The sequence below is a fragment of the Podarcis filfolensis genome (assembly GCF_964270895.1).
Source record: "Podarcis filfolensis genome assembly, chromosome: 4".
Lineage (NCBI taxonomy): Eukaryota > Metazoa > Chordata > Lepidosauria > Squamata > Lacertidae > Podarcis > Podarcis filfolensis.
Window position 1 is genome coordinate 57,346,874 of NC_139607.1, and position 144,179 is coordinate 57,491,052.

The window sequence follows — 144,179 nt, forward strand, 5'->3', positions numbered from 1 at the left end:
CCATGAGTTAAGTGCTAATAAGTCTTTTGCATGCATATCACCATACCTGTAGCTTTGGAGTACATAGTAAAAGCACATTAACTGCTCAGCACATATCAGGTGGTAGCCGGTGACTTTTATTTGACCAACTTACCATTTGGCAGCAAGGGTTAAAATCCAGCATAAACCAGACAAAATACTGTTGCTGCCAACTGCTCATATTGCCATGTGAATGAGCCTTAGGTTTTGCCTTTTGTTTGTGAGACTTTAGCTATACGTGCTGCATCTTCAGGATGAGAGATGACTGAGTTAGCCTGGTGAAGCCACAGCTCATCATGCACCGGGGTGAGTCTAGAAAATATGGGTCACCAGCAGTGTGTATGAGTGGGTGTTGGGTACAGGTAGGTTGCGTTTCAGGTTGGGTTCAGGTAGGTTGTTTACTCTGCAGAAAATCTCACAATCAGGGCCATATTAGACAAACTCTCTGATTGTGAAAGAAAGGCACATTCTTTAAAAGGTAGCATAATTAAAGAAGATATATGACATGGAAATTTGACCTTCCAACAAACCAGCTTTGCTGTTTACAGAGGCAGATCAAGATCCCAACAACTCCAGAAACATTAAAGGAAAACGGAGAAAAAATTGAGTTTTGTGTCATTCAAAACATCTACACATTTCTTTTTCCTCTAAATAAATTGAAATGATTGCTCCCTGCTTCCCCCAGAGGACACTGAAGTGGAATAAAGTATATTCATTTGTATGCAATAGAGCTTCGCCACCCAGGAATTTCAGTAAAAAAGAGCAGGCCACAAGAGCAAAGACTTTCAAACAGCACAGCAGCAGCAATTGCTTTTATCTTTTGCTTTTTTTTATTAAATGAGCTTAGGGACATGATTCTTCCCTAGGTGCATGCACATAATTCTCATTAGCACTAATGGGAATTATGCATTCAAAGGAGAATATAACCCTAAATTGAGAGTTTATAATGCAACTGCTCTCCCCCCCCCCATTATATTTGAAAATGAGCCATAAAAGTAGGGCAGCCACAATGAAACAATGCTGGAAATCAAAACTGAAAATGAAAACTTTCTCTCTAAAGGGAAACTTCATTGTTCTAGTATGATTGCTGCTGCCATGCTTATTTGTAGCCCACAGTGTGCTAAGAGCCATTCCATTTGCAGCCGTGTTTCAGTTTTATCTAGTCAAATTACCTATGGCAGTCGTTTTCACACTCTATTCTGTGGGACCTTAGGGTTTCTCGGAAGCTTATTACTGAATCCTATAGATTAATAATGGCAGACAAACATCCCTTTTTAAAAAAAGATTGTTCAATGTTATTGGTCTTCTGGAATACACAGACATGCGTTGGGAATGTTCTCGGTCCCAAACTCAAGCATGGCTAGGATATGACATCTATCATGCCTGTCTTGTGTCTATGTTAAATATGAGTGTGCTTTCGAATGCAGAATAATCTGCAGCCCACGGGAGCTGTGTGTGGCAAATATGTAGTGTGCTGCTACAAACAAGTCAAAAGTGGAAGTAAGTAAAGTTTGAAAACCTGCTACATAAATAGATAGGGTAGATCCACTTTCCAGCTACATAACTGATGATAATCTAGCCACACATCAACAGCAACTCCACTTATGGATGGATTGAAGGGGTGTATGTGTATATGTGTGTGTACAATGCTGTTTAAGGTAATATTGTTTGTTATATTTGAAAGAGTTTTTAGACTGTTCACAATTCTGGAAATATTATTAGTTATGTCAAATATATGTTGCATTGGTTCCAGCACGAATCTTCAGGCTTTACCAGGATTTTAAATGCAAAGCAAAAAGTCAAACTTTCCCAACTATCCAAACGGCAAGTACTTACCGACTGAAAAGGATTGTTTGATCTGAGACTTTGAAGGTGCCCAGGGGCATAGAAGTGAAATGGCCAGTAAAATATTTATAGAACTCTGTGGGTTGTAGGTTTTTCTTTTCTAGGATATTTCCCAGTGCAACAGCAGCAATTTTCTGTGTGCTAAAATGAAACAAGAGCACTTGACTTACATTTTCTGCTGAACAAATATTCAAGCATATAGTATAGTCAGAATTATTGACCATAATTTATTATAATGAAAACAAACAATATCTTTTTTGGGGAAAATATGTTACATACATAAATATTACCTGACCTCTGTGTACCTGCTTTAAAAGATCCACATTTTATCAAAGGAACCTGTAAGCGAGTAGTTAAGCTAATACCATATACTGTTTTATATTGACATCTTGTAGGCTTGTGATTAAGATGTGCAAATAATATTGTTGTAACTGTTCCAACAGTTCTGATGCAGAAACGTGGCAAACTAAATCTAAGCTTGCAAAAATGAGAGAAACTGTAATTGACAGCACTATTCTAAATACATAAATAATAGCACCAGTCCTGTCTCTGCTGCCATTGCATCCACCAGCCCCATGCTCTACAGCTGGGAGAAGGGGCTCTTATGAATGTACTAACTCCTAGTGGGGATCATGAGGGTCTCTGTGTACCTATTCTGGTACAGCGGGTGGTGCTGTGGTCTAAACCACTGAACCTCTTGGGCTTGCCAATCAGAGGGTTGGCAGTTCAAATCCCCGCAACAGCTCCCGTTGCTCTGTCCCAGCTCCTGCCAACCTAGCAGTTCAAAAGCATGCCAGAGCAAGTAGATAAATAGGTACCGCTGCAGTGGGAAAGTAAATGGCATTTCTGTGCACTCTGGTTTCCATCACAGGGTTCCATTGCACAAGAAGCATTTTAGTCATGCTGGGCACATGACCCGGAAAGCTGTCTGTGGACAAATGCCGGCTCCTTTGGCCTGAAAGCGAGATGAGCGCTGCAACCCCATAGTCGCCTTTGACTGGGCTTAGCCATCCAAGGGTCTTTTACATTTTTTTTACATGCATATAATCCTTTTTCATCATCGCAGAACACACAGCTAGTGGTGAGGGTATGGCTAGCAAGTATGGCAGACGGGTGACCCAGCATGCTTTTAACACTTGAGGGATATCATCTGAAGCCCCCTATGTAGAGAGCATATACCAATATGCTTTGGACTCTGAATACAGGTTTTAATGAATATGTGTTGGTCTGGGACAGAACCTGCCATGGCGATGCCACTTCCCTGATCCCCACATATGTTTGTTCAGCCTTTTTGAATGCATTAAAGGGGCTTTTATCGCACATGGAAATAGCTTTAGATTTTTTTTATAGTGTTGGACTTCCGGAGGCGGCGCCATCGGTAATGGCGGATTCCCTCCAGCTGTGAGGGAATAACTCCACGGAAATCGGGTCTAACCGCGACGGCGACGCGGGGACCCTTTAGAAAACTACAGGCGGGAGAAGCCTGTGTTCGTGGGACTCAGCGTGCACCTTTAGCGCCCCCCCTAACTGCGAGGGAACCCTGCAAGGGATCCCGGAGCGAAACGGGGAGATTAGCGCGGTGCTGAGAGCCAACTGCTTCTTCCGTGGAGCGAAGCCGCACAGCCGTTGCCGGAGAGTGCTGACCTTTTTCCTGGGACAATTCAGCTTACAGACAACTACCCGTGAGTAGGTAAAGTTCAAAGACCGGGAGATTCAAGAAAAAGAGGATTAATTTGGCACTGAAACGGGAAGGCGCAAACAGGAAGTCCGCCTTCCTTTCTGTATATAGATCAAAGCAAAGACTGATCAAGCTAACGCTGGAGAGCTGGGTTTAAAAGGACTTAAATTCTAACGTCAAATTAAAAGATTTCCCTCCTTGAATTGCAGGAGAGGGGAGGGAAGAGGAGAAAACATATTTTGCCTGCAAGAAAAGTGGAGGAAAAAGGAGTAAAAGACCACCACTTAATCCTTGGGAACGGACTGCCAGATTAATAAAATTGCTGTACTGAGAATCGCACTATTTATGGACATTGTAACTTTGTGACAGTTAACTCTGCAAGTGAGATACTTTTACTCTAAGGGTTACTTTGAATTTGGAATTGTTGCTTTTCTCTTTTGTAGAAGGGGGACTTTGGAAAATCGGAAAAGAGACTTTATTGCAACACCATTGATCGTTACTGTGTCCCCCTAGAGGAGCTTTGAAATTGTTGCAACTAGCCAGGGGATTTTCCACTCTCGACTGGCCTGGGAAACTTCCGTAGCAAAACAAGTTTTGACCGTGGGATTGACCTTGACTTTCAGATCCCTAGATAAAGTGGCATGGCAGACTTGCTTCAGGAAAAGACAACAAGATCGGGAAAGGTTAGACAGCAGCAGACTAGTGTAACACAGCAGCGCAGAGCATCCGTATCTGCCTCTGCATCTGTATCTGCCCCTTCTGCATCACAAGGAAAAGACTCTGCACAAGGAAAAGATCCTGCACAAGCTGGGTCTAAAGGAATGGCTACTGAAGAGGGATTCACTTCAGTATTAAATAAAATTTTTGAAAGCTTGGAAAAATTAAGTAACCAAGTTACTGAAGCGACTACTAAAATTGACCAAAATACTACTAGCATTAACAATTTGGGGCAGAAGGTGAACTCAAATACAGAAGCTATTGAAAGACTGTTGCAAGAATCCGCTTCGAACCAAAAGGCAGCTGAGGAAGCAAAGGAAAAAGTGCTGGCTGTAGAGGAAAAGATTCCAACTATATGCAAAGAGCTAAAGGATCACCGGTCGCTTCTGTCTATGATCGAACTTAAGGAAAAACAGATTAATCTGAGGATCAGGGCGGTCCCTGAATTGGAAAAAGACAGTTTGACTGACTTTCTTACGAAGGAATTTGCAGAATTTTGGAATTTGGATGCTAAGCAAGATTTCAAGATAGTAAGTGCTTTCAGACTTGGAAGAGGAGAGAGAAAGAACAGGGTGAGAGACTGTTTGGTTACCTTCTGAACGAAAGAAGAGAGAGATAAAATACTGAGTCTGCACTTCCAGAAGACCTTGGAAATAAACGATTCAAGAGTGGAGATATTCAAGGATATTCCGAAATACTTATTGGATCTTAGAACTAACTACGGAGATTTGGTGGCCTTGTTGAGAAGTAACAGAATTGCTTTTAGGTGGGAATTCCCTCAAGGCCTATCCTTTACCTTTAAAGGGAAAAAGTTCAAAATAAGATCAGTGGAAGACAAGGAAAAATTCCTGAGAGACCACGAAGAAGACCTGCAAAAAGAAGCTCTAGAAGAGCTAAGAGCTTTAAAACCAGGAGTACTAGACATAGTACCACCACCTTCGGGATTGGACAAATTAGAAAAAGTGATACCACCGTCAGAACAAGAGGAATTACTGGGAGCAGTTGGAGGAAAGTAGAATAAATACATCATGTCTCTGCAATTATTAAGTTGGAACATTCATGGACTTAACTCCCCGGAGAAGAGGAGGAAAGTTTTTCATTTATTGAAAAAGGAACAATTGGACTTAATTTGTTTACAGGAAACACATGTGATAAGGCTACACAGGAAAGTATTGATTAATAAAAGATTGGGACAAGAGTTTATTTCATCGGATAAGGTTAAAAAGAGAGGGGTTGTAATTTACACCAAAGAGAGCCTGTCACCGAAATTTGTTTTTAAAGATGATCAAGGAAGATTCGTGGCAATCGAAATTCAATCACAAGGAGAAAAAATTTTAATAGTAGGAGTTTATGCACCAAATGAGGGGAAATCTGATTTTTTTAAGAAATTGCACAAGACATTGTTAGACTATATGGATCACAACATCATCATGATGGGAGATATGAATGGAGTGGTATCTACAAATATGGATAAGTCGCAGAGACAGACTGTAACTAAAGATGGCAGACTACCAAAAACCTTTTTTGAACTGACTGACAATATGGACTTGATTGACATTTGGAGAATTAAGAACCCCCTAGGAAGAGAGGGAACATTCTTCTCTGAAGCCAAAATGACATGGACAAGAATTGACCAAATATGGATAACTAGAGGACTGGCACCTAAGACTCGAAAAGTGGAAATTTGCCCAAAAACTTGCTCCGACCATAATGCTGTGAAAATGGAGATGAAACTAACACCAAGCGGTTCCTTCAGATGGAGGATGAATGACACCTTATTTAGAGATCAAGAGGTTATCAAGAAGGCCCAAAAAACCCTGAGAGACTATTTTGAGATAAATTTGAATACTACTACTGAAAAAAGAATAATCTGGGACGCAAGCAAAGCAGTTATGAGGGGGTTTCTGATTCAACAGAATACAATAAAGAAGAGAGCCCAAAGTGGAAAAAAGATAAAATTTTAGAAAAAATAAAGGAGGGTGAGAAGAAACTAAGAGCAAAACCAAAGTCACAAGAGATTCAGAGATATATAAAGTTATATCAAGTGCAATATATGAAGATGATGAACCAGGAAATTGAATGGAAAATTAAACAAATGAGACAAAAGACATTTGAATCGGCTAATAAATGTGGAAAATTGTTAGCTTGGCAAATGAAAAAAAGACAAAAGCTCAATACTATCACTAATTTGGAAGTGGAAGGAAAGAATATTCAGAATCCAGTGGAAATTAGAAAATGCTTCCAGAGGTATTTTAAAGAGTTACATACACAAGGGCCACAGAAAGAGTTTGATATAGACCAATTTTTAAAAACAAATGGATTACAAAAAACCTCTCAAGAAAATAAGATAATGCTGAATTACAAAATTACAGAGCAGGAGATAGAAGGTGTCATTCAGAATATGCAGTTGGGTAAATCTCCAGGGCCGGATGGCTTAACCTCAAAATACTATAGATCTTTGAAAGATTGGTTAATTCAGTCACTGAAGGAGGTTTGTAATGAAATTTTGGAGGGGGGAAAAGCGCCAGAGTCGTGGAAGGAAGCCTACATTACACTTATACCGAAAACGGAGTCTGAAAAGACACAACTTAAGAACTACCGCCCCATATCCCTGCTTAATGTGGATTACAAAATTTTTGCTGATATTTTGGCTAATAGATTAAAAAAAGTATTAGTAGAAGAGATACATAAGGACCAAGCTGGCTTTCTCCCAGGTAGACACTTGTCTGACAACACGAGGAACATAATTAACATATTGGAGAAGTTGCAAGTGAACATTAATACTAAAGCAGTTTTAATTTTTATAGATGCGGAGAAAGCCTTTGACAATATTTCTTGGAATTTTATGAAGAAAAACCTTCGGGGGATGGGGGTGGGTCAAGGGTTCGAAAATGGTATAAGTGCAATTTATTCAGAACAAAAGGCTAAGTTAATAGTCAATAATGTGATGACAGAGGAATTTAAGATAGAGAAAGGGACACAACAAGGCTGCCCAATTTCCCCATTGCTTTTTATTTCGGTCCTGGAGGTTTTGTTAAATATGATTAGAAGGGACCGTCTGATTCAGGGTATTCAGGTCGGAGCCAAACAATATAAACTGAAAGCTTTTGCAGATGACCTAGTTTTGACGCTACAGGAGCCATAATCTAGTACGAAAAGAGTATTAGAACTGATTCAAGAATTTGGTCATGTGGCAGGATTTAAACTGAACAAGTCAAAAACTAAAGTTCTTGAGAAAAACTTAATACCGATTGAGAAAGAGAGGTTTCAGAAGGAGACTGGTTTAACATTAGCTAAGAAAGTAAAATATCTGGGGGTTAATATGACTGCTAAGAACTTAAACTTATTTAAAGATAACTATGAGAAATGTTGGACAGAAGTGAAAAAAGACTTAGAAATATGGTCAAATTTGAAGCTTTCTTTGTTGGGTCGAATTGCAGCTATAAAGATGAATGTATTGCCAAAAATGTTGTTTTTATTTCAATCATTGCAAATTTTGGACAAGATGGACTGTTTCAAGAAGTGGCAGAGAGATATTTCTAGATTTGTCTGGCAGGGCAAGAAGCCCAGAATAAAATTTAAAATATTAACTGATGCAAAGAAAAGAGGCGGATTTGCCCTGCCAGACCTTAAACTTTACTATGAATCAGCAGCATTCTGCTGGTTGAAAGACTGGCTGCTTCTTGAGAACACAGACATTTTGGACCTAGAAGGTTTTAACAACGTTTTTGGGTGGCATGCATATTTGTGGTACGACAAGGTTAAAGCACATAAAGCATTTAAAAACCATATTGTCAGGAAAGCATTGTTCAATGTCTGGATAAGATACAAAGACTTACTGGAAAATAAAACCCCAAGGTGGTTGTCACCAATGGAAGCGAAGGCTCAGAAAAAGCTCAATATGGAGGCTAAATGGCCGAAATATTGGGAAATATTGGAACAAGAAGGAGATAAATTGAAATTGCAGAGTTTTGAGAAATTAAAAGATAAAGTGCGAGACTGGCTTCATTATTATCAAATAAGAGAGGCCTATAATTTGGACAAAAAAATTGGCTTCCAGGTGGAAAAATCAAAATTGGAAACAGAATTGTTAGATCCCAAAACTAAGATACTTTCAAGAATGTATAACTTGCTGTTGAAATGGAATACGCAGCATGAAACGGTTAAATCTGCAATGATTAAATGGGCACAAGATATTGGTCATAACATTATGTTTGCTGACTGGGAACAGTTGTGGACCACCGGTATGAAATTTACGGCATGTAATGCCTTAAGAGAGAATATTATGAAAATGATATACAGGTGGTACATGACACCAGTCAAGCTTGCAAAAATATATCATTTGCCCGATAACAAATGTTGGAAATGTAAAGAAAATGAAGGTACACTCTTTCACCTTTGGTGGACATGCCCAAAGATGAAGGCTTTCTGGGAGATGATCTATAATGAAATGAAAAAGGTATTTAAATATACCTTCCTGAAGAAACCAGAGGCCTTTCTCCTGGGCATAGTCGGCCAATTGGTGCCAAAGAAGGATAGAACTTTCTTCATGTATGCAACAACAGCAACAAGAATACTCATTGCAAAGTATTGGAAGACACAAGATTTACCCACCCTGGAAGAGTGGCAGATGAAGGTGATGGACTATATGGAACTAGCGGAAATGACTGGCAGAATCCGAGACCTGGGAGAAGAGTTGGTGGAAGAAGATTGGAAGAAATTTAAAGACTATTTGCAGAAACACTGTAAAATTAATGAATGTTAAAAATGATGCTAGATTGAAAATAAGTGGCATTAGCAACAAAGTTAATGAGAATATGCAAAAATGAATTGATAATGGATGAAAATACAGAGTTATAATATGTTAAGATATAGAGTTAAGATAAACGAAAGAGGGTAAGGATTCGCTGATTTGATTATTTAAATGGGAATACAAAAAGGGGAGGTGTGAGGAGGTCAAGGAAACAAGCTAATGAGTTTAAAGTTATAAAAAATTGATTTGTTTTTAACTCTTTTTTATCTATCCGTTTTTTGTATTTTGTATTTTTATTTTTTATGTATTTTTGTATGTTTTCTTTTTTTACCTTTTTCTTTTTCTATTTTTTTGTATTCTGTAAACTTATGTTTTTCTAAAATTTCAATAAATATTTTATTAAAAAAAATAAATAGATTTTTTTATAGTGTTGACTTCCTTTTTCCCCTTAGAGTTTTGTTTACAACGTATACAACAGATGGTCTGCAAAGTGAGATTGAAGACTTGAAATGCTACTATAACATCAGCACAACTTCTGGACACCATTCTTCCTGAATCTTGAATAGTCTGCTGTTGTCTTCCCATTTGGCCAGTCCCTTAGAGGCACTTGCTAAACTTGTTGGGGCTTCCAGATGCTTTCTAATAAAGCTATAAAACTTCCATTTTAATATATATATTTTACAACCACCTCTTTTTTCAGGTGGAATCATGATGCAGCCCCCCTTCCTCGCCAAATAAAAAACAAAGAAATGCAAGCACTATTTATTACATAGTAGAAGCTGCATATCAAACAGAGATTTTAGTATGTAAATATGAAAGCCGGTTTTTCATTCCGCTTCTCTTTGCGCTGTAGTCTTTTCTTTTAAAACCCTTAACCAACACTACTTTGAGAAACTAGTAAATATTAGATTCCAGAGAGACCCCATGGATATTAGGGAATATTGCATATCACAGCCAATGTTGTTTACTGAAGCACTGCAGCACAGTCAGTCGGTAGAAACACTTGTCAGAATTTTTACTAATGTGCCCACATACAATCTGGAAAATCTAAAATCATCCATCATGCTGGCAGTTCAGTCCCTTCAGTTTAGGATCTGTCCATCATGCGATACAGACATGATTTGAGGGGAGGGGATCCTTCCAAAATAAAGAGCTACTCAGTCCCTACTTCTTTTAATATCAGTCAGACAGACATTGTAGGAGCAGTCTGCCAAATTTAGTAATCCTGAGAGGTTATTAAAATGAATAAATAATGTACCTTTAAAAAAAAATTTGCAGTAGACTCAGGAGGCCGCATTTTCAGTTATCATAGTATAACCTCATTTAAATAAAAAATGTAAACTAATTAGTACCTACCTTTCTCTACTAAGGTTTTAAGCAGTTCAATGCCCTTACAGAGGAATCAAGAACAGGAATTCCTCCCTTCCCTTGAACAACTGCTGAATTCAATTAGGTAAAAAGGTAAAGGACCCCTGGATGGTTAAGTCCAGTCAAAGGCAACTATGGGGTTGCGGCGCTCATCTCGCTTTCAGGCCAAGGGAGCCAACGTCTGTCTGCAGACATCTTTCAAGGTCATGTGGCCAGCATGACTGAAACACTTCTGGCACAACAGAACCCCTTGACAGAAGCCAGAGCACACGGAAACGCTGTTTACCTTCCTGTCGCAGCGGTACCTGTTTATCTACTTGCACTGGCATGCTTTTGAACTGCTGGGTTGGCAGGAGCTGAGACAAAGCAACGGGAGCTCACTCTGTCGCAGAGATTTAAAACACCAACCTTATGATCGGCAAGCCCAAGAGGCTCAGTGGTTTAGACCACAGTGCTACCTGCGCTGAGAAGTGCTTGAAGAGTGCCTTTTTGTGGGTTATTCTAACTGGAACTTGGTTTTATACTATGCATCCTTGGTATTCCTTTTAGATTTCCTTAGCCAGTACAGCTAAGATTAATAATAAGAGCACCAAACAGATGCACCTACTCAGCGGATTCTGTGTATGTTGCTGTATAAGCACAGAACTGAGATGTACTAGGGAGCGACAGATTGTACATTCCTATTCTATATTGCTTGGAGCTTAATTTTGTGCTTAGTCTTAAATGTTGTTTGTATTTTGTTATTTCTTCTAGAAATTGTTTCTCATGTTTGCATTCTTATTATTTAATCAAATAGTGGTGTGGTATGTTTCACTAGGTATTCCTAAGCAAGAACAGGGAGCCTGCTATAATCAGTGCCAGCTTTGTGTTTCCTGCAGGATTTTCATTTCATCCCAAGGCATTCCATCTTTTAAAAAATGGATAAAAAAACATTTTGCAAAACCGTAGGCAAATATATAATAAGCGACCCCTGTTTTAAGAATTCCTGTGCATTTTTCACATAATCTGACCAAAAGAAAACCAGAAAGCCCACCACATTAGTTCTGTCATCGTTTTATTTCTCAATCATCTTGTCAAGTGTCCACTGTGAAGTGCTAATTAGGAGCAAGGAGTTAATTGGATTACCACAGAGGTCTAACCTGAATGTCTTTCCTTAAGAGGTGCTTAAAAGTGCATAAATTATCTCTCGTTCAGCATTCAGCTCCCCTGTTGATTGTGGATCCTGCAAGGAAGAGAAAGTAAGTGTAATTGAGCAAGCCTGATGATCCAGAAATGTACCTCTGTAATCTTATTACCACAATTAACAGGGGGTGGCAGATAGATCCCTCAGGCATTCCTATCCTCATCAATCTTCCAGTGATAAAATGAAGATAGAGGAAGGTTACACACAAAAGGCACAAAATATTCAAGAACATTGTAAGATGGTTTGATTTGTGGGTTTTTCTTTCATGTTGGTTATGTCAAAACATAAAATTATTATGCTTCTTTGTTTACTCAAGTGATAGCAGTGCTGTCTTATGACTTAGGAATTTATGAGACTCATTCTAACACAGTTAGTTAGCATACTGCCAATATTAAATTATGTGAGGATTATGTATCTCAGGAAGCACACAAACAAGGTTTGGTTTCAGTAATAACTGCTGATTTGCACCATAAAGTTTCATAATCAAAGGTTCATATGGTTATGCAAAACATGCACTAAAACTAAAAGTGAGGCAGATCCTTCTTCTGGACATATTGGGTTGGATCCAGATTAAGTAAATTGAACTTCAGTCTCACTGAAATCAATGGGACAAGTTAGTCATAGCTTGCTTTAGATCCCATTGATTTTGAATGCAAAGTAAGTGCAACCAACCCAGTCTAGATCCAATCCATTATCATTTATTACCAAGCACAAAGATCAACACCTTCCACCCACCCAGGTGGCTTAAACTTTTATGCCAAGCTCCGATGGAAAAATCCTCTGCTAAGGACCTGGATCTCCTGATGATCAAAAGCCCAGCTGAGCAAAGAGAGCCCCTTGACTGAAGACCCTGGTACATCAGAAGGATCTCCCCAGGTCTATTACCAAAGGGGACTCTAGAAGGACCCTTGGGGTGGGGGTTCCAATCCACCTCTGACACATGAGGCTTGGGCCAAGTCAGAGGGGAAGTTTGAGTTACACACAAACATGTATCCTTGAGAACATTGGCTCCAGAAGATCCAAACCACCCAACAATGGTGTGTGCCTGAGAGCCCAATGTTCACTGCACAGGTAAAGAGCTCCTTGAGAGTAATGATAATGCTCAAGAGATGAGGCTTTTAGAACAGACTCAGGCACTTGCAGCTGGTGTTGGCTGTGGCCTGGGCTATATCAGCCTTCAGTTGGAGTCTGCTAGATGTGGGAACAATGAAAGTACCAAGAAAAGAGCTGATTGTAAATCTCAGGGGAGATAGCTCTACAGCTGAGAAGGCCCTGCTTCTCCAGCCTGCAAGCCTCATCTCCCTTCCTGACATGCATGCAAGCAGGGGGGCCACTAGGGGCGCATTGGAAGATGGCCGACAATACCATCTCTCCAACCCACACAGGGTAATTAAGAGGCTGTTATGGGAGTAGGCAGCCTCCCTTGTTGCCCCAAGGGAATGGGGAACACTGCCCTTGCCTGCTGTGCCCATAAATCACCCCCAAATTCGAAAGAAGGGGGTGAGGGCACTAGGCAGAATGCGCCCATGTGGACCTCGGCTCTCCTGGACGCTGTCTCTGATAGCGCACTAGCTGCAACAATTTGGAATAATTAATTACAAAAGAAGCAAATGCACATATTTCAAGTGAAGAAGGGGAGTGAAGAGTGCTAATTGAAGGGACCTCTGTGAAAGAAGACGACGAGTTGGAGCAACAGGAATATTTTACGATGACGATACATCAAAGGCTGGGTATGTTGGCAACAGGACTGAATGGGGGGGAACCTTTTTTATTTTTCTTTTATGTGATTTACTAAGAACCCCTCCTCATTAGAACCGTCGGTTTAACTGACCCAAGCAGGATGATTAAGGTCTGTGTGGAAATAAACTTTAACCAAAAGTATGCTTTATGGAGATCGAGAAGGAATAAGAGCTTTTGGAATGGCGCAGCAATTAATTCAGAGTCGCCATCTTGCCAAAGGATTTATAGCCGGGAGGAGGAACGGACTTGTTTTCAGACTGCATTCCTGGTGAATCTCCTCAGAGGTTTGAGAAAGGAGGCAGATTGGTGAAGATTAATGACACTAAGACTGTTTTGATGTATGGAAGTGATGTTATATGGAAAACGTCTGGATATGACCACTGAATAATAAAAAAAAATCCATGCAGGATTACAGACTGTTTTAACCAGCTTGTAGAGACTATCAGAGGTCACAAAGAGAAAGGAAAAATATATGAAAATAACAACAAGAGATGTGGAAAAACAATAAGAAAGGACTGGATAGTACTGTGAACATCATATGGTTAGATTTGTGGACATTAAAACAGCAGCAAGAAGCAAGAAGTTGATTGGATCCCCTTCGGAACTTGAAATATGGGTACCCCCAACAAAAATTTAAAATTCGGCTGTGTAATTTGGAATTTATGTAATTTGGTTTGATTTGATATGATTGGTCGGTTAATAAAAAATTATTCTTAAAAAAAAAGACATGCATGCAAGCAGGGCCTCTGTAGCTGATCTCAAATTTCCAGCAGGTTCATAGGTCTTTTAAGTACCTTGGCCCCAAACCATTAACCCTTAAGTATATTGCAAGTGGAGGAGAATTCCCTTCCAAAGCTCCAAACTTTTATTTGTTCAGATTCCTAGGTTTGGGGAGTGGGCTCGCATCGTCTGTGATGAGAACTTAACCTTGGTTGCTGCCTCAGCTATGGATACAAAATGTAATATACTGTATGTTAAAATCACCCGTTGAAAGCTGAGCTAGAACTTTGTCCATTATCAAGTTATTATTAACTCATTCCGCTTTTCACCAACAAAAAAACATTTTGGCGCCAATGCTGCTGTGGCTTCTTTTTGTTCTTTCTGCTGTGCCTGTCTCTTATGCTATTAGCATTATCAGTGGAGATAAGAAACTGTTTCTTTCTTAGTTATAGCACAGTGACTGGTGCCCTTACCTTTGGCAGAGAGGACTTTGACTCATCTGAATGTTTATTTATATAGTCCATGATGCCTCTTATCTTATAAATGCAGTTCTTGTATACCTCTCCCCCTCATCATTTCAGTGCTTTCCCTTTTTGGAGTGGTGCTAAGTACTCTGCGACCTGGAATTCTGTGCCTAGTGCATGGACTGAGTCATATATTTTCCTAGCAATGAACTGCTTCACATCCTAGGTGAACCTGACACAGAAAAGAGACTGAGCCCTAATGAACCCATAGCTTCCTTCTGCTTTGTGTAATGCTTTTAAACAAATGATTGCCCATAACCCACACAAAAACGAAATAAGCCTTATACTGGCACATGGTACAGTAAGCCAAAATATGACTGCACAAGCCTTTGAACTTCCAGAGAGAAGGTTGCAGCGAGGGAAGAGGAGAAATGCAATTAAGTTTGATTTTAAAGGCAAACCTACAAAAAAAAATCACGCTTTCTGAAAGAATATGTAAACTGAAAGGCAGATATACTTCAAAATGCATGCTTCTCTGACTTTTGAAATGCAAGTCTCTAGCCAAGTAATGGGGGGGGGGGGAATGCACATATTATGATAAACTACATGTTAAAATGCTCTTATTGGTAAAAATAACAGACAAAAATGCTATAAACTGGGGAAAACTGCTTTGCAGGGAAGCTAGTTGTGAAGTAGCACCTGCACTCAATGGGACTGATGCCTCCACATGATGGCTATTGAGTGAAAGCATTGATCCCACAGGCCTCAGACAGGAAGGAGAGTCACAGCAGTGGGTCTACCATCTCCAGGGAAACTTCCAGGGTAGCCTCCAGTCAGGCAGGTCTCAGCTTTCCCCTGCAATTTCCTGTCCTGTGTATCTCTTCTTTCTGCATGGTGCCCCATGCTCCAGATGGTTTACTCTGGGCCATCCACCCCAATTTGCACTGATCCATGACTGACCTCCAAATTTTACTGATTTGGGTCAGGACTCAGCTGAATTCAGTGCAGAGCCCTATATGTTACTATGTGAATGGACCACCTTAGTCCATCGTTACATCTTCTGTGGCATCCTTCATTCTTATCACTCATAACTTGCTTCTGATGGCCCAACCACAAGATTCTTACAGTCCTGGTCTCAGTATACTGCAGTGTGTGAAGAGCTTTTATGCACACAATTTCTCATGCAATGTCCGAAGTAATCTTTTGGCCTTCTCTCAGATATGTGTGCTTCCTGTTAATTTACATGTATGGTTAAGGCCACAGCTCTCATGTGTCTGACACTCTGAATTAGGATAAAGATTGGAAACACTTACAGGAGTAGTACAGCTTACTGAAGCAGAACAAGTCATGGTTTATTGAAAATATGATCTCAATTGAATCAGTAGATAACCCCATATAAAAGAAAAGTGGAGAAATGGGTGCGTTTATCGGTAGCGCAACACATATTGTTGCACAAATCATAAAATACAAGCCAAACATCCACAACAAACAATTCCAGCAAATTTAACAACACAAAGGGAGAATAAAGACTAAAAATGAGCTATGCATGGCGTTGCACTTCAATCTATACTTTATAAGCAGTTTTGTGACTTACCCCACAAAATGTAAACAACTCCTGGATGCACCTAAGTTCTTAAAAGAAATAAAGGAAATACCTCTATGCTTATTATTATTATTTCCCGAGAGAAACTTTTTTTTTAAGTGTATCATGTCACTTCCCATTTTCTAATTCCTCTGTTGCAGTATTTTATGTTGCTTTTCTGTTGTGTGAGAGCTCAAATAAAATGCAGAAATTAACCATTACGGAAATGTCAAAGAAATGGAATAAAGAGCCATGTGAATGCAGCCTAAAGCATCCATTGCAATCTTCAATTAAGCAAGGGCACTACTGGCTTTATATAGAATTTGTAATGTCTCAATATGAGGTCACCAAACTTTTCCATTCTCCTTACTGGTGGCTTCCAAGACTGGCCAGTGGCCAAGGATCATGGCTAATAAGCAAAGCCCACCACCCTTGCGATTGTACTTTCTCATGCTGTAGTTTTAACAAAAGACCACAGTCCTTTCTCATGACATTATACATTCCTGCACACCATTAACTCCTTTAAGTCAGCCCCAAAAGAGTCTATAATTAGCCAAATAGTTTCAGGTTAATATAGAGGTCCTGTATAAGCTCTGAGAGATAATCTGCTGAAATGCCACTCTTTTCTTGTGGTTGCAAGATATCTTCCATGTGTTGTTGTTATGTTATTTATTAGATTTATATACCACCCCCTCATCATAGGATCTTGTCTTTCTCATACAGTGACAAGTTAACGAAGTAAGAAAGGCAACTTAAGAACCAGCTAATTTTAGTGGTTGTTGTCATAATCGTATTAACTTTCATAAGCAGGAGGCTAATTCAGAGGCACAAAATGCATTGTTTTTTTGTAACATAGTCACAATGAGAGTTATGCAGGGAAATCAGATGTGCTTAAATGTTTAACAGAAGTGTGTGACATAAAAATAACATATTGCAGAATTGGCGTTTTGCTAATACTCTTTTAAAATATGACTTTTAACAAGACATTGTGCTAATTTGGATGTGTGTCAAACGACCAACCTGCTTATATTTCAAAATTCTTACATTCCCCCAGCAGGCAAGGATATCCATCTAAGAGTTCTTTTCATAAGCATAGGCTCTAAGTGTCAGCAAAAATAAGCAACTGGACTTTTCCCCAGGTTTTCATCGCAGATCCGTCGATGCAGTTTATTCACCTTTTTTCACAACAGCTAGCACTGCAGAATGGATCGAATCATTTAACACACCTGCCACAGGAAAGCTGAGTCTGACTTCATCTTGCTAATGGAGGGCAATCCTGTGCATGTAACCAAATCATTTCCCCACAGATGGATTAACAATATGTCAGGCACTAGCTTCTTTTCACATATATCTGGAATTAAAGGGATTCTTCTTCTTAAAAAAACAAAAAAACCACTGTGCTTTCCCATTCTGTGTCAGCAACTTCTTTTGCTTGTGTAGTCATGATTAAAAGGAGAAAATAAAAACAGCACAATGAGACTGTAAATCTCAAAGAAACTGCAGGTACTGCTGATCCAACATAAACTTCATCGAAACATGAATCTGTGGGGATTCAGATATGTAAAACATTTCTCAGAAAAGAAACCAGCAAGACTTCTGGCCAGTTTGACACTGACAAGGTTTATGAAAAGCACTTAACAAAACAGTGCTTGAAAGGATGGCAGCCCTTCTGCATGTAACAGACATTTAGCGGTAGTTGACACAGAGGCTGGTTGTCTCCTATGAAACGCTAAAAAGAAATTACAAAATAAAAACAATGTTTATTGAGGTTTTCAATTAAGTCCTGATGAAACAGATAGTGTGAGAAAACAGGAACATAAACATGCACATAACCTGGAACATAAATTAATATAACCATTTATTTTGTAGGTGGCAACATGGAAGAAAACAGATATCATTGGAGAGGAGTCCATTCACATGAAAGGTAAGTTCAGGTATTTATTCTGTCCCTTCACCAGGTATAGTTGCTTAGATAGCTTTTCTATCAAGGATATGTCCCATACTTTATTGTACCAACGATCCAGAGTAAGAACTTTTGAGCTTTTCAGTGTTGGGCTGTTAAAATCCTAGCTACCATGAGAAGAAAACCAATTGGTTTCTTGTTAGCAAGCAACACTCGGTTTGTTCCCATATACACATTTAATAATGCCAATTCTGGTACTGCAGTTATTGCTGTTCTTGTTGTTGTTGTTATTATTATTTATTTCTGCAAAAATAGAATCCCAAAAATGTTTAACTTTTTTGCAGTCCCACCACATGCGAGAAAATGAACCCACCTCGCCACAGACTGCCCTTGTATCTGGTCCAGAAGCTGCAGCAAGTGCCATAGAACTTCACACATGACCATGGAGGGATCTCCCTATTTGATGTCTGTCATGGGGGGATTCTAAACCCTGATGAAGTAAAAGTCAACCCTGGTGAAGTAATCAGCCAGCAGTTGGGCTCATTGATTTGGGGTACATGCCCAACACTTCTGCCAAAGCCTACTTACATCTGTAATCAATAAAGATGTGGCCATTTCAATCCCAATACAGTCATACCTTGGGTTGCAAATGTGATCCGTGTTGGAGGCACGTTCCCAACCTGCAGTGTTCACAGCCTGAAGGACCGTGTCTGAGCATGCCTGTGATGTGATTCGGCACTTCTGCACATGCACGTGAAGTCATTTTGTGTTTCTGCGCATGCATGAGCACCGAAACCCAGAAGTAACCCATTCCAGTACTTTCAGGTCTGCAACCCGAAAACATGCAACCCACAGTATTCGCAACTTGAGGTATGACTGTATGTTGTCATTTTTTATGCTTCCCACGCTCCAGCCCCAGTGGCCTCAGCCTCACTCTGATGAACTAAATGGAAAGGAAATTGTTGTAAAGCTCCCAGAATGAAGGAGAAGGGTTGAAAGCTGCCTGCATTCCCTCCCCATTCAGATTTCTCTGCCCATGTGAACTTCACATGCAGAAATGGGAGGTGATAGACTAATGGGTGAACTCATACAAAAATGGCATAATCAAGAAAAAATTGAAGGTTTTACTTATCCCTATCTTTATCCAGGAATGGAGGATCATTTAAAAACCTCGTGTTAGGTGACGGTATCTCTTCAGCAAACCCTGGGCAACTGTGTGTGTGGTTTGAAGATAAGTGGTTTGAATGTGAATGGACCTTTCCAAGCTGACTGCCACTGTTTCTAGCAGTTTAGAACTTTGATTTCATATCTTGTTGGTGCAAAGGTAAATTGACACAAGGCTTCCAATACCTCTAGCCTAGTAGCAATATAGAATGTCACATTAATTTCACTGGTGACAGATAAATGGTGGAATAATAATAATGTAAAGTTGACAATTAACATTTATAACCTTGGGTGTTTTGTTTACATACGTTATGTTGAAAAATATTATCTTTCTAAACAGGAGTTACATTTTCATACTATGTATATGTTCTTGAGGACATATCATTACACTGGATGACAGAGAAACCTGGGCTGAAATGACTGAGTGTAAATGAAGATTAAAGTTGCAATTAGTTTCTAATCACCATCGGTATATAAATATCTGCTCAAGCAGATCATTGTTCTTGTTATTCTTACATGCATCGGGTGGCAATCCTTAATTTGTCACCATTTTCCATCCTGAAATGAACCTGATAAAAAGATCAAAGAAAAACTGCATTCCTCTTACCAGCTATGAAATTTTGTTTGCTGCTCTGTTTACAGTATCATTATGCATTTGCATTGGATTATTAACACTTTTGTGGTTCGAAAGTAAACCAGCTGAACAAGGTAAGGAGGTAGGATTCAACCTTGAGTTCTGAAGTCAACTGCTCATGTTACTTTAATTATTTGTCATGTTTGATGCTCGGCAGATGTACTGCTGCTTTGAAAAAGAATCATTATACATAAAAGTGGTGAACCCTTAGACCATAATTTAAATACTAAAGCATATGTTCACTGAGTTAATGACAGAATAGAACAGGGTGACTTTAAAGTTGACATGAAAGTTGCTTTTGTACTTAGCCTTTTGTGTGAATTCCTTTAATTTACAAGTTTGAGAATTGATTGTATGAGCTATAGGGCACTTGCTTAAATCAATGGAATGTTACAGTGCATTGAACGAAAAGATGGATGAAGGAAAAATAAGTTCTTTTGTTGAAGCATGTTTGGCACCACATTCTGCAAAGTGCTAAGTGTTTCTAATATGACAGTACCCCTGTGGTACATTTTACTAATAAGTAATTCAACACTTGGTTGGGACGCATTGGTTCGAATCCCCGCGACGGGGTGAGCTCCCGTTGCTCTGCCCCAGCTCATGCCTACCTAGCAGTTCGAAAGCACATCAAAGTGCAAGTAGATAACTAGGTAGGGAAGGTAAACGGCATTTCCATGCACTGCTCTGGTGTCGGGTGTTCCATTGCACCAGAAGTGGCTTAGTCATTCTGGCCACATAACCTGGAAAAATTGTCTGTGGACAAACGCTGGCTCCCTTGGCATGTAAAATGAGATGAGCACCGCAACCCCAGAGTCATCTGTGACTGGACTTAATTGTCAGGGGTCCTTTACCTTTACCTTTTAATTCAACACTTTGAGTCCCAGTCTCATGTTACATTTGGAGATCATGTTAAATTTGCCACAGAACTGTCACCAGAAGTTATATTTTCATGGGAGATTGATCACTGTCATCATCATCACCATCATTTACTTGTATGCCACCTTTGAAAATAAACCATGCTTAGGGCAACTCACAACATCAAAAAGATAACATAGTTCACTAACGGTGTCGTGCCCAACCACATGATGTCAGTCTCTTTGCATCTGCTAGTGACAACCAGGAACATGAAGCAGAGGCATTGCTCCATGAACAAATTAAGCTGCATTTAAAGGGACAACACGAGGAACATTGGATTTATTTAAGAGATTGCTTTTCAAACCTTGCTGTTTTTCAGAACTGGAAAAAAATAAAAAATCTTAGGCTGAATTAAATAATTTAAATATTTAAGGTGCTATTTTTAGATCTCAAATGACTGAAATGAACTTTATTTTATAAGATTACCAATCTGAAAGATCAAAATGACTGTAGGAAGGTATTCTCTACATTCACCAAAGCAATACATGAGTTCTGACAGAAAAGGTCAGACATATCTGTGTCAAATCAAAGCAGCCTCTTTCAAAGTGGTACATCAGAGAATTGTATCTATTTCATGCCCAGAGGAAATAGCATTAATCCTTAGTTCTTATAATACCCTGAAAGTATTCAATTTCCTCAGCATGATTTCCTGTATGGGATGAAATTGGCTGCCTAGCCATTGTCCCTTCCTTAGACAGAAGTGACACAACTTCCATAGCTGATGCCAACCACAGTGTGTGTGTGTGTGTGTGTGTGTGTGTGTGTTGCTACAGTGTGTGTCATTCCTCTGCAGTAGAAGTGTAACTATATAAAAGAAAGCATTATGTCCAGGTTGTGGTTGCAGAGGTGGATTTAAGGGAGTTTGACTGCAGTGGTAGCTGAACCTCAGCAGAGCCACAGGGGACACTGCAACTATTATTTCGAACAGAATGTGACATGTGAAGGGTGTAGAATATTGGCATTGCCCAAAAGCTGCTGAAATTTGAGATCCCAAGGTCTGCCACTGCAAGGTTGGGTATTTACACCAAACCCATTGTCAGAGATATACTTCAAAATTGTGAGGAAACTTATAAGCATAACATAAGGTTTGTCACTCATTCCTCCTTGATGTTGTGGTTCCATTTTGGAATTCACAGAAAGTGCAAAGGACAGCTCTAAATAAAATGAGAGAAATGTATCCTTGCTGGTATATATCTCCTTTAATTATATCAGATGTGAGCAGAACTACAGCCCAGGGCAAATTCACCATACTGTCAGGAGCATCTTTCAGTCCGGCTTTGCAAGATAAATTATCAACAGCCTTTAAAGCTCTTGCCTTTGATGTTCAGCAAATGGTAAGTATCAACCAATACATTCTTTACCAAATTACAATCGATTAGCTTTCACAGGTTCCTCTATATTGTCTTTCAGTTTTAAATCTATCTAAGTTCTCTGCCATTTACATGCAGATATCAGTAGTGGGAGACATCCAGTTGTGGTAGCCATTTGTGGAAATGAAATTTACCCTTCATCCTCTCCCCCCTGCAGCCCACCTCTAATCTGCTTCAGAGAGTTTGGGACCCTCCAGAGTAGATTCATGGTTGAGGCCTGCAGGAAGGGGAGAAAAAGAAACTTAATTGGAATCGACTGATGTGATGTTTATTATCTAATGATGTACATGAACATGGCACTATGTGGCTGTTTTCTATCATTAAAGTAGCCACCATGGGCTTGTAGGGAGGGAGCTGATGCTATGGTCTGGACAAAAGCACCCCTATATCCTGAAAGATGCTATTTAGCACAGAATGAAAATTGCCATTGGCATCAATATCTGAATGCCTTCCAATGCCAAATAGTGGTGATGTTTAGCAGTGTGTCCTAGTTTAAGGCAGGGATAGGAAATCTCATGTCCAGGAATCAAATGCAGCCCTCCAGGTCTCCCTATCTATCCCACAGGATTCTCCCCATGCCACACCTCTCCCTGGCGCTGCATCTTCCTTGAGTGTTTTTACACTTTTTCTTCATTTAATCCAGATTTACCCTTTCTGTGGAAAATTTGATTTAAATAAAAACCCTGTTCCCAATGACCCATTTATGATAACTGATTGATCCAATTACAATATTAAGTCTGTGTCTAGAAGCCTCCATGCTTACACATGTGCAATTGTGAAGCACCAGGAGTTCGGAAAAATTTGAAGCTTGATGCCTAGTCAAGAACAATATTCTTACCTGGTCCTATATAGCTTTGTTGTACTTGTGGATCCTATTCTCAGTCTTTCTCTCTCTCTCTCTCTCCACCCACAGAACCTTCCAGAGCTTTTTTCTTTTTCTTTTAAACAGAGCTATACCTCACTCGAAAGTTCATAAATTTGCATATAGGCACTGACTGAAATATTTTGTCATAATTGCCTGTCATCCTTCCCCCTCTAGATAGCTGAAACATTTTATGTCATCCTTTTCTATCTAGGTGGATGATATATTTCAGTCAAGTGAACTTCAAAATGACTACAAGGACTGTAAAATATTGCAATTCAGGTGAGGTGTATTTTTCCCCCAAAAAAAAGAGGGGGGTTGCAGTTTTATGTACATTAAATACTGCTAAAATCATACAGATTGAAATATATGCAAATGTGTACAGGAATGGAGGCTAAATTATTTTGATAATAATACAGCATATTATATTCCTCTTCATGCTTCTCTTTAGCCCACTAAAGACGATGTGGTATTAAATGTTTGAGATGGGGTAGCAGAAACAAGCATCCTAGCTCCACCCTGCCTCATTTTTGTAACTCTCAACTTGTGGAAGTTATTGTGCGAAGCAAGCAGTCTCCTGTATCCATGGAGCCCTACCCACACATCACAATGTGGTTTACAATCCTGACTTTTCACATAATTCCATAAGGCACATGGAACCTCACAGATACAGGATTCTGCCCATATCATACAAATACCTTCCACCAGGTGAGGGTGACAGGAATGGTGATGTGGGGAGGAGCGTGCTAGCTCTCCCAACACCTTCCAAATTTAGCAATGGGTCCTAAGACCTGGATTTGTTTATTTAGTTTCTTTCATAACTTGTATAATAACACTTCCAGCAAGGCCTAGGGAACTGTGCTGCCATAGAACGTCTGTTGCTTATTTCTTCTGAAAGTTTCTTTGATTTTTCCGAGATTTTTGTTACTCTGTGCATTTCCTCATAGCATATCTGACTGCCATTCTAATCAGTTCTCCAGCAGATCTGTCAAGAAATAAGACACATTTCCCCTTTGCTAAATACAGCAGCTGGCTGGTGCCTTTGACAATGTTAATGAAGCACAGAATCACCATTCCCAAGTTTAATAACATTTGCTGTCAAGTTATACTCAAATTAAGTAAAACCAGAACCTTTTGGCTTACAATCTGAGAAATAAAATGAAACCAAATACAACATAAATGTTTTTAGTAACCAAAGCAGTATCAATTAAGATCTTTTGAACATCTAACCCCACTGTAATTCAGATTGTCGATGAAGCTTTAGGCTGCATGAACACCTCCACATATCGATTACCTTTGATAAAGTGCCAACATGTATACTCAAGCATACACAGGCAATGGTTGCTCAACTCAACACTGAAAAATGATCCCTAATCAGCACTTCCTGAATGTTGATGAATCACTCTCCACTTGACCTATAAGCCTTGGCTTTCTCTGGGATGTGGGGTTCAGTTTACCCACCCACTGTTTTCTTTTTCTCTGCCCCTCTGCCAAGGGTACCAGGACATGCTGGATAAAATGTAAAAATATTGGCTTGAATCCTATGAAGCACCAAGTAACCTTCCCAATAGCGCAAGGGTTTCTGCTTGTGCAATGGGACTTCCGCCCCCCCTCCCCCTGACCACACATCTCTAAATCTGTTCTGGGATTTCCTCCAACCCTCTAGAGTAGCTTTGGAGAAGGTGCAGGGTACCTGATGGAGGAGGAGAGTTGGGAAAGTCCTGTTGTTCAGGCAAAAATCCTTGCACTCACAGGATAGCTACTATGTGCTGCATTAGATACAAGCCATAAAATATTGTGCCTTAGAATCACAGTAAATATACAGTACAAGCAGCAAGCACATCAACACCACAGAAAAGGTGGAATTGGTTAAAACAGTGGTTCTCAAACTATGTGGTGGAGAGGATGGCAATTGTGGTTGGAAGATTCAAGAACAATCAGTATTATATTTTGAGAATGATTCCTGTTCTTATGTAACTGCAGTGTTTTACACTTTCTAGATGTGCCACAATCATATTACCAAGCAGCTGTGTTCTGTGTTATAAATCAAGCACCGTTAGCAGTTGTTACTTATCAATGCTGTGTGGCACAAGAAAAAAAATTATTCTGAAAGTGTGGCCCAGAGAAAAAAGTCAGAGAACTACTGAACTAAATGCATCACTTCACCACCCTGCTCCAAAAGCCTGAGCAAAAATTGTGTATCTTCACCTGCTTATGAAAGCTGGTGCAAGGTGCAACTGGAGAAATCCATTTCACAACTTAGAGGCTACTGCCAAGAAGCCCTACCTATATGCTTCATTTAGTGATGGTTCTGTGAATAGGTCGTCCCCAACCCCACAACCTTACAACTGGGCAGGGCAATAAAGGAGGAAGCACAACTTCAGAATTTCAGGGCCTAAACTTACCAGCATTGCCCTAAATTTTCCTAGACAACACTGTTTGCATGCCGACCAACTTCAATTGTTACTTTGATTCAAAGAGTGTGTCCTTGTGCAGCTTTCCTAAGAAAAGTGTTTGCCCTATCCTTCAGGGCAATCCGATTTCTTATTTCATCCCTGGAAATCAGATGAGTCACAAAGATAGCATCAAAAGCTTTTGTTTACTCAGCATGGCCTAGAGGTTGTTAGAATCATTTAAGAAATTAAAGGGAAGAATCTTTCACTACATTGCCGCAGCCTCTGCTTTGCTCCATGATAGGATTAATCACCTCTTACCCCAAAGCACAGCTGTATCAGTGACAGTCTGCTGGCAGGAATTCTTTGAAATAAGAAAGGTCACTGCTGATTTTTAACCACGAGAAAACTTTCTTCACTTCAGTAAGCATTATTATAGAGTCACACATCATCGCCAGTCCAGATATTGCTACAAGTAGAGACATCTATATTGAGAGTAAAGAAAATGAAGGAAACCAAGCACAAACTTCCACTGGGTAAACTAATGTTGTCAAAAATCCCAATACTCAGATTAAACGGCAAAGGATGGAAGCATTTTAGGTCATGTTCACTCTCCCCACTTATGAAGGGTATATTCTAAAATATGCCACTAGTTTCTTTTTAATTTGTTTAGCCTGATTGAATGCACACCCACTTATTCACCAGATTCATTTACAGGCCTATTTTCATCCTTCCCTCCCCCCCCCTTTTGCTTTCAGAGTCAACACCCATGTTTTTTGCAGTCTCTTACAAAAATATATATTTCAAGATCTCCTCTCCCTTATTTCAGATCTTGAATTTTCATTATAGCACTATATAAACAAGGATTATATGTAGTTTTGGTGTGGTGACAATTTAAGGGGGGACGATGACTTTTTTTTACTATCTCCTAATCTGGAGTTTGAAATCTGCACCATTTCTGGCTCACTCCCTAAACTTCCATGATCCCACTGATGATCAAAGCAGTGAGAAGAACAGTAGACAATAAAATTATCAAAGTATCAATGAAATAAACAGTTTTCATATACAGTGGTACCTCAGGTTACATACGCTTCAGGTTACATACGCTTCAGGTTACAGACTCCGCTAACCCAGAAATAGTGCTTCAGGTTAAGAACTTTGCTTCAGGATGAGAACATAAATCATGCTCCGGCAGCGCAGCAGCAGCAGGAGGCCCCATTAGCTAAAGTGGTGCTTCAGGTTAAGAACAGTTTCAGGTTAAGTACGGACCTCTGGAACGAATTAAGTACTTAACGTGAGGTATTAAAAAAATGTATGTATTACATTTGAATTTATCTAAACAAAAAAGTTTTTCGCAGACTTTAATTTTGTTTTGTTGTTGTTCTTTGGCAGAAATGGCAGCATTATTGTACTATTCAACCTTTCCTTTCTACAATGGGTGCCTGGTGTAACTATAAAGAATGAACTTGCATTGGGCATTGAAAGAAATAAAAGTGATCTTCTGCAGACTCTCAGCATTGATGTGAACAGCATAGAAATAACAGGTAATCATTATTTCCTTTTGAAACATTGCATTGTGCTGTTATTTCAACTACTATCCATTGATTCCTGATTCAACAGTGGCGTCTTCTCCAAAGTACCCCTGCTCCTGCCAACAAGTCTTTTCGTGTTGATAAGAGTCAGCAGCACTCCGCATCCTAAAGTATTTACCTACAACAGCCACAACAAGGCTGACTTAAAACAAAGAAATGACTGAATTTGTGAGGTGCAGTAAGATGAGTCAGAAGTGAAATTCAGGCACTGTGTACATTGAAGATGTGAGAGAGGATGGGGAAGTTTCCAAATGGGGTGAATATCCACAATATAATATAATAGGGAAATTTGGTGTCCCAATTTATTTGCTTTCCTACCCCAAATTAACAACCCCTAAATCCATCTCCATAGTGACAGGACTAGAAAACTGTTCAGTATTTGGCATTTGTTATTTGGCACTCAACATCTGGTGTTCTGCCTTCAGTAGTATTTAATAGTTTGCATCTAATAATGTAAAAAAAAAAAAAAAATTAGTGCAGGATATTACATATACAATATCAATTGTGGACCCACTTGCAGAGCCCCCAACTTCGAAGGGTAAAGTGAATAGCAATGGTGTGATGGAACAAACTTGACAAGACAAGACAAGTCTGGAATTAAAAATTGGCCACAACTTTATTGATTACAGATGTAGGTTAGGTTTTGACTCAGGCATTGGGTGTATATCTATTATCAGCCACCTGATGGGAGGGATGAAGCTTAAGCACGGTTGTGACTGGGATTTGGACCATGACAAGATGCAGGTCCCCTGATGGGGCCCATCCTTGACTGCTGCTGGAAGCTCTATGGCCCATTTGCCCCACACTTGGCTTCTGGGCAGAGACTTGCACTTAGCCCTCTCTAATGGGGTACCCTGAAATTACACCTGCTTTGCATTGGGGTGACTGAGATGAGTGAAATGCGTGCATCAGGCCTTTAAGTCTTGGCAGGCTATCCCGCCATCCAAAACAGCTGACCAGGGGAGGACTCAGTGGCTAGCTGCACCAAAAGGAATTTCACCCCCCCAGGCATGGGGAGAGCCCACGACAGGCTGCAAGTGCTGCCCACCCCTCAGCAGCCATTCTAAGTTTGGCACATAGTAAAACTATCATTTGAAAATAGCTTGCACTTGAGAGGTTATATTCTGTGTAAATATTTCATACCTAGTGTGTTTTAGATTCAGAAATTGAAGTCCAAACTGGAATTCATTGTTATGGAAACCACTAATTGAAAAGGCAGCTGTTCGTTGCACAGTCATCTAATTAGCATCAGCCTTACTGGCTAGACCTTATGTTTAATTGGTAGGGGTGAATCAGGGTAAAATCAGGGCAAATTCTCACATTCCCAAGTTGGGCCGTGCAATTAACAAGGCATGTTAAATTGGAGCAGGGAGTCTCCAACCCAATTCTTTCTCCTTGTTCTTTTCCAAAAAAATAATGACACTTTATTCTTTTGTTTTTCATTTCCTTTTCTGAAATAATATTCAGTTTTGTTTTGGCTTTGCAGATTCAGGAATGTTTAGCACAAACAGTCCATTGACAACATCAGGTTAGTAAATACAAGTACAAATCATATAGCATTTTCTGAGAAATGAAACCAAGCTGATTGGACAAACAACCAGAACTTGAGAGGGGATAAGATGTAGAAAAAAAGGAATTGGGTAGAGAGGTGGGGGATCTCTCATTTTGAAATCACAGTGAATTATTTTTCAAGGCAGCTCTAGTAACAGTGCTTTAGGGTAGGGGTGTTGAAATAAAGATACATAGTCCTTTATGAGAGTGGTCATTCTCTTCCAGTCTGTGAGACCAGTGTGTAAGTGGCAAAATTAGATTGTTGGGGTGATTTTCTTATTTCCTACTTGTTATTTTTTCCTAATGGATGGTTAGAAATTTGCGCTCTCGTGCGTGCGCTGTCTCTCTCTCTCTCTTATATACTATATTTGCATTAGTCCATCATCACACTCTTTTCATTGCCTGTTTCCCAAGGTTCCAAAGGTGGGGCATAGAAAGGAGGAAGGGGCAAGAAGGAAAAGACACAATCGTGTCTGTAATAAATGACTTTGAATGGTTAAGGGAAGGTATTGCTGAGAGAGAAAAAATAGTAGTTTTAAACAATGAAAGAAATTTGAGTAAACTAAGGTAAAGAGATACTGAGGGAAATGGAGATTTTAAACAATGACTGAGGTTTGAATAAAGCAGGGATAGAGAGACACTGAGGAGTTAGTTTATAAAACAACAACATTCAGTTTTAACAAGAATAAATAGCAGAGATGGGTCCAACAAAGAAGCTAACACCAAAAAGCAAGTGAATGAAAACAAACATAATTTCAATTCATTTAGTTAATATGTTCTAAAGGTTATATCAGCCTAATTAAAAGGAAAATCTGTGAAAAATAATTGATGATCTCCAATGGCTAAACAATATACTCCCACACTTTCCAATATCATTCTGACATGTTGTATTACTATTATTATTATTATTATTATTATTATTATTATTATTATTCTCTACCCACTCTGGGCAACTCTCAACAAATTCTTAAATACACAACGAAGCATAAAACATAAAAAAACTTCCATATACAGGGCTGCATTCAGATGCCTTCTAAAAGTTTAATAGTTGTTTATTTCCTTGACATCTGATGGGAGGGCATTCCACAGGGTGAATTCCACTACTGAGAAGGTCCTCTGCCTGGTTCAACATCAGGTTAGTAAATACAAAGCATATAATCTAATATTAAAAGAAATCTAGACAAAGTCATTGATGAAGTGCAACAACCAAAGTAATATACTGCTCACATCATTTTCTACATTGTTGCATAAGGCTACAATACTGTGCTCATTTACTTGGGAGTAAGTCTCATTGAACTCAGTGGGGATTACTGCATAGGATTGTACTATCAAGCTTATAATATGAATGGAAGGAACATTTGCTTTATAAATAATTTTCTGTCCCACCCCCCCAATTTTCTTTGTTTTTTGCTTTGAAGACTTCAGAACATTTGGTACAAGTCCTTTGACAACATCAGGTTAGTAGACAGAAAATGGCAAGATAGTGTTTTTTGGATCAAAGATTCCAGGTATTTTTGTAATCAAGTAAATCATATGCTTTTCCACCCACAAGATCCACACTGAGCCTGTGCAGATAAGGCTTTAAAAGGTTGTGTTCAAATTATGAGCAGCACTTTCTGCCACATTACACTAATATACATCTATTTCAGTAACCAGTGTCTGTACCAATTAGTGGATATTAGGAACAAGTAAGGAACATTTGTGCTTAAAAAGGTTGATGATTGGATATGCTTGTTATTCTGACTTGGAAAGAGAATCAGTAATGGAAGAAAGCACATTTTCTTTCCCCAGTAGATGGCATTGTGGTTTAGTTTTCTGAAGTTTAATTCCGAAAGGACTTAAACTTGTCCTTTATAAGCACAGTTTCCAACATCAATAAAACTCAAGTTCTTTGAGTTTTTGCAGACTACTACTGATTATTTTCACAGGATTTATTATGCCTTTACTTGAAGTATCTCAGAACTTATAATCAGTCTCTGACACTGGTAATATTGGGCTCACAGAATAGTATGAAGACACAAAGTTCTCTTAAGTGGATGGAGGGCTTGTAACTCGGAGGTAAAACTGATGCAGTTCTAGGTTCAATCCTTCACAGCTAAACATTTTAACCTCCTGATTGCTGCAGAACCAAACTGCTGTTAAAGGGACAGTTAGCAATCTTATTGGAAAGACTAGAGTAGCACATCTGGGAGAAGAATGCATGTCTGTCTTTTGCTCCAGGTTTGTACACTGTAAAGTTTGCACTGGAAGTATAGAGAACACTGTCAATATTGTATTTTGGATTGGGCATCCCAGACCACCCTTGCTATATTTATTTACTTATTTTAAAGCTTGATATGTAACTTAATATTTCAAAATCTATAATTGGTGCACAATCTAAACAACAAACTGTGTATGATCAAAGCAACTTTCTGAATAATGCCATCTTCCTTTTAAAAACTTATTTTAGTGAAATGCTTACCTCTTGATGAGCTTTGTGCTGATGGTGTAAGCTGCATAAGAAGAGAATCATTTTGTGATGGAATACCAAACTGCCCAGATGGTTCTGATGAAAATGAAAAAACATGTGGTAAGAATTTGAGTTCCTTCAATTAACTTCTGACCCTTTACAGACTCTCTCAACATCATGCAGTGTTGTGTGGAAGATAATACAATATGTGGAAGGTAATACAATATTATTTCTTTAACCCATCAGGGGAAAGAAATTCTTGCAACTTGAGTTACCAGTTTTTAAAATAAAAGAATAACGATAAAGAAATTATAGGTGAAATACTACAGAAAAGCAATATTCTGACTACAAAAAGATTTATGCAATTAACCATGAATAGCTATTTTATGCCAACTAAAAGGCTGAGATATGGTGTTGCTTTGAAACAAAGATCCAGCTTTCACTGCTCTAAATTCATATTGTATTCATATCCTCAGTCTGGTCTGGTTCCTTTCAGACAGAGGCTACAATAGAAAGAAATAGAAGTGAAAAGCCAAGCTGCATATGTAAGATGAGATGGTCTTCCATGGAAGGCATCTTGGAGACTATATGATAGCATGTGGATCCACAGGAGGAGAAGGAGGTCTCCGGTTGATGCCTCCATTTTATAAGCATGGAGGCCTCTGCTGCCCTTGCCACCCCACCATTGGTATTCTAGTTGTAGTATTGGCACAGATGAGGTGTTTTGGGTGGCAAGATTGGGGATGGTTTTGGTGTAGCCCAGTTCAGTCACTACTGTGTTTGTTTTTCTGCTTTCGTGTTGATTTTCAGGGAAAGATTAAGAAATATAATTCCTTGTGTAGTCTGTTCTACCTTATAAGTCTACCTCCCCTTTCCCAGCCCATTCTTAAGGGAAAGGCCCGTAGATCAATGGTAGATCATCTGCCTTGCATATAAAAAGTCTCAAGTTCAATCCCTGGCATCTCCAGGTAAGGCTGGGAAAACATTTTGCCTGAAATCCTGGAGAGCCGCTGTCAGTCAGTGTAGCCAGTTCTGAACTAGATGCTCCTACTCAGCATTAGCCAGCTTCCTATGTTCCTACCTTCATGTGCAGGCCAGTCTATGGTGGATAGTTGGGTTGTTTTCTTGAAACTGTATGATGACTGTTTGTGTTGAGATTTCAATATCAGGAGGCCAACAACAGAGCATTCAGATAAGGTGGGGAAATAAATCACATTTCAGCAGTTGGGACTTTAAGCACCAAACTAGTGAAGGCATGGGAGACACATGAACAGTCTAGCGGTGATTGTTATTAGTTATTACAACCAGGGAAGGGCTAGAAATTTGAATGGGAGAGTGGTAGAAAGATGCTTGACTGTTTCACTGCAGATGATTTTCTCAGTCAAAATCCCTCCTCCCACAACTGCTTTTCTGTTGTAAAGAAAATGATAGGAGGTCTCTTTTCCCCTTCTGGAAAAAAAGCAGTGGAGATCAGGATTTTTTTAAACAAACCAACCAACAAGAGTGGTCCAGTTGGACAGGGAATTACTACTACAGTGGTACCTCTGGTTACGTACTTAATTTGTTCTGGAGGTCCGTTCTTAACCTGAAACTGTTCTTAACCTAAAGCACCACTTTAGCTAATGGGGCCTCCTGCTGCTCCTGCACTGCTGCCACACAATTTATGTTCTCATCCTGAAGCAAAGTTCTTAACCCGAGATGTACTATTTCTGGGTTAGCGGAGTCTGTACCCTGAAGCGTATGTAACCCAAGGTACCACTGTACTACTACTACTACTACTACTATTTGTAGTAGTATTTCTGATTCTTCAATCTTTGTACCCAACACAGCTGGTTAAGCACACCTTTACCTTCTGCCACTACAGCTACTCTGAGCATATTCACATAACCCAGAGCTGTATTTTGCTTACACAAACAAAGGTTATGAGATAGTTCACTTATGTCCACAACTCATGTTGATGCCCCTGAAGGGAAAACTTTACAGGAAGTGCCTTAAGGAAGTATTCTAGTTACATGCGATCAAATATTATTCCCCAGTTCCAATATCATGTTTCTCTGTGGGTGCTTATGTTCAATATTTATATTTGTTTTGTTCTTTCAAATTTCAGGTTTCTGCTGTTGACAGTATAGCAAGAGCATTGATGTTAATATTAAGATGTTAAGAAGCTAGCATGTACACAAGCTGCTCATTTAACCCATTTCTTTTGCTGACATTTAAAACAAAACTTCACAAACCATCAAGGGAGCAATTATGAATACAGTCTCTTTCCTAGTATGTCAACAATGTAGATGCAAAATTAATATATCACAGCCTCAAGTGTAGGAACATTGAAAGATGTTAAGCCAATACACAAGGATTTTTTTTTTCTATTTCCTACCTATAGAATTCAGCTTTCAGCTTAGTGGGACTCTGTGAAAAATCCATATGCATAGAATTGAAAAATTAAGCTTAGCTCTATATCCCCGTGGTATGCTTAGCATGTATGCAGTTCAGTGATAAACCTCTGAGCTTTCTAGTTCAATAAACCCAATAACTCTGAGCCAGAGTGAGCTACTGCCAGTCGGAGACGTTATTGGACTATTGCTATTACTCAGTGTACAAAAGCTTTTGATGGCTTCTTTTTATTTGTTGAAATGACACATCACAATACATATACAGTATGGTCCCATCTTATGTGGGGATTTGGTTCAAAGGGTTCTGCTTATACTTGAAAATTACCTATAATCAAACACTTGGAGCCACCCTGCAGCTAGAATGTGAGGGGGGTGGGGGGAGAGAGAATCCTCAGTACTGCCAGATCCTGTGTGCTGAGTGGGCCCTGCCCTGCAAGCAAGACAGAAAGTTTAAAAGCTTGGGGGGGGGGCATTTGGTCCACTTGGGGATACCTGGTGCATAAGGAGCATTTAAGCTCTCTGCCCATTCAGCATGCTGGATCTGGAAGGCAAGAGATGCTTTCAGAAGATCTCATGGGAGCTCAAATGACCCAGCGAGATTTTTCAAGAACATCTTGCAAGCTGAATGGGCTTGGGTGCCCTGCAAACCAGGCAAATAGCTTAAAAGCTATTTTTGTGCCTGGTCTGCTTGGTTTAACTGGCATGAAAAGAGCTTTTAAAGCTCACTGCCTTGTTTGCCAGGCAAGGCCATCTCAGCACTCTGGCTCTGGAAGCCTAAGAACGTTCACATACTGGAACTCAGATTGCCCCTCAAGATCTCACGAGAGCATCCTAGAACTGGGAGTCAGAGTGGGCCTTGCCCCCTAAGCTGTGTTACCAGATGTGAAAATAGCTTTTAAGGTCATTCTGCAGCAGGTAACCCCAAGAGAATATCAACCAGCCTGCCTTCAGCCACAGATGGTTGAAATGGCACAAGTTAAATGTGCATAAGATGCTAACATACTACATGGCCAAAGTGCTTGTTTCAGCTCATTGCTTCCCTAAAGAAACCAGCATGGTGCAGCAGTTAGAGTATTCAATTAGGACCTGAGAGAGCAGGACTAAAAGTCATACTTACCTGTGAAGTCCAGTGGGTGACCTTGTGCCACGCACTATCTCTCAACCTAAACTACTTTGCAGGATTGTTGTGATGACAAAATGAATAGAGAGAAAAGTGGGTATATTACCTTTGGATACATGGAGCAAAGGTGGTATATAAATGTGGTGATGATAATAATAAAAGTAGATAAAACCTGCCCTCCACAAAATTTAGGAGAATAGGTTTCTGTTGGGATAACAGTGTGACATTTTGACCATTATTTTTATGGTCTTATAGTTGGAAGTGAGGAAGAGTTCTGCCAGGCTTTAGTTCTTCTAGCAGAGTTAGCAGAAAGACCATCAAGAGGTGAACCAAGCCACTTACACTGTCAGAATGCAGGCCAAGTTTTCCAGGTCTGTGATTTTTCACTTGGTTCCCATTACCAAAGGGGCATTACCTCTTCCATAATAGCTGCCTGTGAAGTTTGGAAAAATTTACAACAGGATTTATAGTCATTTTATAACTACTCTTGTCCACAAAATAACCTATGTCCAAAACCATCCGGTCCCCATTAAAATTCCCTTTAGTGCTACTGAGTTCAGCATATGCTAGAGGTATAAAGCCACAGCACAGGAAGGGTGTAATTCTAACAGTTTCTTCCTGATGCTGTCAGAGTTCAGTGAAATCAATTAGCTTCTCAGCTGAAATGCAGACAACAGGTGACATTGCAACCCTCTGTCCCCTAGTTTTAATGATAAAATCGCCATGAAATGAAGTGACTCCACCATTGTCCCCATTCCTTAATTCAGCTTTAGAAAGTGAGAACCATGTCCTATACTGAAATTCAGGTAGTAATCATAGTAGAAGTAGTCATGGTACTAAAAGATTTTTTGGTTAAAAGAGGACAGAGATATATGGGAAATCTAAAGTGTTTTTTTATTATTAAGTTGTTACTTTATTTAAAAGAAGTGGTGGGTTGTATGACTGTAAGACAGAGATGTCAGCTAAGTCTAAACACAACAAATTTGAACAGCTATATACTATTTATAGTAATCACCCTCTGCAGGCATTGTTAAACAGTGAATGTAGACACAAAATCAGGGTTGTAAAATGTGGGGGGAGCCCCCATGGATACCAAAGAGTGTCAGCTTCAAATTGTCATCTTCCATGAAAGCTATGAAAACAGTGAGGGGCAAAATGACTAATGCTAGCACACTCATCCCCAATGCCTTCCCTTGCATGTTTACTGTCACCATTTACTAATGCCTGAAGAGGGCTAAAATTGTATCTGAAACTACCTGTCAGCAAAATATCTTGGTTAGCATGGATTGGCTGTGAAGACATGGACACCCTTCCTCATTATCCTAAGGACAAATTCAAGAAAATGTGCTTGGATTGCTGTAATGAGTCAGCAAAGAAGCAAAAACAAAATATGCTCTGAGCATTTGAACTCATTTGGCCAGAGATTGGTCTCCCTTGGGGGAGAAAAGTGACCAGATTTGTATTTCTTCACATTCACAACACAAGGATTTACCTCATGGGCACAAGGCTAGCACGAGGATTTTTGCTGTCTGAGGCAAAAGACAAGATGGCACTCTCCACCATTCTATTAGATTAGTTGAATCTAAGGCGCCATCTGGACAATACATTCAAAGCATTATCAAATGCTTTAAACAGTCATGGCTTTCCCCAAGGAAGCCTGGGAAGTGTAGTTTGTTAAGGGTACTGAGAGCTATTATTTAGGAGACCCCATGCCCCTCACTGAACTACAGAGCTCAGAGTGCTTTGCCAGCCAGTTACCCTTCCCAGGGAACTCTGGGCATTGTGGCACCTTGAACAATGTACAGTTTCCAGGGTTCTTTGAGGAAAGCTATGACTGTGTAAAGTGGTATGGTATGGCTTTAAATGTATAGTGCAGATGGGGTCATCAACAGTAGTGATGGAATAGCATCTCCTACTGAATTTGAGGATAGAAAGGTAGAGCAGAGCAAGTGGCACAAAAACAGTTCTCTCGAATACCACCCCACTTCCCACCATCTGCTGTCTGACGTGATTCTGTGACTGTGGCTAATGGTATGGCTGGCCCTTCATAAGAATGAGCTCCATGTCTCTAGTATACTGTACCAAGTTCTATCTAACCAGACCTTGCAATGGTGCCAGTGATAGTTAAGGCATATCCAGAAAGGAGGCTCTAACTGCAGCAGTGGATGAATTACTATCACTGTCTTAGAATAATGGTTGCAGCTGATTTGTGAGGTAATTTTTCCTGCTCCAGAAATCAATTTAATGTATAAGGGGGAGCCCTGGAAACAAGAAACCTAGCCCCTTCAAGACAGTAAAAATAAAATGAGGAATACCAAATCTATATTCTGTCTGCTAATATAACCAAATTTATCTCAAACTGTGAAGCTTTTCCTCTTCCCATAATGTGTTACTGAGACAATATAGTTGGAAAACAAAGTACAATTGTTCTTTATAATCAAGGACTGGAGCAATCTCTTTCTGAGACTGAATTTCTTGAAAAGATAATTATTATTTATTTACAGCTACATCCTGTGACGGAAAATTTATTTTGACTGGCTCCACTGGATCTTTCCACTCTATTCATTATCCAGAGCCTTATATTTCAAACCTTGCTTGCCGATGGATTATACAGTAAGTCACTTGACAACATTCTATCAACTAGACTGTATTTGCAGATAAAATGCAAACACTTTTTTCTCAGCAATGTTTTTTATACACTCCAGTTAATGCAGGGCATAATATGCACCAATAAGTTATTTACATACATACGGTATATAATTTTATTTGGATGCCACCTTTCCATAGTACAAACCATGCTCAAGGCGACTTGCAACATTAAAAAATAACTACAACATAAAAGTACTCATAAACAATAAATAAAACGTTAGGAAATATGCCCTCTCTGCTCTCACCTGGGGGCCTTTCTTCCCTCTGCATCTCTCACCCTGGAATATCTTCACTTCCCTGTCTTTCATTATTTATTATTATTTATTGAATTTTTATACTAACCTATACCCGGAGGTCTCTTTCTCTCAGGATCATTCCACCACCTATCTGCAAACTTCATGGGGGTGCAATTCTTGGCCCCCAATGGCATCACAGAAGGGGAAACCCCAGAGGGGCCATTTTCTGTGTTGTCTCCTCCTCAAGGTGATTCCCACAGGCACTGAGCCATCACTGAGCAGCCCACTGTCTGCAACGTGCCCAGCTTCTCTCCTTGTTTTGATCAGGGACAGCCCATCTCTGAGACAAGGTGAGGCAACTGCCTTGTGCAGCAGAATCTACAGTGGCAACATATCTGGCCTCTAAGCGACAGCTGCTGTGCATACCTTGGAGGCCAGATTTGCTACTTCCTCAGCAGCCCTGCACCTCTGCAGTAGTGAATAGGTGAATAGGAGGTGCTGCTGGTCTCCTCCCAACCTTGTTTCCAATGTAGATCACAACACACATGTACGCACACACTCTCCCTGGTTCCTGGCGTAAATCTTCACTCACGCCTTCTTCTCTGGCAGGAAGGCATCTTGTGGTCACCTCAGGTGTCAAAATGTCTTGGGCCGGCCCTGGTCTTGATGCATAACCTCAGGGTGGGTCGCATCCATTTTACCTGCTTCTATGCATCGGTCAATTAACATTGTCTCATGCAACAAATGATTTCCTTTTCTTTCCTTAATAACCTAACTATCAATGTTGTCACCATCAGAGACTACTGACACATCTCTAGGAGCACCTCATAGGTCAGTGGGGTGGGGAGGCTTACTGATGAACATAGATCTCCAAAGTACAGCTGTTGCTTGTCTTGTTTGCAGCGGAGGAATATGTTTTTCCCCAATATAGGGCCAATATTGGCTGATGGATGAGAGTCCTTTAGCTCTCAATCTCCCAGCTAAATACCTGAGGGGTGGGGAAAACAAGCACAAGCTCAGGATACAGGATGAAATATCCTAAGTGTTTTCTTCCCCTTCCACCCCAGTCCTCTTCTCCAGCCAAACTGGAGGGGTATACAGTATTTTGAAGGAGCTGAGTGGCATGTGGGATATTTGTGGAAGGATTCAACAAATTACTCAAACGCTTCCTGTCCTTGAATGATGATATAAACATGTTGAACTCCTGCACGTGCTGTTGTCAGTGATTCAAAAGTGAATCAGAAGCAGAACAAAGATGATCTGTTAGGGTTTTGTTTTGTTGCTTTCTTCTGACTTAAGCTTTTATGAAGATTTTCCATTTCCTCATCCAATTTTGTGCTTCTTTCCTGAACAGAAATATATAATATTGTTATTCTTTTTAATAAATGTAGAAAAATAACTTGATTGTTGTCAAATTACCCTATCATATTAAATTAGCCAAATATGCCTTACTGAGTTACTTTTCCCAGCATTTTCCTTGAGCTTTCTTATTGTCAGATATAATTTTCTATGCTTCTTCTATCTACGCAAGTGCTAACAAAAGAATAAATAGAAAGGATTACAGATTGCATTAAAAATGTGCTCTACTGCGCTTTCCATATTGATTCTGACAAGCATGTTGAAATGGTTGTGGTCAAATACTTCAATTCCTTTTGGGAACTGCAGCCAGGGGGGGAAAGGTAATTTAGTAAATTCAAAACAGTTTGCCAGTTTGAAGTTTGTATTCACATCCTGAGTATTCCACATTTTCTAGTTTCTAAAAGGAGGAGGACATGACAATGGAAATGAGGACTGTTTCTGAGATGATGCTACTGTTTATTTACAAAAAATACTATGCATTGTTTCCAGCACTGTTGTTCTGTTCATGCTACAGAGTTTCACTTGCATAACTGAATTTCCCCTATGGCCCTCATACACCCCCAAAATTTGCTCCAGAAGATTGGGATACATGACATCCTGGAGCAGATTTATGTCATTTTCTGAACGTGCATGTCTCTAAAATAAAGGGGGGGGGTGTATAGTTCCATTTCATGTTACATAATGGATGTAGTGCAAGTTCCTAGGTATAATGATAAAATGTATCCTGTTTTAAAAACTCTGCGTACATTGCATATATACTTTGTATAGACCAGCTGCACCCAGGATGCATGCATTGCTCAAATAAATTTGCAATCTTCTCCCATTTTACAGGATACATTGGCATCATATGTAGCACACTTTCTAACGTGGTAATGTGTGAAGTGGCCATAGTATTACCAGATTTCTTAAATTCATTGCCTTAAATTCCAAGTTGACAGAATATAATCTAAACAATACTCTCCAACAAATAATTTAAAAATTGCCATGAACTTTCAGAGCAGATAGTGCACAATTAATGCTTATATTTATTTGTTATACAAATCAGCAACTTATACTTAGATTTGCACAAACTTGGGGGAGGGGACAGAGAAAGTTTAGTTAAACAGGATTCAGATTCAGACTGAAATCCTAAATTAGGTGGCTCATAGAATTCGTTAGGACTTGCTTCAAAATTAGTCTGTTTAGAATGGGATGTCAACCACTTGTCCGCCATGCTACAGAGGCCCAACTGCCCTCAATCAGAAGTTGAGCATTCAGTCTCCAGCCCCATGTTTTGAAACACTCTTCCAACAGAGATTCAGCAGACACTGACTTTCAAACAAGTTGAATATTGTTTTATCCCACCAGGCCTATGTGGTTGTTTAACATTTTCTTGAGTAGCCACTAGCCAGTCATTTCAATCATCATTTTGCACTGTTTTAAATGTTTTTTAATGTGCTCTTATTGCTGTACAACACTCTGGTATTTTATGATTGGGCAGTATATAAATACTCTCCTAAATATAAATAAATGAAGTGTGTAATTTTCAAAATGTAACTATCCCTGAATTGCTTCTCTTGGATACAATTCAAGGAGCACCTTTATAGGCTCCTTTGGGAGGAAAGGTGGGGTGGAAAGCAATAAAGTAAGTAAATAAAATGTGCAATCAACTATTTGAACATCTGGACGGAGCTCCAATGCTCTTTACATGAGCAGCATTTTTCCAGCACTTAGCTTGCAATGCAAAGCAAAATTGCTGCTGGCTGGGTGGAGGGGATTTGATTCAAGATACGTCCTCACATTTCTGTGTATTATGTCTACTGCATTCAGCAACCACGCAGCTATTAACAGAATATTTTGCCCCCTTTAGTGTAAATCAAGAACTGTCTATTAAGCTGAATTTCAGTGCTTTTGATACACAACAGTATGCAGACACTCTAAGTATTTATGAAGGTGTAGGCCCAGGGAAGATTTTAAGAGGTAAGACACCTTTTTAATACTGTTTTAAATCTGTGATACTTACAGCAACCAGGCATCCTTTTCTTTTTACAATGCAATGTTTTATAATCCCATGTGGTGAGAATGATGCTCTTCATCCAGAGTTTTGTGTTTCAAGATACGCAGGGATTTTTTTTCATGAGCAGGCTTCCCCATTCAGCTGAATGGAGGAGATAGCACCTTGTGTACATTCCTTTCAACAATTTCATTGTGGCAATTGCAAATGTGCTAGTCAGTTCAATAGGCTTTTAGTTGATCACACCTTTATGTGTCCCATTTGCATTTTCCAAAAGTTCTAAGAGAAGTAAGAATTGCTATTATAATAAATGCAATGTCCAACTTAAACTTTTCCTGCGGATGAAAGCACAACACTTGTTGCAGTATCTCTGCTTAAAAGCATTCCAGGTTGCACTTCTAACCACATGCAAAGCCTCTGTTAGTTGAAGTTCTGATTATGCAGAAGTCAACCACTACTATATGCCCAAAGCCATGGGGAACCAGTGCCCACAATAATGCTGAACTCTTCATGTGTCAATGACTTGTTTGTTTTCCATGAAGTTATGAGTCAATGGTGTTTCTAATTCTAATTATAAATTGCTGTCTATTTTCATCATGAGATTCTAGAAGATAATCTGATATATTCTAGGATAACACTCTTATGAGGGCAGAAACAATTCCAATGGCAAATTGTAATCTTGCTCACAGCTTGATGCTTAAATATGAGCAACTCCATTCATTTTTAGGTATACAAATAGTAGAAAAAGCATAAGTGTTTGGGCTCACTTTTGGGCTCACTTTTCTGTAAACTGAAGACTACTGATTTGGATTATTTGCATGTATGTGGCATTATACCCTTTAGATATCTTTGCCATCTCTTTCTTTGTAGGTTTCCTCTCAGGTTCTGATCCTGGTACAATTTACATATTTTCTAATAAAGCCACTGTAGAATTTGTTACAGACTACACTGAAAATTATAATGGCTTTAATGCAACCTACACTGCATTTAACACAAGTGAACTGACAGGTAAGTTGTCTTTCTAACTTCTGTTTAAATATCACATTGTTAGTATATGTGGTGGGAGGAGATCTAGCCACAGCTAGCAAAACTGTGACATTGCTCTGATATGGAGACAAATGCACCTGATTTCACATGTGACTTGCAGTGGATGTATTAAAACAGCTCCCATAAATGTTAGTCTTACATTGTGTCTATAGCCTTATGCTACTGTATTCTTTTATCAAATCCTTTTTGAAGTGCTAATGTAACAATGTGTTGTTATCCACTTAACTTGTCCAAACACCCCATGAATAATTATCCCTTTCTATATTGGTCAGGCCCTTTCTATATCATTACCCTTTTTGCTGCTTATAGATACCAGAAGTGCTGTATCATCAAGGCTGCTTACTTGTATTTCAGCTTTGAACTCTTTAGACTTTCTTTAAAAATAAATAAATCAAAATTGGGAAAATGTATCCATACCTAGAGATGTTACCCAGGAACATACACAATTAACAGGAGTTACAGATTGATTTCCCATTTAATTCTCATTTCACCTTGATAATTACCATATTATGTTACTTTTTTCCTAGATGTTAGTACCCCCTGGTTTGGGAAAAAATAAATTAAATTGATTGAAATGTCTGACTAGTGGCATGCAAGAATATATTTCTTTGTTTAAGAAATTTCTGTAGCACATTTTAGGACAATATCCAGTTACTTCAAACCAGCACCCAGCATCATGCTCTACTCTCCAAATGGCATTTTTTAAAATGCGCATTGACAGGTCTTTTTAATTCTTTTAAATTTAAATTCCTCCAAAAATGATAGGCAGAAGCATGATAGGCAGGAGGCCCTGATTCTTGTGCTTGGCTGCAGGCATCACATCAGGGCATCTGGCATAGCTTTCATGAAATGGGTAGTCTGGTATGGTTGCAAGTGATCCCTAAGATAACTGGGTTACAACCTGTTTAGGGCTTTAAAAGTCAGAGCTGGTAACAACTATGCCCAGCATGTTGTACAAAACAAAAGCAAAAACACAACTTCTATATTCATTAAGAAGACATTAAGTGCTTTCGGTTGAGTCTTCTTTCTTCATATAAATAGATACCCTGTTGGAACACACACGGTTCAAACTAAATGTAGGCATTCATGCATAAGAACCACTGCTGAGTTGTAATATCATGTGTTATTTTGAAGCAAATATCCTCTGGCCCTGAAAACAAAGACCTGTATCTTTAATATTCATTTCTTCTGTGGCTATTAACAAACCTTACAGTCATAAAAGATACAAGTTGCTGCACTGATCTTGAAGAGAGGGAGAGTTCTCCAGTTGCCTAGGCATTTCTGTCTTCCTTTGCAGAGGGGCCTAGGGCTTAGCCACACTTACCTTCCCCCCCCACTCTTTCCCAACCCAGCTCTGTGTCTGAACATGGGGGTATTTTTGCCCCTGAGCTTTCCCCACAAAAACCTGCTTTTTGAGCGCTCCATCAGAGCAAATATCAATTTGGCTTTTCCACGGATTGCCATTTGTTCCAACTGAGCTTTAAAGAGTGGAGTTTTGCAGGGAAAGGCTCTGGAGCAAAAAAAGGTGGGGTGCTCGGACATAGAGCTTTAAAGCGTGGACTATGCCTAGAACAAGCAGAGGAAATGTAAGTGTGGATAAGTCCATGGTTGAATATTAGAATGAATATTAGAATGGAGGGAGATTTGCATATGCATTACAGGCTTACTGTATATTGAGAATCCTAGAACTGCAGAGTGAGAATGGACTCCAAGGGTCATCCAGTCGAACACCAATCCCCTAATGCCGGTTGAGGGAAATAGTACTCATGTTTAGTGCTTTGAGAATGGGGAAAGGCCATTAAACCTACCATGAAACTAGTACAGAAAATAAGTCTGTGTGGATTATCTACAGAAAACCATGCCAAGGCTCATAGAAGCTAACATTTGGGTGATGTATTTTCAGGTTGGATGGCAAGCACTTTCAACACAGTCACTTTGCTTGTGATATGAAAAGGATTATAATAAATCAGTACATGGTGGAATGTCATTGTTCACAGTCCATTGAGTTAATTTATTAAATTTCGTTTCATTAATTTATTCACATTTCACTTCAAGACAGTCAGAAACTTAGCTGCACTTTTGAAGATGGCTTTTGTTACTGGATTCAAGATTTAGATGACGATGATGAATGGGCAAGAATTAGTGGTCCCACATTCCCTATTACATCTGGCCCTAACTTTGATCATACATTTGGCAATTTATCAGGTAAGAATTAAGATATGAGCAAAACATGAATTGATTTGAATTTTCTTTTTTTACCAATGTATTTTTGCAAAATAAAATAGAAATGTCTTGCAAGGCAGGAGGGATAATTTCCCCTCTTGAAGATCTCTTTGTACACATGACAATATATCTTATAATCATCAGTCTCATTTGGATACCTATTTGGACCAATGGAATGCATATATTAATATCAATGTTTAGGTCAGAACTGATGGATTATATTTATTATTCATGTGAGTTAACAATGCCCCCCTTCTTTTTGTTATATCTGCACAGTAAAGAATGTTTGTTTGTATTTAGCAAAGGAAACAATGTCTGCTCTAAAAACTGAGAGTTTTAGCTTGTCAGGCCTGGGGCTACAAAACATGGGCTCCTTGGACCTTTCCCCTCAGCCCAGTGATCCATCATGCTTAGGCATCTGTATGAGAGCCAGTGGACTATGTGTGTCTCTTTTTATAAAACTACAGCAACTAAGTGTCCCATTGAAGCCAATCGTATAAATTATTTTATTATTATTTATTCAATGTATATTCCATTGTTCAGGGTAGAAGTTCAGGGCAGCAATTTAGCAAGTGTACTTCCTTAGGTAGTTGGTGGAACAAGGAGTTAATAATTACCTAATATATATTATTATCTGTCTTGCAGGATATTACATTTCAACACCAATGATGTCTGGAGGCAGACTTGTGAGAGTTCGACTCTTAAGCTTATCCTTAGTCCCCTCTTCAGATGTGTTCTGCCTAAGTTTCTGGTATTGTGAACATACCATATGCACTAATTGCAAAGTCAGTTCTCTCTCCTCCCTCCACACATCCTCAAAATCTATTCCAGAGAAACCCCCAACCGTCTGGAACAGATTTTGAGGGTCCACGAGGGGCTGCAGAGGGGAGGAAAAGCTCACCGCACAAGCTGAAGTCTGCTGTGCTAGTGGATACCAGGTGGATTTCAATTTAATATGCCAGAATGAATAATTACCTCTCATTTTCCAATTCAGGTATCACATGTATGGTATTAATGTGTATCATTTGAGCATTACCATCACATATGATCAGAACACTGAAAGGACAGTTTTCCAGAAAGAAGGAAATTATGGAAATAACTGGAACTATGGGCAAATAACACTAAATGAAACATCTAATTTTAAAGTATGTCAAGCTATCTATCATCAGTAAAGTATGTAGTCAAGTCACTGAGTTCAGTGGGCCTTTATGACCATTCCCAATCTTCTATCCCAATCTTCGTAGCTGCAAAAAGAATACTTTTATCATTACAGTCTGCCAAAAAATGGTTAGAGCACACAAGACTAGTTAATATGTGCAGACTGTATGTTTTTGACAGAATAAATTCTTATGATTATGTTGGAACACTGAAACTTCTCTCTGTCTTGGGCTAGCCAGCTTTGTCACCAGTTAAGAACCCTTGACTAGAGTGATGAAATATATCTACAACTGAAATTTACCTGCTTTACTTGAAGTACTTCATATAGGAATGCAATATGAAGTCTCTCTCCCCCTCCCCAATTTCTTTTGGGACTCACACCAGGGACCTTTCGATTCCAAAACAGCAATTCTAGGACTTGGTTATGCTTACATTGTCAAACTTGGCTTCTAAAGAGAACGTGCTTAGATCTAGTTTATAAATTATTGGCCTAACATGCCCAATAAATCAACAGAACCTTTCTATTGAAGAATTGTTCCTTCAGCTTTCCTGTACTGAAAAATGGATTCGGTCCATAAGTTCTACTGTGTTCATATGTCATCTTTCCATCCACTAACAATGTCGCTAGCAAAAATGGCTAGATATGTTTTGAGAATCTGAATGTGTAGTGATTCCTTTTAGGGGAGGTAGAATTCCTTGTAAAGCCATTAAAAGGTTCACATAGATGACTGCTCACATTTCTACTTATTAAAATTAGAAATGTAGAAAGATTCCTTCTATAACAGTGGAATCCCATACATGTCTAGGAAGCAAGCCCCATCACTGAATCCCATGGTTCTTACTCCCATGTGTGTCTGATTTTAAAAATGTGTCTGCGTTGTGTGGTTTTATATATGATAGCTCTTATATCTTTTTATGAATAGCGATATATAAATTATGTGTAAATAAGTAGAATTAGTTAAAATAAATAAGTAAAATCTAAAATGAAACGGTATGTATAACATTTTATGTGATTTTTTTAAACAGGTTGCTTTCGATGCCTTTAAAAGACCAGGATGGGATGGCATTGCCCTTGATGATATTGGTCTGACAAATGGAGGCTGCAATGAAACTGTTTATCCAGAGCCTACTTTGGTCCCCACAGTCCCTACAACCCCTCAGCTGCCCAGTAAGTATTATTGTTTTCTGTGATCACAGAAGCATTTCATTATAGGTTGGATTACTATGTTGTATTCTTGGAGGGGGCTATCAGTAGTAAGTGGAACAGCTGATGACAGAAAAACAAAGCAAAGCTTGAGGCATAATATCTGAAGAAGGAATAACATCCTTTCACCTGCCATTCCTATGTTATCTCTTTCTTTCCTACTGGCTGTTCTGCTTGCTGCAGCCAGTCAAGGTGGGAATTAAGGATTTAGCACTGCCAGGGCTGGACTCTTATCAGCATTGCTGCACTATAGCTCTCCTCTGCACTGTACAATTATGCGGTGCAAGGGGTTATAATGCTCTACTGTTCCACTACTTTAAATTTTGAATGGCATATCTGCCCAGGACTTTCTTTGGGGACTGGCTGTGCTAATTTAGCACATTTGAGCCCTTGACTCCAAACAACTAGCTAGTGCCATGCTAGCCCTCAACCCTCTGGCATGGCAGATGATGGGGAAAATAGTAGGGCTATTTGATTTATGCCACACAGAAGCCAGTTTTTGAGCAAGGAGGGATATTTCACTATGTGGTGCCAATGTACTGAACTGGAAGTTATCTGTAGGCCTTAAGACGAAAGTGTAATATTTCTAATGCATCCCCAAATTAACTGTAACCTATTAAAATCCAGACTTCCTACTAACGTCACACACTGATGCAAATTCATCCATGGCATCACTTTGCAGATCATCACTAATGTAAAATCCCATTTATTGCATTATGTGACAACTTGATGTTCACTGGAAATCTCAGCAAAAGCATTGATAGGATATGACTTTCGTGCGCAGGGGGGAAATAAGGATGTCTTAATTAAATTCACATATTTTCCAATTTTGCTGCTGTTGCTGTGTTAGATGCTGAAAGACACAGAGTTGATGATGCACATGAGTAATTTCTGTCCATTTCAGAGAGAAACACTAACCTATATCTCATGAACATTCAGTGAACTGACAAATAATAACAAGGGTGGAAAGGATAAAGGGTTAGCCATACATGCATATGAAACTGTTAATGAGGTTCTGAGGCAGGATCAGATTGCTTCACATAATGAAATAATAGCATATTCTATACTAACTCCGGCCAGGGAAAGATGACTAATATGTCTAGTTTTATTATATTCCTCCTTCTGCTAAAGCATGCTGAAAATTGTTTTCCCTGTAGAGCTATCAGAAATCTTGAATACCATCAAATTCAATCTTTCAACTTGTCACATTTTTATAATGCTACTGATATTATTAAATCTGTTCTGCCATAAACAACAGACAAAAAGGACCTGAGCCTACCTCAGTCTACTCCAATAGACATTAGCTGTAACGCAGCACTCACTGGAGACAATAGCAAAGCATCAGTGATTTTAAAGGAATTGGATCGGCCATCTTTTACACGTTGCTGTAATATTCCCATTTCCAGATGTGAAATATATGGTTTTTTTTAAAAGATGGATATTAGTGAAAATTTAAAACAGGGCATGGTGTTTAAAATCATTGGAAGGGGACACCCTTGTCATCTTTTAGTATATCACTAATATCTATAGCTCTTTTTTCAGATTCTGTTCTACATGGCGACATGATAGGGGATGGAAGTTCCATTGCACACAAAATGTCCTTGCAGTAACAAAACTATATAGTTGGACACCACCCATAGTTATGTGCTGCTATTTGCAGAAAAGAGTCCATTGCAAACTAATTTCCACAGCTAGTCCGCTTCAAAATGTTTCCCACAATGTTACTCTTGAGTGTGTCACTGAACCAATCAGAATTCATTCAAAATGCTTTCAACCATTCGCATTGCTGCTGCTGCAGTTCCTTTCTGAGAAAGACGGGTATGGTCTACTGGGTGGACCAAAGTGAAGACTTCATGTGCTGGTCTTCACTCTGGTCCACCTACTGAACATAAAGGCAGGTCATGCTTACACTCTTCACCACACCTTTCCCAGCCTTTTGCCTTGCTCTTTCTTCTCTTCCCATTGCTTAAATTTGTGTGTGAGAGAGAGAAGGTGGGGTTGCTCTACCTACTGTGACCTCTGGCTCTTCCTACCCCTGCTCTTAAATGCCCCATCCTTTGTCCAACCAGCCCCACTAGGCAGCATCTGTCATCTTTCTTTTATTCATTTTCATTTTACATAGTTCTATAAACCTCTAACATGTTCCATCTTCAGCTTTTTCCCCAGACTAAATGCTTAAGTGCCTTAGCCTTTCCTCGAAAGGAAGCTGCTCCATTTACACAGTGTTCCAAATTTGACTGTGTGGTCTTGTCATTCTTGAGATTCTGTTTTCGTAATAATTCTTAACACTGAAGTCAGATGACATTTCCAGTGAGCTTCCATCTATAGATCCAATATGACTTTTCTGGGTGGCCACAGACACTGAAGATCCATTCAGCATGCATCTGGTTGGGAATTTATTTTTGTCCCTAAGTAATTTACTGTGCACATACAATGATACCTGACATTTTCTTACTCCTTTATTTAGTTTTGGATCACCTCGCAATTTCAAAATAAACATAGAAAAGTGAAGTATCTTCCAGTCTGATGGCTTGGAAGGTACTATGAACAATCTTGAAAGTACATTTCAAGATAAAACCATTATTTTTGCGAATAGAACTATGTTTCCTATTCATGAATAGGAAATCTAGTGTACAGGAATCATACACAATCAAATTTTGGCCAAGCTCAAGTTTTGACTTTGCTTCTATGATTCTGTTTAAATCATCAGATCACACACAGAGAGACACTATTTTCCTCATCTTGTTATCCAGCCTTAAAAACCTGCTCCAAAACAAAATGCCAGTGATTTATATCTGTTGAGGATGGACTTCACTTGAGGTTTTCCCCTGACTCTAGTTCTATCAATATCTTCATTAAATTTATGTCACTTGGTGTGTAGCTTCTTTCTATTGCACATCTTTTGCTATCTCTGGACGTGGCAATTCAGTCAACTAGAAAACCATATAGATTGGCCAACACTGAAAAATGAAAACAAGTCTATTCTTTATTGTAGCACCCAGCAGTTCATAGAACAAACAAATTGACAGGCAATCAAGGTGCATCTTCACAGGACCACGCTCCACATTTCTTTAAACTTTCAGTGGATGTAAGAGGGCATTCTTTTGAGACAAGTTTGGGGCTGTTTGCATGAGTACACTTCACTTAACACCATATGTCTCAATATGGGGAGACCAATCCATGTGTAAACAGTTCAAATAACCTTGGTCTCTATAGCCCTAGCCATGGAGGACATTAACCAAGAGCTGCTTAAATTATGCTTGATGTCAGGTTTCTTGAGGGTTTCCTATGTGGCTTATATATCCAGTTGTTCCGCCAAATTGAAATATGTAATACATGCAAATAGTGTTTAAACTCAATGTAAAACAAAGATTGATACCATAGTGCTACCATCTTTCAGCCTCAATGTGCCACAAATGCATAGGAAAAAATGGTGGGATTTGTATATTTAAAAAAAAAAAAAAATAAGGGTGTATTCTCTTTGGGATGTCATATATTAGAATCAAATGCACATACCTAGAATATCCCTTATTAGTGTGTTATCCTCAGCAGTGATTAAACAGCAGTAGCAACAGTAGCTGGTAAAAATGGTAACTACAATATCTTTAGAACTTTAGCTTACTGCCCTTCACAAACACTTGGCAGCCATAGATAGATCTACTTCATGTCAAGAGTATGACACAGGTAGGTGAATGATGAGTCTGCTGTGCAAATGGTTATTAATATGTCACTCGGGAGTTGCAGTTTTTCTGTTTAGTGCCACATACAGGGTGTGATCTTGTGCATTTGGCACATGAGAACAAAAGAAGAATGTCCTGACACATATCTTACTCTGTCCTAGAAAATGGGGGGGGGGGAGAGTAATTCAGTTAATAAACTGTGAGAACAATCCTTTGCTCCAAGGGAAGGTGGCTGAGGCACAACAAGATGCTTCTGATCTATCTCTCCAGTGCCCAGAGGTCCATCACCAGAAGTCCCATGGTGCAGCAATAGAAAACTCTACCTGGTGGTCATGTCCCATTGAGGGGTGAAAACAGGGCACTCCAGGTGGGATACAGTGGATCTGCTGGATCCTAAGCCCCTTCATTCCCCCACCATAGTCCCAGGCGGGTCCCCTAATTATACCAACTCAGAGCAGGCATAATTAATCCCCTCCTATTGCAATCAATTTAGGAGTGGAGAGACCCGGGGGGGGGGAGATACAATATCTCCTCTCACTCTGGCCGCAGCTAACCAGCAGGACATAGGAAGTAGTGGCAGCTTTGCCACTCACAGATTGTCCCCCTCCTACCCATACATATCCATTGTATTGCTCTCTCTATGCGGTGACAGTTTTCCTAAGAACCCAGGTGACTGGATGTTCTTTGATGTTAAAGTCCACTAATCAGTAACATGAAATAGTCAACCAAGTTTATTTCTCTCTTCCAAGTTTTCTTATTTGGACCCCTTGCAATTATGGAATATTTAAACATATTAATTCACTGGTACACTTCTCAACTTCTCTTAGAGAAAACAAATTATTTTGAAACAGATACCCAAGCTGCCTTTTGTACAGCTAAGCATGCTGATCTTCAGCAGCAACCCCTGAAGTACTAAAAACTGAACTTTGCCCCACCACCTTGTGACTCGCCATTTGAAGGTTATTAGAGCAGACAGTCCAGAGTGAGGCTTCTTTCTTTAAATATGTAGCTCTCAACCTTTCTCCATTGAATGCTTATTCTGCCGCTGTATGATTAGTATATCTAATAGCATAGTATAAGAGGATGCATGAAGCAATATTATAGAGGAAGATCTGTTCCACACAGAGTAGTCAAATTATCATTAGATTTAATGGTATCATTATAATTATAATAGCTGATCCTGTAAGTGCTTCTTTCAAGCCATCTGTACCTAGACAGCTGTTAATATATCTTGTTAGACAAAGAATAAAAGATACATTGCCTGGTGAGGTGTTCAGCGTAAAATTATACTTTATTCTAAAACTTGGGTGTTCATTATTTAAGAATACATCTTCTACTTAGTATGTATTATAGATATTAGAGAGGCTTAGTAATTTTGCCAGGCTCATTAATGCCCATGACATTTCTTTCCTTCTCCATATTTTTTCTGTAGGACCATAAAAACCATCTTGAGATAAACAGACTACTTTTTGAACTTCCCAAGTTCTTTCTGCGTAATTAAACATTGCTAGGGCCCTCGGCTGAGTGAAGAGATTTTAACCCCTCTGCCCAACCTGCTCTGTGTATGTTTTAATTTCCCTTTTGCTGCCACTGCCCCCAAACTCTGTGGTGTCTAGCAAGGACAGAACAATTAGTGTGGAGACCTAATCCATTTTCCAGGGCAGGGGTTAGCAATCCCCAGTTTTGATTTTAAATCAGTAGACCGGATTGTGACATTGCTGATTTTATTATAAATACAATGTTGTGTTTCTTAGCCCCTTGAGAAATGTTTGTTTATTTTTTTATTAGAATGTCTTAGCCAAAAGGACTTATTGACCCCAAAATAATATTTTGCCTTGTTTACTTGGGGTATGTATATCCAAAAATGCTTTCCTGTGAATAAGCCCTTCTCAAACACAAGAGGGAGGTTATGTCTAGTGCAGTCCTTTTTCTACTGCATGCCTGGCATTATTCAGCTGGAAGAGAGGTCACTATCCATCTGGTAGAGCTGGGTTTGGAGACATTTACAAAAATGCACAGGGCAGTGTGTGTCAATTAAGGAATTAGTCTAGATACTGGGATGCCCTTGTAAGGTACTTGGAAAATTATACATTGAAGGCTTTCTCAGAGAAAAGAAAGGTAGAGGGAGGATAAGAATTGAGATGACTGCAATGTCCAGAAGGCTGTGATGCTTTAGAGTTCAAGGGAAAGGAGGGGCATTGAAGTGGTGCAGTGGAAAGCTAACAACGGCAAGGTTACTGTGTATCAGGGAAAGTTCAAAAGGCAGGCAGTTCTCCTCAGTCAAGACTTTGCCAGTCAAAGATCAGTAGATGAGGAGGAGCACAGAAAACCAAAGTGGGAGTTTACAAGTCATAAGGCTAAGCTTATCCCAGCAAGATATGTCCTGGGATTCAGAAAGCAGCCAAGTCAGCAACGCCACTCTCCAAAAATCTCTTTGTGTTCAGTGTTTAAGAAGTGCAAGAATGGACGCCAAGCCAAGAGTTCCAAAAGCCAGTGAGGCTGTGTCTCTGTTAGCAACACTGCTCTTGAAATTCCACCACTTTGGAATATCTTAATCCAGTTATAGTTTTAGAAACCAAAGGCTCGCGAAAGCATGGGGCTTTTGTCATTTGAATGAATGAATGCAAGCATGTATCCTGTGCCTATGTGAATGCACACATTTGGAGCAAGTGCACAGCAATGTATGGTGCATATACTCTTTCTAAGGATAAAATAAGGATAGGTCCAAACAGCATTACATGGAAGAGGGAGCAAGGTTGGAGCACAGCTTCTAAATTTTCAGCCAAGTAAACAACTGTATTGATATACACTAGTCGATAAATAAACGGATTGTCATTTCTTTATCATTTTTCCCCTTTCAGCTGACTGCGGTGGACCATTTGACCTGTGGGAACCAAACACTACATTTAGTTCCATGAATTATCCAAATAATTACCCCAACCTAGCCTCTTGTAAGTACTGTAACTTCAGAACTTAATAAATGTTTGTTTGTTTGACAACATTTATATGCCACTCAATCAACAAAACTCTGTTAAGCACTTTACATCATAAGCTGTTATTAGACTGGATGGAATATGGTATGTGGTCATGAACAGTGCTTATACATGAGGAAAATCTTATGAACCTACTAGGAGCCTAGAAAGGTACACTGTGCTTAAACACTACACAAAAATGGTTGCATTCCCTCTTTTATTTGGTGTGGAATAGGGGTGGACTGGACTGTTAATTTCAGTTCTCTCAGTTTCTCATTCTTCCAGTCTTAAACTCCTCCCCACATTTCTGCAGTAATTTACTATTTTAAAACTAATAATAATTATAAGCATTTATTTTTTCTAATAAACACATTTTTGTATGCAGTTTTGACTGATGTACATATTTTTGCAAGCAGTTTCCCTAATAAAGTGCATTTGTTTGTTATTTTCACCAAAATATTCATTTTTATGTATACTTACACAGGATATATGCATTTTTGTAGACACTGCTTGACTGGAGAACTGTATCGCACAATTAAGAAAAGTATGAATTTCAAGGATTCCTGTGTTTTGGTTCTCATTGTATCAGAAAGTATGAATTAGGCATGATTGCCTCTGAATGCAAACTGAATCAAATTTCTTCACTGTCCCTAGTGTGAAATAACATGGTTCTTTATTTATAGTTCCCTTTGCCCACAGCCTGCAGTAAAAGGTGCAATTTCCAAAAAAAATCAAAATGCAGTTTTGATTGTGTCTCTCTGTATTACATAGAACACAGTCAGATAATTCCAAGTAAATGATTGTAGGATGTATTGATGTTCAAAGATGTTCATACTGAAAGGTAGAGCATAAATGGAAGAAGTGACATGCCAGAGTGACTTCACATGAGGCAGGAATTGGTTTTATATTCATTCTCAGACTGGAAGAGAACGTTGTTATGTCTGCCTCTTTGCTTAAGCTGCTACTCATATCTCTCTATGTGGAGATGTTGATAAATCAAAGCTCTAGTATATCTATAAAACAAAGGGACTGTTTGTCTTTTATTTCCTAGGTGTATGGTATTTAAATGCAGAGAAAGGAAAAAATATCCAACTTCATTTCCAGTACCTTGATCTGGAAAATATTAATGACGTTGTAGAAATCAGAGATGGCACAGGAACTGGTTCTTTATTTTTAGGCAAGTATAACCCACAAATTTATGCAGAATTAGAATACTGTGTGTGGTTGAGCAGTATTTCATATTTTCTGGAAAACACAGGCGACCTTAGTTAGTTAGTTAGTTTTTTTAAAAAATACACATTGAAAGTTGCTTATAGTACATTTGTGACAATTTCACTGAGCTGAGCATGAGATAATATTTTGGTGGTTTATCCTTGCTAGAGTTAAAAATATAACATCAATAACACTAGCTGCAACAATGCAGGTGAAACTAGAAGTGGGCAGGTTCTACTCTGGAAACAATTTGGTGGGCTTTTCACACAGACTTCACTGAAACTTCCAAATTGGCTGGTATAGTTTAAAAGAATTACAGAGAGGTCTTTCTGGACTCTGAAATGCCGTTTATCCCATGATGCTCCATAGGTTTCTGTGTAGTAAGGCTTTCAGTGTGTCAGGCATTGTTGTAGCACCATTGTAGCATGTTGTACCACAATGTGGTAGAGAGGCTTCCATGCATATGTGGCAGATTCTAGTAGTGAACCCACAACTTGCTTGAACCAGAACTGCTAATAGATTACAGATGTTGGTCCTGTTTCAGGTACATTTCCCCACAAATTCCAGTTTGGGCAGAATTCACCAATATATGTGGATGAAACATATTGAAAGAATTCAGGATACTTTTTCTAGACTAGTCTTAAAAAACTGTGTCCCCTAGATATAGATGGACAATGGCATTTTTTTCACTCATAAAGTTATGGGGTTGGGTTTTTTCTTCTTATTTTTATGTATAACAACACTTCACACAATTTCTAAGCAGAAAGCATTTGACCTGTATCTAAAATATACATATTTCTGTTTTCTCTATGGGTAGCTGTATATACAGGAAAGTCCCCGGTGCCAGATATATTCTCTACGGCTCAACAGATGACTGTATTCTTTATTACTGACGATTCTGTAACTAAGAAAGGATTTGCAGCCAATTTCACTACAGGATACCATTTAGGCATGCCAGGTGAGATTCACACTTACACATTTTTATTCAAAAATTTTAAAAGGGCACATGAAACTGTGAACAATCCTATGCATGTCTACTTAGAAGTTAGTTTCATTGGGTTTAATGGAGCTTCCTCTATTACAGTGTATAAGGCTAAAGCCTTCAAATGTAATTCACATTTATCAGGACCTCTGTTGAACTAATCTACATCTTACATACTAACTTTCAGTTATTCAGTTATGGCTAATTCTGTACTCCAAAGAAGCTCAGCAGGGATGATTTGCTGCAGAGAACCGGGGGCGGGGGGGAAGGAGGGAATTGCCCTCTTCTCACTTTCCCCTGAGATTCCTTGTCAACTCCATACACTTCTGTTTCCTGTGGGATGCCAGGCTGTGTTTGCCTTTAAAAACATGGGTCTAAGAAATCATGGGCTTTCAGAGAGGAAATAGTATGAAGAAAAGGGTTAAGCATCCTCCCTGCTCTTCCCCACTGCAAATCACCTTCTTCTGATGACAGATGGAGGAACGAAGAAGTGGCTGTTGGACTAATGTTGGTTATCAGGGTAACCTAGTATCTCTTCACAAGAAGAGGTTAACTAAGCCCCATTTTGAATTGTAAGTCCTTCTTGCAGGAGTTGCAAGAATGCCCTTACACATGAGAGACCAGAAAATTGCCTCAAGTTTCTAAAGATAAAATGGATTCAGATTGTGTTTATTAACATTATGTAGAATTCAAGTTCAGTACAATAATTAAAATGCTACATTTTTATGGCCAATGATACATATTTTTTTATTTTACAGATCCCTGTGGTCCCAATTATTATCAGTGTGGAAGTAGAGAATGCATCCCGCTGGTTTACCTTTGTGATCAATCACAGCACTGTAAAGATAATTCTGATGAATCAGACTGTGGTAAATCTTTATTTCAAAAACTAAAAACAAGCTACCCATTTCTAATACATGTGACATTCTTGAATAAGTAAAAAAAAAAATTCAATAAGAAATTGTCATATATAGAATATCTTCAGGAAGGAAAGTAGATGTTAAAAACTTTGCTTTACTACCCCAGCTTTCTTACCTAAGTGTAATGAACAATATGCCTATCCTTGATCTTCTGTAGCAGTTACTTTATCTTGTTTGACGGTGACATCACCACACCTTTCCTGTGCTAATCTCTCTCTCAAAAAAATGTGAAGAACTAAGAACTCTGTTTACAGAGATCACTAGTTAGAAAACTAAGTCATCCTAACACTTCTTTATGGAATTTTTGCTTTCACTGGACAAGTGCTATAACTCCTGAGCTCTTATACCTGTAGAGTGGATTATAGGATCAAGCAAAGGAATTATAACAACAACCAAACTGAATGGCACAAGTAGGCAAGCGTACATTTGGAAAGATGTACTTGTTTCATAGTAGATATGCCCTGCTTGCACATCTACTTTTCTGGTAGGTGAAGGGCTTTTTTTTGGCATGTGAAGCAGTACAAGCTGCTTTATCTCCATGGGAACAATCTACCCACTGGTTTATATTCAATAGGCTTCATTCCACTGACCCTACTGAAACTTTCACACAGGCCAAGATTATCGACCAAAATGTAAACCATGTTACATACTGCTGTATCTATACATATACAATATTTAAAGCAGACTGAGGCCACAGAGTGAAGAGCCAAATGTACTCTGAGCTCTGTATGCTCAGTATCTATGCACATACCCTCTCTGAATTAGTATGCCCTGGGCCAGAGAATACACATGATCTTTTGTGAGCTCTGTTCATTTTAGTGGTAAAGGGAAATCAGTACATGATATCCCTTAGACTCCTTGTTCAGCTCTGTTTCCACTGAACTGAAAGAAGAAACTACTGAGGACTGAGACTTGCAGCCTAGTATCTTGAACCAGAATGTATATACACGTAGGAGCTGTAGATTTACTGCCTCTGCAACGTCCTATTTATTCACTTCAATGTTTGTTTAAAAAGCATGCTTAGGACTAAATTCTCAAGCTCACTTTCAAGCAAACGAGTTTAGGATCAAGTGTAAGCCTGATAAAAGTGTTTGACAGGAGCATAAAACAGCTGCGGGGGAGCACCATTTCAACTCTTTGCAACACATATGCGGGTTACTTTGACAACTATGACAGCTGTTGTCACAGTACCATCTGTGGAGGTAGTTATTTCCAAAATTAAATGTTCCATACATAGCTCTGTTTCTCATAAAACAGAAATAATGGTCTCTGTGCACCAATTTATATGCAGAACTGATGTTAAAATGATGCTAGGGTCTGGTTTTTTTAAAAAAACGAAATTGCTCTCACAGACAAAGAGCTGTCTGACACAATCGTTTCTGTGGGTGGATGTTTAGATTTGGAGACACGTATTTCCTTGGCTTATGTTAGATAAATCATAACTGTTAGTAGTGAAACTCTTAGACATCTGTTGGCAGGTATCATTAGTGGTATATGTGTCCAAAGGCAAAATACAGCTCCTAATACATCTTATCTTGCTATATTTAAAGAAGACGACATTTTTATCGGTAGTCTACTTTTTGTAGCAGAAGCTTATTTTTTAAAAAACTATACTTTATTATTTTTTTAACAAATATGAACCTGCAAATGTTGGCAGTAATTTCTATAGAAGGTTTAAAATCTGAATAATACAAGTATTTATTTGCTCAATTTTACTCCCATAAAATTGTGGCTGTGGTTATGGTTAATTGAACACCTATCCCTAAAGTGCAATATGAAATACTTTATTTGCATGTACTTTGCTACTGCAGTGACCTTTTTTGTTCCTCTTTTATTGGTCAAGGCATTCGTAAAATCGTCTGTCCATATGTTTCCTCTAACAGTGTACTTATCATACCATCCACAGATGTACCTAAGGGATGCTAAGCAACATACAGTTGCAAGAAACTGATAGATGAAAGCTTTTTACTGGCCGTTCAGGAGTTAACCATGGTAGAGCCACCCTGTTTGGGTTACAGGTAATGGGTTCATGATTGCAATGGTGTTTGCTTCAGGACCCAAACTTATACACACACACACACACACACACACACACACACACACATTCTATGTATGGCTGGCTTCAGAGTAGCTTTCTAAACACCTAAATTAGGGAGAAGTCTTAGCACAAGTCTTAGTTCCCTTTTCCCATTCTTGGCTAGGATGCCTTAAGTTGAGCCCATGCCTCCTCTTCATGAGTGGAAATATCCTACGATCTATAGTGCACTGTTAGAAGTTTACTTCTGAGTCTATTTACTTTGTCAACAGTGCGCTTGGTCAATGGTTCTTTCAGCTTCAATGGATTGGTGCAGTTCAAGGTTGAGAATGAATGGTACACAGCTTGTGCAGATGAGTGGACTGAACAATTGTCAAGCAGTGTCTGTCACTGGTTGGGACTTGGGTAAGTAAGGCTGTTTAATTCATTTTGTTTCAGACTGTATATGCTTCATAATAGCTATATCTGGTAGAAGATTGGCCAACCTTGCAAAGGACAGTATACATACATGTGTGATTATCCAATGAAAATTTAGATGAAGAATAGGGAACCTATGGCTCTCCAGATGTTGTTCGGCTCCAGTTCCCATCAGCTCTAGCTGAATCATCAGGGATGACAAAAGCTGAAGTCCAGTTATATCTGGAGGGCCATAGGTTTCCCATCCTTAATATAGAGCATCATTTTTAGTGGATCAATACTATGAGGTTATATATTTATATTTTTGTTCTTCCACTAAGGCACTTCTTGGAAAGGGCAGTGGGCAGCTTATGACACTGCTTTGAGAAAGAGCAGGGATGCAGGAAGGGCCCTAAGACTGGTACCCTCTTGAATGTGTTGTGGAGTATAGCTGATTTAGTTCCACAAAGTCTATTACAAATAAACAAAACTTTCATAACAAATGCTGAATCGTTCAGAAAACCTGCATTGGCCAATGCACTCTGCCTTCTTTCTTTAGTTTTAGAAGACATCTTCTTAAATGGAGTATTACCAGCATCTATTAATAGCACTATTTTAAAGAAAGGGACAGAATGCTATAACATACAACTGATGATATCATCACCATCATCATCTTAATCGTAAGGATGCTATCAGCATGAAGGAGGCTGCCCGTCCATCCTGTAGCTGCCAGGCACTCAGAGGCCCAGCTCCCCCTCTATACACCTTCTCCTCTGCAGGGACATGCACCTGTTAGGAAATCCACCCCACAAATGGTTTCCATTGACAGGATTGGACCGAGGATCACCTTTGCACCATGGCCACCTGGGTGGGCAGCCTCAAATGTTCTTGTAGGTATCATTCCAGTCCTTGCCATTAAGCCAAGTAGGGTAGGCAGCTAAGGACAATGATTTTCACAGCAGCAGTAGCAGCAAGACACTTGCAACACCATTGCTTGGCAGGAGCACTTGTCAGGCACACAGCATTATCTTGGCATCAGCTGTGACCAGTTGGGAGAGGAGGGACCTCTTCTTAGGATGCAGTGGGGCTGCTGTGGCCAGAGAGGCTTTCCCTAAGAGGAACAATGTCAACCATGAGTTGTTTGGTGAGATACACTAGCAGGCCACCTTTCCTCACTGGGAATGGGCGTGTTGCCTGGTCTTCTGTTGAAGATCCCCCTACCTGAACTGACCTTGCTTTCTGTGGCTGCTGCTCCTTGTGGGCAGTTGCTGCTGTTACTGGATCTCCAAATTGCATCTGTTACTGCTGGTGCATACCTGTGGGGAGAAAAAGCTTGGGAAACAGATGTTAGCATGACAATTTTGTCCCCATTTGCACTTTGTTGGGAATGTGTTCAGAGTGTCCAGTGTTCGTGAAGTATGTTCCCTGGAGTGTTCACAAGGCCCCTGCTGCACCCCTACCCAAGTGCTCTTTCAGAGTGGTGTGGGACATTAGGGCGAGCTAGGACCCGATTTCTGAGGATTGGGCCCTCTCTATTGACTTCCATTGTGTGGTTTGAATTAATCCATCCTTTTTGCTGGCCTCACTTCTGCCAGGGTGTCAGGCAATGTGATTAAGTAGAGTTAAGATTCAGCCTAGGTCCCTAGCTGCATGGTATGATGGATCTTAAGTCACATCCTGGCAGAATTTGGATCTGGCTTGCTCCCTAAACCATGCTCATTCATTTCAATGGTTCTACTCTGAATAAAATATAGCTGAATACCACCCTAATATTTGAAAAACTGCATGGGCATGAGCAAAGGGAGTTGCCATTTGATGCCAGTGATGTCCTCCTGAGCATTGTCCAGTAGCTAATGAGACTTGCAAGCAATGCACTTTAGCTTTTTTCTCTCTTGCACTGAACTGGAGATAGCACTGAACTGAGCAGCTAAAACAGCTTGTGGAGCAGGCAGATCTTTTAAAGGAGTTCATTTTTTTCAGTTGAGATTTATGAGGAAATTCACTTTTTACCTAGCCTTTTCCTGAGGAAAAAGACTAACTGCTGATCAAATTGGAAATGTCTGGTCTTCCCATGGTGACAAGGAGAAGTAAATCAGAGGGGCTGGGCATGTGCTCAGCATCATCCTTCTTGATAATGACTTGAGGAACAGTGTGTAAAACTGACCAGCTTAACAGAAAGAGTGGTTTAGGGCCGTCTTTAGCACAGTGTGTGTGCTTCAGCTATCTGCCAACAGCATCCCTGTTGCTTGAAATTTTGGGGGAAGATGACTATGTTGTATTCTTTTTATAATGGATGAATTGTATTCCGCCAGACCCTCAAACCTCTGCGCATATCCTGCTGCTTCCAAGCACTTTGGTAAAGTGGCAAGAGCAAAGTCAATCATAAAATCAAAGAAACTGCAGATAGAAAAGACCTGCTAGGTCACTTAGTCCATCTTCCTGCCAAGTGTGGGATTGTTCTCCAGCTGTATTTCCACACTAGTGTTAGCTAGCCTAGTTTTCAGCTTCCAGGATATTCTGCCAATCGCCCAATGACTTCAGCATGTTTAGCCTTGCATTCTAGAGCTCTGCTGATATTTGGCCTATATTTTCATTTCCTCAATATTTTATCACAATGGGAATGAAGAGTCCTACTGGGTATTGCCACCACAAAACACAAGAGCAAATCACGTTTGAACTGTCATACAGAACTTCTAAAATTAAATGTTATTTTAGTCAATGGTAAGTAAAATGAAAGTCCTAAGGCTTAGACATTAACCTTCTCTCCTGCTCACCTAAATTAAAACATGCTAGGATTTATAAAATGGAATGGAGTTCAGGAAAAAATATTCTAGCTTTCATGGAGAAAATTTGCACTATACTTTCTTGCTCTAGTCCCCAAAGCCTGCTTTAGGTATAGAAGCTCAGGATTTCATGTGTAATGCTTACATCCACAGATTATGTGACTGTAGCTGTTTACTACAGTCATGTACAGTAAAATAATAATAATAATACGTCATTTGATATGGTTGGACTGAAACCAGGGAATGCATTGGTCTATGTAGAGCATCCTTCCTAACTGAACATTTTCAGAATACGTAATGAATTTTACTATCATCACTGGTTGCTGATGAAAACTGTACAATTTGACACTGTCAGTATTTATGCCACTATTCTCTCATTTTGGGGAGGGAAAGCAAGAAGGTAAGTGGATTGATTCCCTTCTCTCAAATGGATTGTGTCTAGCAAGCTCATGCGTAGTCCCATTCCAGAAACAGGAGAACACAGTGATAGGTACAGCACTTTTTCCCCTTGGCTGGCCAAAGTGCCATTGTGATCACAGCAATTTTTGGCTGTTGTATTCTGACTGCTCAATTTACTGGCCACATTTCTCCATACATCACAGATGTTGTGTGACATGTATCTATAAAGGGAAGATTCCTTGAGGAAGAGGAAGGAAGAAATCCATCAGACCATTTCTTAAAGCCACTGCTATATTAATAAGGCATTTGGCATAATTGTTTCTAGAAGGTTTATTATTATTATTTTAAAGAATATATTCCAAGCATTGTTTTCCTTTGTAGAAGTGTGAATAGATCGTATCCTGTCTTATTTGATCGGGCAGGACTTTTTGTGGAAGTTACAAAAGCAGTCAACAACAGTTTAATACTAACACCCAAGTAAGTATTCTAAAAATATGATGATAAACAATTGAAGTTGTGCTTAGGGCACATTATTATTTTTTTCTTTAAATTCAGCTTGTCATCTGATCCTCTCATATTTTATAAAAAAGGATTATGCTAGTGGCATTAGGAGAGGACTTATGCAGAATCTGCAGGTCAGTCCCAATGGTATAGTGGGGGGTGGGGTTTACATCCTTTTTTTCCCTTCTTTTTTTTTTGCTTGCATCTCTTCTGTCAAAGTTAGTCTTCCTTTTTCTTCCCATGTGGTCAGGACTTCCATTTCCTGAAGGAAGCCTTCTTGCCTCTAACAGCTACCTTTTCTCTTCTTGTTAACTATGGTGGCATCTTCTTGGCTCGAGTGGTACCTCTTGAACTGCTGTATACATTCTACCTGAGCTTATTGTGATTTTGAACAACCTCCAAGTCCTCTGGAGATTTGACCCTGTTGACTTTGCCTTTCATCTTCCTTTTATACCACTCTCCTCACAAGCAGTGTGTGAAGCAAGGCCAGTGAGGGCTATGGCCTGGGTTGAGGGCATATGGTTGGGGATAGGGTGGGAGGGGAGTTCCCAGGGCCAATAGTACTAGTTGCATCAGGTGGGAAGTTCTAGGGATTACCTGGGTGAGTAGGGGGTTGGCAATAGAGTAAGGGGTTGGTTGGAGGAGGCAGCCTTGGCAAGCAATGCAAGCAGGGGCAAAAGCCCTTAGTCCAGGGGTCAGCAACCTTTTTCAGCTGTGGGCTGGTCCACCATCCCTCAGACCATGTGGTGGGCTGGACTATATTTTGAAAAAATTCCTATGCCCCACAAATAATCCAGAGGTGCATTTTTTTTAAAAAAAGCACACATTCTATTCATGTAAAAACACCAGGCAGGATCCACAAATCACCCAGAGATGCATTTTAAATAAAATGACACATTCTACTCATCTAAAAACACGCTTATTCCCGGACCATCCACGGGCCGGATTGAGAAGGCGATTGGGCCACATCTGGCCCCTGGGCCTTGGGTTGCCTACCCCTGCCCTAGTCTCTCACTATGTGTATTCTTTTTTTCCATTTGTGGAGTTCTCTTCTATTTATCTGCAAATTTTTATCCAAGATGCTTGCTGATATTTACTGATTTGTGATGTGTTAACTAATGGCACAGTCACAGCCTCTGGGGCTCAGATGAATTGCAGGCTAATGAAATATTCTTCAAGCCCCTGGATCACAGAAATACTAGAGTCATTTTGATCTGTGGGCTTTTACTGTTCTGGAATCTATCTTCTTTTTTTCTTGACCAAATATTTCTCAGTCTTCTGAGCAAAGCTAAGATAGTCCTGACAGAGCAGAGTTATATCTATGTAGGTATTACTTCCTAGCAAGCTAACATTTTTAAATCTTTGGTCACACTGATCTCTAGTGGCAAATGACTGTGTAAACATATAAGAAAGCAATACTGTTTTCTTACTAGAGTACTGAGAGTCTATAGACTATTGTAAAATGTGCATGCTGCCTAATACTAATGATTAAGGAAGTACAGGGTTTGGGGTGGCTTTTTTTGTAGATTATCCAGCAGTGTAGACTTTACATAATCCTTAAAGATATGGTACTTGCATATTTTAAACAAAAAAAATTTAATGTATCTGGTGAGAAGCACCATGTCACTAACCTTATGGTGTTCCAACAGGTAATGAAAATCTGTTTTTGCTAAACAGCTTAAATAAAATTATTGTGTTCTCATTCTAGGACTAGTTGTCTCAATAATTCAGTGATTCACCTGCAATGCAACAATAAACGTGAGTGTATGAACATTCAAAAGTTTAACACATAGTGCCTGCACCACGTACATTTTCTCTTACCATACTATATGTAACAATGTGGTTTTTTATATTTAACATGTATAAAATAGATTTCGCAGGAGCAAAATGTATTGTAAATCCTAGCTTAAGTTAGGACACCAAAAGGCAGCACAAATAAAATAACCTTTAAGTGTTTCCAGAAAATATCCATCTTCATGCTACGTGAAGGCTCTAAGAGAAAGGATTTCCACTATGGGCAGACATCTGTCTGTATAGTAAACTCAAATAATGTAGCTCTGGGTAATTCTGGAGATCATAAACTGTTCATAAAGAAGGCAATCTCAAATGAAATTCCAACACTTTGGAAAGTCATTATACTTCCTTCTAGATTTTGAGCCCCACAAATGACATGGATTTAACTCTAACCTTTTCTTTTAATGGTAGCATGCGGGGAAAGGCTGATTACTCAGGAACATGGAATGAAAATTATAGGTGGTTCTGATGCTCAAGAAGGTGCTTGGCCTTGGATGGTCTCGTTACGTTTCAATTCCAGGCCAGTTTGTGGAGCATCTCTTGTCAGCAATGAATGGCTGGTCTCTGCTGCACACTGTGTTTATGGGTAAGCTTAATTCTATCCTTAATTTGTAATATGTACCTGGTTCTTTGTTGTCATAATATTTTTACTTCTGATAGCTTAGCGGGAATTAGGAATTTAGGAAGCTGTTTTATACCAAGTCAGACCATTGGTGCATCTTGCTTAGTATTCCTTGGCTTCTGTATGACGCTGTTTCTTAATTTAGATTCTGTTTATGTTGTTGTTTTATTGTAATTTTAGCATGTTGTTTTATGTTGCTTTGGGATTTCAAATAAAAGGAGGTATAAAAATACTTTAAATAGATAAGCAAATTGTCAATGCTGACTGGCTGTGGTTCTCTAGGTTTCAAACAGGGGTCTTTCCCAACCCTATGGGGACATAGCAGGGTGTGAGCCTGGGACCTTTTGCACATAGAGGTCAGTGCTCTACAACTGAGCTATGGTGCTTGATTTGCCATTTTGGGGAGAGCCATAAGCTAACATAAAATCAGGGTTGAGTGGATACATGAATTTGACCCCTCTTTCAGGGGCCACTTTTGTCAGGTACACGCCTGATTCTTCATTCTTTGCAACCCCAGCTTTAATTTCATAGAAACATAGAATTATAGAGCTGAAAAGGACCACGAGGTACATCCAGTCCAACCCCCTGCAAGGCATGAATCTTTTGTCCGATGTGGGGCTCAAACCCATGACCCTGAGATTAAGAGTCTCCTGCTCTACCAGCTGAGCTAAACTTTGCAGCCATGGCTTGAGTTCAAGCTGGGGCTGCAAATATTCCTGTCAAAACTCAGCACCACTCTATGCAGAAATCAACTGCAGAAGCTCAGATTGGGAGCTCCTGCCTAAATGCAGCTGGGCTAGGTTTTTGACACCAAAAACATGCCTTCTTGCTGGGTAATATCAAGAAAGCACTTTAAGGCTCCCAAAGATTTCTTTGCAGCCTTTGCTTTACTAGCCCTACACTTGATGTCATATGGCATCAGGTATAGAGCAGGTAGATGTGGCTTGGGGGAAATGGCCGTGACGCAATGTAGGACCCCATTACCTGTTTTAGCCAATGTCACTCTGATCTTAGATCATTGGGGGTGGGGTGGACGGTGCCCTAGACCTTGAAACTGACAAATCTTCAAACTCAGCATCATGAATGATCAGGGTTAGGGATCATATGAAATTTCATGTTATATCATTTCATTATATCACCATTTAATCCTGGTGCTGCAAAGGGCTCATTATCCTTGTTGCATGCTGTGTTTTCTGGGATGAAGCTTAGCTCTAGTCAGGGCTGGCCCACTCATGCTGCTCCAGCAACAATAGCTACAGCACACTCCTTGGAGGCTGGATCCTCCACCTTGCTACCAGCTGCCTCTTGGTGTATAGGAGACACTACTGATTTCCTCCCTTCCCTAGGGATAAATGGTGGAGATGTCCCTCTGGGGTCTCCTGGAATCTTCACCTGCCTGTTGTGATTCAGTGGGCCCTTTCCCCTCACCCACAACAGCCTTTGGGTAAGGTTCATTGGATTCCCCACCTTGTTCCCAATGTAGATCTTTATTCTTCCCTTTTTCCTAATGCAGAAATTCATTCACCACTTCATCGCTTGTGGGAAGGTGCCATTTTGTAGTTCGCCTCAGGTGCCAAAATGTCTTTCTAGTGAAAATGAATCATATACATTCAGCCTCCCTCTTTCAATCAGGTTTTATCAGGCATCTTGGTGTAATGCTCATTTAAGAACTATACCAAAAAGCACTGTTGCACATAGATAGAGACAATGAAGATTGTTCTGCTATATAGACAAAAGGAGTGTGTAAATTCTTCTGGCAGATTTCCCAAAGGTTAATTGAAAATAGCCATAATCAGTTATAATTCTTCATTTTTTCCATCTAGATTTATTAATGTTATGAAGAACTTCTGGGAAATTCTTACTCAGCTGTATTTATTCATACTGTTCTAACAATAACACAGAACTTTAGCACTATTAAAGCATGCCATTTTCCAATGCCTTAGCAATTAAAGATATGCTGGCATATTGAATGATTTTTTTAAAAAAACAAAAACTAGGCAAACTTACATAGCACACTTCCACAACATCATGTGGGTCTCTCAATCTTTTAGATATTTTAGGTGCCTCTATCAAGGTTTTTGTTGCTTTTTATTTTCTTTAACAAAATGCTGCCTTTAATAGAGCTGACACAAAGCAATAGCTCTGTTTCACTGACAGTTACACTCTGGGGCCCAAAATCACTATGAGCTGATGTGTTAATGAGGTGTTAATGGTTTTGGAGGAGATCTTAAAGACTGCTATGGTAGTATTAGAAGCAACTGCATTGTCATCTTGGTGTAAAGGGAAAGTCTGTGTGGAGTCAAAATTACGGTAGGTTCTTTGGAGACAATCAGTGGATTGACTTCACCCAGTTTTTGGCATGACAAGCAGAAACTCAACACTATTCATTTAAAAATCACAATATTTCTTGGTTTCCAAAAATACTTGGGCAGTGCCAGGCATTTCCTTCTGGTATTTATATATTTGTCTCTGTGCATATGTAAATATATATAAATTATTAGCATATATTTAACCTTTTGCTGATAAACTGTTGATTATTTTTCAGTTCAGTTCAGTTTTTTTAATCAGTGTTGATCAGAGTACATATTACTAAAATCTTCTACAGTATATCAGAATGTGAACATATTTATTGTAATGTATCTAATACAGTCAAAGCTCTTCACTTCTAAAAATGGAATCCAGTTTGATGATTCTTCAATTTACTTGCAACCTTATATCTCATCAGTTACAATAGGGGATATAAGCAAGTAACAAGTGATTAATGTAAAGTTATCTACATGAAATATGCTATACCAGGCTAAGTGTTCCCATGTTATTTAGAATCACTTGAGTATCTGCATTACTCATCCAACATGTTGCCAGTGGTGTCATTAAGAAATGACCTCATATCTTCTAAAGGTAGATTCAGCTTCACAACCCAGTATACAACCCATCCATGTAAGGCAAAATAAGCCAAGGTATTTATGTTTGACCACCAGAGCAATGAATTATACTCTGCAATGTAAGTGGTATTAGCAAGCACCCCATTTGTCACTGACCAAGCTGTCATTTGGCCTTTGTCATGAAAGCACAATAATATACTCCTGAGCCCTCTTCCTTTGGCTGCATAATAGATAGTACTGGGCTAGAAGGTGATCATGTCTCTGCAGTGGAATAAATGCATCAGTTATCCTTACCTCTTTGATGACCCCCCCCCCCACTTCCTTGTGCTATGAGACACAAAATACAGGCAGTGGTAAGTCAGGTTAAATTAAAGTCTGTAACTATCAAATGTATTTTTCTTTATTCACAAATAATCTAAATTCATCTGAAAAGCTGCTTAAATATGAAAGCAATGTACAAACATTTTGATGTATTCCATAATGGTGTCCCCAGGCACCTTGGTGGAAGCTGAAGTGTGACTTGAAAAATTAAGCACCCTGTTGGATCATCCCTCACTTTGTGGTAAAACCAGACATGGTGTCCTGTGCACACCCAGCCAAGGAAGACAAGCAGACGATAGTAATTTTTTTATTGACAAAAGCACACAATTACAGCGCACCAGATAGAAATGCACACATGCTTCTAGCGTCTACGTAGCTAGCATTAACTTTCCCAGGTTTGTGCTGGGTGAAGCGGTTGAAGCAACTGTGGGACCAAGCCACTCTGACCACCCCCATCCCAGTTTGTGTAGCCTTGTCTGACAGAGTGCGCAGATACAACCTGAGACATGAAAGTTGTCCCTGTGCTTTTTTTATACAAGCTCCCATTGGGGGCAGTGGGGCAGGAGAGATCAGGTCCCTCACCCAAACTGCCTCTTACTTCCATTTCTGACATGCCCTGTCCCCCTCCTCCAATTCTTACTGCTTCAATCCTGGCTCCTGCCTTGCGGGTGGCACCAAAATGCATAAATCACTGCCCTCTCTCCTGGGTCAGCCTCTATGCCCCCTTCCTCCATCACACATTCAGTGGAACCCTGCCAGTCCCTGACATCTGTTAGAGAGATGGGTACCAAATATGGGCAGAGGTATCCCCAGGAAGGTGTGCAACTACACTGTCATATACTGGTCCAGTTCATACTGTAGTTATTGGGCAATTAAGGAAAGTATAGTCCCAATATCAACTGACCGAGGGAAGGCTTGTGGGAATGTTGTGGATAGTAGGAGAGGATATATTGATTAAATATTATCCTTCCTCACTCACGCTAGTGAGTCAGTAGCAGAGTACATTCCCCAGTGTATTGCAGGCAGCTAGTTGGTATATTTGTATGAATCTCTTTACTTAAGCAATCCAATCTAGCTTTGTCCAGATTGGGTTATTCCTGGTAATTTCCCCTTTTATCCCTCTTAAAAAGAATAAAGGCACAACAGTCTTCTTTTAAAAGTAATAAGAAATTTTCTCACATTCAGTTCACAGTTGGCTCCCTGAAGGCAGGCTTGTAGTTACAGAATAGAGATTGAGTTCATCCCATATGAGGATTGGGCTCATGGCTGAGAGCCAGCAGACAGCAAAAGCATCAGTATCAGAAGAGAGCAGCAAAAGAGTCAAAGAGGAAGATGGCTGCATGACTGACCCTTTTAAAAGGGTCTCACAGGATCACATCCATCTACCTGGTCACAGGCAGGGGGAGGATGCTCCAGACCAGGTGTGACAGAAAGTCCTCCTGGCTGGAGTACCATCCCCGTGTGTCCACTCTGAGCAGACAGGAAATGTTGTACTTGACTGCTTATGTTACATCCCACAAAGTTTTGGGTGGTATGCAGGACACAATATTAGATTACCTTTCTCACAGTAGCAAACAGATTGCTTATTCAGTTTTCAGGCTGTGTGTAATTTTTGTGTTAAAATAATATGTCTCTCCAATTTTAATATGTGGGAATCTTGTAAAAATTTGGCATGCTCTGGTTTATATCAACAATACTGTCATACCTCCATACCAATTTCAAATGATACAGTAAGAGCGCATTGCATGGTCCAGCTGCATTCAAATGATTGAGACATTGTGCAAAGTGGTGTAAAAGTAGAAATTAACAGAAATTACATGTCACAAATTGCTCAGATTTGTTATTTGATCACAGTTGATTCTGACTCAGAATATTCCTTGTAATTCCTCAGGAGGAATTTAAAACCATCCCAGTGGAAAGCCGTACTTGGTGCGCATAACAATCTGAATTTGTCATATCCTCAAATAGTTATTCAAGAGATCGATCAAATCATCATAAATCCCCATTACAATAAGCGAACGAAAGATAGTGACATTGCTTTGATGCATCTTCAAATCCGAGTGAATTACACAGGTGGGATCATTTTCTTTTCCTGGTTTCTTTCATATGGTGAAGTGATTTAGAGTCAAATCTGGAATAAATTTGGAAAGTTAAGATACTACATGTTTCCAATAAAATAATAAAATAGACCTGAGTAATGGACGCATTCTGGACATTGCTGTGGAGGAGCTGCTTGTATAATGACATCACAAAATGGACATAATGGACACTGGAATTGAAACTGATTGATCATTTATTTTTCACAGATTACATTCAGCCCATTTGCTTCCCAGAAAATACAAAACAATTTTTGCCAGGAACTAATTGCTCCATTGCTGGCTGGGGAAGAACTACAAATCAAGGTACGTCATCACACTGTTAAAAGGCCCTATTAAAATCCGGAGCAGAACTTTTTCTCTGTGTTTTTTTGTCTCTGTGTTTTGGTATTTTCATGATGCAATCAATACAAGGTACTTGAAGTAAATATATGTTGCTATGCAGAAAAATATTTTTCTTATAACTGTCATAGCACTAGCTGCAATGGAACAAATTATACCCCCCACCCAGGAGAGCTGTTGGACCAAAGTGTGGGCCATAAGAAGAAAAGATAAGCCCTTTTTTCCCCTCTGTGGGGCAAACAACAGATTGGGTGTGGAGATTTTTATCTGGAAAATGTTGTGCAAGGAATTAGTAATTTAGCCACCTGCTGCAATCAAATTAGCAGATCAAGGTGACTGCTTTTCAATAATGCATGGCATGCAGTTTAGCCCTGAATAAATAATGCACATTACAACCAATATGCATAGATCTGCACCAGTTAAAAAGGACAGAATGCAGTCAAGGCCAGGGTTAAGGAAATCAGGAAACATCAATACATGGTGCAAATACATAATGCCTCATTTCTCACGAATGCCTACCAATCCCATCAAGTTGCTCCATGGAGAAGAAAGTTATTTTTTCCATTCTGATATGTTGGTTTGCATGTTGGCCTCTGCTTCTAGACCAGGGTTCACCGGCAGATGCACATGTGCCTACAAAGACCCTCCCTGTCATTCACAAGGTATCTCTCTCCACTGAGGTTCATCCTGAAAGAAGCATTTTCTTGTAGACAGTGGAAGAGGTTGTGCTGTGTGCTTGGTTGCAGGAGGGGTGCCCACAACAGTTTCTCTGGTTTGCAAATGTGCCCACAGGCCCTCTGTTCTAGACTATGCTTTCAATTATATGTATAAACAAGGGGCTATATTTAAAGATACCAATAAATCAGAAACAGCAAAGAGTTTTCTGGCACTTTAAAAATACTAGCTGAGTTGTTGTCGCATTAGCTTTTATGGACCTGAGCCTATTTCATTTGATGCATCAAGTATCCTCCTCATTTGGCAAACACATAGATGTTTACAAACAATAAAAACTGTAAATCGAGGGCAGCTCTAGTCTACAAAAGCTCGTGCCACAATAAATCTGTTTTGAATGTGTCACACGTTTACAAACAGATATTCAGTTATCCTTTAGGAATTATTTGTGACTTGTAAGAAGTTAAAGATGCTTTTCATTGTTCTATAGAGAAATATTTTGGCTAAATTTTTGTGCAGTATTAAAGGGAATGCTTTTGGTAGTGCAGCCAACATAAATTTGCCAGTTTTAAAATAGTTTAGTTTCAGTTAACAGCCTACAAATTTAAATGTGATTTCTCGCCCACCCCCCTTTCAAATTTCATAGATTCTTGTGGAGAACTGATCTTAGGATTCAGCTAGATTTAGTCTTAGCATTTCATTCTTACAATTTTATGGCTTTAAATATCTTACTTATTCGTAGTTTAATAGAACATTAGTATTTCATCTAATACATTTGTATTTGATTATGGAACTCAAAGAGGCATACGTTCTCAGGCACTCTCCCATCTAGGTACTGACTGCACCAAAACCTGCTTAGGTTGAGCAATCATGTAAGGACCCAAATATTTGGGGGGGGGGTACCCTTTACCAAGGCTCAGAGATGCAGCTGGGACCAGCCAGCAACCTCATTTCCATGGAAGGTAAAATGGAAGCTAAAATGTAAACCAACAATGAATGCATTTCTTTTGACACCCCATTCAGTCCTAACATGTTAATTAATTTCAATGGGTCTAAGATTCTATGTGAATCAGAGAATCAGAGAATTGAAGAGTTGGGACGGATCTTGAGGGTCATTTAGTACAATCCCCCGCAAGGGGGGGATCACAGCCTAGCTGAACACCACCCAAGTTGTGTGAATGTCAATAGTTGTGACAGTCTTTGTTTTTAACAACTAAAAGGAGATGACTTAATAAGAAGACCACCTGGCTATGTTAGTCCAAACTTTAAGCCAGTCTGTGCATTATCACGGCTATGCTCATGTACACATCTGCTACAAGCTCATCTTGTTGACTTTCTATGAGTCTTGCTGCAACCCCAAATGTACAGACATAAGTAATTATAAATGAATGATTCAGGTTTCCCAAATGTGGGTATTTAATATATATATATATATATATATATATATATATATATATATGCATGCAGATTTTTCTGATATACGTTGTTTCCTGCAGCAGTTATGAAGCTCTCTACTCATTATGGAAAGCCCATAGACTTCACTGGATTTATTAGCAGGGTAACACAGGCAGTATAAGGCATCTATAAACTGTCCGTTGGAAATGAGCAATGTTAGAATGAATGAAAATATTGCTTGAAGAACTTGTTTTACATTATGGATCAGGCTCATTCAATGCATATGTTTAAACAGGTTCTGTGGCAAGCATATTGCAGGAAGCCGAAGTCCCTCTTATAACACATGAGAAATGCCAGCAATTGATGCCAGAGTACAATATTACTGAAAATATGATATGTGCAGGATATGATGAAGGAGGAACTGATTCCTGTCAGGTAAAATTGATAACATATGTCTTCTCTGCTACAACACAGCTGCTACATTATTATGATTATGATTATTATTATTAGGCACATTTTTTGATTCTCTGATCATTACTAAATGTTCTATATAATAATTTGATAACTGATATATGGAAAAAGCATTACTTAACTTGGGAGCTTTCTTTAAGGACAGCATCATTATCAACATCATCATTATCATACTGCTTTCAATTCTTCTCATTTATGACCTTAGCATACTTGAATTTATTTAGAGAAACAACAACCTCTAGGCTCTGTCACCTCCAAGGGAATACAAAGCAACTACTGATAGCATTGCAGGCCATGGGCTGCTGTCATCCTCAGATTGTTTCTAAAGATATTCTGCCGTCTAAGAAAGGCAATGTCTATTTCTCCAATGCTTACAAAAACCCTTCTGACACAACTTTCATGCTGGCTCAAAGAATTTAGCTTAAAGTAGAAGCTCATGCAGAGGGTTCTGTTAATACTGCGTATAACTGACAGGCATCTCAGTGAATGCTGAAGGCCATAGCAAATCCCATTTTAGCTTTACATAGCGTTTTGTCTCCAATTAAAAACAAATGTATGTAACAATATTTGTCATTCCAGGGAGATTCTGGTGGGCCACTGATGTGTCAGGAGAATGAAAGGTGGTTACTGGCTGGCGTGATATCCTTTGGCCGTCAGTGTGCTCTGCCAAATCGTCCCGGCGTTTATGTGAAAGTTTCGAAATTTGTCGACTGGATAAAAAAGACTATCCATTAGCACCATTTTAAATATATGGATGGAAGACTAGAGGGTTATATTCAGCAAAGCCACTCCTTTAATACAAGGATTTCCACTTGTTCAGAAGAACTTCCACTGCCTCTTCTCCCCCTGTGTTTCCACAGTTGCCCAGTGAAGTCTATGGGCAACTTATTGTGGACAATAAGTATGTTCTGGAGAAACTTAACAGGACAACAGTGTCCTGTTAGGACTTCAAAATCAGCAGAAAAGGGTACCACATTCAGCAGTGCAGAGAACAGTACCCCAGGAGATAGCGTTCTCCATGGCAGCCCCTAATGGTAGAACTCTCTCCCGAGAGAGAAGTGTCTTGCATCTTCATCGATCACTGTATGCTATAAATGCACCTCTTTACCCTGAAACATCAACTGTGACATGTATACCATAGCATCATAGAATTGTAGAGTTGGAAGGTACCCCAAGAGACATCTAAGCTAACGCCCTGCAATGAAGGAATCATAGTTTTAAAATGTGTTTTTGTAGTACTGAATATTGTTCATGCCTGCTCTCTCTGCTTAACTTTCGTTGTGCCTTTCTCATCACAAATAAAGTACTGAAGACGCTGCAAGTAAGCCTTCCTCCTGTTGATTTTGGTTACTGGAAATCTCAATCCTGAAGTATTATTTAAGATGCTGAGGTAGAAGCAGAGATTTCTGCTGTCAAAAAAATGTTCCTGGAACAGGCAACTTTGGCAGAGCCATCCATTTCTGAAGGTCAAAACGCAACACAGCTTCACTTCCTTACTGCAAGGATATACCTACACAACCTCCATTGGTGTTGGATCATTAGAATGACTGTAATTGTGCTTCTCTGATACTGCACTGTAAGAAGCTGTTCATATAAGCTTCTTCTCAATTGCCACATATATCCCTCCCTCAACTGCCACCGCCTTTGAATAGCAGTTGTGTTTCCCAGGGTCTTGAAAGGATCAGTGACCTAGAAACTGTGATGCACTGGGACAGTGTCTTCTCTCTCCCAGTGCAGGAAAGAGGAAAAACACCAAAACAAGGAGACAAAATGTCCCCCGTGTGCCAGTGGCTGGCTTCTTTATACTAGGACCCTGGACATTTCTGCCTTTCCTAACATAGCAGAACACAGGTGGGGACAGTTTATTTATTTAGATCGTCAACAATTGTTCTTAAAATCTAGTTACTTGGCACAGCAATAACTAGCGATTTTTGCCTTCCCACCCCCACCCCCTTTTTTTGTTTTGTTTCCAAGGACTGAATGAATAACTTGCCATGGGCAGAATGACTCAGGTTGCCCCTGGACAAGCATAATATCAAAATACCCTTTTTGCTACCAAAGTGTACTCATTACAGTTCATCAGTTTGTTTCCCCGTGGTTTTGAAGTTTATCCTTGCAGAATAGCACAGTGTTGCCAACTGTCTTTAGTAATGTAAGTCAAAGAAGAACAGTAAAATCACCTCCTATTTCAAATAAATAACCCTACAGTCAATATTTTTATCAAATTTTTATGCAAAGATAAATTATTTTGTTACACTGTAAATTTATATTAACTGAATTTACAGTACACCCATTAATAAGAGACAATACAACGTGTGAGAAACTAACAAGGAGGGAGTTAAAATTTAAACTAGAAATGACTGTTTAGAAGTGACATATACAGTAGACATTTTTCCATATATATTCCAAATGCTCTTTCCATCTCATTACTATCTGTAGCAGAGTCATTTTCCATAGCAAAATAAATGCATTCTTTTTTTCTTTTGGAGTGCCATGTTTTGCTACTGAATTCAAAATCAAACATTGCATATAAAAATGATCTGAACAATTGCCTCAAGGGGGAGCTTCCAGTTCATTTTGCTGATCCATTGCAATTCCAAGCCATTCCAAGCTAATATCTGACATGACATTATAATAGATCCTGAATGGAAAAGTGTTATTCCTGCTTTCTTTTCAGTCATATCTCTATACCTCCATGCTGCTGTCTTTCCGTGCATTCTTAGAAATCCATAGCGTAGACTGGTCCGGACTGGTTTTTGTTCTTCCTTTACTGGAAAATTAGAAACACAATTGTATATACATGCATTTATTATACATCTATTCCTTTCATATGTTCATGTAAGTATGCAATGAAAGATGGGTGACGGTGCACAATAAACAATTGTAAAGGCTTTCCAAATGGTCTCTGCTACTAATGTTGCTTGGTTGGCCTCCTGTAAAAAGATTATGCACTTAGAAGAAGAAGAAGAGTTTGGATTTGATATCCCGGCTTTCATTCCCTTTAAGGAGTCTCAAAGTGGCTAACATTCTCCTTTCCCTTCCTCCCCCACAACAAACACTCTGTGAGGTGAGTGGGGCTGAGAGACTTCAAAGAAGTGTGACTGGCCCAAGATCACCCAGCAGCTGCATGTGGAGGAGCGGAGACGCGAACCCAGTTCCCAGATTACGAGACTACCGCTCTTAACCACTACACCACACTTAGCAGCTGGAAAGTGACCTCACACTCGACAGGATGTTTTTCTTGGTAAGGAAGTATACAAGATGAGCCTATCAATGCTGTGTTTTCTCACAGATCTATCATCTATATGATCCTCAAAATCTATGCCCACCCTCAGGCAAATGTTAAAGTCTAAAGCTTAGATCCAGTAAGCTTCGTGTGGTACTTTACATATTTATCTTACAGTAGATTTATTCATTACCTGATCTATAGTTTCTTTGTATTGAGTCAAAAATTCCTAATGGTAGTTAATAGTCATAGCTGTTGAATCAGCCCAGTGGCTTTCCTTCTTCAATCCACCATTAGCAGTGTTATACTTTGAAACCCATTTTGCAGTATGCATTTGTTTCTCAGCTAACCTAAGGGCACTACATCCATAATGTGGAAGCTTCTTTTCTATGGCTCCATTCAAAGGCACTGCAGCTAAAAGCCTAGCAATACATTTGAGTCCTTCCCATACAATTGTTAGTCGTCTGAGATGCATGGGTTGGGCTAGGAACAATCTGATAATAAAAGCACAATTGATCCCAACCACATTGTGCCAAACCTTTAGAATTTGCCACAGTGCCATGGAATGAAGCAAGGACAAGTTACTCCCAATCCAGTACTGCTGCTTTTAAAGGACACTTTGAGTGGGATGTCATCTGAACAAAGGTAGCAAAAATATGTTCTGAACCAAGTGCATAGATTGAACTATATCCATAGATATAGATCAACATAATTTCAAGGCCACCAAACTAAATGAAGCCAACCGAGCCCTGGTGAGGAGATTCTGTCCCTGTGCAAAGTTTCTTGGAAGAGCGTTCTGTAGATCACAGGAGTTGCCAGGATCCCTAGCTCTACCTTAAAAATACAATCATAGAAACTGAGAAATATACCAAGTTAGAATCTAAACTTTCTGCAAGGCATTCAGATGATAATGGAGATGAGTCATTGAAGCAGTTTCTCCTTGCTTCCCTAGAAGAAAGGAAAGGGAAAGCCACTAAGCATGAATGAGTTGCTGGTTTGCCATAAAGCACAGGAGAAATGCTTGGTGTGGATGCTTTTCGTGCCTTACTTTGGTTTTAGCACTACCAGTGGGACCATCATAACTTTTTCTTCCTTTGAGAGCAAGAGCAATAGAGCATCCTGTTGGAGCAGAACTTGGTGTGTTATTGACATAAGTTTGCTGCTGAAATGGCATTTGTGCGTCAACTCCTACCTCTCCTTGCAACTTTCAGTCAGATATTCCTGTGTTGTTTTCCCAGCCCACTTCAGCTCCACATCATTGACTGCAGTCAATTGGTTAAGGAAATGGGGGTGATGTAAGACTAACTACCGTATTTTTCGCTCTATAAGACGCACCAGACCACAAGACTCACCTAGTTTTTGGAGGAGGAAAACAAGAAAAAAAATATTCTGAATCTCAGAAGCCAGAACAGCAAGAGGGATCGCTGCGCAGTGAAAGCAGCAATCCCTCTTGCTGTTCTGGCTTCTGTGATAGCTGCGCAGCCTGCATTCGCTCCATAAGACGCACACACATTTCCCCTTACTTTTTAGGAGGGAAAAAGTGAGTCTTATAGAGCAAAAAATACGGTAAACTTTATGGGGATGAGGACAAAGCTCAGCATGGGATCAAATCCTTCTGTTCCTGCCATTGCTCTTTCTTCTGCATAGGTAGCAGAAGCAGCAGTGGCTACGCCCTCACTTGCAGTGCAGAGAGAACAGTGCCCACAATATTCCAAGACTACGTACTGTGGTTGTGTGCACATCATACATTTAAAGCACATTACTTTCCCCCATAGAACCCTGGGGACTTTGGTTTGCTGAGGGTACTGGAATTGTAGCTCTGTGATGGGTTAAGCTACAGTTCCCAGGATTCTTCAGGTGGTGTCATGTACTTTCAATGTTTGGTGGGTACACAGCCTGTGTCAAAGAAAGTGTTTCAGCTGATTCAGCCCTAAAAAACAGCCTGTTCCTGTGATCCTTTTGATAACAGAAAGCAGGGTAGAAAAAGTAGTAAGTTCAGTTTTGCATTGTAATCAAGTACACAACAAGGACCTTTTCTTCTATCTAAAGGCTGTTTGCTTAGGCATTGGGTTTAAATGTTAGTCTTCTAGTTTCTATACTATACAACAGGTGTGTGGAAGCAGCAGCCATCCAGATGTTGATAGACTCTTATTGGCCCCAGGCAGCATGGCCAAAGAGCAACAAAAATGCAAAATGTAGTCCAATAACATTTGGAAGGCCAAGGTTCCCCATGACTAATCTACAAAAGCAACGAGTTCTTTACACTAGCATGAGAGCAGCATTAACTTACTTAGAACAAAAGGTTTTGCAAACTCAATATACCTGCTAATAATGTTGAACACATTGTATATTTGACGATATGGCTACATTATTAAATGTGGACTTCCTGCCATTTTAGTCAAGGCATAACACTGGAATAATATTCATTTTCAAGTGCAAATGAGAATGGCCTTGCTTTGTGTGTGGAATGGCCTTGAATATGAGTCAGTTGGAAGGATTAATTTTATAATACATGAGCTTAAGTTACAAGACACTCTTTCTGTCCAGTCATAATAGTTACCTTTTATGCAGCATCTGGAAACAGCAAGTCCCGAAAGCCACTAATATCAACAACAGCAGTGGTATAGTAGGTATAACAACATAAATTAAATTGGGAATTAAACCTACAAAAAAAAGGGGGTTTCATTATTGTATTTTGATTGAAATCATGGGCTCTGCTTGCACAAATTCTCTTGTACTGCACCAGTTAATCACAACAATCAGAGATCTCTTAAGCCAATGGCTCACACATATGAACTAGCGTGATCTAGTCCATGAAATCTTACAACCCAAGAGGTGTCCAACCTTAAGGACTCTACTCTTCCAATTTTAAAACTGTAGACTGCAGAACACCACCCTGAGGCTCTTTCAAGGCCTCAGTGAAAAAACTGGTCATGGCAGTAAAGCTTTCCTGAAAGACAACTTGCCCACCTCTAAAGACCTTTCCACATAAAGTACAACTGCAAAAGTTTTGAGAGTGACCCAGGGTTTATCTTCAGTCCTGGCCAGGGCTTTTGGTTCTCATCATTTCCTTTCTGTGTTGAGTGGAAGCAGGGAGTGCTGAACCCAGTCCCATGTATGATTGGTAACCAGATGGTCAACCCAGCACGGGTGCAGGTTGCTTCAATAGTACCCCACCTCCAGCACTACCTAACAATGTAGGGGGAAATGCATGCCCCCTACTTCAGCATCATAGCTGTAGGCAGTTGTACTCAGCAAACAACCTCACCAGCCACCATTTATAAAAGCCAAACATACAAAACAAGAACCTGATTGGGAAGGTGCAGAACTTTAGCAAAAAGCTGACTTTCCAAAACTTGTTCATTAACCAAATGTTTTGTTAGATCATTTTTTTTAATTAGTTATTCTGCGGTCCATTAAGCTTAATGGACTAGATTAAGACTTGAACATGCAGAACCCCCTGCAATTCATTCACTGTGTGTGGCTCTGAAGTAAGAATGAGAGGAAACTGTGGGAGAAAATACTTGGCATATTGACTCTGGCTGTTTGCGATGTGATGTCTATCCTTGACAAAAAGCATTTCTCCTTAAAAACCCAAGTAGAGCTATTTGCCCTGCAGCAACGACATCTTGAATTCTTCTTCTTTTTAAAATCCCAGAGCTCAGGTTCATTTTAGTTTCTGGGAGTACAGCCAGTTTATTCATATGATGAATAAGTGGGGTTTGCATGTCTGCAGTCTATGCTTTATATTTAAATATTACTCAGATATCAGAATCATATGCATCAATTACCAGTTTCAGTAACAACCACCGGAAAATGATCTTCTGGCTTGCTTGAATCGTGAGGCTTCCCTGCTGGCACCGTTGGCTGGGCTTCTGTGAAAGTAATTACATATTTTAAGAGAACAAAATCTAATTCCTGTGTTGGGACATCTGCACATATTACTGCACTTTGCAAAAGCTCCAAAGGCAACAGGATTAATCAGTTTTGAACATGAATACGTGTAGGTGATAAACTCGTCTAAGGACTTTACTGTAACATAGGGATAACATCTGGAATAAGAGTTACAAACTGAAATATTCCAAAATGTATCCATTCACTTATAAAAACATACATGGTAACTATTATTCTCTACAGGATTCATTGTTCAGCTGTTCCATGGCTACTCTGCTTTTCCAATCTATGGATTGTTTTGCTTTTGGAAATGATGGATGAGATTCTATTGCTTTACCACTGCAACTCAATCCAAACGTTTCTTACCATAATCTGGATCTGCTCTGTCTCCTAATTCTTTTTCTAGGATGTCATCTGTTAAAATAATATATAAACAAGGCAGGGAGGAATAGGTTGTTTACATTTTTCAGGCAATCCTAAATTTAAATAAGCAGCTTTTCAGATACTTAAAACCATATGTTGACAATTGTGTTCAGTGGGATAGATTTTTGTACTTAAGGACACAATACATCCTGTAGCATCTTAAGAAGTACTTAATTGGAGTTGCAATTCTATACCTACGTCCCTTGGAATAAGTCCCACTGAACTCAATGGAATTTATTTATAAGGAGATATATATATATATATACTACTGTATGGATAGTTAATGCAAGATCCTACGCTTGAGGCAGAAAATAAAATAGTGTGTAATGATTAGTTTAACTTCTGCTAAAATCTAGGCCCTCTGTTGAAGCGGGGTGATGTTGCCTCTTAGTAACAGAATAACATAGTACCCCCCTTGTTTACATTTTTATCTTGCTTCTATACACTAATCCAACTAAACTGTGAATTTCACCTGTCTTAATGAGATACATGGCCTGCACTAGGGTAAAGTCACCAGGACTTCAAGGGTTTGAAAAGTCAACCAGAAATCACAACATATGAAGCTCATCTTCAGCATTTCCTACCTGGACCATATTTGCAGATAAAATTGTGCTTCATGTTGCATCTGTCATCATTCCATTGGTAAAGGTAAGGCCCTCCCAAGCCAGGATTTGCAGTTGGTTGATGATACATCACAACACAAGCTTCGCTCCCACAGGAAGGCTCATCTGTATACCAATTTCTATAACAATACACAAATTACAGTAAAAATTAGTTTGAAAACTATTATTGCTTGTGAGTCTGTTTTTGCTTTGCTGGATCTAAAAAAGGGAGCAGGAGTAGCTCAGTGGTAAAGCACATTCTCTGCAGGCAAAACATCCAAGGTTCAATTCCCAGCAAGGACTGAGAAATACTTCATTCTGAAGCTTTGGAAAACCACTGTATGCCTATGAAGACCAGAGGTAGCTAACATGGTGCCTTCAAATGTTGTTGGACTACAATTCCCATCATCTTCAGCCTACATAGCCAATGGCTAAGGAAGCTGGGAGCTGCAGTTTAACATCATCTGAAGGACAGCATGTTGACTACCCTGGATATAAATAATACTATGCTAGATTCAGTGATGGAGCAGAGAAATGGGAAAAGTGAGACAAAAACAGAGAAAATTGAGTTTAGCATTTATCTACCCACTTAGTCACATTTCTATACATGCTGCCAGCATTTGGTGGGTATTTCACTAGTAAACATTTCTTTCTTTATAAATTACTAATACATAATTCATTATTCTTATTTCACAGGATCCATTTTCTCTTCAGGGATTATGGGGCCCCAGGGCAATATCAAGTCTGCCTAGCAGCCCCAAATCCCCTTTTGGTCTCTGTTTGCAGCAGCAGCAAATGACACAAAATATTTACCTGAAGAGTGAATTGCTTCCATCTGTCCACTTGTAAAGATCAGGGCAGGCACTTGATGTGGTTTGTCCCTCTCCACTTCTCCACAGCCCGATCCAAAAGTCCCCGTCAGAAATGCCGAGGCCTGATTTTGTGAGGTTCTGCAGCATGTTTTCTATTAACTTTTGCTCTGTTTCACTTTCAAGGCTGAGGAGTACTCCGCCATCTATTTCACAGGCCAGGCGAGCCTCCTGGAATCCCAGACGTCTGGACAAGTCTTGAAAATAGGCTATCTTGTAGCAGGGGTGTGTTGAATCACCATAACATATCTTTTGCCCTAAAAAAACAACCACACACCAATATAGAGACATGCAGTTATAGGTTAATGGAGCCTTCTTTCATAGCAAAACAGCATATGAATGACATCAGGGTTACATTCCCCTACTCTCGCACCATCGTTTATTTAACTTTTCCTAGAATTCCATGCTAATGATTGAAAAATTAATAAACAACTCAAAAATGTTATGTGCCTTAAAAATGTAAGAATCTGATAGGATAACTTTTGAGACGCAATGGGTACAATATTGGTGAAGGTTACAACCCACAAGTGCAGACTAAAAGGGGGGAAATCAATGAATCATGTGTACATTTTCATTATTATTATTTTTTGTGGGAGCCATGAACAATTTTTTGTGGAAAATGAAAGAAATGGAATGACATGAAAATGACATCTTTCCTCCATTGATCCTCTCTACCCTAACTGCTCTGCTCCTATCCAACTACAGAGACTGATGAGCAAAAGCTGTCTCCTGAGCAAACGTCACATGATAGGTCCTGAGACAAGTGTAATTTGAACACTCATCAAAATGCTGATACTGGTCCTGTAAAATGGAACTGGAAAGGACCTCATCAGAAGCTTAAATGGAGTGAGCTTCATTGGAAGCATCCTTTCAGCTTTTAAACAAACTACAGTCCTCCATTATGAATTCAGAGAGTTGTGATTTGCACAAACTAGGTTTAATTAGAACAAACCAGTTTCCCCAGTATTCATGTTTTAAATACTTTTCTAATACACCCTTCAGGATCTAAGGCATGGTTTGTTCTTGCAAAACCTTTTAAGTTACAAAAATGGGGAGAGGGTTCGAGGGTATGGGAACACCATTGAGAATGCCCTGTGTAAGGTGCCTGCCCAAGGTCTGATCTGAAGAATCACGAGGCCACCACATTGCTGAAGCTAAGCAGTTCTGGCTCTGGTCAGTGAATAGATGAAAGACTGTCTTTGGGAAGCATATGAATGCTGTCTTGGATTACATAATGGAAGGAACGTAGGCTACAAATGTAAGAATATAAACATATAAATATTTGGTTTATTGATTGGCCAGACAGCAGGACCTCGGATGTTGAACTGAGCATCTGGTGAGGCTCATATGGATGAAAGTGGTCTTTCAGGTATCCTTGGCCCAAACCGTTTAGGGCTTTAAAGGCTAAAACCAGCACCAGTAATCAGAAACTGTGATTTGTTCAAAAGCAGAAATGAATGTTTCTAATCCTCTCCTTGTGACTGTGAAAAATTACGAGAGGGCGAAGCGCATGAACCCAATGCTCACACAGGGTCATAGCAGACATAGCATGAAACTATGGTTTCCAAACGACCAGTGATATTTTTCTAGAAAAAGAAGTGCCGGAACTCACCATGAACATCTCTCTTGTTCTCTTATAATGGCAATGGCACCCACCTGAGAGGTGCTGGAACTGAACTCTGGTGAGTTCCAGATAGAAAAAAAAAAGCCCTGCTAAGGACTCTGAAAAGAATATCTATCTACACTACATTGCTCCATAGTTACTTCAAGAACGGACTGCTACTGCAATGTGCTCTATGTGAGGCTGCTATAGAGAAGCTTTCAGAAACTTCAGTTAGCAGCAAGAGCACTAAGTGGGCTGGTCCTTGGGACATAATAATAACACTTTTGCTGTACTAACTGCACTGGATACCAATAAGTTTTTGGACTCCAATCAAAGTGCTTGCTGGCACTACTGAAGTCTACCAGGCTTGAGACCAGAATATGTAAAGGTCCTCCTTCTCCCATTTTAGGCTACTCTATCACTGAGCACATCTGATAAGGTTATGCTGTATATCTTCCCTTTGTCTGCAGTACATCCAGTAAGAATGTGGAAGGGGATCTGCTCTATGATGGCTCCCAGCGTATGTAACTCCTTGCCTAGGTAGATATGTCATCCCCCACCTTACAATATTTTCAGTGCCTTTCTCAAAACTTCTTTGCTAGGCTAATACACATGGTTATGGGCTGGAAGCAAGGCTGCATTCAAATATGAGGTTTGCTGCGTTAGTTTTACTGGTTATAAGGCTAGAGCTTCTATCCCAATTTCTAATGTTCCTTTTACACTGCAGTACCAGCTGCATTATGGAACTGTGGCTTTTAGATTGACATACTGCCATGTCAAGCTGAATTTTGAACAGTGGGGAAGAACTCTTGCTGGGATATTGCCCCACTTTTCATCACATGGAACTACAATACAAAACTCAGCTTTCCAAGTTATCAGGCTTGCGAGTTAATGGGATTGCAAACAGATTAAAAAACAACAACAATTAGTATGGAAATAAGTGCTAAACCTCCACCAGATTTCTAAAAGTGGCTTTTATGTCATGTGAAATACCACATAAAAGATAAGAAATTATCAGGTATGGAAATGTCAGGAAAGCAATAAAGTGCTGTCTGAATGCAGCCCAAGTCCTGCTGAACTTAATGGGGTTTACTTCCAAGAATACATGCATAGAATTGCACTATAACTTAATCACTTAACCATTATTTTTTGTTTTGTTTTGGGGTCAGTTATCTGCCACCTCTTGCTGCCTTTTAATTGCCAGGTTTGGGTTTTGATTGTCATATAGTTCTAAATTGTTGCATCATTTTAACCTGACTTTACTGGATTAAGTGGACAGTGTGATAGAAATCTAATTCATGGGTTGCATATTCTGATTCAGAGATATGTGCACACCACTGCTTGTCCCTCATGCCCAAACGCATGATTAGCCCTACCATATATGGCAGAACTGGTCAACTTTTCAGTGCCACATGTGTGGTCCCAATTCTGCAACAGAAAATCATATGCAACCCTAGGCTGTGGTCATGAGTTATGGCATCGAGACAAAGGAACCAGATGTGCATTTGTTAGAAACCAAATTCACATTTATCTAACACCCATATATATATATATATATATATATATATATATATATATATATGTATATGTATGTGTGTGTGTGTGTGTGTATAATGTTTAATATGATAAATATATATATAATAACATATCTATTTTAATATAATAAACACCCTGTTTAACAATATAGTATAAAGTTAAGACACATAAACAAGGTGATCCGAATAGTTTAAGGAAAACAAGAAACAAATTGCAAACTCAGATGTGGACTCAGCCTACTGAAAGAATCACAGCATCATCCTTGTTTTATTTATTTTTGTATTTTCCCATGAAAATATAATTTAAACCAGAAAGCTTTATACCTACCACATCGTCTGTGAAATATCCAACAAATAGCATATCAAAAGCATGCAATATTGAATGAAGGTAGGCATGCATTTATTCCTTGCTGGCTTTCATGAATGAATTGAATAAAAATACTTTCCAGCTCCACAAGGAGAAAGCATATCTGGTACCAGATAAGGCCAACAGGAATGGGATAAGAGAAGAGGTCCTCATATGGATCAGAAACTAGTTAAATAACAGAAATAAGAATATATGGACAGACTGCATCACGGAGAGATGTGAACAGTGGGGTCCTCCAAGGATCTGTATAGGACCAGTGCTTTTTAAACATTCATAAATTATCAGTAGTTCTGGGGGAACAGAATGATATCCATATTTGTTCATGATCCCTCAATTGTTCAATGTTCTTAAAAGAAAAGGGGATTGCAAGGAACTCTTAAAAGAAACTCACAAAACTGCATGATGAGCATAGCAAATATAATTCAGTATACGTATAAAGTATGCACATAAAATCTAAGTACAGTGGTACCTCGATTTAAGAACAGCCCTGTTTACGAACTATTCAGTTTACGAACTCCAGAAAACCGGAAGTAGTATCCCGGGTTGCGAACTTTACCTTGGTCTAAGAACGGAATCCAAACAGTGGAAGGGCACCGTCAGTGGGAGGCCTCATTAGGGAAAGCGCGCCTCAGTTTCAGAATGGTTTTGGTTTCAGAACGGACTTCCAGAATGGATTAAGTTCGTAAACTGAGGTACCACTATGTAAGTCCAAGTAGAAAGTGATTTACATTAGAGCAAAAAGAATCCTAACCACATAAATGACAATGGGATCTGAGGTTATGGTGGACAACTTGATGAAAACATCAAACCATTGTCTGACTGCGTAACTAAACATACCGTTATCAAAATGCCTTTATACAAATCTAGTGTGACCACATTTGAAAGACTGCCTATAAGTCTGGTTATTTTAAAAAAAATGCTACAGAGCTGGAATAGAGCAGTAAAAATTATCAAGTGGCTGCAGCAACTTCTCAATAAGAAAAGGCTACAATCACTGAGACTTTTAAACTTATTTTTAAAATGTAAGTAAACTGTGGGAACATGACAGAATTATGCATGGTGTATAGAAGTACAGTGGTACCTCGGGTTACAGAGACTTCAGGTTACAGACTCAGCTAACCCAGAAAAAGTACCTCATCTTAAGAACTTTGCTTCAGGATGAGAACAGAAATCGTGCGGCGGCGGCGTGGCAGCAGCGGGAGGCCCCATTAGCTAAAGTGGTGCCTCAGGTTAAGAACAGTTTCAGGTTAAGAACGGACCTCCAGAACGAATTAAGTTCTTAACCCGAGGTACCACTGTAGATAGAAGTCTTTCTCTCTTTCTCATATAATACTTAGAACCCATTTTTCCAATGAAGATGCATGGTGGAAGAATGAGGACAAATAAGAGGAGGGACTACTTCACACAGCACTTAGTTAAACCAAGGAATTCTATACCAGAAGGTGTGTGATTTTTGCCACCAATCTGGACAGCTTCAAAAGGGAATTAAAGAGAACCATGGAAGATAAGAAACTAGTTTTGCTGGAGAGGCAAAGAGTGATGTTGACAAATGCCCATGAGTTTTAAAGAAGAGGGATGTATGAGAATCCCTGGAAGATCAGAAAATGAAGATACCAATAGGGAAAAAACCTGAAGGGAATAATAGGACTAAAGACCAACTTGACATTTTTTAAATTAACAGCCATACCCTCAAATGCTACATAATAGGCAACGGGTTGTCGCAGCTGATGAAAATGATGATAACAAATTCATTGATATCTCTGTTAATGTACCAAAGTTATTTTATTCATCCTACAAGTGATCCTGACTACCTAACGTCACACACAATTTCAGCTTGAGAGCTAACATGCCACAGAAAATGCAGGATGTGAGCTGATAAATAGAAAGAACAGATCTCTAGGGTAGCATTTTGACCCATCCATGATGTATCATATGATTAGCAATCATCCTTTCCTATTATGTTGTCAGAACTTTGATCCGATTCAGAAGCCAATCTTGTGATGAATTGCATTAAGTACTATTGATGTTTCACTGAACCATACCCTTTTTTTCTTTTTCTTTTTTGTTCCATCGATGGGCTCTAATCTGCATTTTAGGATAAATCACATTACATTATGTCTCTTCAAAAACTACTGCTGCAGCATAATTTCATAATTGTACTCTGTATTCATTAGTAAGATAAATATATGGAAACTAATAGCTTCTTTTCCGCTAAGAAACATCTTTCTGCTTCAACATTTATGCTGGTCTTTCATCCTTCTAGCTGGTTATCTTTTGCCAAGCCTGCACAATATGTGACCCATAAAGCTGAATTCTGATGACCAACCACGTATAGTAACCTGCCTGGTGCCTGAGAACACACACTTTTGGTGGTCTCAGGTAGGAAGCAAAACAAGGAGGTTGATCAAATTCTTTGTAAGCTACCATACATGACTTGGTGAGTCAGGGAGCGACTATTTAAAACAGTACAAGATCCCCTGGGGAGATATATTGCCAATATATTTTTTCTAAGTACACAAATGTCCTACCTAGCTACATCCAGAGAATCAGAACTTAAGAACATCTTGCCCGAGCATCCAGAATTTAAGATTCCCTTAAGCGCATGAGACACAAGCCTTATGGTAGGAGATCTCCCACTGGCCATCTTTTCCAGCAAATGAATCTGGGTTCAAAACTATTCCCCATGGGTACAGCTGAGTCACTAATAAAAGACCATACACTGAAAACGGTAACTCATGTGAACTAAACTTAAAACACGAGGGGTAGTAGAGAAATAATTATATATCTGCTTAATAAAATAGGAGAAATACTATAAATGCAAAGAAGAATGGGTGATAAAGAAATGATAAAACAATAAGGATAATAAAGAACTTTGTAGAAATAAAGAAACAGTACAGCCATGTAGAATTAAAAAGATAAGAAACAAATGAAGCCAAGCTTTCCTCTTATCCAAAGCTCCTTTCTAGTCCACCTACTTAAAAGTTAAATCAGTCTAGCCCCTTCTGAGTTTCAAAGTACTTCATATCAACCACTACAAAGGGCTTGGAGAACTTTTTCTATCCATCACTCCCCTGAGAAGAGAGGCAGAGAGTGTATACTCCAACTCACTAATCCTGAACTTCTGATATTGAATTCCCTTGATCTCTTGATCCAAGTACCCTGTTCTAGTTACTCTGTTGCAAGATTATTGTTTTGCTGCATGTTTTAAGCTATGGATGTTCAGAGTTGAATGTTTTAAGGATTTTACACATGGTTTTTGTACAGTGGTACCTCGGGTTACGTACGCTTCAGGTTACATACGCTTCAGGTTACAGACTCCGCTAACCCAGAAATATTACCTCAGGTTAAGAACTTTGCTTCAGGATGAGAACAGAAATTGTGCTCCAGCGGCACGGCAGAAGCAGGAGGCCCCATTAACTAAAGTGGTGCTTCAGGTTAAGAACAGTTGCAGGTTAAGTACGGACCTCTGGAACGAATTAAGTACTTAACCTGAGGTACTACTGTAAATGGCTTGGAAGCCTATCTTGGCATTAAGTGGTATATAATTAATCAATATTAATCAATCAGAGGTGGGGCCAGACCTTTCTGTGTTGCAAGAGGTGGGAACTATTCCACTCTCCTTGTTCGCAAAATAAAAAATAAAAATCGGGGGAAAGTTTAAGCACTGGCCTTGTGATTTGTCCCACTATCTCGTAAACAGATTTTGACTCAGAATATTCTCAAAGCTATCTCTACCAAACGTCTTATGGCTTCACCTCATGATTATCTTCTCAGCCTCTTATCAAATACTGTAACAATCACTTCCCTTTCCTTGTTATTGTGCAGGTCCCACAGTCTCATACACACAGTGCCTTTCCTCAGCAAAATTCACATTAACCCAAGGCAAAAGTGAGGTGTGGGTCATGTAACTCACCCACGAGCACATCCCAGAAGACGCACATCCTAGTTAGGGGTTCATAAAGTTGGGTGGTATATAAATACAGATAAATCAAATAATGTACATGGATGTGTAAACCCGTTCTGAGCAGTATGCATCTATCACCTATAACCTAAAGTCAAAACAAAATTTTTTTTTCCTTCCAGTAGCACCTTAAAGACCAACTAAGTTAGTTCTTGGTATGAGCTTTCGTGTGCATGCACACTTCTTCAGATACACTGAAACAGAAGTTGCCAGATCCTTCTATATAGTGAGAAGGTGGGGAGGGGTATTACTCAGAAGGGTGGTGGGAATGGGTGGTTGGCAGATAGCTGTGATGAGCCTGTTGACGACTCTTAACGACTGCAATAGGTCTTACAGGAAAAAGCAAGGGGTGAGAAGGTGAAAAATGGCTTTGTCATGTATAATGAGATAAGAATCCAATGTCTTTGTTCAGACCAGGTCTCTCCATGGTTTTAAGTTTGGTAATGAGTTGCAATTCAGCAGCTTCTCTTTCCAGTCTATTTCTGAAATTCCTTTGTAGTAATACAGCTACTTTGAGATCTTGTATAGAATGTCCTGGGAGATTGAAGTGTTCTCCTACTGGTTTCTCTGTCTTGTGATTCTTGATGTCCGATTTATGTCCGTTTATTCTTTGGCGTAAGGTTTGGCCTGTTTGTCCAATATAGAGAGCTGAGGGACACTGTTGGCATTTGATGGCATATACAATGTTAGACGATGAGCAATTAAATAGTCCCGAGATGGTATGTGTGATGTTGTTGGGGCCAATAATGGTGTTGTCCGGGTGTATGTGGCAGACCAACACGGCTACCTATCTGTAGCCTAAAGTGTCACACTTCCAATTTAATGCAATCACAGATAACGTGAGCTCTGAAAGAATCCACAAAGAACAGAGCTCTTCAGACCTGAGCATACATTAGTACTGTATCAAAGTTTATTTGCACATCTGACTAAAACAGACTCAGCATTTTAGTTTTCACAGATTTCCAGAAGAAATGCAGAAGTCTAATTACCTGGATCAATACACGATAAATGGTTTTTCAATCAGCAAATTGGTATTATGCTGAAGAAGCAAATGAAACACTGTTTTACTTGTTGGTTTAAGTGGTATGCCTTTATCAAGGAAAAAGCCCTACATATTACAGTATTTCCTGAAGGCAATTGTGCGCCAAACTATTAAAATTCTGACAGTTTTACTGTTCTAAGTAGAAAATGTCTATTTTTTGGCATTAGTTCCACTCCATATATTTAATATGCTATAAAATGTGAGGCTGAGACCCATTTAGTTGTTTCTGTAATAGATGCTTTCCCCCACCCCCATTTGATCTCATGGACCCTGCAGCTGTAAATTATAGGATCAGTATTGGCAGACAGCCAGAGTTCTGCCTAAGCAGAAGTCTCTTAAGAATGTTCCAGCAGTCTCAAACTGGTGGTATCTGTGGCTTCACAGAGATCTTGAAGCAGAACTTGAAACCTAGGATGGGACACACTCTCTCTAAACATGAAGCTAAAGGTTAACCAATGGCTTTCCTGTGCAGGCTTCTGTTGGTCTAGTCAAAAGTGGCACACAAGCTCTTCTCAGCCTTGGGGTTTTCTACTTAACACACCCTAGCTGCACCCTGGTTCAACAGAACAATGAATAACTTTAAGGCATAATATGTATGTGTACACTCATTTATTTATTTTCTCTACAGTCACTCAGATGAAACTCGTGATAATTGTACTAATAATTAAATTATTTGTATTTGAATAATATGGTATTACTAAATCCACATGAAGTTGCTTCTCATTCTGCTGTGATGTTTTTAACCCCCCCCCCTTTTTTTTTTTTAGTAGAAGATGTTCTGGTCAGTGGGAGACCTTGTTTTCAATGGTTTTTGAAGCTGGCTCTGGACACAATTCACCTGTTCAGCTCACCTGCCTTTCTCAGCATAACCTGCCTCTTTCCTCTTTACCTTCCTGCTGCAGATTTGCTTGTACCAGGGGCAATATAAAGATGCCTGGCAAGTACTGTGGGGATGTTCAAGGAGGCAGAAGAGGCTATATAGTTTATTAATATCCTTCCTAACTTGTGCTAACAAGTTCCTTTACTTAGCAGAGTTTTACATTCCCCTTTTAAACGCACAGCGGATAGCTGGCTGTAGGCTTGTTTAAGCCTCTCAATATGAGGTTCCTAGTGAGTTTCTTATATCCCTCTTAAAAGAATAAAAACGCCACAATCTTGTTTAAAGTATATAAAAGAAGTTTACTCACATCATCAGTTCACAATTGGATCCCTGAAGGCAGACTTAGTTGCAAAGTATATGCATGTGGATCTATCCCATATGGGGATAATCCCAGTGTCCTCTAGCCAACAGAGCATTTCTAGCTAAAAAGCTGCTCCAATGACGGAGGAAGTCAAAGAGAGAGAGAGTGGCAGCATGCCTTGTCCTTTCGTTACCTGGACAGGTAAGGTCATGCCCACCTCTAGTCACATGCAAAGAAAGTATGTCCCAGCCAGGAATAAACAGTAAGTTTTCAACTGGCTGGACCAAACATTCCCCTGCATGTCTACTCTAGGAAAACAAGGAATGTTGTACTTGACCGCTACTTATGTATCACCTCCCACAAGTGCAACCCACATTTACCTAGTGGAACATGCTCATTTCACTTCAAGTAACAGAAGCAGCAGATCCTCTACAGCAGCTGCACTTATTTTCTGTGGCCACAGTGATCAAGGGTCATTTTTCTAAACTGAAAACATTGTGAAGCATCACACTTCCATGTTTCTTTTCTTGCTTGCGGAGGAGATAACATCTTAGGAGGACCACTGCTTTCATAAAGGATCTTTGGTTTTTCAAAGCTCTTGATGAATATGCAGAAAAGCTCAAGTCTTGAAACAAGGTTTGTTTTGTTTTTCCAACTGTGTTTTGCAACATGATTTGATAAATCGCACTAAGCTTCTTCCAAGAATGTTATTAAGATTCTAAAAACATATATTCATCCATTAGTTTGCTCTATCTTCTGAAGTAAGTGAATAGATCAAAAGCATATTTGAAAATGGCCAATCACACCCAAAGTGAGTCAGTGTGGCCTCATGATTATTGTATTGAACTGGGGAGACAGAGGGTCACTTCCAAGCCACCAACTGAGCATTCATCCTAATTTGTTTGCAGGGTGACTAAACATTATTATTTACTGAACACTCATTTTGATTTGTTTGTAGGGAAGTCAGATGCAGCAGTCTGGAAATACTCCTGGATTCAAGGCCTTGGGCAAATGCCTGTCTTTCTGCCTAATGCTCCTCATAGCTCCGTTGTGAGATAGCCTGGGATGGAAGTGGCACTGTGGTCTAAACCACTGAGCCTCTTGGGCTTGCCAATCAGAAGGCTGACGGTTCGAATCCGCACAACAGGGTGAGCTCCCGTTGCTCTGTCTCAGCTCCTGCCTGCCTAGCAGTTTGAAAGCACACCAGCGCAAGCAGATAAATAGGTACCACTGTGGCGGCAGGGTAAACGGAGTTTCTATGCATTCTGGTTTCCATCACAGTGTTCCATTGCACCAGAAGTGGTTTAGTCATGCTGGCCATGTGACCCGGAAAGCTGTCTGTGGACAAACACCTGCTCCCTCCGCTTGAAAGTTAAATGAGCACCACAACCCCATAGTCACCTTTGACTGGACTTAACTGTCCAGGGGTCCTTTACCTTTACCTTTACTTTAGTCCCATCTATTTTGCTGCCAGCATCTTGAACATAAGGGTGATACAAGCTTGACAATGGGAAACCAACCTTAAAATTAGCTAGTCTAATTTTGACATAGTGCTGCCCTAATCAGAGGTATTGCTTATTGCAAAGTTGTAAATGCTTTCATGCTTCAGCCAGTTGTAATTCTTCGTAGAGAAGCATAAGTCACAACCTCCTATTCAGCGTGAAGTGGTGATGTGAATTCAAATGTCTTGGATCAATATTGGAAAGCCTTTAACTAGCTCTAATGTGAGCCAGGGGCTGGCTCCAGAAGCTGTGTAACTTCCAGAGCTCTCTTCTGGAATGTGTGAAGTAAAAGTAAAAGCAAGAGTGTGCCTGAGCATGTGCAGACATAAAGGCATTTTTGAATGTTACCCCAGTAGTTTGAGAGCTATGATTCCATGAGATGCCTGTTTCTAGAGCAAGAACTCATGTGATCAGCTACAGAGTAACTGCTCATAGAAAAGCGAAAAGTGTCCACACAGATCAGATGCTCATGCCAGTGTTCAGAGGGATCTACCATTCCATAAGGACTGTGAAACAGATTGACATATGCATCTCCATCTATTCTTTGGGCTACCGTAGTTATTGTCTGCCCATTATTAACACAACAACTATCTCTGGAATTGTGCCACACTTCTGTTGCTGATATTTCCATTTTAGTAAATGGCAACTTTACACACACACACCCCTATGAATTATTTTTGATCTTCAGAGATCTTTTTTTGAGTACTGTCACATAAATATTGGAATGCGTACTTGACAAAATCAAGAAAATATCACAAATAAAAGGGCAAAAATAAACTGACAGCAAACAGCAGTCATTAAGGCATAATGGCTTTGATTAATACAATGGTTGTTAAGTGGCTAGTAAAAAGATTAGCTCTCGTATTTCCTGCCCAACAGATACTTAAAGTAATTGCATTTTTGCAAACTGCATTATCATCACTTTATGTGCTTTATGATGTCATAGGTACAGCAATGCGGGTTATGTAACACTCAGCAGTTTTTCCTAACCCTGTCTTCTCACTTTTCTTTTCTTTTTTAAGGACTGGTCTTCAGCCAACTCCAGGCATTCTGAACTACTGCATTGCAAACAGCTATTGTTGCCAATAATTCAATATGAACACAAAAGCATAATGTGTTTCCCTATCACTTCTTATAGCACTACCACCATGAGAAAAATTGCTACAGGGTCAGTTACGAGGATATGAGATAAGACATGGTAGAATGTAAAAATGCTGCAAGCTACCATGAAGTATCATGAGTTAGCAGAGATAAGAGAACAGAATAGAATAATTTTGCTCTGCTGAGGGATAAGGAGCATGCAGTTCTCAGGAGCTCATTTATGAAGCCCACAGATCAAATCCTTTTCATCTCCACCATTCTATCATTTTGACATTATTACCAGTGTTCCCCCCCTTTTTTTTTGAGAAATACTTATAGCCCTTGCAGTTGCAGGGAGAGTTTTGAATAAATAGTGGGAGAAATGTCCATCATATTTGCTGATAACAACCAAGCTGCCCGTCTCTTTTCAATCCTATTGACAAAAGGTGAATTTGGGGAGCTAATTGATGGTGATAAGAGAAAATAATGGCACTATTACACATCAGAAATGCACTGAAAACTTGAATCAGGGGCTACTACAAATACAATTGGCTCCAATGTGCCTTTTATGTGATCTTGGCCTAACTTGCAGAGATGGCATTTGATTGCAGTTACCTTGTTAGTCCTGGAGTCACAGCTGTTGAACTCAATTAGACACCTTTCCAGTGATTTTATGGAGCATTCATTTAGAACCCAACAAAGATTATGTTCGCTGTGACCATGGATGGGAAAATATATCCATTTCATTTTCTCTCTGTTTCTCGTTTTTAAACTTTTTCCTTTAAAAGCAAAAAAAAAGTAATCTTGAAAATTATTGAGTGTTTTAGTGTGAATTTCTCCTAATATGCAATTTTGCCTGTTATAAACATTTTTTGCAATCCAGTTTCCCCTAATATAATGTATTATTCTGTGTTACTTTCACAAATATATACCGGTACATGCAGTTTATGCACCCTAGTACAGTGGTACCTTGAGTTACATACACTTCAGGTTACAGACTCCGCTAACCCAGAAATAGTACCTCGGGTTAAGAACTTTGCTTCAGGATGAGAACAGAAATCGTGCTCCAGTGGCACGGCAGCAGCAGGAGGCCCCATTAACTAAAGTGGTGCTTCAGGTTAAGAACAGTTTCAGGTTAAGAATGGACCTCCAGAACGAATTAAGTACTTAACCCGAGGTACCACTGTATATGCATCTGTGTACATGTTACTTGGTTTGGAGAACTGCCCTCTACAGTTTGGGAAAGAGCAAATTCTAAGGGATGCCTCTATTTTGGTTCACATACTTCTTCAGCAAATACAGAAGAGGTGGACTTGCCCTTAAATGGCAACTGAATTGAAATTCTTCCTCATCCCTACTGTGGCCTACAGTTCAACCCTGACTAGTATTTGTAAGTCTATGGAACTAGTTCCCTGAATCCAAGGGGGCTTTACACACACACCCCAACAGCTGTCACCTCTCCCATTATGTTTCATAATACACTGTTGTTTTTTGAGAGGCATCTCAAAATTAGTCTGTGATGCAGCAATGAGGAGGGAGTCAACTGTTCAAAATAAAAATAAAAATCCTTTGACTGCACATAAACCCTCAGACAAAACTTCAAGTAGCTCTGCTTTCAATATGGCTTGGAAATCCCCAGTCCTCCACAGCAAAGAGCCAGTCTCATTCAACATAGAGATGCATACGTCTGAGTAAACAGGCTTAAGACTACACCATTAGGAATACTGGTGTATATGTGGGAAAAGCTACAACAGTGGTTTATAGACAGGTTGACAGCAATAATTCAAGAGTCTTCCAAAGGAGGATTTATTCCAAAACAAATTGGGCCTAATCAACCTTTTCCTGTGCACCTGGAAGTCTTCTTCTGTGATTGGCACCTCCTCATTTGGTCTTCCTGCACACATACAGCAAATAAGTCCATTAAATAGGCAGGTCTAATCCCATTAAAATTAACAGGCTTAAGGTGCTTAACTTTGTTTGGAATTTGGTTGCATGGTGTAGTTTTGAGAACACAACTTCTTTCTATTGTGTACATTCTTGTTATAGACTATGATTTTGTACATTGTGCTGCTAAGTTTATCCCAGAGAGAGGCCCCAAAAGCAGAAATCAATTTTATCTTAATGTATAAAAAGATCTGGAGAACGTTACTGTATATATACAGAGAGAGAGAAAGAGTCTGCTGCTGAAAAGGCATAAGAATTGGCACCAGGTAACCTTTGCAGAGGAGAGTGTTCCATAAGTGAGGCATCACAGCTGAAAAGGCTTTTTTCCCTGAGAGACATCTATCTAACCTCTAATAGCAGCAGCATCCTGAAAAGGTCAATTTACTCTGATGTTAACACAGGAAATGTGAGAGGAAGAGGACCCTGAGGTCCCAAGGCTTATCAGCAGTGTGAGAAACTTGAAGGAGCATCTCCACCTCCATTGTTCTGCCCGAACACTGAGGTCCAGTGCCAAGGGCCTTCTGGCGGTTCCCTTGCTACAAGAAGCCAAGTTACAGGGAACCAGGCAGAGGGCCTTCTCAGTAGTGGCACCCGCCCTGTGGAATGCCCTCCCACCAGATATCAAAGAGAAAAATAACTGCCAAACTTTTAGAAGACATCTGAAGGCAGCCCTGTGTAGGGAAGCTTTTAATGTTTAATAGGTTATTGTATTTTAGTGTTCTGTTGGAAGCCACCCAGAGTGGCTGGGGAAACCCAGCCATATGGGCAGGGTATAAATAATAAATTATTATTATTATTATTATTATTATTATTATTATTATTATTATCTCAAATATATCAGCTAATCACCAAATGGCACCTTAAACCTGGGTCACGGTCACTACAATGGCATGTCTAGGCATCTTTTCTTTTTTGCAGTGAAATGTATTTGTTGTTTAGTCATTTAGTCGTGTCCGACTCTTCATGTCCCCATGGACCAGAGCATGCCAGGCACTCCTGCCTTCCACTGCCTCCCACAGTTTGGTCAAACTCATGTTGGTAGCTTCGAGAACACTGTTCAACCATCTCGTCCTCTGTCATCCCCTTCTTCTTGTGCCCTCAATCTTTCCCATCATCAGGGTCTTTTCCAGGGAGTCTTCTCTTCTCATGAGGTGGCCAAAGTATTGAAGCCTCAGCTTCAGGATCTGTCCTTCCAGTGAGCACTCAGGGCTGATTGCCTTAAGAATGGATAGATTTAATCTTCTTGCAGTCCATGGGACTCTCAAGAGTCTCCTCCAGCATCATAATTCAAAAGCATCAATTCTTTGTCAAGCAGCCTTCTTTATGGTCCAGCTTTCACTTCCATACATCACTACTGGGAAAACATAGCTATGGTTTTCCCAGTGAAATTTATTATTATTATTATTCATTTCATTACTATAGCGCTTTATATTTTAAAGGAAAAAAGCTGAAAGTGGTTTACAACACATTAAAACATCAAATGAAACAATCCAGAATAAAGCAAATTCAAGCTTCAAGGAAAATATTTCAGATCCTTCTCTGGGTGACATATTTGCTTTTCCCATACTTATTTACCTACCGGTACTTAATTTAGGTTGCTGCCCCATAGCAGAAATACTATAGAAAGCCAGTGTGGTGTAGTGGTTAGAGTGTCAGACTAGGACCTGGGAGATCAGGGTTCAAATCCCCACTCAGTCATGAAGCTCACTGGGTGACCTTGGGCCAGTCACAGCTTCTTAACCTACCTCACAGGGTCATTCTCAGGATTAACTGAGGAGGGTGCTGAACCATGTACCGTACTCCTTGGAGGAAAAGGTGGGATATAAATACAGTAAAAAAGCTCTTCTGCTTACCTGCTTAAGAGAGCTGGAGAGACCAGCCAGATGGAGATGTCAGTCACCAACCTGGCATCCACATAGTCACAGTTGGACCCATGCCAGTCTCAAAATGCGCCTGGCGCCTGGGGGATTTCAAACACTGCTTATCAGGCTTTAAATTGCTCTTAGAATTTGGGGCTGATCAACAACAAAGCTGTTTCAGAACTAGCAATATGTGTTACCTATAGCTCATCTCAGTTAGTCTAACAACAGCATTCATAAATTTTCAGAAAGTTTCAAAGGCGGCTCAGCACACAACATATCGCCATAACCTATTCAGGCAATCACCAAAGTAAGGATGACTATGGCTTATCTCTGCTTAAAAGGGACCACAGCTGGTATACCAGCCTTAGCTAATGGGAAATGTTTTGTGCTTCTTAAGCCAAGTAGGCCTCTGGTGACAAAGCTGGGTCAATCAACACCCACCAAACTGCAAATATGATCCTCTTGTAGGGTTCGATCCTCCCAGAATGAGTTGAACCCAAGCCAGACAAACTACCCAGCAACATCAGCTCCGTCATATCTAGACTGAGCTTATTTCCCTCGCCCTCATCCATGCCATCCCAATTCCCAGACATCAATATTTTGCACTTCTAAAGCTTTGCTTGAATAAGATAGGAACACGAAGTAGAGCTCCATGTTACCAATGTATTGACTGCCCCTCTCTCCAAATCCCATGATCATTTCTCTCCATCAAATACTCTCACTCTCGCATTTGTCCTGGGTTGTTACAGGCAATGGACACCTCCTGAGTGTCAGCATTTTGGGGAAAGGAGTCGAACCATACCAGAAATTTAGGTGTGTGCAATTAAAGTGGATCAAAGCACTCTGTTACCCTGGCACAACAAATCTACACTGAAAAGTGTAGGATGAACAAACAATTAATGGGACGATGTATAAACATCATGCAAGCAAATCAGGATGAATTTTGAAAGAATGCTCATGGCCATATAACATCACCACAAACCAATGCTCAACAAAGACAAGACTAGTCTAACTGCAGCACAAGCTTTCTGCAAACAAATCAAGTTGGGTACTTCATAAACAGGTTATCTGAAGACACCAAAGGATTCAGCACCCAAAAGTATCTCAAGGTCTTCATCCATAGGTTGCACTTCACTCCTGAAATGCTCTACACCAAGGCTACAGTTGTTGCACCTCCTGTACAGTTAATTCACTAAAGTCCACTCCACTTTTCTTCCCCTTGTGTTCTGGTGGAAAAGAGGTGGGTGGACAAAGAGACTAGTGCAGTACTTTGAAGAAGTTGCCTAATACTTTAGAACTTTTAAAGGGATGGCCACTGTCTTCAGGTAAAGACTTTGCAACCTGGAGATGGTACAGAACTTTTAACAGTTCTGCCTGGCATCTGAATGGACAGTGTTATCTCCTATGATTTGATTAATGTTCCATTTGTATAGTGGCTTCCAGGCACAAAGCTCAGAAGGGATGCCATGGATTAATCTCCTGTTTGCTACATGCAACTCCCTCCCCTCAGCTATTATCACAATCCAGATTTTGAGGGGCCCGTGGATAAGATGCCTTCAACACTTCCCCATTCCTGCATGGACTTGCTTCCCTGTGACTGCTGTCACTGACTTCCTCTCCCTGAGACCATCTTCACCATTGCCCAAAAGGGCAATGTTCCTTCTTGTTGTTGCCACTGAATGAACAAGAAACAACAGCCAGATAAGCAGAGACAGGGGATGGGGGGGGGATCTGCAGTGGTCCCCATAACTGTGGTGGCAGCCTTGACAAGCTCCTGACACTGACACCCCCTGGTGCCTACATAGCACCTTAAGATTGCTGCTGCATGTGATCAGGAGCTGAAAAGGATCAGAACTGGTTCTAGGCTACGTGAACTATTTAAGCCATTCCTAAGAGATTCCCTGGAATGTTTTTCTTTTCATTTCATTTTAAAAGTGGTGTGTCCAATGACGAGGGGTCTAAAGGTTCCTGCTTCTTGTGTTCATGTTTCATGAATCTATTCTAATTATGGAAAACTGGAGCATAACTATCACCTTATCCAATTTCTAGTCCCTTGCTTCCTGCCTGACCTTTCAGGAAACCATTAGAATTGGACTGAAATGTACCCTATAGAACACACTCAGGTAATAATATGTACAAGTCCATCTAGAAAATAGGCACACACTGAATCTGCACCAGGGAAAGTTAGCTCTAACCTATCAAAGCTCCTTGCATAGTAAGTTTGTTGACCTTAAAGATACAACTGGATTCTTTATTGCTTATGTACACTGTATCTTTATGTGCAGGACACACACGACAGATTCCAGCTCCTCCACCACTTGCATGCAATGAATGGATAGGCACAGTATATTTCTCATATTTATGACATATTTCACATATTTATGGCAAATATATAAGGAAGGAAGGAACTTTGCTCCGCAGTTGAAAAACTTTGTATGTTAATCAATATTTTCTTTAAAAATTCCTTAATTTTCAATATATGAAGATGGCTTCCTAATTATAAAGAATTGAGCAGTTCAGCAAATTCCCTGTAAAGTTCTTTCCTTGGAAAGAAATATTCAAGGCAAGACAATCGTATCATAGAATGGGAACCCAATGGTCATCTAGTCCAACCCTCTGCAGAATGGGATCATCTGAGGAAGCTGTAGGATTTTCCAATACTGATTCACGTCAAAGTTCAGTAGAAGTATGAGCTCAGAAGTTTAGGACACCACCCATATACCCCTTCCACCCACTACTCAGGGTGGAAGTCTACATCTGGTAGCACACATGGTTCTTCAGAGGTATTCTTGCACTGATATCTTTCCTGCCACACAAATCCTTATCCACAAACATGAATGTGGATTTCGGTGGTTACTGCAGACAAGCAGGAACTGAGAAAGTTGTCAGGTGTGATGGGCATCTCTTTCACATCACTCTTTATCTGGCATTTGAGCCCCCATCCTGCTTCTCCGTATTTGATCCTCTATCCTGCTTCTCAGTCTCTGAACTTTTTAAAAATGAGGGACAAATAGACTCTCTATAAATGGAGGACAGATCAGAGCAAAACCTTTTGACTTAGGAGACACAATATAAGGGACATCAAACTTTCCACCCCCATATTTAAAGATATGAATTGGGGATCTCATCTTTGGAGTTTCCAGGATTGAGGCTGTGATCTTTCCGCAAAGTCAAATCATCAACTTGGGACAAAAATCGAGCCTTTTTTTATTCGCCAGGAAACAGCTCGTCCCTAGTGCCAGTGACACAATGCCAAGGCTGCGCTCCATGAGTTCCCTTTGCCTCACTGAATCAATAGAGCGCCACCCGCTTGAAAGTAAGAGGATCCCCGCCAGAAAGAGCCACCTTTCTGTTTGGGAATCTCTAACCACTGTTCAATGATCAAGTTGAAAAGCAAAGAAAGGGGGAAGTGGAAGGATTGCACCCGAATACCCGGAGCACTTCAGGGGTCTTTATACAGCAAAGAAAGGGCCCTGCAGAGGTTGTTGCGCTCCAATTCCCAACAGTCCCAGACAGCATATTCAATGGTCAGGACTGATGGGAGTGTGGAGTCCAGAAACATCTGGAGGGGGTCCCAGCTCTCTCGCTGCTCTCCCCCAAATAAGAAACCAGGTTCCTCATCCATCTCCCTTCAACTCACCACTCAGGACTCGCAGCGAGAGGCAACTCTGAGCCCACAGCCAACAGTAGCCCAGCAGCAGCAGCTGGGGACGCCTTCCGCACGGAAAAGGTAGCATCGCAGCGGCCGAGGGAAGAGGCGCTGGGCTTCTGAACAAAGTCCCCGAAGTGACAGCAGCAGCAGGTCAGGCAGGCAGGCACCCTCAGCGCCTGCGCAACGGCCGGTCCTCCGCGGGTAAGGTGCTCCAAAGCGGGTCCCTTCAAAGCGCCAAGCAACTGCAGGAGCAGCAGCCGCCTTGAGGAGATCCCTGAGAGCCAGCTGTTGCCCTGCCCGCTGCCGCTGCGCGCATCTCCGTGCGCCAAGGAAGCGCGCGCGTTTTTGCAGGACCCCTTTGGGCGAGAAGGAGAAGCGTCTTGTCCAAGGGAGGAGGAGGAGAAGCAGCAGGAGCAGGAAGCACTGCAAGGTCTCCCTTCTCCTCGCCTTGGCCTGCCTGCGCCTGGAGACGCTGGACGCGCAGGGAGAAAGAAGGCGCAAGCTGCTGGCTCCTGGTTATATAGCGGCTCCGGCCAGCCTCCCGGAGCCTCCGCGTTGGGCAGGGCCAGCCCCGCGACTATCGATTTCTGGTGCGAAATGCAGCGCTGCAGCTTGGGAGGGGGCCGAGCGCGAGGCGGGGGGCTGGGCTGGGGGGCGGGGGTCCTGAAAGCCGCGGATTCAGCAGCCCCCTCCTCAAGGCAGAGGGCTTTCCAGAGCCGCAGAGGCGATTAAAAGAGGGCGACGGTGCCAAATCGCGAAAGGAGCGGGTGGCCTCCCTGTCTTTCTGCCACCGCGCAGAAGATGGTAACGGGCGGCTGCCTCCCCCCCCCCTGCCCCAATAACCCCTCTCTGGGAAAGCAGCGTGACTTTCTGGCTTTATTCTGCCGGCTCTTTGGGCTTCCTTGTCGCTTTAGCGCACGGTCGAGGCGCCGCTTCTGCAATCCGCGCTGCAGCCAGGCAAGATTGGGTGGTGGTGGTGAGGGAGAATATTTCTGGGCATATACAGAGCGCCTTCCCCATATTACTGGAGGTAGCAGCACCCATCTCTATAAGATCAGAGGGGAGACGGAGCTTTGGCATCGCCTTGCCTTTAGGCTGCGGTTTTGCCATTTGTGGATTACATGAATCCAAGAAGGCTCTTTGCTGGGCCAGCTGAAAGGCGTCTATAAATGAACCCTAAGCAGTCTAAAGGCTCAAGACCAGGATCGACCCTACCCGCCGTTTTGCCGCCTAAGGCAAAATGGGGAGATGCTGCTTCACCCGCACCCTGCTCCAAAGTCGGGGTCACTCAGCTTTTGGGTTCTGGCGAGGTCGCTTTTCCTAACTTATCTGGTGACAGGGGGTGGCAAGTGCCGGCGGTGGCACCAGAGAAGCACAGGCATGTCCTCCACCCGCCCACGCCAGAGAAGTGAGGAAAAGGGGCGGCAGCAGTGACTTCCAGGTTCCAACAAAATCTCCCTGGGAGCCAGGAGCCAAATGCACCAAGTTCTGCCCCAGGTTGGGGGCGGTAGCGGGGCAGCAATGCTGGGTTATGCAACTATTTTCTTCAGTGGTGAAGAATCCTTGCGGCTCTAACAGGATCAGCTTTGTAGGCCAAATTCAACAGGTGGATGGGCATGTTTGCCTGTCAATCACATGGTGCCATTATGACTTCACATGACTAACGGATAGGTTGAACCACCCACCCACCCATGAGCATAGCCCAAAGGGGCAGCAGGGGGGAAGCTGCCCCCTAAATCATTGAATAAAAATACAGAACTGAGGTTCTGCCTCCCCCAACATAAAGCCTATCTACGCCCATGCACCCACCTGTCAAAATCCATGGCACAGTTCTCAAGCACCCACTGTGGGAGACCCAAGAAAGTGAGACATTGGAGGGTTGGCATGGGGCACCTTCCCCCCCAAAAACCCCTCCTTGAGCTAGACATGCTCCTATCACCCCAGGCGTTCCTCCTTTCATTCACCCATGAGTTGATGGGCAGTTGGAAGCATGCCTAGTTCCAGCAAATGAGCCACTGGAATCCCATTTCAAGCTCCAGATTGTTCCTTTTAAGCCCCACCCTTAATCCCCCCACACCTGGCATCATGGATGACATTAGCTTTGTTTGCCAAATGGGGAGGACTGGTGGACCAAGTCTGGCCCACAAGGTGGAGGTTCCTTGCCCCTGATTTTCTCCAACAGCACAGTACCACTCCCCCATTCCTAGCACCTGTCACCTGAAGCGCCTGCCTCAGTCAGCCTAATGGTAGGGCAAGGAAGGACCAAAGCTAAGGGCTACTTCTTATGCAGTGCTTTGCACTGAGACCGGCACAAATACTCAAAGCACACTTCAAAATATATGTAGACCAAAGTCATGTGCAAAGAACACACAAGGAGAAACCCAAGCTTTCCCTATCAAACTACTATTGCCCAGTCACCACTTGTGTGTATTTGAAGGGGAAATGCATCTGTTTAAATATTTTATTTATTTATTTCATTTCATAAAGTTTATACACCGCTTAATCATTTTTTTTATTTAAAAATAAACCCTCAAAGCAGTTTACAAAAAGATGAAACAAAATCAAGGGGGGAATACAATAATGGTTTTAAACATATAAAAAGTTAAAATACTAAAAGAGGTTATGATTCACAGCAACTTTCTGAGCATCTGGGTGTATGCCCTTCATCCTGAGGCAATGCATTTGGGAGCTTTTTGTATTCAGGGATCTCTGCACAAAAGCACAAAATGTCTCACAAGAGGTGTCTCTGTAATGCAGTTCTAAGTGCTTATTTCTGGGATTTACTTCCAAGCAATGCTATAATAATTTAGAAATGGAATCAAGTCACTTGTGTGCAGAGTCACTTTTGTACTTGCGGGCAGAGGGTGATCACTGGGTTTGGACCCATATAGTGGAAAGATATTGGTAAGTGGAACTTACCTACTGCCAACCAGAGAAAAGACTGGAGCTCAGTGTTATCATGGTGCTCCCTCAGCTGTAGAAGAAATACACAGAAAAAACCCTCATTTGTTAATGGGACTGTGGATAATGACTGCCCCCCCCTGAATTTCCCACAATCCTGGGAATCTGCAGTTCTGACTCATTTAAACTTCAGATGCTTTTCCATCTCAAATGCATATTAACATAGCCTCCTACTACAAGACTTTAAAAAAAAATGGATTAAATGCTAGCTTGCTCTTTATGGTTCCATGGGTAGATTGAGATAATGAAACAGCTGCCTTTTTTATGAACAGCCACAGAGAACCAACAGGACTAATCTAATAGTTTGGGGACCAAAATCTTTATTAAGCTCATTGCCATATCTGAAGTTCTCACTGATGCACAGGATGGTGCTTTCAAGACAAACCAAGAAGCCAACCAAGTAATTAAAAAGAAGCTACTAAAGGTCCCTGGTTGGCACTCATTGCATGATTAACAATCAAGAAACAATGCACTAGTTTAGACTTTATTTTCCCCAGTGCAGGCCCCGCAAAAGACCTTTTCTTGATGGCAACTGGGATGAGCAGTGTAAGCAGCCTGTATCTTATGCCTGCTTACCTACAAGTAATTGTTACTGTGTTCAGTGGGCATTATTGACTCTCTAGCACAGGCAGAGGCAAACTCGGCCCTCCAGATGTTTTGGGACTACAAATCCCATCATCCCTAGCTAACAGGACCAGTGGTCAGGGATGGTGGGAGTTGTAGTCCCAAAACATCTGGAGAGCCAGGTTTGCCTATGCCTGCTCTAGTGAACCTTCCTTAGGAATGTAACCATAAGCCATCCGTATGCTGCCTGCAGAAGGTAAGAGTACTGCTGGATTAGACTAAAGTCCATCTCTGGTCCAAAATCCCCTACAGAAGACCACAAGCAGGAGAGAAAGGCAACAGCCCTCTACCATGAAGGAACTGGCACTACTGCAGGTGCCTCATAATACCTGCTCCACATTTAGTGTGGCAGTGCCTAAACTTTGGAACTCCCCACCTCTTGACACAAGCAAGTGCCTTCCATTTAGTCTTTTCAGCACCTGCTAAAAACATCCCTGTTTAGACAAACCTACTCAGATGCTTAGCATGTTGAGGTAATTTTAATCTGTTTCAGCATTATAACATTATTCAAAAAATGTCACACAAGGAAAATTATGTGGCTGAGCCAATCCCAGTGCCTTTTGACACACAATAATAAAATCTGTATCCCGGTTCGCCTTGCTTGTGAATTAAATGAAGTGGTACATTGAATGGAATGTCCATTTTCAATCTTAAAATGGCTGCCCTGCCTTCTGCATTAATAAGTTATGCACCATATATGAAAACAGTACTCACAAAAGCCTGGCATCTTTGCTAATACTTCAAAATACTGCACTTCTATTGGGAATACTCTAATTTATAATAGATCTCATGAGTTATGGAATTTGATTCTTAAATAATCTATATAATAGCATATCTATATCTATGTCTAGACCTAGCTTTAATATCAAATGCAAATTGTGGTTTTCAAGATCCAGCACAGATATTTTAATCCTTAATAGTTTAATATTTAATAGCTGAACAGATGGATTCTCAAAGTCACTGAACAGCCTCCTTCATTTATCCACAGGGCATACAACATTTTGAAAAGACCCCATTGCTTGCTTGTATTTGTTGCACATCACTTCACACATTTGTAGGTGGAGAGGCATTAACTCTATACATGCTGGTGTCAGATAAGTTCTGTTCATTCAAATTCTATTTCTGGCTGTTGTGACATCTAAGGATATTTTATATTTCATGTCAATGTTTTATACCTAATAATCATCTATACTTGGTAGTTAACATTTTAAATAGCTCACTTGAGGTTTATTCAGTATCTGACACCTGACATCAATAGCCTTTTGTGAATGCGGTCTTTAGTGCTAATTTTGCAACACAATCCTAAGCCCTATTCAATTCAGTGGGGCTTACTCTCAGGCAAGCAGGGTTATGACTGCAGACTTACAGCACAAACTTAACCTTGTCTACTCAGATGTAAATTCTATTGAATTCAATAGAGAGTACTTCCAAGTACTTAGAGTTGGGATTGCAGCCTTAGAGATTCATTTAGCTATTTGGGAAACATTCCTTTACAGAGCAACCCTATGCATGTCAAATCAGAAATAAGTCTCCTCCTTAAGTGTAAGTTATGTCTACAGGACTGCAACCTTAAAGAGATAACAAAAATAGTAATATTTTGAGATAAAAAAATTGATTTGGGTAAAGTCAAACTGGAAATTTTAAGGATATTTAATTTCAGCTCTAGCTTGCAGTCCTGTGAATCTTAACCTTATCTGATGTTTCCTTTTAATAGTATTGAAAGTCAAGACTAGAAGAGAATCTCTGGAACAATGTTTCCCTTTTTTAAAGGGAAATTCCCTTATTCCGAATAGGATTCCTCACAAGAAAAGGTATGAGTGGAAATAGTCCCAAAACCTCACAACATCTCCTTCTCATTGCACGTCATGTGGTTTACAGTCAATATGGAGGTGCAAGGAATCAGTGACGTTCCATTTTACTTTATGCAGGCAAAGAAAAGGCTGAAAACGTGGGATGAAGTAAATGTCTCTCCATGGAAGCTAATTGTTTGAGGAGGAGGATTAAGATGAACCCCATAATGCATTGAAATATGTGAACCCTGCCCCTTGTTGCTGACATGTCCACCAGATGTGAAACACTCTGGCTGTATAGCCAGCACGCATGAGCAGGGACCTATATGTGTACCTTTACATAAGGTAGGGGAAAATCTGAATGGCTGCAGGATCCTCTCCAATATGGGGACTCACCCATGTCCATCAGTCCACCCATGTTTTGCCTTTTCACTCATGTGTGACTGGTAGAGGGTGTGGTAGGCTAGGGTTGGTGGCTGCAACCTCTTCCTGCCTTGATGTCTTGAGGTGTATGTGCTAATTTGAACATGCCTGATTCCTTGGTACAGAGAACTCTGTGGGATGTTTGGAATGTGAAAGTCATTAGAGCTGGGAGCACATAACAGGTGGAAGCATTTAACTTAAATGGTGCTTCAGTGTATAAGTATTTGTAAGATCTGTGGGCAGTAGGTTCCTCTTGCGAAAGGAAACGATCGGTTATTACTTCACACAACTGAAATAATTAACCTTGTGGAACAGCTACAAGCCAATAGGAAGGGACAGCAACTCTCAGTAAAGGTATTAGCCTCCCTGTGGCATTTATACCTAGTTGTTTGTATGGGTGAAATTATTATTCTACTTACACTAAAAAGCAACAGCCTAGGTTAAAAGTGGGGTGTTCCGCAGGCACTGTTACTCACATTTCTGCGATGGCTTTTTATGCTACCTGTTATCCTTGTTATTTCAGTCCTGCTTTTCTCTCCTGCCCCACCCTCCATTGTGTTATAATAAGGCTTTCTTATGGAGCCTTAGATCCTATTAGGACCAAATAGACTATTAAATAGTTGAGTACTGAATTTGAAAGTTATGCTTTGAGAGTTTGAGTTTTAATATTTCTGTTCTAGGCAGTGCTATTTTTATAGAAACCATGAACGCCTCCCTTGTTTTCTTATAATGGCAATGGTATTCACCTGAGAGGTACCGAAACTGAGTTCTGGTGAGTTCCAGCTGAAACCAAGCCCTGGTTCTAGTCCTTCTAATTATCCTCATTCTTCTTTTTCAGAATTTGCTCCCACTTGGACAGAAATGGAGGATTCTGACTATATTTCATCAGATGAAGAAGTAAGAATTCTTTCTCCCCTTCCTCCCTCTTGAACCAAGGATTAATGGATCTCTTTAAGGACTAGAATAGAAGGGGTATCTGGCTAGTGGACTGGGATAGAGGATCTGCTATTAGTATATCCTAATAAGGCAAAAACAGACATTCAGCTATTAAAATTTGCAGCAGTAGCAAAAGCTACTTCTGCTTGCCATGTGCAGGATCCTGTCCAGGAAAAAAGATTATCCAACATTAGCAGCTGTAAAAGGAAGTGTAATCATTCACTTGGGATAAAATTATGCTCTAGGTCATCTTCTTTTTTTACCATCCGTAGGATAAGACAAAAAATGGCACACATTTTCCAAAAAATGTATAATATGATACCAGCTCCTCTTTCCCTCATCAGTTGCACAGTAGTAGCCATTCCATGGAACTGAAGCAGAGGGAGAGAAGGGAAGCAGGGCCACTCCACCAGGTTGCTTCTGTTTTGAGTGATAATTTGATGGTTGGTGTTAAAAGTTAATAAGGACAAATTAGAGGCATTGCAGGGTTCTTGTGATGTGGGAGAAGACTTACAACGTGTTTTGGATAGGGTTATGTTCCCCTGAAGAAGCAGGTATGCATTTTGAAGAGGCACCTGGGCCTGGCAGCAACTGTGACCAGGAACACTTTTCTTCTGCTTTTGCTGGCTAATTTCTCAAATCAGTTTAAAGCAGTATCCTTTTCCTTTAAAGCCATGAGTGCTCATGCAGCAGGTTACCTCAAGGACCATATTCTCCCATTCAAACCTTTCCAAACATTGAGATCAGTGTGTGATGCCCTGCTCTTTGTGTTGTCTTGACATGAGATCAGATGTGCAGGTACAAGAGACAGAGACTTCTTGGTGGTAGCACCAAATCTCTTAAATGCCCTTCCTGTGGAGAGCAACTGGACTCCAATCCTATTTTATTTAAGATTCTTTAAAATTAATCTACTTCTTTAAAGAAAGCCAGGATAATGTGTAAATACAGCACTTTGTAGTCAAGGCTTATCATGAAGTTCTTCTATTCCCATGTTATGCCATCTACTGCCCTGCAGGGCTGACCTTACCACTTCTGAGAACTGATATTGGGTGTCATGAAAGAGCAGCTGATTTTTGGCACCATGACAGCAAATTGTTTAGTTCATTATGGTGTTTTTACTCCCAGGGAGTTATTGTTCTGGATTTTCCACTTTGGATGCCAAACTTCCCCACCTTTGGGTACTATGCACTTTGACCTGCAGGGGGTGGGCAACAGCTCCTTTTTATTTTGGGTCCTAAAATGTCTCGCCTGGTGCTTGGGAGGAGAGGAATGACTATGCTGCTCTCCACTTCTCATGGAGTGTGTGCTGGTATCTATGCTCTAGCTCTTGGAACTGGGGTAAATGGAACTTACCTAACTTCTTATTTGTTTTCAGATTTCTACAAATAAAGAGAGACATTATCGTCTTGGGGAGGATAACCTGGATGATACAATAGAATATGATTATTCTGGCCCTGCCCTAAGATTTGAAAAGTCTAAGCCACTGCAAACAAAGGACAGTTGTTCACTAGCCAATGAGGATACTGGCCATGATGTTGAAGCAAAAACTGTGGAGGCCCCAGACTCAGTGCTAACTACACAGCCTGTCCCTCTGACTCCTGTCCCAGTAACTGAGGGGTGTGTCCTACATTGCAGCCCTCCTAGCCCCTCAATTATTAAGCTGAATAGTGCCATAATTCCAACAATGAAGAACAGCATTGAAGGTTCAGAGGATAAATTGTAGAGATAACAGCCATGTTATATGAGGGGGAGCTTTTGGATTCAGCAAATCTTCTGTCTACACATCTTAAGTTTGTTCTTTCTCACACAACTCTGCTTGCGTTCACCCATTTCCTATTCTTCTCTTGCCTCTGAGGGAATTGCAGAATTGGGGTTTAAAGGCACTGTTTGAAAGTACGAGTCAACTACAAAAGTTTTCTGTGGCGTCTTCTGGATGTGAGAATTGGATCTCAGTATGCTTATGGAAACTTATAAGAATACTATTAAGTAAAGCAAAGAAAGCAATTATTGCTTGTTTTATTATTTATTAAATTTATATCCCTCACTTCTTCCCAAAGAAGCCCAGGGCAGCAAACAAGTGCTAAAACAATACAGCTACCTTAACAGGCAGAGGCGCCAGGTTGCCCCCAAGATTGGGGGGCCCCAGTGTGCATTGCACATGGGAAGTCACATACCTCTCCCGATGCTGAGCAGGCCGGTGCAGCCTTCTGTGATGTTGAACTGGGCCCCATCAACACTGAGGGGGGCAGGCCCCCTTAAAAAAATATTGAGGGGGCTGAAGGTGCCTCGGCTCCCTAGGGTTGCCGCACCTGTTAACAGACAACCATTCCAACACAGTTGCAGAGAGGGAAAGATCTCAAAAGGCTTTCTGGAAGAGGAAGATATTCAATAGGTGCTGAAAAGACAACAGAGATGGTGCCTGTCTAATAGTCAAGGGGAAGGAATTCCAGTGGGGAAGGTGTCGCAGCCCTAAAGGCTCAATTCCTGCTTTATGGACCACTCTCCAACTGGGTTATCTGTCCAGTAGGGATAGATACTGCACGGAACATACTATATTGACTATGGAATTAACTTCCCTAATCTCCACTCTTCTCTTCTGAAAGCTGTTTTATCTAGAAGATGAATTCTTAACTCTAACAATACACGTAGTCTTGCACTGAACCTGAGACTGGACTGCACTGCACTGAGACTACACTGCACTGCACTGAACACTTCAACTGAGAAGTTGAAGTGAAGGAAACTATCCACAGCACCTGAAAGGGCATTTTAGGTAGTGTACACACACCTTTTTTTCTCCCCTCAGGTGTTTAGATAAAGCACTCATCCATTATTCTCTTTCAAATTCAGCATTCTTCAATCTTCAAGCAGCACTCAGCCTTAAGTGATTCTTAAGACAGCCTGGAACATGTGTGATTTTTGCTTTGCTTTTTTCAGTAAGATATTGTGGCTGTTGAAACAGATACTAACATTTGTAACTAACCCGAATAAATATTAGTTAAAACAGGTGTCATTTTCCTGTGCCATTATTGGTGTGAAATCAACAGTCAGAGTGAGGAGCAGATTATGATAATAGCTCCCACCCGTTGTTCATTCTTAAAAGTTTTTATTAAAATCTGTGAATTATGAGAAAAAACAGAAAATCTTACATATATTAGGGTTGCCATATCTTGAAGAGCAAAAAAAGGGGGCAGCTGGAGCCACTGCCAGCCTGAGCTGGGGAATTATTATTATTAGCAGCCCAAGCCACCCAAACCTCAGTCTGCACCCGAGCCACCCACCTCTCCACAGGGTCAGGGGAGCTCCCTGAGCAATGTGGGAAAGAAAAGGGGAGAGAATATTAGGATTCAAGCTACTGAACTAAAGAACTAAGGTGCCCGTTACAGCACTGCCTTCATACACACTAAAGAAGGATCCATGGGAATGTTGTTCAGTGGCCTTGACAAAATGTCTATTTTTATACCCATAGCCTTCAACTTAGCGTTCAACTTTGGTTAGTTGTAGGCATTCATCTAGATCCCCTGAAATGTGGGAGATGAGACAAATTTGTATTTGAAAGTTCTTGGATGAAATCTTTTTAATGAGCAGACATCTAAAATTCGATATATTTAATATCTTAAGGACATGTTGAATCCAACTTTGGTCATATTTGTTTCTTGCTGCATTTCCTTGGATTCCTGATGTGACAGCTCATGTATTTGCTGCTCCTAAATCTGACATACTGAAGTTCCATATTGCCTTGCACACTGACTAGTCTAATGGAAGAGATCATGGCAGGTTGCTCTTTTGCAGTAAATACTTTGCCTCTGCTAGCAAAAGGAAGGAACTACTTGATCATGTAAAGTCTTTAGAATGTCCCTTTTGAAATGGGGCCCTTAGAACTGCACACAGTATACCACCTTTTGGCTACATTTTAAAATTAATCTAAATAATCCTTGTATTAATTTCATTCTCTAATAATTCCATTAAGGTGGTGGTCATGTCTACACTTAATTGGGTGTAAGTCCCACTGAGTGTTGCTGCAATTTTTCATATGCACATAGGTTTTACTCCACGTTTACATTTTTTCACTACCACTGAACACTGTATGCTTTCAGTGAACTATCATGACTCAGATATCTCTTTCCTCAGCAGTCAAAGCAAATTCAGATCTGAACAGCTCTTGAGGGTTTTAGCTTGTTTCCCCTTAGCATGATTTACTTTGTACTTTGTCTGCATTGGTCTTTTCTGTTCCCTTTTTGCTATTCCATCCAGTTTGCATGACTGGGGGTTATACCTCAAGTGGAAGCCCTGGTCACATGGTCTACACATGGCTAAAACCAATATGAATGGGAAGTGGAGAGTCAATGACCAAGAGTCATTTTCAGATGTTTGTATTATACATTGAAGAACAGTCGTTCAGCATGGCCCTGCTTGCTACACACATGTTGGCATTAACTGTGAGTAAAAATGTTTGAATATGCATGCCTCAAATCATTTTCTAGAGTACCTATTGTCCAAATCTTATTAATAGCTCCAGTGAAATATAAGGAATCATGCATTCATATGGAAAATCACACTTAGAGCTGCCTGTACGAGCAGTCAGTAACAGGGGCTTTAAAATAGGCTTCAGTTAATTACTGCTATAAGACACAGAGGATTGTACAATCCCTGCTATTACCACAATAAAGTGGTTAACGGATTGTAAAATACCAATAACTCTTGCACTATTTTATAAATCAGCAACGTAAGGAGACATGCTGTCCACTCTCAATGGTTCTGAAAGCTTCCATTCTATTAAATACGCTTTTATGGACTTTAAGTAATAGGCTTTAAAAAAAAATCTTTATTTTCTTGACATTTCCTCTGAAGAATTGTTCAGTTTCAAGCCACTAGAATTAAAAAGCTTTCCAAACCAAATGCACCGTCTGTAAAATATTGTGGATTTGACAATATGGATGGTTCAAATTCAGGTTTTACTCAGAGTAGACACACTGGTATGAATGGACCTGACTTAATCACATCCATTAATTTCAATGAGCCTACTCTGAGTAAAACTTAGTTGAACACCACCCAGGCAATTTTTCAAGATGCCTAGCTAGCATGGCAGCCCATGGGCTTAGCTGCCTGTAATTTGGCAGGCTTTGCCCATTCTTGGGTCCAGGCTTAGTCCAATTGAAAACCAATTGTCTGAAAGTCCTATTCCTTCCTAGCCAGCCACTTTATAATCCATCTACCCTGCCAGACATATTCAAGAAGGGAAATGGTGACAAGGTCTTCTCCATGAAGGATAATATAATAGTTACCATGTCAGTTTCTACAGCTAGAATGCTCAAAGCCCCTATCTTATTACAGCCGAAGTGACAGAGCCTTACAATAACATCTGGTCTCTGAACATCTTGTCACATGTAATGGGGTACTATTAATGTTGTGCCACCCTCTTGTTAAGCAAATCGATATGGTAAAGCGGTTTCCATTTCATTGACATTCTTCAACATTTAAGCAGCCACCAATTATATGTTCCTACCATGTCACTAAGGAACTGAAAGCCTCTAGAGTAAGTCAGAAGCAGCTGACATTGTATCAAGCACTTATGAGCAATAAAGTTGGTATGTAGTGGTGAAATCACTATAATCTATTTTTCATAGTCTGGGAATAATTTAACAAACTGACAGATTGTCAAAGGGTTTCACTCAGGGTCAGGCCACTTGGCCATCTCCCACACAAGGTCCACTGAAATAAATATAGGTTTCTCAAGAGCATTTTTTTGCTGGAATCAGACAAGCAGTTCAAACTTGCTTCAGGTTAACTCAGCAATTATCGAAGATTAGAGAGAGGGGCAGCGGGGGGGGGGGAGTTCTCAGGTAACTTTTCCATCCAGTCTCAGGGTCTTGGACAAACTCTGCCTCTCTCCGCAACCCTCATTATTCCTTACTCCTCCAAAACACTCCAAACCTATATTTCCTTACCTTGAATCAATAGTAGCAGGTGTAACAGTGAATGCACACATAGAGAAGAGACATTTCCCTCCTCTACTTTCTGTCACCCTAGCATACTGGCTAAGAACATGCTGTATGATATAGTATTCCCAGGGCTTCTGCAATTTTAATCAGAGCTGGAATAAGAGTTTGGAATAAGCCTCCCAAGTTAATTTCTGAGCCCAAACTTGGAGAGCTTCACTGGTACCTAATTTTTATCTGCATGGGTCATTCTGAGTTTTTTGCTCTCTGTCTGCTAAACTTGCTACCTATGATGTATCATGTTACTAGGCTGCTTTCTGGAAGAACTAATCAGACTTTTCTCAGATAAGAGGCTCAAAGTGGGAATCAAAGGCAGAAATTTTGTTTCCTGAGAGAAGGGATTGAATGTTAAACTGCTCTGAGAATTGTAGTTTGTGAGGGGAATGGGGTCACCTAACATCTCTCAGCACCCTTCTTTGAGAGAAGCTATGACTCCGTTTTAACTGTATGGTGTAGCTGAGGTCTTAGCTGGATCCACACCAAAGACAAGATATTTCAGTTCTCACTTCTGCAGTAGGTTACTGGGACAGGAGATTAAGACCATATGGGGATTCCTTATGTCGAGAATCTTCAAAGCCTTCAGTCAGAGGAATTTGGCACTCTCCAGGTGCCCGGCTTTGATTCCCTGTTGATCTCCCCCGTCTCGGCTCCCGGCAAGACAAGGCCAGATCTCTATCGGCCGATTCTCCTCAAACGTGAGAAGAACACAACCACTCCTCCCCTCTTCCCTGCCATCCCCAGGGAGGGGAAAGAGACAGACAGAAATGTCTTTACATGCCTTTATTTCTGTCTTTCCAGCAGTGCAGAAAAGAACATGTCTGCACTCCTCAGCAGCCACAGCAGAGAGGGAATAACTCCACCCATGTACTTCTGGTACCGGGTCATGTGACACTCTGAGCTAACATCCGGTGCTCAGTGCACATAATAGACTGTCCCTGGTTCCCACGGTACAGTCCCATAACATCAACATCCTGTTTGGCTTTCCAGCCATCTGGAGCACTCAGCAGCATTGCTCCTTTTTCGTAACAACCTCCCCCAAAAGAATCAATGCGTGTTGCGGCAAGCAAAGCGTGATCCAGAGAAGAAAACAAACAGTTGTTATACACATAACACTTCCCTGTTGTTTCAGTTCCACCCTTGGAACTACCCGCCACTGGTTTCCCCAGTGTACCTCTCTGGTTGTCTGGCTTCCAAGGAATGAGTGCATCTGCATTCCCTTGGCTAGTAACTCTCTGTTGTGTCTTTGTCTCTGACTTAGACACAGCTCCAACCTGTCCTCGGTTGTGTACAACAGCAACACATGCAACAGCTAAGTTAGCAAACTCTTCTGAGTACCTTTTGGGTGGTTCACCCTTTGTGACTCTCTCAGACCTGCGCATGAGGTGCTGATCCTCTCTGCTCACTGGTTCAGCCTCAGGACTCTTAGGAGAACCAGTTCCAATAGCAAACAGTGGTTCATCCTTCACTTGTGAAGGTCTATCCATTGTGTGAGATTTCCTCTCAATGACTGTGACAACTGAGCTCTCTGAGCTATCACTGTCGCTCTCAGTACCACTGTAATCTGTAAAATCATCATCATCATCTGAATCGTCCTCTGTGGGAAATGTGTGTACTATCACTCTCTCCTTTTCAGGAGCACTCTCTAGAAATTTTGTGAGAATCACCTGACCAGATTCAGACAAAATTACTCTGTAGAGACCCTTTTCATATCCCACAAAAATGCCTCTGGCATTCTTTACTCCACCTGGAGCTTCTGTCCTCACATGAGACCCAAAAACCTTGAAATGGGCAACAGAAGGTTTTCTCTGGAACAGTTTCTCAAAAGGAGAACTTCCCAACTCTTTTGAAACCTTTCTCACCCACGCATAACTAAACGACATGAGTGACTCCGCCCAGAACTCATGTGGCAGATGTGAACTAAGCAATTGCGTATTCATCCCCTTTTGCAATTCTTTGTTCACCCGTACACAGACACCCCTGTTCCACGCTTCCGCTGAAACAGCAACCTTGTGTCTTATCCCTTTCTTGTGCAGGAACCTCTGGAAATCCTGTAAAAGAAAAATCTGCTTCTCATCTGTCAAAAGACAATCAATGTTAGCATCATGCATATCTTTAACCTTGTCACAAAACTCCTGAAACCTTTCCAAGGCTTCCTGTGGCCTCTTTAACACATAAACCCAGACAAAGTTAGAGAAATGATCCACACACACAAGATAAAATCTTGCATTGCCTCTAGATGGTTCTAGAGGACCAATCACATCAGCATACACCCGCTGAAATGCTCTGTCGACCCTGGCCACCTTCTTGGCGCCCGTTTTGGTCACACCTGCAAGAGAAATCAAGTTAGACTCAGAATTACATTCCATGTAATCACTTTGCTCAAAGTCCAACAAATACAGTCCATCTTTCTCTCTGGCAGAAAGATACAACTCTCCATCTTTGAAGATCTTGCAGCTCTCAGCATCATAGGACAGTTTCAGTCCTTTCTTTGCGATCTGCGAAACACTCAGCAGATTGAACTTCAATTCAGGAACCAAATAAACATTGTGTATAGTCAGGTTCAGACTCTTAAGATACACAGTTCCAACCCCGGTCGCTTCCAGCTTCTGACCGTTGGCTTGTTCCACAGCGAAGCTTTGCTTCTTAAACGTTGAAAAGAGCGCCTTGTGTGGGGACATATGAAAATTACAGCCTGTATCGATTATAAAAGAGTGTCCAACATCTGGCGTGGTTCCTTTCGCCATCAGGGCCTTTGCAGGTTTCACCGAAGACTTGGTATGACCTTTGCCTGCTGCCTCAGGCTTTGCTGAGCGGCCCTTCGCTCCTTTCGGCTGGCGTGGCTTCTTGCAGTTCCACTGAAGATGCCCAGCCTGTCCACAAATGTAACATCGGACAATGTTCAAAGCTACAGCATTCTCTCCAGTAGCAACATCAGTGGGGGAATTAGAACTCCGTTCTTCCCTCCCCCTGTCCTTGGCATCCATTTTGAATCCAAGTCTCAGCTCTCCACCCTCGAGCTAGTAAAATCCAAAAGCTCTTTTGAGCTGTTTTTCTGCCTCTCTCAGGCAGGCAATCTCCAAGCTGTCTCACTGTCCTTGCAAAGAAGTGAAGACAAAACAACTCTCGCTCTCACTGAGCCAGCCCCAGGTGTCAGTAACTTTCCAAGCCGACTGACCGTCGTTGCTTAGCAACTGTGCATACTTCTTCTTCTTTATCTCACCACAAGAATCTCTGGTATGCAAGCCTATGCTCTCAGAGCTGTTTTTCCAAACGTAGCTCTTCTGTGAACCAGAGAATAAATCAATCTGCACTCACACTTTTAGCCCGATATTCAGCATACCTTTTCGGGGCTCCAATGCTTGGAAAACACCCCCTCTTGGTGTCCAGCCGTCTGTTCAGCTTCTGGCTGCAATGCAGACGTTATCTTCTTTCCTTGGTGCAGAGGATGGCACACGATCCATCAACCTCTCACCTCTCATGCTGATTCCCATGGACCAGATAACCAGCAGCTTTTGCTACCATATGTCGAGAATCTTCAAAGCCTTCAGTCAGAGGAATTTGGCACTCTCCAGGTGCCCGGCTTTGATTCCCTGTTGATCTCCCCCGTCTCGGCTCCCGGCAAGACAAGGCCAGATCTCTATCGGCCGATTCTCCTCAAACGTGAGAAGAACACAACCACTCCTCCCCTCTTCCCTGCCATCCCCAGAGAGGGGAAAGAGACAGACAGAAATGTCTTTACATGCCTTTATTTCTGTCTTTCCAGCAGTGCAGAAAAGAACATGTCTGCACTCCTCAGCAGCCACAGCAGAGAGGGAATAACTCCACCCATGTACTTCTGGTACCGGGTCATGTGACACTCTGAGCTAACATCCGGTGCTCAGTGCACATAATAGACTGTCCCTGGTTCCCACGGTACAGTCCCATAACATCAACATCCTGTTTGGCTTTCCAGCCATCTGGAGCACTCAGCAGCATTGCTCCTTTTTCGTAACACCTTATTGCTTATTTAATATGATTCCCCCATTCCTTATATATTCCTTAGCAATTATCAGATCCATTTTATGGTAAATCCCTTTGGTAAAAATGCTTCAATTCATTGCCTTTTGTTCTTTATTTTCGTTCTCTACAGCTATGCAGTTAACGCCTAGATTTTATTTAAAATAAATAAATAAATCAGAGCATAAAAAGAAGAAACGTGCAAGTGATGTTTTAGGAAGATTGCCAAGATGTGTTCAGAGCTGTCACACGTTTGGCAAGCTGCATGTTTAATTCAGTCTCTTTGGTGTAGGAAAACGATAGCAGCTAAAGTGCTGTGCTTTGCTTTGCTCTAGCTGGAGTGTGGCTGTTCTGAAGTTCGTCATTTGAGGACTGAACCATGACTCTTTGACCATTACAGCTCATCCCTGCACATCATTGTCTGGACGTGAACATGGCTTTGGTGTAGTCTCTACCCACAAAGAAGTTCCACTGCACTAATCTTTTCAGTGCCTGCTAAAAACATTCTTCTTTAGACAAGCCTACCCAGATGCTTAGAAAGTTGAGGTAATTTTAATATGTTTTAGTATGTTTTAAAGTATGGTTGTGAATTTTTCTTGATTTTATAAACCACTTTGAGGCTTTTTACGATCAAGCAGTGTACTGTATTTTTATAGTTGTTGGATTTTTAAAAAACAACAACAACCCTATATTCTGCCCCTCTCACTCCCAAAACAAAATGAATCACTCACTTTTACATAGTGGTCTATTTTCTACATCTTCTTTCTTACTTTTTTAAAGCAGTTAACAGCTACTTGGAGGAACTAGCAAGCACTGCTCTTGCCATATCCTGAAAATGGGGGCTCAACATGTCCCTGGTCCATGATGGGAAGATATGATGGACTGTAGCATCACATAGAGGGAAAGACAGCTGCCACCCAAGACCCCAATGCTCACTGCTCCATGCAGTTATTAAGGTAAAGGACCCCTGACAGTTAAGTCCAGTCGCGAATGACTCTGGGGTTGCGGCGCTCATCTCGCTTTACTGGCCGAGGGATCTGGTGTTTGTCTGCAGACAGTTTTTCCAGGTCATGTGGCCAGCATGACTAAGCCGCTTCTGACAAAACCAGAGCAGCGCACGGAAATGCCATTTACCTTCCTGCCAGGGCGGTACCTATTTATCTACTTGCACTTTGACTGCTAAGTGGGCAGGAGCTGGAACAGAACAACGGGAGGTTACCCCATCACGGGGATTCGAACCTCTGACCTTCCGATCAGCAGGCCCAAGGCTCAGTGGTTTACACCACAGTGCCACCCATGTCCCTGATTGGAAAAAAAGATGGAAAGGTTTGAAAGGCAGCCTTAGACCACCTCAAACTATTTGTTGTGATACAGATTCATCAGGTGAACTCCATCCAAATTAGCACACTAGTATGGAAGAAGAGTTCCCCTGTGAATTCAGACCCCATGAATTCTTCGCCCATCCCTGTTTGCCAGTCAACACCACTCTTATTCTTTGGCAGCAGGTTGATCTGAAGTTTGAAGAAAACTCTCTGAGCCGTGTCCTCTGATAGGCCTCTTTTATTTCAGTGCCCTCCATGAGCCTTGGCAGGTTTCCCTGGGAATGGGTGGAGCAATGGGGGCAATCCAGGGCATTGTGGGATGTTTACATTGTGGCTCTGAGGCATCCCAGCACTCATCAGAGCACTGGAAAGGGGAAGCCCAGGGCACCCATCAGTGATGGGGCATGAGAGTGTAGAAGCCTCAACCTCTGCCTGAGGATACCAGGTGCTGATGCTGGCCTGGCTAAACATAGGAATGGTTCGCATTTCACTATTTGTAGCACTGTGTTGTTAAGCTGATCCGTAGGATTGCAATGACAGGCAGCAGTTAATTTATGTCAAGATCGCTTACCTATTGTCTGACAGAAGCATATTCATGGAGCCCCAAATTTTGTAGTGAAGGGAAATCAAATCCCCAAAGGAAATTTTAAATCTAACAAATAGCTTATGAAGAGTCGATTGTATTGATTGGGCGGTTCCATATGTTGCTGCAATAGCAAATATACTCACATCATGATGTTCCGACTCCAAACACAACAAGGACAAATCATTGTGGATTGCCTGGTGGGAGGGCTGTTCTCAGTCATTCATCCACTTCTCATGCATCACTCTGCCTTCCTTATGTGTTTGCTCATGGGCTTTATTATACAAATATTTGAGGGCTAGTCTGTACATTTTAGCAGATGTACAAGTCATTCCCTGATGTGCACTGATGGCTTTAAAAAAATTAGAAAGGAAAAGACCATAAGAGGTGCTTTAAAAAAAAAGTTTGTTGAATGAGTTGCTGGAGCCTAAACATGTTAGGTGTAAATTCTTTAGGGCAGCTGTTGTAGTGTTAGAAGGGACCCTAAGGGTCATCTAGTCCAAACCCCTGGGATGCAGGAATCTCAGAGACTATATCAGCGAGATACAAAGCCTAATCTTCAATCCACACCCCTGGCCTATTTCTGCAGCTTTGGCTTTTTATTCTAGTGGAAGGAAAGAGAACATTCAAGTAGCAACTGTGCATTATTTCTACTGTCATACAACACATACTTTGATTATAAGATTACCTTCAGCTAAGGAGCTTTACTATCTGCCACTACAGCTGAAGGAGAATATGGCAAAATAAACATGAGTGCAAGTGAGAGAAGACATGAATGATCCTGAAAAATCACTGTAATTATGAGCATCAGACATGTTTATCAAGACTGCTTCTCTTTATGGAAATTTTTTTCTCAACAGATTACTCCAAAAACGGATGAAGTGTACAACTGTAATAAAAGAAAGGAAAGATGTACTTCTCTTGCTATGATAACAAGTCATTCATATTTAGATGTGCTACATTCATTGATATACAGGTGCCTCAAACTTTGCTATGGAGTCTCGTTGCTGACAAGCAAAGAAGTGATCTTTGTTGCCCTCTTAGGGGGAAAAATGAACCAGATTTGATGGCTTAATCTGACATCAGCTATTTTAAAAGAAAGAAGTATAAGATGGGAGAAATGGATGCTTTTGTGAAGAGTGTGCAAAGAAACAGATCTGACAGTCTTATGGATGATATACAGTAACTGTGGGCAAGCTTACTTCTACAGCAGTGGTCACATAAAACTGTATTCAGCAGAAATTCAATGTCTATGGCTGCTGGCCAGTTTCTGTAGGCTTCCAGAAATCTGGCACTTGTGCAGCTTAATCCTGATTTCAATAAATATAATTTTCTGTCTTTTCCATTTGGTGATTTATGCCAGGCTTTGGTGAAGTAAATTGCACATTCCATTTGCAGTTGCCTAAATGGCAGCAAAGAGGATGATACTCTTGCAGTGCATAATATTTGCAATGGGACATGTGGAATTGGAAAGTGTTTCTCAGCACATGGGATGTTTGCATACACCATGGGAGACCTTTTGATATAACTGGAGAAAATGGGATGAATACTATATACAGATGTTTTCAGATTTATCTTGCCTCCCAGAAGCTTGTTCTCCACAAGGCTCAGTACTTGATTGCACGAACAAAGTGCACACGTCAGTATTTCTTTCCATCCTTCAAGACAGGGTTACTGAGAGTTTGGTTCTGCTCAAATGCCAAGGATGATGATGGCTGTGGGACTGCGTTCACAAGAGAGGTCTGTTCATATAAACAGTGTGATGTGTGATGCACAAACTCAATGCAAAATCACTCCTTCTCTGCCACAAAAAGATGACAATTTATGCATTTTCTATTGACAAAAAATGGTCACCTTTTTCCACTGCTCATGTGAATAAATGGCTTTATTCTAGTGCTGTCACCTGATTAATGACATATCAGTTGATCATTCATATATGTTTTAGCTGATGAAAGTTGCAATCCTATGCAAACTTACCTAGGAGTAAACCTGAACACATTGGGGCTTGCTTCTTAATGTGCATGGGATTGCAATGGAACTGTTTAATCTATCAATCATGTGTGCAAAAACATTAGTTCTGATTACAGATACATATTTATTTTTAAGTGAGACCCATATGAGTCACACCAGGCATCATTTTAGAAAAGGCATCTCTTCCATTGTGAGAGAAAAGTGGAAATGCATTGATTAAAATGGTATTCGCTACCTGCAGTTTTTATAACTACTTGTCTATTATCATTTAAAAAAGAAGTTGCTGCCTGATTAGTTGAGATACAGTCTTAGTCAATCAAAATATTTAATTAATTAAATAGGCATTCCTCATTTTCTCCCTACCATCCCTTAGCATCTTCTGTAGTAAGTTATCATTATTATTATTTATTGAATTTATATACAGTGGTACCTTGGGTTACAGACACCTCAGGTTACAGACACTTCAGGTTACAGACTCCGCTAACCCAGAAATAGTACCTCGGGTGAAGACCTTTACCTCAGGATGAGAACAGAAATCGCACGGCAGCAGTGGGAGGCCCCATTAGCTAAAGCGGTACCTCAGGTTAAGAACAGTTTCAGGTTAAGAACGGACCTCCGGAACGAATTAAGTTCTTAACCCGAGGTACCACTGTACCTCCCTATATCCAGAGCTCTCAGGGTGGTTCACAGAACATTTGTTATGGAGAGGCATCATGGCCAAAGATTGCTAACCTCAACAGAACAGTTTGTCCCATCAGATTTTGAATACCTGAACCAGGGAAGGAGTGCTTATTTGGGGAAGCTGTTCCTCATTATTGCCATATCTGGGTTAGGTGGAGAGCTGGGTCAACAGGAAGAATAGCTCCTAGCTAGACAGCTGCCACCCCATTTGACATTAACTTCTCACTTTAAGATGACTTCTAGGGGGCAGGCGGGCATCTGGCTGGCCTGTTGCTGTTGTCCAGCTGAAATCTGCACCACAGAGAAGCAGCATCCACCACTGTGCAACAGAGGCCAAGCCAGAGAATATGGGGAGAGGATATTAAGGACAGGGGGGAAGCTCTGTTGAATAAGTGTTTCATTTAAATTTTGTACATATTTTGTCTATGTATATTTTTCTGCACCTATAAAAGAAAAAAGTCCACCAGGACTTGGCCTCAGTGATACAAGTAAGTGGGGAGGGGGACTGCTGCATTTGGATGATTACCAGCTGGTGGTAAAATGCTGAGTGATCATCTTGACTAAAATGTATATATAGACAAGCCCTATGACTTTTTTTTAAAAAAAAATCTGCTAGTATTTATGCCAGAGAAACCTCATTTACATATTCTTTAAAAAGCTGCAAGCTTTCTTTTTCCAATACTATCAATAATCAAAGCACTGCTGGTTAACAACTTGCATACGAGCTGGTGCCAGAAAGTACCTATAAATGAATCAAGCTATGGCTTTTCATAAATATCCCCTTTCCCCTATTTTTGGAATTACTATTCCAGTTTAAAAATCAATGTCGATTTACTTCAGCACTTAAAGCATTTAATTAATTAAGATCTCAATAAATAGTGTGGAAACATGGATAAGAGAAGATGATTGGAACTTTAAAATGTGGTCAGTTAGCAAATTATTATCATCATCTGCAAAGAGCTGCTGAGATAGTGATGGAAGTCTTTCATGTCTTTCAGATCCATCATCTGTTTTGAAGCCTGTCCATTAAGGTTTGCAGAAGACTGCATGGTTTAATTTGAATGTAATGATCTTTTCAAGCATCCTTTAAAAATCATGCTCCTATATCAGATAGGTTCAACATTTTAAGGTCTAATTTTTTAAAAAAAAATCATTTAGCTTGGTGATGATGCCCACTCACTTATGTTAAATCTCTTCTCCCCACATCGTGTTGTGAGTCCTACTTCCTTTTCAAGAAGATTAGAGGGTGGCCATCTGTAAAGGATAGTCCCCAGGTTGAAGGGATGTGTGGTCCAAGTCCAGTTTCCAGATAAAGATCCATAAGAAGGGAGAACATAGGCCTGGAAATTGCCCATCAACAGTTAGCACCTAAACAACACACCAAGCAATCACTCAGCATTCCCCATTTAAATTATGTGTATTATTTCTAAATTTGTATGGATACATATAAGTTAGCTTGCATCAATTTTGTTATAACATCAAAAGAGCCCTGCTTGATCAGACTAGAGACCTACTTAGTCCAGAATCTTGTTCTCACAGTGAGAAACCAAATGCTAATGAGAAGTTCACCAGAAGGAAATGAGGGCAATAGCACTCTTCTTGCTTATGTTCCCCAGCTGCTAGAGTTCCGAAGCATAACACTTCCTTTTTTTTTTTTAATAAATTTTTTATTGGTTTTTCCACACATAATACAAAACAATACAACACAATACATAGACATACAAACATATAAACACGTATACTTTCTTAACCTTTCTTTTCTTGAACCTTCTTTCAGCGACTTCCCCATACCTCCCCTTTCTGCATCCCTGTTATCAATCTTTTCAGCATCCCCTAATTTCAATATAACACTTTCTTTAGATCTTATTTCTCATATCCAATTGTTAATCGCTGCAATTCTATTTTACATTACCCAAAACATTTTAGCATTCATTAATTTTACAACAGTTCTTAAGATAGATTTTAAATTTCTTCCAATCTTCTTCCACCGTCTCTTTCCCTTGGTCTCGGATTCTGCCGGTCATCTCCGCCAGTCCCATGTAGTCTATTACCTTGGTCTGCCATTCTTCCAGTGTGGGTAGTTCTTGTGTCTTCCAATACTTTGCTAACAGTACTCTTGCTGCTGTTGTAGCGTACATAAAAAACGTCCTATCTTTCCTTGACACCAATTGGCCTACTATGCCCAGGAGAAAGGCTTCTGGTTTCTTCACGAACGTGCATTTAAGCACCTTTTTCATTTCATTATAAATCATTTCCCAGAATACCTTAATCCTTGGGCACGTCCACCAAAGGTGGTAGAAAGTACCTTCAGTTTCCTTACATTTCCAGCATTTATTACTGGGCATATGATAAATTTTTGCAAGCTTGACTGGGGTCATGTACCACCTATAAATCATTTTCATGATGTTCTCTCTCAAGGCATTACATGCCGTGAACTTTAGGCCGGTGGTCCATAACTGTTCCCAGTCAGCAAACATAATGTTGTGACCAATGTCTTGTGCCCATTTAATCATAGCTGATTTAACCGTCTTGTCTTGTGTATTCCATTTCAACAGCAAGCTATACATTCTTGACAAATTCTTAGTATTGGGTTCCAATAGCTCTGTTTCTAGTTTTGACTTCTCCACCTGGAAGCCAATTTTCCTGTCCTGTTTGAAAACTTCATTTATCTGATAATAATGAAGCCAATCTCTTACCTTTGACTTCAATTTCTCATAGCTCTGCAGTTTTACTTTTCCCTCCTCCTGTTCTACAATTTCCCAGTACTTTGGCCATTTGGATTCCATATTAAGTTTTTTCACTTCCTTAGCTTCCATTGGTGACAGCCACCTAGGGGTTTTGTTTTCCAACAAATCTTTATATCGAATCCAAACATTGTACAATGCTTTCCTAACCATGTGATTCTTAAAGCCTTGATGAATTTTTACCTTGTCATACCATATATATGCATGCCAGCCGAATCTGTTGTTAAACCCTTCCAAGTCCAAAATGTCTGTGTTTTCAAGAAGCAGCCAACTTTTCAGCCAGCAAAACGCTGCTGATTCATAATACAGCTTTAAGTCCGGCAGGGCAAACCCCCCTCTTTCTTTTACATCAGTTAATATCTTAAATTTTATTCTGGGCTTTTTGCCCTGCCAGACAAATCTAGATATATCTTTTTGCCACCTCTTGAAACAATCCATTTTGTCTAAAATCTGCAATGTTTGAAACAAAAACAACATTCTAGGCAGGACATTCATCTTAATAACAGCAATTCGGCCTAACAAGGAAAGTCTCAAATTTGACCATACTTCTAGATCTTTCTTAATTTCTGACCAGCATTTCTCATAATTATCTTTAAATAGGTTCACATTCTTAGATGTCAAATTAATCCCTAGGTATTTCACCTTCTTTGCTACCGTCAAACCAGTTTCACTCTGAAACTTCTCCCTTTCAGCAGCTGTTAGGTTTTTATCCAATACTTTCGTTTTCTGTTTGTTCAATTTAAAACCTGCTACTTGACCAAATACTTGTATTAGTTCTAACACTCTTTTCGTACTAGTGTCTGGCTCTTGTAAAGTTAAAACCAAGTCATCTGCAAATGCTCTCAGTTTATACTGTTTAACTCCGACCTGAATCCCTTTAACCAGCTGGTCCTCTCTAATCATGTTTAGTAAAATCTCCAGGACAGATATAAAAAGTAGTGGGGATATTGGGCATCCCTGTCGTGTCCCTTTTTCAATAGCAAATTCTTCTGTAACCACATTATTTACAATCAGTTTTGCTTTTTGTTCGGAATAAATTGCACTTATACCATTTTCAAAACCTTGGCCTACCCCCATCCCTTGGAGATTCTTTTTCATAAAACTCCAAGAAATATTGTCAAAGGCTTTCTCCGCATCCACAAATATTAATACTGCCTTAGTATTAATATTAACTTCCAGTAACTCCATAATGTCTATTATATTTCTCACATTGTCTGACAAATGTCTTCCTGGAAGAAAGCCCGCTTGGTCTTTATGAATCTCCCCCACCAAAACTCTTTTCAATCTTTTTGCCAAAATGTCTGCAAAAATTTTATAATCCATATTAAGTAGTGATATAGGGCGGTAGTTCTTGACCTGGTTCTTCTCAGTCTCTGTCTTTGGTATAAGTGTGATATAAGCTTCTTTCCACGATTCAGGTGCCTTCTTCCCCTCCAAAATTTCATTGCAGACCTCCTTCAACGGTTGCATAAGCCATTCTTTCAAAGCTTTGTAGTATCTGGAGGTCAGTCCGTCAGGTCCTGGAGATTTCCCCAATTGCATATTTTGAATGGCTCCCTCAATTTCTTGATCAGTTATCTTCTGGTTCAAAATCATTCTGCTTTGTTCAGAAATTTTTTGTAATCCATATTTTTTAAGAAATTCTTCAATTTCTTTTTCATTCACCGGCCCTTGTGCATAGAGTCTCCTGAAATAGCTCTGAAAACAGTTTCTAATCTCGTTTGGTTTATAGATATTCTTTCCCTCCACTTCTAAATTGGTAACCGTATTCTGTTTTTGTCTCTTCTTCAGTTGCCATGCCAAAAGTTTCCCACATTTATCTGCCGATTCAAATGTCTTTTGTCTCATTTGTTTTATTTTCCATTCTATCTCTTGATTCATCAGTTCCATATATTGTCTTTGGTGAAACTTAATTTCTCTCAAAATTTCATGAGATTTTGGTTTAGATCTCAGTCTTTTTTCTCCTTCTTTTATCTTTTCCATGATCTTATCCTTTCTCTCATTCTGTCTCTTCCTTTTTATGGCATTCTGTTGTATTAAGAATCCTCTCATGACAGCTTTACTTGCGTCCCAAACTATTCTTTTTTCCACTTCTGTTCTCAGATTTATCTCAAAATAGTCCTTAACCGCCTTCTGGGCCTTTTTATATATCTCTTCATCTCTAAATAGGGAGTCATTCATCCTCCATCTGAAGGAGCCAGCTGTTGTTGGGTTCATTTCCATCTTTACAGCATTATGGTCGGAGCAAGTCTTTGGGCAGATTTCCACTTTCTTGATCTTTGATGCCATCCCACTAGTTATCCATATTTGGTCAATTCTAGTCCAAGTCATTTTTGCTTCAGAGAAAAATGTTCCCTCTCTCTCGAGAGGGTTCCTTGTTCTCCAAATGTCAATCAGGTTCATATTGTCAGTCATTTCAAAAAAGGTCTTAGGTAGTCTCCCATCCTTGGAGATCACCTGTTTTTGTGCTTTGTCCATATTTGTAGAGACCACTCCATTCATGTCTCCCATTAATATTACATTGTAATCCAAAAAGTCTATTAGTGTCTCATGCAATTTCTTGAAGAATTCTGACTTCCCTTCGTTTGGTGCGTAGACTCCTATTATCAATAGTTTTTCTCCTTGTACTTGAATTTCAATTGCCAAATACCTTCCTTGTTCATCTTTAAATATTAATTTAGGGGCCAATTTCTCCTTTGCATAAATCACCACTCCTCTTTTCTTCACTTTATCTGACGAAATAAATTCTTGTCCTAATCTTTTATTAATAAGTAATTTTCGATGTACTCTAGTCACATGGGTTTCCTGTAAACAAATCAAGTCCAATTGTTCTTTTTTTAGGATGTGAAAGACTTCTCGTCTCTTCCTAGGAAGATTCAAACCATTACAATTCCAACTTAGAAAATGCAGAGACATCTTGTTATTTATTTGGTTACCCCTCCAACAGCACCTGGGAGATCTTCTTCTGATGATTTTTTAGCTCCAAAAGATAAGTTTGAAATATCTGGTAGATTTTCTGAGTCCGTAGGTTCCGCCGTTTCCTTGAGAAGATCCTCCTCATTCCTTGTCATGAACTGTTCTTTATCTTGCACTGTTTTTATCTTGATTTTCTTTCCTTTGTAGTTAAAAGACAGGCCTTGTGGGAACTCCCATCTGAATAGTATGTTGTTCTTTCTCAATAGAGTGACCAAATCCTTGTAATGTGTCCTCGCTTCCAGGATGTTTTTAGGGATATCTTTAAAAATCTGCACACGCGAGTCTTCAATTTCCAGAGCTGTTTGAAAGTGTAAATTCAATATCTTATCTCTCTCCTCCTGTGATCTCAGAGTTATAAGGCAATCTCTTGGGCTCTTTCTGTTCTGTTTCCTTCCCAGTCTGAAAGCAGTTGTTATCTTAAATTCCTCCTCTTTCAAGCTATCCTGCCAAAAGTCCAGAAATTCTTTTGTCAGATAGTCTATCAAATTGTCCTTTTCATTTTCTGGAATCAATCTCAGTCTCAAATTTTTATTTTTTCTCTGTAATTCCAATAATGACAGGGCAGCATCATGTTCTTCCAGCTTTTTACAGACTGGTACTATCTTTTCCTGTGTATTTCCTGCAGAAAGTTTTGCTTCCTCTGCCGAAATTTTTGCCTCCTCTGCAATCTTTCTAGTTATTTCATTCTCTTGAACTAATTTATTTATAGTCTCTGTATTCAGATCCAATTTTGTTGATAATTCCTTCAACTGTTTGGAATTTTCAGTGCTCTGCTTTGTTAGCCCTTCTAGAGTCTCATTTATCTTGACTAATGCCTTTGTTATTGTTACTGTATCCATGGAGGGAGTTAAAGGGGCTGCAGGTGGTACAATTGAAGCTCTTCTCTTTTGTTCAACTTTACTCTTAGCCCTTGTTATTCTTTCCTCTGTTGGGCCACTCATATCCCAAGGTCTTTCCCACGAGAATCACTTTCAGCTGGAAATTTCCACAACCTTACAGTGAAAAATAATGGCTATTTTCCTACAGCCTCTAGATGGAGCAGTTCAAAGCTTCCAATACCAGGTTATAAAAGTTCTCTTCCTAGGTAAACAAAGGTAGCAACCAAATATCCAATATCTTCCAAAATGTCAAATTGTATCTTTCCAAAGTTCCGAATTTGTAGCAAGTCAGGTCTTTAATTGTAATCCAGCAAAGCGCCTACTTTGTAACAAGTCTCAAATGACAGTTCTCAGTCCCGGTAACTCACTTCCAGGCAGTCCTCCCCAAGGGTTTAAAACGGCTGAGCTTTGCCCTTCTAAGCTTCTTTCATGCAGGTAAGACAGATCATAAATCTTCCCCCCCTGCCCCTGCCTGCTAAGGGGGGGAACTGAGTCCAATGCCTGAGTCCGTCACTTTTTAAAACGCTTTCTGTCAATTGCAGCTTCTTGTTTCGATGCTTTATTTACATGCAGTCCGGAGAAGGCAGACTTCCTTAATTTTTACCCTCTCCGCTTTCAGCCAATTTGTAATAATTTCCTTTTAAATTTGTTGCTCAGTCTTACTCACGGTAGTCCAATTTGTAATCCAAATGTCAGGAAGAAGTCGGCGCTCTCCGTCAATGGCGACGCGGCTTCACTTCACGGGCTGGGTAGCGGCTCTCAGCACCGCGCTCCCCGCTGCCACTCCGGAGCCTTTAAAAAGGCTCCTTTGCAGTAAAGGGGGGCGCTTAAGGTGCCCGCCGAGCCTCCTTGCTCTCAGGCTTCTGCGCCTGAGATTTTAGGGGTCCCCGCTTCGCCGTAGCGGTCAGACCCGAACTCGTGAAGCAGCCTCCCTGAGCGGAGCTCAGCGAGAGGCGGCCATTAGCGCTGGCGCCAACCGGAAGTCCCCGAAGCATAACACTTCCAGTACACAGCTTTCATGGCTATTAAGCATGGGTATTAACCATCCATGAATCTTCTAAGTTGGTAGCCATCACTAAATCTTGTGGTATAGAAGTCCAGTTTGTGCTGTGTGAAGAAGTACTTCCTTTTTTCATCTAAAATCTTCCAATATTCAGCTTCACTGGATGACCCCAGGACCAGCTTCTAGTGTTGGGGGGAGGGGACATATCTCTTATCATTTTTTCTCTATATCATGCATACACACCTCCATTGTGTTCCCTGTTGCCTTTTTCTAATCTAAGAAGTCCAAAATGTTGTAAGATATCTTCACTAGGGAGTTGTTTCAGTACCTTTTCTGCACCATTCCAGCTCTTCCAGAACTGTACACAATTTTCCAGATGTGGTCACACAATAGATTTCTCTAATGGTATAATGATATTGGTAGTTTTATGGAACACATAATTCACCATTTTCACAGATGTCACTCACTAGGTGAACATTTTCATTGGGCTATTCACCCAACCCCAAGATCTCATTCCTGGTTAGTTATCATTTCATACCTTCTTAATGTATATGAGAAGTTAGGAATTTTTGTTTAGATGAACAGGCAGAGTTGACAGACAGAAAGCCCTTTCTTGACACTTAAGTATCTCTGTGTTTTCTTCAGCTGCCATGAGTCCAAAAGGAAAGAGGGAAAGTAGGCAAAACCTGAATGAGAACAAATTGTGTCAATTCAGACCTTAGATCCCAAGAAGTATCAATTTTAGTTTATTTTTTGTTGTACAGAACTTATATACCACTTAATATTTCAAAAATATTAAAATATTTCAAGAATCTCTAAGTGGTTGTACAGTCTAAAACAAACGGTATATTATTAAAACAACAATGATTTTTTAATAGGGGCAACCAAGTATGCCTGGATTTCAGTGTATTTCAGGACTTCCAACCTAGCAGACTCTTCTGCACTGCCACTGGCTTTCATGCATCAATGTTGTAGCAATTTACACAAACACACACACACGGTCCAATAAATCCATCTTATTTTTTCTAAATTCCATGTTACCTGAATAAACAACCCTTTCTAAATGCAAAATGTTTTTTTCAACTGTTCTGTCTGCGTCAGAAATGGAGTCCATCGATTTCTGAGGAAGCCAATTACTGTGGTAGCAAGACATTATGATTGCTATTAACTATGATATTGTATGGGCAGGGGCATCATTGGTGCTATTAGTTAATGTGCAGGCTAATATCGACCATCTGTTTTCAGGCAATAAATATAACAATGTTAGACACAGGTGTTTGTTCAGCATTTTCTTTTGACAATTGCATGACGTGAGTTCATCCTGAAAGTTGAAGTCTGCTTAACCATAGGTATTAGGATTTATAGTCATGACTTTAATCCAACTCTAGCTCAAACTTGTATTGAGATTGCATTTTTATAACTTCAGTTAAGAGAAACAAAATATCAATCTCATGTAAATAATTAGAGGCAGGAGAGAAGCTGATTTCTAATATTAAACTGAATCATGTTTCTCAATAACTAAATATTACCAACAGAGGAATAGCTGTGGCTCAAATGAAAGTGATTTAATGCCCATTCCTCTGAACACACTTTAATGTGTGACCGGTAAGCATTTACATTTTGGCTAAATCTCGCTGCTGGCTTGAAAAGATATATTTGACCTAAAAAATAGTATGTCTTTCCTTCTGTCTGTCTGTCTGTCTGTCTGTGTCAGTTCATGAAATTACTTGATAAGTGTAGAAGATGGAGAGCTGAGCTTGGGGTAGTCTCCAGACAACCTTTTTATTGTGCATTCCTAATGATTTGTTCTCACAATTATATTGGGGCAATTATATGTACTCCAGTTATAAATAATGTTTGCACCTACAATAGTTTTGGGTGGTCATACTGCTTCATTTCCGATTGGTGTATGCCCTGTAGCTTCCTGTTGAAATCTCGAATCTTTCCTGGAGTGCCCCTCCAGATGGCAATAATGCAGTAACGCTGGAGAAACATCACAAAACAATTAATAAAGTGGAATAGGGTGTTGACAGTCCAGTAGCCATGTAGCGTTCTTGTGTCAATGACATGGTGCAGAATACACCCACAAAAAGGTGTGGTGGGGACTGTCAGCTAGGAAAATCTGGCTTTAATTCCATGCTCATATATAGATCTTCCTGGTGGCTTAAGGAATGTATCTTAAGCAACCTCAAAAGGCTGTAATGAGATAAGATAAATGGAGAAAGAGCAAGATGAAAATGTGACAGATCAGAGACTAAAAGAAGTTCAGATATTGTGTGTCATGACAAGTCCCTTAAAGACAACCCTAATGTGTGTTAAACTTATTGAGAATAGGGTAGACAGATGTCCCCACAGGCCATGCTCTCTTCCCTCAAAACAAATATTTCCTTCCTCCGCCATAATCAATCAGCAATTTGTTGTAGCCTCTGAGATGTCACAAAGGGGGATGAGAAGGAAGAGAGCTGCATAGTTTGCCTTATAAACGTATTATATATGTATTCCCTACTCCAGCCACAAACTCCCACTTGAAATTTGCAGAGATCTGAGCAGACATCAAGACGAATTGCTTAGGAGCCAAGGGGCTCAGGAATCTTCCATGCCATATTTCAAGGTCTGCTGCCGGCTGGAAGTGTTTGGGAACCATTGTAATAAGTAAACCACATATATAATTCTGTGCATAGGAGACTAATGATTTTATTTCCTTGAAACGTGAATGAGAAACATTGTCCATATATTTGAGGAGAAAAGACCAATTAATTCCTCTACATATTTGCAGTAACATTCTAATTAATGGTTTTTTGCAACATTTAAATACACCCAAATGCATTCTTGATTAATAGGGTGCTGATTCCATTTTGAGAGAAATGTTTCTTATGAGTCACAACTTGGTCATTCCTGCATTGCTATAATTACCGAACGACTTCCACCACCCCTTCATTTTACTGGGATGCTAGAAGTGTCAGGCAGTGGCTGGCTAGGTCTCTCGGCTAAGATATGATCCATATTAAAAGAGTGGATGTCAGATGTCCTGCATTAAACTGGTGAACCTACCCGTGTTCTGCCTGTGCCAGCAAAAGCATTTTTTGGATCTAACCTCTTCAATTGGTAAGCAGACATTTCATAGAATCATACAGTTGGAGGGCACCCTGAGGATCATCTAATCCAATTCCCTGAAATGCAAGAATATGCAGCTGCCCCTTAGGGGGATCGAACTTGCAACCTTTGCATTATCAACACCATGCTCTAACCAACTGAGTTATTTGGGACCCTAACTGATGGGAAGCAACTGAAAGAGTTTCCTTACAATGTGCGCTTGTTCCCTGAATGCCAGTATATGCTGGGCAAATCAGGGTGTCAAATATTATAAGCGTGGGGCTATTTCTAGTGATCACTCATTGTCAGCAAGAAGATTTTGAGACTATTTGTTGGTGTAACACTTATAAAAATGGAAAGTTCCCATCATATATTACTCGTGTGAAGGAGGTCCATGCATAGAATGGGGCACACAGGCCTCACCTCAACACAGCCCTCATATTAGGCCCCAGATATAGCCCTATTTGGGTATGTTACTTGTGGGTAAAGGCTTTTGCACACAAATAGACCAAGTGGGGACAAGTGCTCTAAGCTCTGCACCCTGCTATGTTGCTGTACTTGGTGCTCTCCACAAGTGGCTGAGTGACTCCACAAGTCTGAAGTGAGGAACTGCCTGAAAAAAATGGGGTTCTATATCACATAGGGATCCTTCACAAGTGGTTGAGCTTCAGATATGGCTCTTCAAGTCATGCAGAGTGACAGGCATAGTATACAGGACCTTAGCACATTCAGCCCCACTCATTTGTAGTCTTTACAAATGAGTGACATGCCCCAATATAACTTACATGCTTTCTAATCACTTGTGATTTGGTATAGTTTCCTAAACATGGGCCTGTGTCCACAGTACAGGATATTTTATACTAAAAACGAATAGCTAGATTTTAACATTTGACTAATTGTTTAACTCAGAAAATTCTTGGTTCTGAATAAGCTGGATGGAAATGAATGAATATTTATTTAAAATATGTATAGCCTGTTTTACAGCCTCTAGAGACTTTCAAAGCAGCTTACAGAAGATTCTTAACATAAAATGGCACTCAGATCTAGCACAGGAACAAAAATTGCATGGTGCCCATATGGAACTTGCAGCATTTCCAGACCTCATCCTTGCTGTTCCCTAATGTCATACAAGACAGCAACTTCCACCAAAATTTTCTGAGGCAAGGGAGCAAGGCTGAGCAGATGGAAATCACTCAGCCCATGATGGGCACAGTCTTCCTTTCCTGGCAGTTGAATAATGTATCATTCAGGATTGGTGTTCAAAGTCCGCATGTTGACAGTGAGTGATTGGTCTGCTAAAGCTTTATAGACAAAGAAGAATATTTACTACCTTCTTTGTATTGGTCAGGATATTACCTTCTAGAGCAGAAGAAATAACCTCTCCTTATTGAAAACTAAATGATTTTTCCATTGATATTAGCTTGTACCACTTAAAAGCCAGGAGATTTATTATCAAATTACGAGGAAACAGAAACCATTCAATTAATACTTGACACTGATGGTCACGTGTTTCCAGGGCTTCTTCACATACAGTTCACTTAACTTTTAATTTATGGAATATATTATGAGAAAAATGCTTGACACAAAGATTTCTCCAGAAAGGAATTTGAAGGGAGTCAATTATTTGCACAGATTTTATATGACTTAAAAATGATTTCCCATCAGAGATTGATAAACTTCCTGCCATAAAATTAAAGGGGAGAAAATTATATGAAACATGTTCCACTTCTTTACACAATATATCTAATTGAGTGTTGTTTTCTTACTTCACATCACTGTGCGAGTGAGATTATATGATAAGCGTTTTTTGAAGAAATGTGAGCTGTAATGGAAACACACCAGTCCTTCCATTTTCAGCACATATAACTTGAATATTCTTTGACTTCCTAATCAATGCCAAGATGTATATTTAACAGTGTTTGAGTGGGACTCAGCTTCAAAACCCAGATCTGGATTTTGAGCTCTCAACTTGTAAGTTCCAACATAAAGTTTTAAATTTTAACCTGTTGCATAGGTGAGGACTATATACAAATGGTGAATGTAAGTTTTGAATCTAATCTTATCCTCCAACTCATGCTTCAGGGTTTTCAAACCACAACAATTCACAGCACTTTCAAAAATCTGTTCCATATGTACTATGATCAACGCATACAATAATTTAATTTTTTAAAAAAATGATATACCCAATAACTCAAAAGCTGTCACAATGACAATAAATTGGGAAATAATAGCCGAAATATTTCACACTTTGCTTTAATTCTAGTCATTGTCATAGTAAAGGATGCCATGCATCTTGTGCTTTCAGAATCTTTGTCATTTAGTAGACCAGTCAATCAATCAATCAATCAACCAACCAACCAATCAATCATTTTATTTGTACGCCATCTTTCCAAAGTTGAAGCCATGTCCAAGGTAGTTGACAACATATTTTTAAAAAATGCATAGCTACAAATATAACAAAAGGATAAACAAAGCACAAAAAAGTACACAACCAAATTAAACAGCTTCCACATAAATCATAAGATCCAAAATAAAGATACAAAAAGTAGCATCATTAACAATGACCCTACAACAAAAACCCATAAACAAAACCCCTGCCCAATATTCTGTTCAGCAGCCTCAGCTTTCATAGCTGAAGTCAGTCAGGGCAGCAAGCAGGTCCTCCAGGATTAACACCCAAAATGCAAGTTTTGGTTATGAAAGATATAAGATTGATTTCATCCACAATAAGTATTAACCAATGGTATTGTCTTGTCTCAAAGGACAAAGGACAGTGCAATATGAGCTAGTTTTTCCGGTGTCTTCCTTGAATGACAGACACAAAGGCAATCCTCATAATATTCCAATATTCATATTTTAAAGGACACTTGTATGTCTATTGCACAATTTCCACATGTAGTGGAAAATAATCACTGGATGAACTGAAGAAAAATTTTCCCGCATAAATGGAGTACATTAATGACCCCAAATAGGCACCCGAATTTCTCAAGGACTGTATAATGACAAAAAATATGGTGTACAGTACCATACTTAGTAACTAGAGCCACAGACTGAGGAGCTTTAAAACAAAAAAGTACAACAATAACTTTGACTTAGAAAAGCAATCAAATAATGAAATCTGTTGAAATATGTGTGTTGACCAAATGTTTCTGATTAATTTTGAAAACTGTTGAATATAATGTACTATTACCATAAATTGATATACCAGAAAAGCAGATAGTGGTTCTTATCAGAAGGTGTATTAACCTACTAAAACTGAGGGTCAAGCAACTGGCTACTTTTAACACTTTCTTCAATTAATTAAGCGGGAGGTATTTTCTCAGAGAAATTGCTGAAGACTGGAAGTCAGCTGGAAATTATTCAAAAGTTGCAAAGGTCATATTAAATGTACGGCCTCTCATTCCCAGTGACATATATTTCAAACAATAGACTTACTCCACAGCCAGAGCAGCTTAAATTCTAAAAGTATTAAGAAAAGTGGTAATCTACACAATTAATAATATGGCCCCTTTCTCTCTCTCTTCTCTTTTCCTTTACAAATTGAAGTGAATCAAGAGTACAATGTTGATTTAAAAGAAGAGAATTTAGTTCTATTGAACGTACTGTAATGTTCTGTGGCTAATACAACAGACTTTTATTGGTTGGTTGGGAAATGGCTCCTTTTTGCACCCCAAGATTTGTTTAGCTTACAGCTCCCATCTCAGCTCTCTCTCTATTACAGTCTCTGTTCCAAAAATATACTTCTGTTGGTCTTTCCACATAGACATATAGCATACAGTTACATTATCCTATCTGGGCAATGGGACAGGTGCACTACCTACTTGTAGCATCTTTTGTGAATCATGAGCAATTAGTCATTACATCCCAAACAAAACAAAGCACAGTCAAGAATGTATCAATAAGCCTCATACCAGATGATAAACCTCACACAATTGTGCTTCCAGTTCTTTGTTTAATGCCAATCATTCTGATTGCTGTTATGCAGCTTCTTTATAATTGCCAAGATGAAAATGTCAATATATTTTGTGACCTGTTCTGAGCATGGCTTATTGATCTTGTATAACAGCATTTGCACAGATCTGTTTAGAAGATCAATAAAAGGCAGAAGAGAAGGGTGGAGAAATAAAATTGCATTGTGCTATCCTATTTTACATTGTCATTGGGCACAGGGTGTGTGTTTCAGTGCACAACTGAATTTTGTTTGATTGATTTATGTTTGGCCCTTTCTCCCATTGGGGAGCTTAGCTTGGAAACATGCATAAAAATGGATATCCATACACCCACTGAAATTAAAGCCAATTTCATCTGAGTATGAGTTGAAAAAAGCAGTTTTAGAAATATGTGTCAACATTCTTGATTAGCATTGTGCATTGACTTGTCTATTTCATACTAAACTGTGGGCCAACTGTTTGAGAGGCCTAGACCCATCAAAAATTTGCTTGGAGTTACAAAGTGTAAGGCTGACTCCAATATGAATAAAGTTGCTGACATGATTGAAGATTAATCAATCTAAATTTCTTATTTTTAATATGTTTAGTTATGAGTACACAATCACAACAAGGCACTGCCCTGGTGCAAGATCATCCAAAATCAAGACAGGATAGTGATTGGTGAATTTAATAAATTGGTGGTCTTAATAAAGGAGCTGGAGGTTTTTCCATATGCATTTTCATTTATGCTCCAATGCCGAATTAGAGAAAAATCTTTCCCTGACAATAAAAGGGGAAGGGGATGAATTCTGCATGAAATTTCAGGTAGCATTTTCAGCATCATTCCCCTGTTCCCTGCCTTATTTGTGGACCTCCATCATGTGTGCATTATATGAAGGAGGTAATAATGTGTATTTTGTGTGCCATGAAAAGCTCTGTCTGCTGATATCCTCAGATCAATCAGCTGCTAATCGATCTAAAGGCAAAGGAGAAGACCAGACCATTTCTTACTAGCGGGATCATAGCTGAGATCAAGTGGCAGGATTGAAGAGACCCAAAATCAAATCTGCACTAAGCCATGAAGCTTATTAGGTGAACTTGTGTCAGTCATTATCTCTCAACGTAACATATCTCTTGGGATTGTTGTGACTATGAAATGGGGGGAGGGGCAGGGAAAGACCATGGGTGCTACCTTGAGTTCCATGGAGGAAATGTGTGGGATATAAATACAATCATTAATCATAATCATCTCCTAATTAAAATAGTCTCCTGACATTTCATTCTACATATGATAGCAGACCAACATGACAGAGGAAGCAAACCATGGTTTGTTCCTCTTGGATACGGTGGCTCGATTACACCTACCCTTCTTTTCTACAAAGTTCAAGGAATCCAGACATATGTGAGTGACTTGCTCTGCACCCTACTCCTTTTGTACACAGCCACCACAAGTACTGCATTTTTCACTCCATAGGATGCACTTTTTCCCTCCTAAAAAGTAAGGGGAAATGTGTGTGCGTCTTATGGAGCGAATGCAGGCATCTCTCTTTAAAGAGCCGCGCAGAGCGTGTGTGCAGCTCTTGGGAGCTTTTCCGCGAGGTGGGAGAAGGGACTGCCCTCTGTCCCTTCCCACACCTCCCGGAAAAGCCAGCAAGAGCCACTGCTCAGTGCTCCCTTGTAAGGGCTCCCTTTCGTCCCTCATCCCGCTTTGCTAGGAAGCCAGCAGAAGAGCTGCTGTGCAGCTATTGCTCTTGGTCTGCTGGCTTCAGCGAGAGCTGCACAGCTTGCTCTGCTGGCTTCTCAGCAAAGCGGGAGGAGGGACGGAAGGGTATAAAGCAAGAAAAGCGAGAGTCGCTTACATGCTCTGTGCAGAATATTTTTTTCTTGCTTTCACCCTCTAAAAACTAGGTGCGTCTTATGGTCAGGTGCATCTTATGGAGCGAAAAATACGGTATCTTCTCCTGTTTGGTCATTTATTAGCCGTCGCAAGAGCAAAAGCACTTCCAACAAGCACTTTCCCCACCGCCACTATATTCAGTCATCAGATCTGCATTTCTTAAGGATTTTCCGTGTCAGGTCTGAAAAAAGAACATTTTTCATTAAGTACTTTTGCATTAGACAGGTACTAATGGTCAAGATCAATGTGAACTTAGGCTCCGTGCTCAGTTTTACGAACGATGCCCCTCTACCTTTTCATTTGGCAAACCCATGGCCCTGTACTCTTGTCTGCTTTCCATTTCTTTTCTTTCTTTTCATTTCTGTCTGAGCTAAGAACCTAAAGGGAACCTGAAGCCCAGTTTATTGGCATTCCAGTATGTCCAGTTCTCTTTCTCATTTTCTTGATCTCACCATTCAAACCTTGTTTGGCCTACACCCAAGTTATTTACATTTTGAGTTACACTGTTGTAATTAAGTCTCCATTAGTCTGCTGAATTCCTAGTACCCTCCTCTCTTCCTATAGGACAAGAGTAATCCCCACACACACATCTCTCTCTCCTCTTCTGCATAGAACTAGTCAGTTGAGCTGGTAGACCAGGCAGAATGTTATCAGGATAAAACCTTGGCATGTATATCTGTAACTATCTACTAACTGCTTCTGTGTTTTTCAATAAATACAAACCTTTATTTGTTCATTTTTATTGAAGTTAGAGTCTGTGTCCTATTGCTACTCTCCACTGTCCACCCCCTGTATTGGTATACCAGGCAATAACCCCATGGTCCATCATAACTCTAGGCCCAAGCGCTTGGAAGCCATGCCTTCCATGTGTGCACTTTCATGCATATGGAATAGATATTAAAGTGGTGGGAAATATTTTTGCCTGGCTGGAGAATGCCCTTGAACCCTGATAATACAATGTAACTCTGATACGTTAGCCTCCATTACAGCAGCAGACTGCTAGAGCGTGCTTGATAGAGATACGGCCTAGTGTTGTGTCTGTATAAAAGAGGGACTCTCTCACAAATGGTGAGAACTAGATGAGGATGGAGAGGGGTGTTTGATAGCCAGCCTGGGACAGTTCACTGTGCAATTTTGTTCATTAACATTATATTAATGCTCCTATTCAAATCACCTACATGCAAATAAAAGTTCCTTCATGATAGGATATGATACGCTATCAAGCTATAACTTGCTATCAAAAGCAGCATCCTTCTGCATACTTATTCACCTCCTGTTTTACATTTGCATGTTTGACCATTTCAGAGATACAGCTAAAAGCAGCACACAAGCCAAACAATGGGAGTGTTGATTGATGTCCAAGGATCTCTTTTAACAAGCAAAGGGAAACAGACCTCATCATTCACCTTTTTTCACATAAGCACCTCATTAGTAGAGACCATTCTGTACAGACAGTTTTACAACTGGGGGAGGAGAGGCTTCAGCCGCTGTTTGCTGTGCAGATCCCAACAGACTATTTTTAAAAGAAGTAATTACTTTGAACAGGTTCACTGAGAGGGTAACTGGAGCCCAGGCATACTATAATTTTAACTTCCTCCTTTTCTCTGACAGACATCTGCATTCAGATGGAGCTGAACCATATTGCAGTTGACAGCCTCATCCCATGCTTGCCTCCCCTGCTTTTGCTTCTCCAGATAGATAGTACTTCGACCCAGCAACACAAGAATTCCAGGCTATTGTGCATAAAATGTGCTGATATTTCAGCCCACCTCCCCACAGTCCATCCATCTACAGGGATAGCTAATGTGTTGCCCCCCAGATGATGTTTGTACACAGCTCCCATCTGACTATTTCCATATTGGCTACAGCTGATGGGAGCTATAACCCAAGATCATTTCCTACTGCTGATCTAGGAATTCAGGTTTATCTGTGTTGAGAAATGTTGCTGGAAAGAATTAGTGTTTGTTATTAAATTAGCTAAATGGGCTAACTTCATAAGAATAAACATCCATCCTTTCCAGCATCTTTGAGATGCTGCTTCCTGGCTGTTGTTGTTTTTTTGTGTGTGTGTTTCCTTTTGGTTTTCTTGTGACTGCATCAGTAATAGTCAACATGATGCATTCCAGATGTTGTGGACTACAACTCCCAACAGCCCCATCCATGATAGATGATGCTCAGAGACACTGGAATCCATGGTCCACAACATCTTTAGATGTTGCCTACACCTGTACCACATAGTTAATGCCAGAAGCTAACACTTGCCAGACATCAATTCTCATTTTCCTATATTTTATACATTTGGAGGACAGTGGTTTTTAAGTGGTAGAACTTTAAAAATGGCTGCTGTCCTGTGAGAGCACTGCCCTGAAAAAGGAGCCCCCAAATTTTGCCAATAGAAGCAGCCCCCCAGTTTGTTATATGTTAGGACTAGTCCTGAAACACTGTGGTTGTATCCTGTTGGAAACCCAGTTGTCCATATGCTCCAGACAAATGATTAGTCACAAGTTAAAAGTAGCCAATAAGTTGGAAACATTTTCAGCCCCCATGAAAACCAAACTATTGTGCATGGGGTGGGAGAAAGGACATTGGTCTTACCAAAGAAACTTAAGGAAGTGCATTGCACATCACTGACCCAAGGACTAGGCATCAATATTAGCAGTAGCACAGTGAAAAGGGGAAGGGGACAAAATTTCCCTACCTATATTTCTAAATAGAATTTTGCAGATACTACAAGACTTACGGTTGTATTTTCTTGTCACAGGAAAATGGCCCCATTTCCCTCACACTGACATGGTAAATGTTTCAGTTTTTTAATTTAATTTGACTTGATTTATTTGTTATGGAGATCCTAGAGAAGGATCCCTAAGCCCCTTAAATATAGATCAATATTCATCTATAAGAGAAGAACTGCTGTGGGATATAACCTGAATAATGAAGGAAAGAGATTTACTGCGGTTATTCATAATTATTCTGAAACGTTTTAAATGAGTTTAATTTTGTAAGTGAAACTACAGCTCTTGTAACTTTATACCTAATGTTTCATCTATTTATTCGTACAGAGCATTTGTCAATTTATTTTGAAACTATAATGTAATATAGAAAACAAAGAGTGAGGGGAAAAACAAATGAAATTACTTCCTAAATGATGTCCTTCTCAGAGAATATGGCACAAAACAAAGCAGCGTTCCCACGTTCCAGCTGCCAAGAAAGTGGACATGCCACTTTAAGTTGTGAGTGACATTTTGTGGTGATAACCAGGTTGTGCACAGCAGCTAGCTGGATAGTTTTTCCTAAGACAACCTATTGCCTCATGAAAATGCCAGACTGTTGTGTGCCACTGCACACTCCAGGACACGTTGACCTTTTAAAGTGGCCTCCACATGGCACCTAGAACATGCAAACTGGGCCTGACATGACAATATCTCAAACGGTGTGAAATGATTGACTGGATTCATGACTGAAAACACTGCATGGTCAGTAACGCTGCGGATAAAGCCATGAACTTTGAAATTACGGATGGGTCATATTGGTGGGCATATATCTAATTCATTTCACTGAGGGTGGGAGTGCATCTCTTTTGGATAGAAGGGCATGGAAAGTGAAGAAACATAAGATCTGAAAGGTCAGGGAGAAAATGCACATGGGAGTTTTGTTGTTATTGCTTTTAAGTCATTGATGAATATGATCCCAGGAATGAGTTGAGTTAGCCAGACTCTGCATGGTCTTTAGGGAAGGCTCAGCCTCCACATGAATCTCTACTAAAGGATTTTTTTTATAAAGAGCTGATATTAATCTTGCAGTTGTAAGAGTCTCAAGTGTGAATCTGAAAGACTTTATTGCAGTGCATAAAGGCTGCAACCAATCTGCCTCAACCACTCTTCTGTTAAGTCCCAACAGGCCGCTTGCTAACAGAACACTAAAGTTGGAGGCAATTAGCCAAAGTTTACAGAGTCAACTTCACCACATCATGTCAGGATTTTACTTAAGGCAGTTTTGTTTAAATGCCTCCTCAAATGAGTTTTGTATAAAGGGAGGAAATGACCAAACCTGAGAGAAACGTTGGTTTGATAATAACTGCACAATCATGTTTCTGTCCGACAAGCTATTCATTGCAGATGTTTAGTGGTACCTGGTGTTTTTCATTATTGTTTCACACGGTATTCTTGGTAAATGGACAGAACCAAAATGAGGAAAGTGGATATTTCTCTAAATTGCTCCCCTTTCTCGAATAGATTCATATTGATTTTTGCAAATGCATCTTCAAAAACAAACAATCTGTTTCTGCCGGTTTGACCTGCCAGTCACCACTTATATTTAATTGCCTTACAGAAAATGTCAAAGGAGATAGAAAGAATGGCTTTGCTAGATGAAACTGAGGAGAATTTTTTTAGCATCTCTTTTGGCTATCTGCCTCCAGCAGCAGAAATTTCAAGAGTAAGCAAATGTCTCTTCCCACTTTTATCACTTTTGTTTCAAGACTCCTGATCTGAAAAAAAAATTAAAAAATAAAAGGAAATCAGCTTTTGTATTTGCACATTATATGATTGAGTTTCTTTGCTTTTAACCTGTGGTACATGAATGGGCTTCAGGGGGGCTGCGAACTGGAAAAAGGCCCCACCCCCCAATGCAATCAAATAAATTTCATGCAAACTTGTGTGTGTATATTTACTGGGGAGTGGGGTCCATAGCTTTCATCAGGTTCTCAAAGGGGTCCCTGACTTGGAAAAAATGTTGTTGTAGTTGGTTGTTGACATCCATCTATCTCAAGAGACAATGGAGTGCACCTCCAGGGAGCACATAGTGACCACTCCAGCGTGCAAACCTGGGCAGTGTATAGGGAGGTCCTGGGCTGCCCAGATGACAAGACTCCCCTCT

General features: G+C 40.2%; 2 protein-coding genes across 5 annotated transcripts; one reads left to right on the top strand and one right to left on the bottom strand.

Moving 5' to 3' along the window:
- Positions 1-19,514: 19,514 nt before the first annotated feature.
- Positions 19,515-73,610, top strand: TMPRSS15 (transmembrane serine protease 15). 2 transcript variants are annotated; one of them, XM_083611270.1, is made up of 26 exons: positions 19,515-19,843; positions 21,897-22,018; positions 23,131-23,198; positions 26,702-26,853; positions 28,388-28,429; positions 29,871-29,909; positions 30,902-31,021; positions 36,919-37,027; positions 40,508-40,617; positions 41,522-41,659; positions 43,754-43,903; positions 44,567-44,672; positions 44,916-45,066; positions 46,106-46,247; positions 52,825-52,914; positions 53,987-54,112; positions 54,965-55,105; positions 55,888-55,998; positions 58,357-58,489; positions 62,044-62,139; positions 63,872-63,921; positions 64,369-64,543; positions 69,674-69,855; positions 70,089-70,184; positions 72,583-72,722; positions 73,338-73,610. In XM_083611270.1, the coding sequence occupies exons 1-26, from the start codon at positions 19,699-19,701 to the stop codon at positions 73,491-73,493; spliced, it is 3,090 nt and encodes a 1,029-aa protein (XP_083467396.1). In that variant the 5' UTR covers positions 19,515-19,698; the 3' UTR covers positions 73,494-73,610. The 2 variants fall into 2 exon arrangements, with proteins under 2 accessions (XP_083467396.1, XP_083467397.1); XM_083611271.1 differs by lacking the exons at positions 62,044-62,139; positions 63,872-63,921; positions 64,369-64,543.
- A 78-nt stretch (positions 73,611-73,688) lies between these two features.
- On the bottom strand, positions 73,689-101,991 carry CHODL (chondrolectin). Of its 3 annotated transcripts, none has more exons than XR_014547490.1 (8): positions 101,490-101,991; positions 81,717-82,029; positions 80,886-81,043; positions 80,245-80,292; positions 79,776-79,859; positions 78,545-78,647; positions 75,955-76,932; positions 73,689-75,709 (listed from the first exon to the last, which is right to left on the bottom strand). XR_014547490.1 is itself a non-coding variant. In XM_083611318.1 (8 exons), the coding sequence occupies exons 1-8, from the start codon at positions 101,584-101,586 to the stop codon at positions 75,526-75,528; spliced, it is 885 nt and encodes a 294-aa protein (XP_083467444.1). In that variant the 5' UTR covers positions 101,587-101,988; the 3' UTR covers positions 73,689-75,525. The 3 variants fall into 3 exon arrangements, 2 of the variants coding, with proteins under 2 accessions (XP_083467444.1, XP_083467443.1); XM_083611318.1 differs by having other exon boundaries at positions 73,689-75,528; positions 76,854-76,932; positions 101,490-101,988; XM_083611317.1 differs by lacking the exon at positions 75,955-76,932 and having other exon boundaries at positions 73,689-75,528; positions 101,490-101,971.
- Between the last annotated feature and the right edge of the window lie 42,188 nt (positions 101,992-144,179).

Bases quoted from the DNA above. Each gene is read 5' to 3' on its own strand.
- CHODL (XM_083611317.1), bottom strand. From the start codon at position 101,586: ATGCTACCTTTTCCGTGCGGAAGGCGTCCCCAGCTGCTGCTGCTGGGC. The intron at 81,044-81,716 runs GTAAATATTTTG...GTATTGTTATAG, and splicing joins GGAAGCAATTCACTCTTCAG to AAATTGGTATACAGATGAGC. The intron at 78,648-79,775 runs GTAATTGATGCA...TTTTTTTTGTAG, and splicing joins GGTGGTTGTTACTGAAACTG to GTTTAATTCCCAATTTAATT.
- TMPRSS15 (XM_083611270.1), top strand. From the start codon at position 19,699: ATGAACCTGATAAAAAGATCAAAGAAAAACTGCATTCCTCTTACCAGC. The intron at 23,199-26,701 runs GTGAGGTGTATT...GTTCTTTGGCAG, and splicing joins TGTAAAATATTGCAATTCAG to AAATGGCAGCATTATTGTAC. The intron at 29,910-30,901 runs GTTAGTAGACAG...AACTTATTTTAG, and splicing joins AAGTCCTTTGACAACATCAG to TGAAATGCTTACCTCTTGAT.